Raw genomic sequence first — 144,179 nt, forward strand, 5'->3', positions numbered from 1 at the left:
ATAACCGTACAAAGTCTTTCGAAAAATTTTAGTCCTTATCTTTTGTGTGTCATTTATGACATAAGTAATATAGCATGTAACAAATGTAACTTGACAAGGCTTTACCCATTGTGTAAAGCGAATAGAGTAGACGTGTGCACAAAGTAATGTTTTAAAAGATATGTGGCTATAAAAATAGCCGTTTTTATTGAACAATGACAACGTTTAAGCTTCGAATCCGTAAAGAGTTCTTCCTCGACGCTTCAGGGCATAACCAACATCAATAGCGGTAACGGTCTTGCGTTTAACCTGCTCTGTGTATTTACATCAAATCTGGTTCATCCTTTAATTAAGAGTCATGAAAAACTTCACGTGGTTTTTACAACAATAATTGTAGCAATGCTGCAGCCTAAGTGGCAGCGAAAATGCGTTTTTGCGATGCTCCTGTTATGAATTCATAAGTGAAGCGTATGTTGAAATTTTCACTGCTCATGTTATGAAGTCATAAGTAAAGCAAGCGTTGAAGTTTTTTCTGCTCTTGTTAAGTGTTATTAAGTAGATACAGAAACATTTTTGTTTCATTGCCCGTGTTATGTTCTAGGTGAGGCATACAAAAAAATATTTCTCTGCTCCACTTAGAGGATGACATATGTGAAGCAAAATTAATGGCACTAATGGGCTTCCGTAGATATGTATTACAAAAACTGTCTTAAAACATAAGAAAAACGCACCGTTAATATTGTCAGACCATGTGATTAAACATCTTAAAGACAAACTTAATTTTTTTTATTTATGTAGCTAACCCTTTTATATAAGAATCAAGGTCGTAGTCTTTGTTAGCTACTGCACCTAAACTTTTCAGTCGTTTTCGCCATCTTTTTTTATCTTGAGTTTCTATAATAATAGCTATCGTCTGTCTGTCTCTGCGCGGACCGCTCAGTTAGAAAATGATGTTACGGAAACACGAATATGCGATATATTTTTATCTACTTTGCAGCGACGGGTAAATATAAAGGACGGGCGAACCCGCGGATTTTTCCACGGGCAACGACTAGTTATAAATATTGTTTTTAAATTTGCATGCATTAAATTGATTGACAGTTGGTTCGAATTGCCCAATCACAATTCACTTTTAAACAATAAAGTTAACTTCCCGTCTGGCAAATTCTAAGATGAGTTCGTTCTCTTTGAATGCGACACCTGTTTTTGCATCACGCATGATTAGCTTCAAAGAAGGTGTTTCTTCTTTTACACTCATGCCCATCCTACGCCCTGTTGTGACAAATTAAATGTAAGTTAAAGAAATCACAGGTTAATTCAAAGTGTAATCTCCATGAATTAACCATATTCGAACACTTTGTTGCGGGCAATTAGAATTCAGCTACTTTCACTTTTTGGCCAAAGATAGCTAACAGCAGCCGCCACAACCCCAAGTGTAGCTATAAGCTAGCTAGCTACTAGCTGGCTGAGTATAAATAAGATTGATGTGAAGATAACATAAAAATAAATAATGTTGGCTAGGATTTAAAGCTCTTATATAAAATGGAAGAAAAATCTCAAAAGAATAGGAATAAATAAAGGCTAGCTAGCCATCTGACTTAAATGGGCTACGAACCGGTTAAAATGCTCACATTCCGCATATCCCGCGCACATATTAAAAATCCGGCAAACGGGTTTTGCGCAATGAACAGACCAGCGCACTTTGCTCGCTGGTTCAATATTTTTTTTCAAAAAGTATATTACAAAGGAATATTTCAGCAAGACTCATTCTGGATGAAAACATGATCAAGACTGGAGAAGATAAAAAGTTCTAGATATATCTATATGTTTGAGTCTGTGAATTACATACATCCCGGAAAAATAGCCATTTTTGTTTTTCGCCGCCTCCAGTTCGACGTTCGTGTAAGTCATAAAGTCGAAAACCAACAGACGTTCCGTAGCCCCTTTAAGGATGATTCCTAAAGTTCCTCCCTGCTCCATCGTTCGTAGCTAAATCCTTAAAATTGATGTGTTTAAAAATTGTACATGACTAAAAACGGGACAATGTATTTATGTAAGACATTGAGACATATATAGGTACCAAGTATTTAGAAAAGAAAAAGGTCAAACCGAGAGAGACCTACTAAGCTAACATCTTTACACGACCACTGCGAAAATCAAAATGGCCTTCGTAAGCTTGGTCATATATGTTCTGCGATAAGAAAAATATAAGTATTGTAGAATTCCACGGGCTAACAACTACTCCGTTTATTACATTAGAAAGTTGAGTTAGGTAACACGAGTCGTCTTAAACACGTCTTTAAAATGTCTTTTGAAAACCAGATAAGACGTCCCTAAGATGTCTCTGAAAAGCGTAACGCCTAAAGACGTCTTTGACAAACGGAAAAAAGCCGTCTTTTTGCGACGTGTTAAAGACGTTTTAGAGACGTTCCCGTAGGTACCAAAACGTCTATATGACATCTTTATTTAGTCTCTTTCAAACATCATACTGCCAAGGCAGGCCTGCGTTAGCTAATTTTAGCCTACGCGTATTAGGGTTTTAGTAATTTTAATTCTGAGGGAGGTTGCTTGAAGATATGTCTGTCATATTGTGCACGTTGGATGGTATGCTTTCTTTAAAGTTATATCCAATTGGCCCTTTAATAAAATGCATTTCAGTCCTTACACTAATACAGTATTTTCTCAATTTAGCGCCGCGGCGCTAATTAAATTTTCATGATTTAAGATGCAGCGCCTATTTCAAAGTTTGAGATTTTTGGTTTTTGAAGGTATAGGGTGTAAGTATTCAGCCAATATATCCAAGCAGATCATTCTAATTCAAGAATAGCAAATGTAGAAGAGAGAGCTTGGACTTGTAGTTCTAGCTAAATTTAAATGTTTCGCGATGTATAAAAGACTTTCAAAAGTCCTTCATGAAGAACTGGAGAAATAGAAAAAGAAATGCTCTTATCTTGAACTAAATGTGAAAGATTTTGTTGATAAGAAGAGTGTAGAATTTAAATAGTCAAGTGGGGCGCTAATTAACGAACGGCGCTAATTAACGGCACCAAAAAAATGACGAGAAATAACGATCTCTGTCTAAAATTTCCAGCATTGAAGCTTGAATTCGCAAGATCTGGTTTTTATTATGGTGTTCTTAAGTTATTTAATAATTTATCTTTAACAGAACGAAAATCTCTTCTACAATAATTCTTCTGGTCTTATTTTAACACTATTCTATTTCGATTTCTATGTATGCTGAACAGTCTTTTATCTTTTATCTTATGTTTGTCATAACTTAATTTTTCCCGAGTTTATGTGGAGTTAATTTCCACAATTCACTGTCTTTTTCCAGATCTTATTCGTAATGTTTTTTTCAGTATTCTTACCTATTTTACCCTTTAATTTACCATTTTAATCTTTTCTACCTTTATGCTGTTTATGCTTTGTTTTTAAGCTGATAACAGTTTCTTTAAAAAATATTTTGTAAATATGTATTTAGAAACTGAAGTTTTTTATCCTGTATAAATATTTGCTAATAAATAAATAAATAAATTAGAGGGCGGCGCAAATTAAAGGAAATACGGTATATAAATTAGCTAGTGTTTTATTTCATAAAGGACAACCTTTACAGATCTAAAACTTAACATGTTTAACGTGGACTTGAAGGGGCTGGGATAGTGAAGCTAAAACTAAGCATTTGAAGTATTATTTTCCCAACTATCGATGAAAGGCTCCCTCGATTTAAAACTGGCTTAAAATAAGTCGTAAGCATAATCTTCGGCGTGAAAGACCAAAAATCGCAAATGCCCGAGAAAGTACAACAAAGATGTAAGATACTCACTTTTAATCAGCAAAATATTATTTTTATTGATTATTTATATCTCGGGTAAATACACCTTTTTGCTTTACTATTTACTTGTTTTATGGGGCACAGTGTTTTTTTAATTTTGCATATTCTATTCTGTTTAAAAGTAAACGACAAATGCAACATTTGTTGAAATGGAACGATGTTCTTTACAAGTTTATTCTATGCGTTGTTTCGAACGCTGTTTTCATTGTAAAATGTATCCTTTTTTAGACAAATTTAATTCGAATTCTGTATAAGAAGTTCTGAAATATCAAAAAACGCTTATTTGCACGCCAATTACTGCGAATGAGCAAACATTCGTGAAATTATCTTTAAAACGAAAATAAATGATAACAGTTAAGTGCAGTAATAACAAAACTTCGTCCCAAAAGGGCTTATTAGGTTTCTTTGTATTGGGAAGGTTGATTACCCTTTTTTCATAAGCGCCAGGAGAGACAAATCAATGTTCTTAATTATTTAAATTTTCAGCTGATTTTTCCTAATAATTGTTTCTTATAAAAACCAAGTGTATACCGATCATCCCGTGCGTAGAATATATCACACTCGGTAATTTTCACAAAACCTGAGGCTGGCCGTTTCACATTCCGAACTGTTATACTGTCAAATATGAGGCGTACGCATAAGACGTTTATTCGAAAGACTTCTAGCGGTTTTTTAAAAGACAAGAAAAAACGTCTTAAGAAAAAACATCTTATTGGTCGTATAGGGACCAAATAAAAACGTCTTTAAAACGTTTATTTCGAACGAGATTTTACTGGTCTTACAGAGACCAAATAACCGATCACAATGGTTTCGCAATCCTAAAGTGCTTTTTAAAATATCAGGAAAACTTGTTTTCCACAAGTAGAGATTTTCAAGAAAGAAAAGGGAAAAAGGATAAAGGAATTGAGAGAATAAAAGGATCAAAGAAGTTATTTTTAATAAATAATAAAATCTTTGTCACAGACTAAATATAGCACTTTTTAATTTGACATTAGGCTTAATTCCCTTAAAAGCAAAACAACGTTATTTCCTTAAGTAAATACAGAATAATATTTGATCATAAAATCGGTTTGTTTTAACACTCAAACAAAGGTTTTCTAAAATAGAACGGAATAACAAAATAATAAACGAAATTAAATAAAAACAAATGCTTAATTGTTATATTAAATTTATTTCCTATTCTTAATTTAGTTATAAATATAATTTTCTTTTCAACGACATCTTCAGTATAGGCTTCCTATTTTCCCTATTCACATTATTTTTATTGGTTATCTATTCTTGTTTTTCTTTACCTCTCTCGAAGGTCAAATTCCGTGACTTCGTCATCTTCGTGCCATCGCGCCAGTGGTTCGTCATTGGAACTTAATTTAGAATATTTTGATGATTTGACAAGGTTGCGATAACAAGATATTGTGCATCCTAGTATTACCACGAGAACAAAGATTCCACATACAGATAACAACGTAATAGCGAGAGCAGGTGACTTCATTAGCACTTTAAATATCGTTTTTTCTGCGACAATATCTTGAACGCGCTCAAATGTGCCATTGTTGGGATGTGGAGTTATATCCAGAATATGGCACATTAGACTATAAATATCTATATTATACACTATATCAATTTCATGTTTCTTTTTAAATGCAGGTCCATGTGCTATGAAGATACCGTGCATGGACATTAACATGTTATCATAGCCGTGATCCCCTCTCGGGTATGGGTAGTCATTGGCCTGTCCTGGAGTAACGTAGTATCCTTCATCAGCTATGGCAAATATTTTTGTTACCCTTCGATTGTTTTTATAATGCCATTGTTTTGGAATATCTTGGCGATAATATGTCTTAATATGTGTAATATTTTTAAGTTTTTTGTATATTTTTTTCGTCATTCCCTTTTTAGGTCGAATGAGTAGAAATGTACCATAGCTAACTAGGTCATATTCGTTGGGGTGAATGATGTTGGATAGTTTGATGATATTCTTTGATGGTACAGATGCCATGCCATGATCACTGACCAGCATAATGTTAATCTAAAAAAATATTAGTATATCTAAAACAAAAAGTTCATTTTATTGAGGTACAGTATGGTCTCGTAATTGCAGTGCTCTGTGAAGCGAAATTTTTTTAGGAGGGAGTAGACTTAAATTTAGTGTCTTCACTGGTGTAAGCCTTGATTTTGGCCGAGGGTGTGATTTCAAAAATTTGCGCTTCTAGATTGCTGAAACATTAAAATTTAATAAGATAGAGTCGAGGAAACAATATTGTTGGTTTCGTGTTCTTTGTTTAAATAGTTCGTTGCGAGTGGAATCTTTTCGATGGTATTTTATTGTAAGTGCTTTCACAAAAATGTCAGCTGTGTGACTGTATTTTCTTCTTGTAATGATTATTATAAATTTGCTTAACCTATGTACTGTACCAGAGTTTAATTTTAATAGTTACCAAATTCATGAATGTAACAACAGGAAAGAACCTAGAAAAGAATTCTTTTTTACCTTATCGTATAAGTCGATATTTTTTAACCTGTCGACAAAATGACCAATGGTATCATCTAACTCGTTTAGAACACGTGATGTATTCTTATGATCAGGACCATACAAATGAGAAGTCTTATCAGGCTCATCAAAGTAACACGCTATGAAATTCACTGGATTTGGTTCTGTTAATAAACTTAAAATCCTGTCAAATCTATTCTTTGCTGTCATATTTGACTCGTACTTTTTTCTTGTGTAGTAAGGCCAATGACCATCATAACTTGTTTCGGATCCAGGCCATAAAATAGTAGCACTTTTTCGAGTACGCTTTGAATCTTTTAAGAATTGTATTTCATTTGATATCCAGATCGGCGTGGTTGCATTCCACCATTTTGGATCGTCTGATGACTGAATTGGATCAAAATGTTCCTTATAAACAGGATCATACATGTAGTTACCCACAATGCCATGGGACTCTTCATACAGTCCAGTTACCATGGTAAAATGATTTGGAAATGTTTTTGTTACAAATGTAGTTTGTAAAGACTTTGCTCTTACGCCAGAGCGAGCTATCTCTTTAAAGTTTTTTAAATTTTCTCGTTCAATGAAATCATGCCGAAATCCATCGAATGATAACAACACTATAATTTGTTTTGTATCAATTCTTGTTTTCACACCACGGGTAATATAACTGAGAATTAAACATGTGATATATATGGCGAATTTCATTTCTCATTTGAAACCTAAAATGAAATATACACTATTAAAATAATCATTTCGGTGCAGCCCAGATATAGGGATACAATTTCAATAATTTTTCATGTGATCTTCTACGTCATTGAACTATCCCATCCTATCCGCTAGAAATCAAATTACATAATAACCCGCTGTTCTTTTAAGGATGCTGTGATGGTTTTAGACACATCTATTATATCTCAAAACTTTTGTTTTTTATAAAAATTATATATTGGATATCACAGCAAATTAAACTGTCTATAGATAATATAATATAAAAAAGATTTTTTTTCACATAGCAATAAATCTACATTTTTATTCACTAAAACGTTTAAAACTTTCCTTCTTTTTATTTTCTTTTTATTTGTAGTATTTCTCAATCAGTTCAGCATTGGCATAGCAACAATGCTTTGCCACTTTTTATGCAGATTTTGATTCTTTAATAAAAGAGACGGTTAACGCCTAAAAAATATTTATATTTATGAATTTTAAAATCAAAAAAGAACGACACACTTTTTTGAAAAAATGTTTTAAAAATTTAGTTTATGAGAATGTTCCTTTGGACACTTGCTTGAAAAACTGAACAAATGTGGCAAAAATTTTAAAATGTTTTTTAAACTGTTGTGCGATACATTTTTAGCAGTGATGTAACAAAGGTAAGCTACTTAGTAAACTTAGTAATATTTTGAACACTCGCGTTTTTTGAGTTTCACACCCCACAAAGTATGGACCATCAACATTCGTGATTAACAGCAATATTATGAGAAGGATAAAAAACATTTTATGCCGCATTACGGAAAAAAGTCTTTAATAACAACATTTGCAGATTGTTCTTTCACAAATAGTGATTTTAACTTTAGTGAAGTGTGGGACGTCCTGTAATAACGATCAATTAATTCGTGTAGACGTTACATGACATAAGTACTTACAGAAAAAATGGTGCGTTGCATCACACAAAGTCAAAAGAGCCAATGTTAACTTATACGTGTTTTCTAGAGAATGCAAAAGCGATATGACTGTATTTTTACATTATCTTCATTTAAAAACGAAGAACTTTGAATAAAGTAATGAAATATTAATGAGGGAAAAACACATGTTCTTTATAATTCATGTATTGAAGAAGGGGAAACAACGACAATAATAATAATGCAATTACAACCGTGCTTATTTTCTTGAGAATCAAGAAAGAAGCGTTTCACCCTCCCTCCATGTGCTTGGGCACTGTAAATACTTTATTCGGTGCCCCAGGATTGCATAAAAAATCCCTCTGAAATAGTTCCTTGAATGGGGTGAGAAGAGTATGATTTTACCACCGTTTTTATTCTTTCATCTTTTTCTACATGAAACAAACCGCCATCTTTTCGGGTTTTTTATCTATCTCTATCAAATGCCTTTAGAAATGGACCTCGTCCCCATACCTTTCGACCTAAGTATCGGTACATTTCATTCATAGAATATCTTGATGGGACCGACCTGGAAGTGTTAAATGCCCTGTCAATAAGTTAAATTAAAAGTTAACACATTTGACGATTCTACACATTCATTTTTTTTATGAAACATTTTTCTGCATAACTGCCAAAACAAAAAAAAAAAGAAAAAAAGAATACCAGGAACTCACACCAGCGTACAGAATGTTTAATCAAAACCACGGAATTTTGCTCGTCGTATCATTTGCACATGCATGCCGCATGTACATCTAATATACTAGTTAAAATTTCATGCAAAATTAATATCAGTTTTCTATTTTAAATTGTAATTATTATTTGCATATATTTTTCTGTAATCACCTTTTTTCTCTTTGCCACAACCCCTCTGATTGGACAGGAAAGAATATTGGAAACCAATTATATTTTTCAAACTCTTATAATATAGTAATCTGAAATAATGATTATATCATTAATACCCGTAGGTTTATTGTCAAACAGACTGAATTCGTGTTAAAAATTCACGAAATAATATTTATCGAAGTGGCAAATGCCACATATATTTTGAACGATTCCTGTGCTTTTTTCACGGGCTAACGAAAGAGTCTCTATATCAATAATAGCCCTATTCTGTCTGTTTGCTCCCTAGAAATAGTCGTGCTCGAAAACACGAAATCTGATATAATATAAAGGACAATAAAACCCGTGGACTGTGCTGCCGAGTAGTCTATAAAATAATTTCCGAAGCAAAAAAGGGTAGCAACGAATAGCCATGGGTGAATTTTTCCCTTGTTTTCAACTAGTGTTCATTAATTACACTAGATCAAATTAATAAAAAAATATACTTGCTAAATTTATGTAATTAGGTATTTTCTTTATACCTCTATATTTATACCGACAACAACAAAAAATAGATGGATTAGATGAAAGTTTTGAAATTTTTAGTTGAAAAGAGAAAGTTCTGTTTCTTATGTTTTCACCTTTCTTTGTTCTTGTTTCTTTTGAAAATTTCTTTGCCTATTTGATGACATAATTTCTCTTGAAATTAATTTTTCTTTGATATATATTTTTTTAATTCTAATATTTTCCTTTCGTGAATTATGCCATAATAAAATCAATTTTACACTTCACGATGTTTCTATGAAAGAATTACACAGCGGTTTACACCAAGTACAATTTCACGTGCAGAATAATATTGAGCATTTTGATTGGCTGGGAGGAGCTCAATAAGTATGTAACTTCTGTTACGTAAGTTCTGTCAGCCATTCAACTTCTTTGATTTATTCCACCCGCGCAACATATTTCGTTTGATACAGAACTATAATGTCGATTGTTCTGAGGAAACAAAAATTGTGTTTTCGTTAATCAATAAAGCAGAACAAATACACGTCTCTACTTTAAATTTCATGGTCTATTCATGCCACACAACATTTCCCCCCTTTTCTTCCTGTTCTTTAAAAATCTTTCATTGTTCTTTTTTTGTTCAACATATTCTGCATTTAATAATAAATTCTTCTTTTTATAAATCTTTTAGATTTTTTTAAATAAAAAAAATCTATAAGGACACAATAGAATCCATTTTTTTATTATATTGTTAGAACATCTTTTGAGAAATAATCAGAGCTTTGAATATAAAACATTCATATCCCAAGTTATTGCGTAATCAGTGGCCCTGAAGCAGCTTCAAAGAGATATGGCAGAAGATTAAAGAAATGATTTTTTTTTCGCAATTGCAAAAAGTACACGAACGGATGTGTGAACATGGAGAAATAAAATGCAAGGAAACTAAAAATTGATTAGGTTTTATAACAAACAGCTTATTGTCTGTTAATAATCGTTAGCAATGCAATGGTTTATTTTACAGATTTGATTATAAGTTACTAGCTTAGCTATGTTTCCTGCGGATTATCCGGCAGAATAAGGCATGTTGTGATAAATGAGGGTTTTTTTATCTATTTTTAACAGATTTTTTAGGTTGATAGAAAAACCATCAGGTCGTAGGCAATAGTAAATGATTTTTTGGCATTTTCACATGTCATTTTCACCTGTCATTCAGCAAAGAGTTAACTATTTCATTAGAATCATTACATTCTCACCACTTTCATGCAATTCAGTTTCACCACCAATTGAAAAAAACAACTAGCTATCCATAAAGGTATGGAGGAGAGTGTGCTGGCCTTTCAATTGATAGTCTCTCTACAATAAACCTAGCGACGGTAAATCTCTTGTGAAAAGTCGTGCTGCGGTCACATAAAAGTAGCAAGGCGACATATTTTATTTATTTTGTTTCGACGGGTGAATTGCCATAAGCTAAAGATGGTACCTGCAAATGTTAACAGCCAATTTCTCGTAAGTTTTTCAAAATGGATAAGAAATATTTTATGTCTGTGTGTTCGAAATGGTTACTAAGCCTAATTCTCAACCACCCCTTTAAATAAAAATTGAAGAATTAAAATCTTCCCGCACCTTACTGTTTCAACACGACGTGCCACAAAGAATTAATAAATTACCTTGACAAGATCTTTCATGTTGCGTACTCACATTTGTGTTTATATAATAGTTTTATTTTTTCTGTAACGACATATGATAACTTTTATAACAGACATATCCATGATGTTATTTTGATATGTTCTCCTCCTTAGGTCTTATTATGTTTCGCATTTTAACGCACTTTGTAAATAAAAGAAGTTCAGATGGAGGGCCTTAGAGTAGCTGAAAAATCGATTTGATTTTAACATGCTGTGTACGAGTTGGCAATGTTCGACTCACAGTAAAAAAATTCGTCTATATTTTAGCCAGCTTTTTCACAAAACAAAACTGTAGTTTTTTAATGTCGTTTTTAAAATTAAACTGTGAACAAAGTGCTTAATGTTTTTTTTATAAAATTATAAGTAAAAAAATATTGTTCTAAATATAACCGTGTGTCTATATCATCTATAATATAAACTTTCTTTACAAAAATTTTCTTACCTTTGCTTGATATATTAATCATTGGATAGCAATCTTGAAAATAAAACTAATCATACATTTTAAAATCTTGAGATCTAATTTCTTTTAATAATGCCAAAACTCACTTATTCGTTCATGTCAGTTTTCACTTAGAATCACTATTACACAATATTTAAAATCTTACTCACAAATCAGCGACGTGAACATGTTTTTCTCATCAACCATCACTCTACATAAACAAGTCTAAACGTTTCCTCTTCGTCCATTCAAAAACATTTTAATTGCGCGCGCGTTTGTAATTAGGAAGTGGAATTAGTCGCTAAGCAACCAAAACTTATTAATTAATTTAAACATGATTAAAAAATTCTCATACAAATAATGTTATTGCTCGGGTCAGGTGATGAGTAAAACGCCTGGTTAACATACCCTATAATACTTAACAGAAAGAAACGAGTTCCAAGATATTTTAAAATGTCTAAACATATTTGAAAGAGGGCTAGACGTCTTGTGTTCAGTGAAATCCAAAGTATGAGCTAAAAAGTGTGTCGAATGCGAGAAGGTGTTGGTAGGGTTGTGGGAATGAAAAGAATAATCAATGAAGAAAAACAGAAATATGTTAACAATTCCAAGCTAATAAGCCCCTAAGGTGACTACGTCAGTGAGAAATTAATAACTATCATTGTCGAAGCGAGACACTTAGACTCACAGAAATATCACTCAAGGCGTATTTCCAACCAAGTCTTTAGTAGTGTCTGCTGGCCATTCCCTTATCTGAGAGATAAGTTTTATGTTTTAACCCGAAAACATAACGTTTAAGATCGAAAAACCTACTTTGTCCAAGAGGAAAATTCCATCACACATACTTAAAAACACTTGCGGAAATTTCATTGTTTATCTTGTTACTCCATATAGCCATATTTTTGTTGGTATGTGCACAAAAAGATGTTCACAAACGTTTCACAACCGAGGCTAAATGAAATATGGATGAGTTATTTGTAAAATAATTTGTACTTTCTGCAGAGAAACTTTCAGCAGTCTAAAAAACTTTCTCAAGTCGAATTTTTGCAAGACATACTTTTGACTTTATCTTAATGTCATAAATAAGATATTCAACAGATTAATTTTTGTTCTTTTACAGATAAACCACCCTATTGTAATGCTAAAAACGAGAAAGTGTTATTTCCAGATAATGTTGTTAGAGATTAATTTTTCGCGTTTAAATTCGCGACGCTTGATTTGTTTTTAATGTAAACAAAACAGCTTTTACAACTTGACTTCAACTTTAAATAATAAACTAGTGATTTGGGAACTTTGTCCTTAATTTAACTATTGTGAATGAGTTCCTAGTATTAAACATTAAAAGCAATCATGATTAGTAAATGGCAAATAGATAAACTGTGTGCAAGGTTTGAGATCAAATGCTTTATCTTGTCTAGAGAGATTGGGAATACGCTTGAAAAACGTAGTGCCAAATATTCAGTCTAAAATTTATGCTGTATAATTATCACAATTAATTTTCGAACATCCACTGGAACATATTCTGTAAAATAAAAAATGCTGAACATTTAAAAAAAGTAAAAATAAGTTATAAAAATTGACTATCTGCTTTTATATGTTTCAAAGCTAACCAATACCACTACGAAAAAAATGTGATTTTGTGCCTTATGGTTTTAAGTTTTTTGCTGCGGATATCACCATATTTTAGCTTCCGAGTACGACTCTGCGAATATATAGGACACTTTAAATTCATAATTTAGCAAAAATACCTTTTTGATTATAATCTATCTGGTACAAATTCTAAATGTTTCAATGCCTCTCAAGGACGACTTATTTATTGTAAAACTAGGGGTTGCCCACAAATTGTTGTCTGCTTTTAACACCTTTGCACATATTTGCTCAAGACATGAATCTTTTTGACTGTCACTATTTCTGACTGTTATTGTGATTAAAATCTGAACATTGTAAACTTGAAAATGGTTGATGTTCTAGTGTTCGTGTCCTACATTTTGGATTCATCATGGGCGGATACAGAATGTTCTTCTCTATACTCAAGATATTTTGTAAGCAAAAGTGGTAGGAGTTTGGGCAGCAATAAAATCCGCACAATCAAATCTCGATCTTTAAAGCTCTGAAACAATGACCTCGTGATTAAGAAATCTTACAAACGAACGGGTATTCGCAAAGTAATTTCCGTCAACTTCTTCACTTTTCCTAGCCACAGACCCCACTAGAAGAGCTAACACCCCCTTAAACCCTTAGATGATTTACGCCTATGTTTCCCTTCGCTCAAAAATTCGCCCAAAGAGAAAAAATCCTGTGTATGCATCTGAAGTTAGATAAGAAGGCATTCGTTAAAAGTCAATGGTTAAAAATATTTTAGAAAGAGGGATAACAAACACTTTAAAAAGAATATAAGAATCGATTTTTAAACCACTTATCACATTAATTTCGGTGTCAGCCTAAGCACAGTCGGTTAAAAGAACATAATATTACCCAAGCAGTTGGCGTACCGCTGTAAGCGATCCACCTGGTGCGAAACTCTGTTTATTTGTACTCTAACGTTTACTTCATGTTAAAGATGCGCAAAATACCACTGCACGTAATATATTCAGTGGGCGAGAACCGGGCCTATTTCGTGAGTATCAAAAATGCAACAACTTGAGTACAGAGAGTGCGTTATATCAACTAAAAGTTGTTATACGGTACTGTTAGAACAATGAAAAGAAATAAGCTTGAAAAATAATTTTATATCAGCTATATTTCCTAAGTTTCATAATTTAGGCCATTTCATGGGAAGGCGATTAAATTTTACAAAAAAAGTAATGGACTTTGAAGGAATAACAAAGAAATAGGTACAATTTATTTAACAAAATGATTTGTTCAAAGTCAGTGCATAATGCTAAGAGATTTTAAACCAACTTTTCTTGTCAGCATCTTTTTAGGCCAGGTGTTAATTAAGCTCAACTAGGCGCATAGGTAAGGAAAAGCTCTATATATAATAAAAACAATTTATTTAGAAAGTCTTAACATGATATCATGAAAATGATATTAAAGCCTGCCTAAATGTGCCAAAAGTAATCTTAGAAAAATAATACTTCAGCTTTATTATAGCTAAAACATTGGTAACTAAGATAAGAACTCTCCACTGGAAGCTCACTATTTCTCTCCGCAAGGAGTGTATGATTGTTATAAAAATACAGACTGTCAAACTGACCATATTTGATACACCAAGGAGGTTTAAAAAAACTCCTTGGATACACGAACATCGATAAACCTGTTTACCCATTTTTGGTAAGTCATGATACTTAAAATAGCAAAATGCTTTGTGAATGTGAAAATGTTATTGACTACCAAGGACATACTTAGATGGTATATGTTTTTCCTGACCAATAGATGAGTTTTTGATCTAGATATATAATCTTAAGAGAATACAATCTAGCTAGCTATATAAATTACTTATCTGTAACTTACTGTAAATTATTCAAGAGGCTTTCAACTATTCTGCATAATTTTTAATATAATTTTTTTAGCTTTTTTTCCACGTGCATATTTTTAGCCTCAGATCGCTTGGAAATGAAACGGGTTTTTTTTGAGAAATACGACTAAAAACCCGTATTCTTCGTGCGCACAATATTTTTTTTAATTCCTGAATAAAGGAAGCCAAAATTCGGCTTTAATTGACATTTTACAAGCAAAAAGATGAGTTGGAAAGATTCCAGCAGCTAGTGTATAATATCAGTGCCATAGTAAAGGGAACAATATTGTGTATATTGTGAGTGTATTTATTTGTGTATTTTCACATTGCTATCCAATGTGGAGGAAAATAGTCGTCTTTATTTACAAATTTTTCAAAAGTGCTGCCTTTCCTAGGCCAGTCTTTATAATATATAACTTCACCACCAGATAGATAGCCAGCCCACCAGCCAAAAGTGCCAACTGTTATAATTGTGTCATTGCATAGGGATAGAATTGCTAGATCTAATGCAGCATCGTGACCCTCACTGAAGACAATCTGTGAGGAATATTCTTTCAGAGCTTCTTTTGACCAATTCATGTCTTGGCTTGCTACTACAAATATGCAATTGTATTTTTTGTTGAAGTAAGAAATCGCATTATCAAGGTAATTTTTATCAGCAACCGCATGACCATACACTTTATTACTCTCTTTCATCATATCCCCTCTTCTGATATGTATTCCAATCAATCTGACATTTTTATTTTGTGTGATTTCATCTAAGAATAACTTAGCCTTTAGGTTTATATCTTTGTTAAATTGAAATTGCTTAAGAACATCATTTCTGTAGTCGTTAAAATACTTCCAACTTTGATGATATCCTTTAACAATGATGTTCTCTTCCGGTAAGTCTAGTAAATCTTTAGAGAATGAACAGCAGCTAGTCATATCTAAGTTAAAATAGTTTTCAAACTTATGTGACGATGGAAGAAAGTCTTTTTGATACAAATTAAAGACACCAGCTAATAACTGATTCCCAAGAACATGATAAACGAAAGTCCTGTTAGTCTTCTTGGCAACACCGTATCCTGAGGCATAGACAAACATCCGGTTACCGAGCCCAGCACTATAAATTTGAAAAATTAAATTATATTTTCCTTCGTTGTTTTTCTTTGTGTTTGCTGGCAATGTATCTGTGTATTTATCATAATATTGTCCATTCCGTGATATTAAAATGTTGTGAGATATCCTAAGATGAGAAAACTGCTTCTGAAGCTTCACTCTCTCTGATGGTTTTTCTACTTTTTTATGAATGTTCAAAATACCTGCTGCAATGTTTTTACTTTCCCCAGCAGAACCATTTCTTATAACAGTTTTAGAGGAGCTAGAAAAAGGTACCGTTGGGGTTGGTATTGGTTTAAAATTTAAAATAACTTCTCCGTAATCCCCCAGCTCGTCAACTGCATGCAATCTTGCAAAGATAAGTAATAAAATTATAAATATTAACAAAGTCAAAACAATGTAACATTTTCTTTTATATCGCATCCTGTTAGTACCTCTGCCACCAAAGTTATTTAAAAGTCAATAAAAACCAAGTCAAGTTGAATATGATTACAACTATACTACTAAACTTCTTTTTAATTTTTACTATCACATACGATGCACATACGCACTGCATATATAATAAACTTGCAAAATCAATTTTTTTATGAATAACATTTTAAGACAGTAATTAAATCGTTTAGATTTTAAAATACTGCTAATTAAATCAAGTAATGTAAAATTAATTGCTTGTATAACTTAGTTGAAAACAATGAAAAAATAATGGAAGTATTATGGAAGATAAAGACTTTGTGTTATACTGCCTTATATATTCTAGTTTTCTCACATAAACATATTTAGATTTGAATTTAGCTGTACCAAACATTGCTGCACTTCATATGTACACAATTGGGAAGTTGATATCTCCAATTGTTTGATTTAGACGATAGTTTTACATACAAACTCTAGAGAAAGATCAATGAATTTTCTTTATGCCTGATTCAAAAGTCAAAAGTTGGGAGAAAAATGAGATTAGGCCATAATATATGTTTTGATTTAAAATTTTTGATTAGATTCCAACAAAACCAAAGAAACCGATACATTTAGTACTAGTCGGAGAGGTTTTTCACCATGCCATAAAACATGATAAGAAATATAATAGGCCTAAACGCTACAGTTAGCTAGCTACAAGTCATTCTACACACAATAAGTACGTGGATAAAAAAGATTTTCTTTGAGAGTGGAAAAGGATGACATTGCATAATACATGCTATCAACACGTTACGGACACGCTACCAACACGCTACAGACACGCTACTGACACGCTAATTGTAGTGGTATGTTATATTTCCTTACTTTTAGGTTTAATAAACAAGCTGCCACACATAGCGTGTTATATTGGTTAGTTAATGGTTATTGATTTTCTAAAAACAATTTTAACCTGGATTTATCCCAATGTATTACGCACAGAATGGTGGTAATGTGGTGCGCTTTGAACAAATCTGAATGTTCATAATAGAGCAGATTATGGATACTGTAAGGATATAGACACATATTCAGTATATTCATTATTTCTGTTTTATTTCTGTTTTTTTCTTCAAAAATCTTTATTGAATATAAAAGCAAATTAAATTGTCTGTAAGATAATATAAATATGTAATTTAAAATTTTTCCCAGGTAGCCATAAATCTTTGTTCTTCACTACTTTTTATTTCAACTTTTTATTTTTTTCTGCGTCATATTTATCAATCACTTTAGCATTGCCATAGAAACAATATTTTGTCACATTTTTGTCAAAAAAGCCCGTCGTTCATTTTTTATTTAAACACTTGCGAAAAAATGAATTTTTGCCTGCTATTTCGTGTTTTAACCTGTCTTTTTTTTTAAATAATAGAAATATACATAAGATGTGACAAAGTCATTTGCAGCAGGTATTGATGAGCTGTCGGTGCGATAGTGAGACGAGTTTGCAGTCGTCTTTTGTCTCGCAACTGGATCGAGCCCAGTTGGTGACTCAAGCCCACCAACACAAGCCCTCACTTCCGCCAATCACGGCCATCTAACAAGCCGCATGTTTTGGTAACATTACCTTCATCAGCCCATATATATTTATTTTTTTCTGGGTACAGTATTATACAATATACAATTTATAGAACAGTAGTAGAACTGTACTGTTCTACTACTGTTCTATAAATTGTTAATGTATAATACTGTACCCAGAAAATATATATATATACATAAATATATATATATATATAAAATATAAATATAAATACCGTTACAGTATCCTTAATTTTACTGATTTCATTATTATAGGTTTTTATTTACCAGTCAGAACGAAGAGAAACCATAGTTACAAATATTAGATGCCTATATAGTTACGTATCTGAAAACATTTTCTGCTTCGTGTAATACCAAATTTTATAAAGTTTCTTGATTTTCTTCATCTTCTTGCTTTAGAAATGTAAGCGTATTGGTCATGTTATGACGCTTGTATGATAATAGATGGAGAACATACTCTAAAAAAATACCCTACTATATAAACCTTTCACCACGTATGGTGAAAGTTGTACAGCTAAACAAATACAGTAAAGATATCAATTGAAAAGAAAAGTTGCATGTTATTGACAAGTTATACAATATTCCTTCAGACAATAACGCGAAAAAAAAAAGATAAAAGGTTCATTAAAGTAAAGATAAATCTAGTTCATTAATTCTTTCTTAATTCAGAGGTGTAATGAAACAGCAAGTAGGTTAAAAACAAATACAAGTTTTAATTTTTATTCCACAAAAAAACTTCTAAAAATAATTCTAAACGTCTAAAATGTAGTTTGATAATTTGTTCCGTTGCAAACTTCAAATGCTGATTTTAAAGAGTCCTTGCACATACAGGATTAGCTTTTTTCAACAAAAATAGTCCTTTATTAAAAGTAAATGATTTATTAATCTAAGCCCCGATAAAAGTTTGGATAATCTATGGCTATTTTACAATAAATACGGGAAATATCAATTGAAATGATAAAGAAGCCATTTTTGGAAAATTATGATGTCAGCAATGCTTCAATACGTAAAGCCACTAATTTTAATTTAGTTACCCTGTCACAGCACCTGTAAAGAAAGGTCCCCAAAATACCCTTTCCCCTTAGGGCATCGTTCGTTATAATCGTCGGATGAGATTTTGAACTCTAAGTTCTTTCCGTGCAACAGTTTCATTTATCAGTTTAATCTGTAACTACAGTCGACATTTGAGATCTAAAACTCTCAGGGGACCGACAAAAAAGTTTGTCGAAAGTTTTCGACAAAGGATAGTCGAGATATCGAGTGTTGAAGGCCTTTAAAGCTCAAAAAGAAAGTTTACGTTCTTTATCAGAGTGTTTAGCTAAAAACGAGGAACCGAAAAAAGACTGAATATAGCTAGTATGTATTTGTTACTAAAAGAAAAAGCAGTGTAGCATTTTAAATTTCTGTGATTTAATGCTTTTAGCGCGAGTTTCCGGTAGGTAGCCATTTTTGAAATAAGGAGGATTTTAAAAATCCCAATTTGTAAATACTTGAAAGCCTCTTTAATGCATCAATCGAACATTTTATAAAAAAATAAGGGAAAAGTTCGAGATAACGTGATAAAGTGATATAAAGGAACCAACAAAAAGTACGTGGCAGAGAAATTTCGAGATACCAGGTACTGTCTTCACGTTAATTATGGCATACGAAAAGCGTTATGAAAATATTTTAAAAGATTACGACATTTTGATGTAAAATATTTGTGTCCTAGCTACATCCAACGGAAATACGTTTGGATCTCATCTTCATCATCGATAAAACAGGAAGAATCATTTCCTCTGTACTATATACTTATCACTAAAATCACACACATTAAAATATTATCGCAGAATGAAGGATAAAAATATTCATAGGTGATTCTTTATCATGGCATATCCGTTCGTTCATTCTCAACAGATAGGGTTTCACCCCTGATCAGACCTCCGATCATGAAATGCGAAAAGAATCGGTTTAAATGCCAGCATTACTAACATATTGCTGCACGTAGTGTAGTGGGTTCGTCTATGGCTCCAAGTTCTGGGTATGGCGGATCGTATCCCGCTCACTGCCAGACAGTGTGTTAGTGATGTGCAAAGAAGTTCTTCTTCAAAATGATTGAAAAATTGTTGTATAAATTGATACAAGAACTTTATTGGTTTGATAAACAATGTGATTGTCGTCAATAATTAGATTTCCACTGTTGTTTCTGGTTTGTCTATGCTTCTATGTACTGACTATAGTTTTAATGACACTTTCGTGGCTATCTGATAACGCCATACTTATTATAAGTGTAAATGTTTTCAAAATACGTGCGCAACAAAGGTCATGTTAAACCGTTGTGCTAAGTTTCTACGTGCATTAAAAATTATAAAAGTTAGGCCCAATTTTCAATATAATCTATCCTCGATTTTTATTTAAATATCCAGAAATTCTTGTTGGACTTTCTACGTAAAGCTTAAATACTTATGTGTTCACGAGTTAACTTTTAAATAACGCAATGTTTTATCAATAAATGTATTTTTATGACTTTTTGTCCGTTGCCATAGTAACTGATCAGTGAACAAGGTAAAAATCAGACAAAGATATTTTATAATACAATATGGAAGTATCCTTATTAACATTGCAAAAATAATATTTTAGCTGATCAAGTGATTTTACACATCTCAATCACTTGCAAGAGTTTTTTGTATTCCAAAGTTTATGTCCCCCCGTTTTACCCGTTTTTTTCAGGTTTAGAAATATATGATGAAATCGCCTTAGATCGTTATCCAACAATGTGTGTACTATTTAATATTTAAAATTACCGATTAGATAAACGTATCTCTCGTAAATTCTTATTCTGCTAGATGAAATACTTTACAGAAGGCTTTTTGGGTAGATAAACTATTTCGAATTCTGTGTAGCGGGCTGTTGTACTTTGTTTTATTTTGACACGTGTTTAATGTATCCTGGTCACCATGTGGTTACCAAGGTGTTGCTATGGCGATATATGGGAATTAAATAAAGGGAATATCAATATGCTAGAATGACGTTATTTAAAATCCCGATGACGCCATTATACCATTTATTTACTTTGAAGTAACTCTATACCTCATATTGTATTTTTGTATCGAGTTAAATGACATGAGAATCGAAATTTCTGGAAAAAACAGTCTATGAATTTGTTAGGTAAAATATGAAAATTCCTCACATATGTTAACCGTAATTATTGCTTGTAATTCGTCAAATTGATACTTAAGACGAACAAATGCCATTCTCATTCATTAATCCTATCTTTCTGACGTAATTCTAAAAGCAATTCATTATCAAGTCACTATCCATGGAAACAATCACTAACACAAATTCTGAGACAGTCTTGCTTTTTCCATCAGGAGAAGGTACGGCATTTGATGCAAGAATTTAGCGTGTTGTGTAGTGAAAAAAAATTCTTTCATGGCTGTGGAAAATCTTTTGTAAGGGATTGCAGTTCATTTAAGTGAAGAGAGTCAAACTGAACTTTAGAAAGCAAACATTAAAAGTTCACACGCAGAACTATTATTTGTTTAAAAATCTAAAAAGTATCAGTCATCAGTTGGGCTAAGTCAAAGGGTTAAATATAGATGAGATAAGTTTAACAGAAGATATAAAGTCCCAACGTTTTATGCAGTTATAAAATTAGGAAAAAATGTTGTGAAAAATATTTTATTTTGCTGTTGCAAGATAATAGATAGATAAACATAGATGGATAAACACAGATCAGATAAGACATAACTTTTCTACAGCAAAAATAAAGCACTTCCTATTTCTGCCTCCCCACCCCCTTACCCCAACCTGCTTGCTCGGTACTGAGAAGGACCAATGATTGAATGCCAACGTGGTAAGGTGGTATAAAATTAGAATATTATTTAAGTTCTTAAGAACTATAAGCTTGGAATTTGAAAAGAAAAGTAATTAAAACCCAAAATTTATTCCTTGAAACGTTCTTACATTCAGTATTGCATATTTACATTCCAATCCATTCAGGTGGAAAGTAGTCGTCATGGTTTACGTACGAAGAAAGAGTACTATTTTTCCTCGGCCAGTCCTTGTAATACACAACCTCACCCCCAGTTAAATAAGCAGCCCACCAACTATATGTCCCAACACTGGTGATCATATGTTTGCACGATGAAAGAATGGCTAGGTCAACTTCCGCAGAATTGCCATCGCAAAAGACAGTCTGTGATTTATATTCTTTTAAATTTTCTTTAGTCCATGCCATATCTCGACTTGCAACAATAAATATGCAGTTAAATTTCTTCTTAAAATACGCAATAGCTCGATCAAGGTAGCTTTTATCAGCAACAGAATAACTAAATTTTGCATTACCCTTGGACATCATGTCATTTCTTCGGATATGTATTGCAATTGGTACTACATTTTCACTTCGGTTTTGCATAGTTGTTGTTAAAAAGGACTGTGCTTTTGTTGCAATTTCATCCTTAAATGTAAATTCTTTTAGAATGTCTTTTTTGTACTCGTGAAAATATTTCCAACTTTGTAAATATCCTTCGACAAATATATTCTCTTCAGGTAACTCTCTCGTCTGCGGATAATACTTGCAACATAATTTCGTTCCCAAATGTAAATAACTTTTCCATTTAAAAGAGCTGTTATATGATTCTCTTTGAAATATATTAAAAGTATTTACCAGTTGTTCTTTGGCTAGAATTTGGTATCTTAATGTCCTGTTTGATTTCTTAGCAATGCCATAACCAGCAGCGTATATAAACATACGATAGCCAATTCCAAGATTCGCACTTTGTACCACCAGATTGTAGTAACCATCTGTATTTTTCACTGAGTGAGCAGGAAGAGAATCTGAATACTCCTTAAATACAGATCCATGTCTCGAGATAAAAAAATCACTAAGTGTTTTCAAGTTGGGAAAACTGTCAGTTCCTACTGCAGGATGCGTAACAGCGTTGTTTTTAGGTTTTTCGCTTGGAAGCTTACTTGGTGCTGTTTCAGACATTTTTATTTCGTTTTGTTTTTGTGAAGACGTTCCCGTAACTGGCTTTTGTGTTACCAAAAGAACTTCACTATTTTTGTTGATTTTCGGCAACGTGAAAGGATTTATTACTTTAGGTTTTTCGTTCATGTTGTTATGAGACCTTCCTGCAAATGCCTTCCTTTTTAGTTCTCTTGATTCATGATCTTTATGTTTGTCATTCCGACTCGAAGGGTAAAGTAGTATTTCTTGCTTAGATTTGATGGCAATGTATTCTTGTGAATTGACGATTGATTCTACGACCTGCCGCGGCACATCTTTTCTGTTGTCCCCATGTGTTTTAAAGAATCTCTGATAAATTAAAAAACTTGTTATATATAATACATTGATGGCTAAAAAAGCTTGAAAGTACTTCTTCATTTTTTTATAAAAAAACTAATTTGCTCGTCTTTAACGGTACACGTCTTTATAAGCTGTAACGAGTTTTTATTTAATTATATTACTCCATTAAGACATTACACGAAGCAATAAAACTGTTTTGCATTTTATAACTTACTTGTCCCATTTGTAAACATTGCATTCATCAGCTAACACTATATTATGATTTACTCTTGTCATTCCCAGATTACAATATTCAATACCTCTAACCAACCTTTTTGTAAAAAGGTAATTATTTTCTTATTGAACATTTTCAATGGTAATTTATTGCTTTAAAAGAATAAAATAAACGTGTATGCTAAAATCGCATCAATTATGAGTTTAGCTCGATTACGTGCAGCAGAAAACAAACGCTTTTTCACAAGAAAGAAACATAGTTTATAAAAACATACAGGCTGCGATAATTAAAGAAGACCTGTTAAGAATTACTATTAGGCAGAGGGTTTGCCAAATGACTCTTTGGCAAATTCTCTGCCTAATAATTTTTAAGAAACATAGGGTTTCAACGAAATCTTGTGTTTTCTAATTTCTTGTGAACGTTTTATATCTCAAGCCTTATATCCAATAAATAATTTTGCAAAAAAAAAAAAAAAAATCAGAGCATTTGAGAAATAATGAATATACTGAATATGTGTCTAGCTCAACTGATGACTTACAAAAAAGCATTGTAACGAGCATCAACGAAGAAAATATGCTGCATCATTTTTCTTATGACGACAAAGTTGCGCTAGTTGTAAACGAAGTTCTTTCTTTTGTCAATATTTTGAAATTCCACGCAAGTTTATTAAAATCAGTATTTTTTTTTTACCGCAATAATAAGCCGACGTCATTATGACCATTTTTTACGAGTTTCGAGCATTTGTGGGCTCCGATGTGAATTATTTCGTTGTTCGAGGTGTTAGCGAAAGCGATTAATAACGCTGTCCGTCTGAGTTAAGCGTATGAAAAATTAGCGATTTTTGCAGCCTGCGGAGCTTTGGCTATTTGGCATTTGTGTTATTTGTGTTAAAAAATGAAAAAAATATTGCATTTATCTGCAATTTCTTTCAAGCTTGTAAAAACGTTTTCTTCTTCTTACAAACCGGTGTCACAGTTATTACTCCCTAAAAAAGATACTCCCCAGTATTATTTCCTGTGAAATCTATATTCCCCATCATTATTTCCCAGTTAAAAAATACTTAGGGAGAATATCTTTCATGGAAAATAAAAACTTTTCAGGAAAAAATTACTCCCCTGCACAGTTTCACATTAAGGAGTTTTCCAATTTAAATAAACATTGTCTAAGTCATTATCTAAGAAAAACAATTTTAAGTATTGTTGAGAAGATATGTTTATAAAAGGATAAAGATAGAAAAGTGAATACGACAAAACCTAAATATTAAAAATCTTGAACCTAACAAGTCATTTCTTTCGAAAATTTTTCCAAAAATATCACGGTTCAACATTTTTTATATCCTTAGAGTTCAATAACAGAGCAATGCAGCTTTTAAAATCAGTAAATTTTATTATAAAAGGGTGAGAAAGTGTACTAAAAGGTATCAAACTTTAAAAAAATATGGTCGCAAAATGTACCAAAATGTAAAAGCGTGTAACAAAAGCAACAAAAGGGTTTGCAGTATAAAAAGTATAAAAATTTATAGCGGTAACAAAAGGTAAAAACCTGTAAACAATTTGATTGTAAGATTGTAGCATTCTTAAAGCTTAAAGATTTATAGCTCATAGATGCAAAAGGTTAATTGTATAGTAAATGGAAATTTCCTCCTAAAATAAAACTCGCAACAGCAACAAAATATAAGTATACAAAATATACTAGTACCATTAAAAAATTATGAGGAAAATTTTGGAAAAGGTGTAAGTTTTTGCATTTCTAAACTATTTATTAAGTGTTGGTGCATCTTCCGTACGTCAAATACTGTTTGGTGATTTGCCATTTAAGATTTCAGCTGCAAAAGTTATTGCAAAAATACCACAATTGCAACTGTCTGTTTTTGCACAGGAAGAAAATTTATCAATTGTTTCCTTAAAAAATGCTTTTACAAAGAATTTACTGACTTCCTCGATGGCCGCATAAGACTTTTATGGAGACTATTATAAACTTGCACTTAAAGCTACTAATTTTACTTATTATTTATAAGCTATTACTCTTTTCAAGCAACAGCCATGCTGAAAAATATAAGGGATTATCTATAGCGTTACGAACCACTCGATTGCCCCACTAAAAAGCCAAAGCATTTGATGAGCTTTTCCGTGCTAATTTTATTACTGCCACCTCTCGTTTGAAGACTTTGAAGCACACATTGTGGAAAGTTTAGGTAAATTAATAGAAAAATATATGTTTCTTTTTTCCTCTAATTATAAATTTCAATCGCGTGAACGTATTACTTTTTCAATGGTATGCACTACTTCCTTGCGACATTGTTGCATTGATCAGAATCATCTCCACAATTTTTAAGATAGTCTTGATTAGGCTTTTGCTCCCTTTTTATTTTTCGGTCTTCTTCATTAATTTGACTTTTGTCTTCGGTACTGCATTGTTTTTGATCCAGATCTGAGGAATTTTTTTTATCATTGATATCATTTTTATCAAGAAGTCCATATTGAATGTCTATCGGTAAAACGGCATGACGATTGTAAAGCATGGAAAATAGTGAAAACTTGGTGGAATAATGTCTACTGACTCTATGTGCAAATAATACGACATCGATTGCATCTGGCCAATCATCTTGCTTTATCAGAAAGTCTTTAATTGTTTGGTTTTAGCGCTTACATGAGCCATTCGATTGAGGATAATAAGCAGAAGTTATTCTTTGATCGGCCCCTGTCACTTCAAGCAAACATTCTGAAATTTCACTTACTTTCACTTTCACGATTTGTATTTGGATACAACCGTGCCAACAAATCATTTCGTACGAAAACTTTGCAACTATTGATGCACTTCTATCTTTCACTGCTTATGCTTCTGACCACTTTGAAAATAGTCTATACAAACAATTTGAATCTTATCACTTCAGGAAGATTGCACAGATCTATGTTTTCTGGATAAATTTCGTTTCTTAAAAATCCTTCTGTTGCCTCATTTACGTGCTTAGCTCTCTTTTGTTGATCTGAATCTACGCTTTTCTGGTATTGTGTAGCTCTTTTCACGCTGAGTCTATGTAAAATTCTGTTTACAATAATAATAATAATAAAGTATGTAGTCTAGCATGAAATCTACGGAGTACGTAAATATAGAACACCTATTTATTTATATGAAAACAGATATTCTTTCTTGATATTCGAATCTTCTACATGCAATAGAATGACTTCCTTTTTCATGGAATAACTTGCTTCTTTTAGGGATTTTTTTTCCTACAGGAGTACTATTTTGCTAGGAGTAAAGACTTCCTATTAAAAAAGTACTGGGAAGTATTTCTTTCTGGGGAATATTTACTAACGGGTTACACGGCATAAAGTTGATAAAAATATTGGAAAAGAAAAGCCTAGGTCGTACGCAATCTACTTGTGGTTACGTACTGATCTCATTTGATTACATAATACATTTGTAGAACACGTGATCAATACCTAGGAAACATCATAAAAATATAATTGATACAGGGCACCATGATGAGGTTCTAGTAGAGGGCTGTCATCAGCAAGCAGTAAACAGCACTGCGTGATTCGAAGATCATTAGAGAGTTGTTTAATCAGCTTGTAGTCTGCGCCTACCAACTTAGTAAGAAACAAAATAAAAAATTGTTATCATTGATAAAGAAAAAGATTTGAGCTATAAAATGGATAAATCCCATGTACTCCAAGTCAAAGCAATGGTATCTCTTGAAGATGAGACGCCAAATGTTGTTGATAACGAAGATGATGCTTACTGTAAACGTCTAGCTTTCGTATTAAAATGTTTCCTACTTAAAGCGCGGCAGTTGTAAAACATAGGATTTAATATTTAGTTTTCAAAAGAGTTATGATACGCCAACAAGCAATGTGAACGAAGATTTGGTCCAGGCAGAGATTGCAGTATTTAAAACGAATTCACCCAAATGATAAGCGGTTCTAATTTCCATCTATCTTGGTCTTACAAACAAATATTTTTTTTTTCATTTTTTTCTAAACAAAGTATAAGAATAAAAATGAAGGAGTAGCACATAATGCATCACAAAGTCAGTTGTTCTTAATAATTGTTATAACTTCATGTAAGAGGTATAAGGTTGATATATAAACATTGACAAAAGCGAATCAACATTGCCACGTCTCACTTTTCAATAATGCGAGTAAGGTAACTTTTTCTCTAGACCGAATTCTGGTAATAAGGGATTATAAAAACTTATACATTGACACCAAGCTTTTTTGATTTCACGAAAAGTTGATCTCATATTACTTAGTCTCAAAAACGAAACGAGGCTGAAGAAGAGTCGAAACATTATTCAAGCTACATTTAAACATACATTTAACTAAAAAAAGACCAAGAACTTTCTGGCTCGATATCTTGATACTATCTACTACGCCACAACAATATGCATCCGATATATTTTGATTGAAGAGACGGAGCAATAGTGTTATTGTTTTTTGTGATTGTGTTTCTTATAAGAATATGTCAATTCCATTACTGTGAAAAGAAATTTGTTATGAATCCACAATAGTACAATGGTTAATCATCCGCGAAATTGACGTGTCATTCCTGTCATTCCATTGTTCTTCTCTCGAGTTTTCTAGTTTAAATTTTAAATGTTCTTAAGAAACCTTTACAGTGTTTTTTAAGAAATGAGTAAATTCTGAAAGAAAGCAGGTATCACTAAAATAAGAATATTTCTATTAAGAAAATTATAATTTCGTTCTATGGAATTATTGGTCATTTTGTAGTTATTTGACGGTGTTTTTTTTGTAAACTTTACGCGCCATTTTAATGTGCCAGACACGAGACGAAATTTATAAAGAACGAACGTGTTTTTATTATCCTTCTTATCGTTCTTTACACCTTTGCTATGAGAAATAATTATAACAATTAAATATTGCTTTCTTTTATGTTATTTTTTCCTGAGTTCATTAAATAATAACCGGTTCAAAAATCCTTATAAATGCTTCACAGTCCACTGATTAGTTCTAATTAAAAAACGTAAAAGTTTTATCTCTTAACCTTGTTCGGTCTGTGGGCGGAATCCGCCCCCTCCCCCCCTCTTTTGATTTTTCTTTAATAACCCTTGCATAAAATAACCATGAAAGGCTGCATGGTCTTGCTACTGTCTTAGTTTTAGTATTTGTATATAAGATATCACATACCAAATTTTTAGGTCCAATACCTGTTGGAGCCGTCGATATTGGCTATTACTTGAAGCTAACACAAAAATGAGGTCCTTATCATCGTGAAACTATAATAATTTTCGTTAGGATTATACTTAGAAGTTAAAACTTACAACACAACTTTATTCTATGAAGGGGAATCATTCTGTAAATCTTAATTTTGCGATCAATCCGTTTTTCTGATTTTTTTGGATTTTTGGCATTGTTTCATGCGAACCATGTAAAATCACGGAAAATATGTTAAATATCTTTTATTTAACTATAAGAAACTTTAAATAGTATGTGCATATATTCGCTTCTGAACTAAAGTAACTGAATCTTAAGCAAATAGTGGTATTTTAAAGAAATTTCAAACACCGATGACGTCACAGACATAGGCAATTTAGGCTATTAATGTTTTCGTTGACATGTTTACATAAAGGCGAGTGATGGCGCCTTGACCACAATATATGTTTTTTTAATTCTTACAAATTTAAAGTTTTGTTGACAAGATAAGCTATCAAATTACATTTTGAACATTATCGTAAGGTAGTGACGTCAATGAAGATTAAAAATTGAACGTCAGAATTCTGATATGATTCGTTTGTTGCAAAAGATAATTATCTGGCATTCTTTTGTTCCTTGTTTAAGTTTTAGATAAGTTATCGTACCAGCTTTTATTCAAATTTTAGCTTTGATTAATTAATATAAAATCTAGTTTAAAAGATTTGTTAATGCCAGTCACTAGACTGTCGCAAATCCACGGGAATTCGCCCGTCATAACGAAGTCGATAATAATATATCACATTCTTTAGCAGCTTAGCATAAACCGTTTTTGGCTGTCAAATTGACACACGGCAGCTATTATTAAAGTGACTAGTCGTCGACCAGTGGAAATAGCCACGGGTTTGAAGGTTTAATTTTAGCTTCGGAGCAACCATTTTAAACGAACAGACAGAGTATACGCGTATTATTGAATAGACTAACCGGGGCAATCAGCGTTCCGACACTGGGTCGAACCACAAGAAACTGTGTTACCGGTGCTTAACGGCAGATTGAGCTTGTTGCACAACCGGGTTGGCGACTTCTAGTCAGTGTGCCATCCAGTGAAGCCATCAAAGTAAAACAGTGTTCTTGACGTTGAACGCAAGATTAAGCGCTTAAGTGCTTGTAAAGCATCCCACACAATCAGTTGGAGCACGGTAGTACAGGTATACGCTATGCTGAAAACCCAGTTTATATTACAGTAAAAAGTAGCTGAATATAAGAATTATTAGTTGGGAATCTTGTTGCAGCCAAACTGCATTCCACTACTTTCACTTTTTAGCCAGAGGTAGCCAGCATAATAGAAAAACATTTTAACTACGATAAAAAAACTCTGATGCTGACTAAGACAACTTAGATACCCAGCTGTCTGGCTCTAGAATACTCCCTGAAAATAAACGTTTGTAGAAAAAGTCTTAAAATTGGTTTGTCTAAGATTTTTATATCGTTAAAAAAAGTGACAATATATTCATCTTAACATAGAAAACAAATGTTATAAAAATAAAAACCTTTTTAAAAAAAAGGTCAGAAAGTGACCTACAACCCTCAATTGAACATCACAGCACCACTCACATCAAAGCAAACCAAAATAACCTTTATCGGTGTAACGTAGCCCTAACCGTTGCATATTTTTTCGCAAAAAACTTTCATATGTTATTTACAATCATAGGCTTCATAATTAGTTATCTTACAACGAACAAGTGGCCAAAACAAATCAGCAAAAATTAGGATTCCAAAATAAGGATGCGGTACAACTCTTTTGAACAGACAAACAGAATACGTCTGTTATCAAAGAGATGGCATGTTAAGAAATTTTAAAATTTTCTTAAATTTGGTTTTGTCCTATTCACCAACGTACATACAGACTCACTATAGAATGCCATTAAGAAATATGCATTGTTAAAAGCGCCGAAGATTATTTCCAATTAAATCATTAGAGGCCTAGCCTGCAAGAAAATTTTTTAACACAATCGGAATGATAATAGATATTTAGTTGTTTTAGCTCTTTTTCTCTTCGGTTGCTACGGGCCTTTAACACAATATAGAAGCTGTAACAACCCTCAAAGTCAATGCGGATAATCATGTTTATAGTTAGAACATCGTTTCTTCTTTGTACATTTAAATAATAAAGAACCTACGAGCATTTTTTATATTTGACGAAATTTTGGACATTATAATTAGACACAAAAAAATTGCGCACAAAATTATCTTCGCACTTATTGTTTATAACTTTTTTAAGATTTTGCAGAATGATAACATCAGTTATCTACAACCCTCCACAATATATGTTGAGACAACTCCAAAAATAAGTCGAAATAGAAGTTCTCCATCCCCTCCCATCTCTATCGATGTTGCCTTACTTGAGACACGGTCGCCACAGGCAGCTACTACCCTCAACCCTGAATTAAGGAAAGGAGGGACAAAAATTTACAAAACAATCAGTTTGTCTCATAATTTTTGTGGGGGATTGTCTGACAATCTAAAAAAAAATTAAAAAGAGTTTCCCTAGTGTCATGAATACAATTCTTTGAAATAACGGCCAAAAACTCACGCCATGTTTTTATGCCAAAACAAGTATGTGACAATCACAGCTACATAACCATGTGCTCCTAGTCGGCGGCCATCTTAAATTTACATTTTTGAATTGGTGTAAATTTCACGACATCAAAACAAAGATTTGGTGGCAAATTTAAAAGCAAACATCTTGCTCAAAGTTTTGCAGCTATGTCAACAAAAAAAGTATTAAAGGCTTTATAATGACAAATTCAACAGAATTTAAGAGTTTTACGCCACATTAGCACATTTGGCTAAGTATAAAAGCTGAGTTACGTGCAAATATATCTCTCACTAGCTATAAAAACATAAAAAAACATAATAACGTTACGACGAGGCATTCTATATAAAGTCATTAAGGCCTGTTCTTAACGAACAAGTTGAATCTAAAAGATTATTACTTTTCCATAACGGCGTGACGTAAAAATATAATTTCTTATTACGACGTTAATGTATTTTATTTTCTATTCTACTCATCTCATTATTCACAGTCCTTTGAGAGTTTTAGCAAAAATTTTATTATATATATAGTGGCTTTATTGTATAGCAGTAATACTTACCTGACGATGTAAAGTTTTATTTACGAAAAGCTTCGTGTATTTTTATTGTAAATTTTATATGTTCTTTTATATATAATAATCCTACTATGGCGAAGAAAAAAATTTTAAAAACAGATCAGGAATCATAAAATAGCTTATTCGTCCTTTACTTGTTTCTGATATTTAGGCAGTGTCCAACAGCTCGTAACGAGACTTTTAAATGGCATGTTGAGCAAAAAAGGCCACTTTGACACAGCTGTGACTGCTATTATGGATTTTAAAAAGTTGACAATTCAGCATAAATCGCATTCATACTGTGTATAAAAATGACTAAATAACTTTTCACAGAACAAAACAGTTCTCCCGTAATTTCAGTTTCCGTTTCGGAAAATTCAGACAACCCTCCACAAAATATGTTAAGGCAACTCTAAAAATAAGTTAAATAAGGGTTTTTCCATTCCCTTCCACCTGTATTAATGTTGCAGCTACTATCTTGAATTGGGGGAAGGGGGGACAAAAATTTGCAAAAAAATCAGTTTGTCTCACAATTTTTTGTGGGGGTTGTAGGTTTATTATGCTCAATTGTAGTACACAAAAGATAAGCAATCAGATAGAGAGTTGAAAATAACTGAAGCGCGAATGTTTTAGAACAATAAGAAAAAAGATAATCGACTCTTGGCTATCGACTGCACGAATATCCTAAAATATTCCATCAGACACTCCCGCCTGAGGTGCATGATAATTACGGATATGCGATTTTACCTTGCTGAATATCCGGTTTATGTGTTGTAAAATGTATTATCAGGACCGTTGCTTATTTTAAACCTTTCCGTTATTACCCTTTTCATTTTATTTCTCAGTTTGAAAAATTTTCCTACTCACGATCTCCCTTTTCTAAACGATTATTCGATGATGCTACTGTCCATTTGAGTCAATAAAGAGAAATATATATTGTACTTTACACCAAACCCAGCCAGCGAGAAAAAACCTTTCAATAAACGCGAGATGCAAAATTCTGCTCATGATCGACATGGAAAGCGCATCATAAGTAGTGATCCGGTAGTGACGGCGTTACTAAAATCGCTTAAACTTTCCTATTAGAAGAATTTGCAGGATTCAATTTCAGTTGTATTTCTGTTGGATCGATTTACCGTGTCTCATATATACAGTTAGTAGATACACTGTATATTTGTTTTCTCTTTAAATCCTTAAACCCTGAATTACGCTAATTGGCGTCTCAGTTAAGACCGAAAGTCATGAAAGAATAGTTGGCAAGTGCTTGAATGAAGGACCTCTTGTTGCCACTAATTGGAGCAAGACGAAGTATATTTCAAATTTGAAACAAAATTGAATCATCTACTGGCAATATTAATGAAAATAATTACACTGGTAATAAAAAAATTAACTATAAATACAAACAAGCATTTTTACAGTATATAAAATTCTATATATATAAACAATCTATCTTGCCTGCTGTTAGAGAAATATGGTAAGAGACTGCGATAAATTTTTTCACATTGAATAGTGTTTCTCTTACTCGACCATGTAAAATCAATCTCCTATTATCTAAAAGACTTTTTTATAAGCAACTTAGAAATTTGGTGAGATCTTTTACAAAATTAGTAAAAAAACCCGCCTACCTCAAATATCAATATTCTCGCCCTGTTCTTGGAGAAAGGGAATCTGGAGCACTGTCTATTCAACTCCTCTTCTGTCTGCAAAATTGACAGAAGGGTTGTGGGAGGGATACTTATGCGTTGAAAATCTATTTGATCTAAAGTTGCTTAACGTTTGCTTAATTTTATGCAAGTAATTTTGTAATATGTGTCATATATTGGTAAAAAAAAGTTCTTGGAAATAAACTAATATGCTCAACAAGAAGTTATTGTAGCCTCCTTTTCTTAGAGTTTTATCTATTTTGTTTTGAAAGCGCGTCTCCTTCTATTTTCGCAACAAACACATTGCTTATAAAAAAAATCGTGCACGCAAGGAATCTAATTTTGAAGTCACTTTCATAAGTTTTAAATTAATCTTTCCCAGTTCTAGTCATTCATAATTCCCACCACTTTAATAAGATAATTTTAACATTTAAAGAAAATTAAACATTTTGGTACAATATTAAAAACCCGTGCGTTTGCAATTTTTGGTACAAAGTGATAAGAAATAGTTTTTGTTTTAACAAATATAAAAAAGACAACGAGAACAGAAAACAATTATAAAATAAATATTTTACGCTTAAGCAATTCACAAAGTAACTTTTAATGCACATGGATTGCTAAGTTCACCCATCCTTCCCTGGGCGCCAGTTGCAACAACTGCAAAGAAATAATTATGACCATCGAATGTTTGTGTTAGTGTACATGCAATTGGTAAAGGTAAAGACTTAATAGCGCCAATGCGTTTCCAAGCGTTAACATCTGTTGGTGGTGGTTTACTTAAATCTAACGTATGGAAGGCAAATAAATAATAGACATCAACATTTCTCTGGAATTGGCTTGTTGCATCAAAACAATCCCAAGTCAATATTATACTACTAGCGTCTGACGTAATACTTGCGGTTAACCGAGGTAATGGTATAAAGTTTGAAGGTTCCTTATACGGTGGGGGTGGGTTTGTTGACACTGTGGTATAATGAACAGTTTGTGGTTGTTGTTGCACTTGCATTTCATGTGACGGTATTGCTCTTATCTGGTATGTCGGTATTCTTTGGCGATGATTAAGTTTACTAAGAGGTCTATATTCAAACAAGTTATGATTGGGTGGAGGTCCACGTAAAGGAATTCTAGCTAACCGTGCTCCTTGGTTGGGATTAATAGCTCTTTGAGGTATGACTGGATATCTAATATATTGTCTCGTATTCATGACTGGGGCGGCTACCAGTTGAACTGGAACGTGTTGGAGCTGCATTGTCGATGCCTCAATCTGTCTATTTGGCTGGATCTGCATATCGACTCTTCTAAACGCTTCGTTTGTCCTGACTTGTTGCAGTTGAGATGTAACTGGTCTTGCTGTAGCTTGAGCCTCGCTGTGAGCCACACTCTGCGCAACAGCCTTTTGGACAGGAACTTGTGACTCTATTTTGGCTTCCTTTTGCATTGGTGTAACTAATTGTGTAGGAATTTTCTCCTTCTGGTAACTTATGGTATGAGACTTCTTTTGACCTGATCTGAAAAGTGGTGGACAAAAGTCCCCGTCAAGTAATTCATGGCTGGTTTCATTGCACACAGAATCATTTTCTGGATTACTACTTTCAATGTTTTCATCGGGTATTTTTATGGTTGCATGATCTTCGTACGGACGTTTCGCACCTGGTGAAGTGGATGGATTAACATTTCTCCTCTAAATGAATAACAAAAAGGCTTTATCTTTATAGCTGACACCACAAAGGTAGCTTAGCGTATGATCAAGACTAATAGTCACAGGGGTGAAAGATGTTTTTGTGTTCAAGTTTGTTGAAATGAGTTATACAAAGTGAAGTTTTATAAGTGAGTAAGTATAGGTTATTTTAAAAACTATACCGTCTTATTTTTATTTAGGGGAAAATCTAAAGTCTGGGACATTCACATTCAATTACTTTATTACCCGCACGTTAAGGAAACCAAAATCGATTTGCGATTAAAACACTTTCTTAACGTAAGTGAGTAACATGTGAATATGTGAAGAATTACTTGAAGACAACTTTTAATTTTTTTTTCTAAAATAACATAAGCAAATAAATCCACGCGCAACTTATCCTTGATTCATTGTGTGTATTATCATGTGGCAAAATCTATTATGGTTTCTTAATTAAACTTCTGTATATGTAGAATTTTAATAAGCAACTGCATATTTGAAATCAGCCTCCTCGCTTATTAAAAATATTTAGCCTTAAAATTACTATAAGATTTCTACGTGCAATGAATAGTAAAAAAAACTGTCGGTTGTTGCTTGTTAGATTATCCAAGTTAAAGCCTTGGTTGTTAACATTTTAAATATTCAGCCTTGTTAGTTGCTTAGGTATCAGCCTTAGCAGTTAGCAATTCAGTTGAAAAGCTCCCACCCAACAGCATAGTACAACAGCTAGTCCCATTTTTTGATTAATGACACACAATATTATATATGTTGTATTAGAACGCAGTGAATTAGAACGTAAGAAAAAAGTTTTTTCGTCAACACCAAAATTTATCTTTCGACTTCGTAATTACTGTTTTATGTTAAGACATAAAAAGAAACTAATTAAATCACCTACACTTCAATAATTTTGGTTAATGGTAAAAACAACCTCTAAGCAACAGGTAATTGAACTTAAAGACCCGACAGCAACAATTACCCATGTTGCTTATTCACTTTATTTGAAAAGCTATGGTAGCTTTTATTAGAAATTTTCCGCCAAAAAGGATGGGGTTACAACAGACTGTATCGTTGTAAGCGATCCACTGGGTTTGCAACAAACAATGTCTTTTTTTTTACAAATACTTAATGACACGTGACTGTTTTTTTCGTAAGTTTTATTCTGCGTTTTCATTACAGATATTGAGGGAAAGTTTTTTTTTCAATAATTTAACATATATGTGGCATAAAACATACCGCTTCACCTGGGTGTGTAGCACAGCTTACCTGTAATTAGGGGCTCAACCTAGCCTTCATTGCCGGGTCACCAGCTAATCTATATACTCAATGTTAACACGCGGAAAATTCACGAGAATTTGCCCGCCACAGCAAGTCGTTAAAAATTATATCGCATTTGCTATTTGTAGCTTTAAGATTTCGTGTGTGGTTGACACCTTTGCAAAGAGATAGACAGACAACGGCTATTAGTTGTTTCGCCCGTGAAAAGTTCGCCCGTTCTACATATTTTTTACATCGCCATTTCTTGCATTCTTGCAGACCATTTACATGAAGTATTACAATTTACTTGGAAGGGGATAACTACAATTGCAGTGACATTGTCATGGATTTTTCGACAGCGGGAATGTAAAAAAGCTCCAGGTCAAGCTACAAGTCAAAATGTGAATCAGACCTGAACACCAGGTTGAACGCTTAATAAAAGCTGTAAACTGTAGGTGGAGCCCTCTAGTGCAGGTATACACTATGTCGTATATCGAGGATTGCGCAAGCAACTTTAACGTGTTTCCGGTGTAATATATTTTTCAATAAATAACTTTCTCGCAACTTTAATTGAAATAATCACACAGTTTATAACCTTTGTTACCTCGTCATAGCAAAAAGGATTTGCCGGGGTTTTTTTTATCTTTAGCAGAATAAATTCCTGTGGAAGTTCGAAAATTAATTGCAAAGGACACTAGGATGAACGCTTAGTACAGTAAAAAAAACTGCACATCAATGCGCCTTATAGCCGTAATAACCTTTTCAAAGAAAACGTTTAACACAGCTCCTGTTTAAATATGAACACAGAAAACAACCCGTCATTGCCCTGCCCAGCTGAAACAATCACTTTTAGAGTGAAAGGTGTACCTAACTGCATTTGGCACAAAAAAGATTATTTAAAATCATGTGCAGCCGACTGTATTTGACTAATTTTGTAGCTTAACTAGATAGCGACAACCCGAGTTGCAGCTGAATAAACATCAGATGGATGAAGATAGCAAAAAAATGAATAATGTTGACTAGGGTAAAATTCTTTACTAACAATACAGCTATTTATCAAACTGAATAAAAACCTCAAAAGAATAACTATAGCCAGTCAGCTGGCTTTAGGATGCTTTCTCAAAATCTACGTTTGTAGCAAAAACTGTAAAATTGTTTTTGGTTTAAGATTTATTGCAGCCCCATAAGGGGCGGCTCTTAGTCCGCCAGGCGAGAATAAAAAGATTTTTTTGCTGAGCGAAATCTAGCGTTTCGTGCTGTGCTACTTGATTTCGTGTAAACAAACTACTTAAGTAAGACAGCTTTGAAGTAGCACAAACTTTGAAATAAACGAATAGAACCTAAGAAAAATTTAATTATGAAGCTGTGCTTAAAAGCCAGGTTTGGGCAATCAAACTCATGGCGGTGACCATAGAAAGGTTTGAGTGAGTATCACTGTGTAACTGACACTGATGCGATGATGACAGTGATTTGGAAGAATCTTTTAATGATGACAACATTATACATTCTTGCATTGCATAGCTGTGAAAAACACTTTGTTGATAATGTTGATAGCTAGCTAGATCAATTTCCATGCTGGACTCATCATTTGAACACTGCTTAAAAAGCCTACACCCTGGAGGTAGCTAGCTAATGTCTATATAATGTAAGTAGCTGCAGTATTTTAATTGTTTTTCTTTAATTAAGTTCTGTAAAGTCCTGCAAAGTAGTCACCCCTGAAATCCAGCTGTGCAAAAAGAATGTGTAAGTTTGGATTTGGGAAAGAGAGAGCACTCGCATTTTTCCAAACGTCCAATTGACGTTCGGCTAAACTTTAGAAAATGTACACAAAAAAATTTAATAAAATATAAACTGCAACACAATTACGCACTTACTCACTGAGTCCACTTGGAAATTCTCATTCTTTGTGTGTAAATAGAAGTGCGTATTTGCGTTTTTATATGATAAACAAGATTTTTCTGCACAAATTCTACAGTTGCTCCTGACGTTCTTCACGAAACCACCCACCCACCATGACAAACGTACATTTACCTTTGCAGCAACAAAGGTTTATGAGCTCGTTCACAGAAAGTAATGTAGCTAGCATGCTCAAAGAAAAAGGAGGCGGAGAGGTATTCTAAAAGCGTATCAAAGTGTACAAGGGGAAGGGGGTCTTCGAAGGGCTTACTTATCTATATACGCTTAAAAAAATTATTGCGTTTTTTTTAGGTATCTTTTCTGCAAAAGTGCATGGTTATTTCAACTTTAACACCTTACAACTGCCACAGTTACCAATTGTCCTTTTTTCAAGTAACGTGTTATAATTAATAGTCATTAAGTTGATTTTTGGGGAGGGGTGATCTCGGGAAAGGGGTAAGTCGAAAGCAAAGCATGCAATGGAGTACAAGATTGACGATTTATAGTATGTACGCATTTTTGAATAGACGCATTATATAGTTGTTGACAAATAATTTTTGTCTGTTTTACCTGCATGTGACTGGTTAATCCTTAAACTATAACTTCATTTTTGGTTTGCTTATTTGATCAATTATATATATTTTTAGAGTCAAAAAAAGGAGAAATTTAATAGAGATCCTAACTGGAAATATAAAGGACGTACTTGTAAATGATTAAAGTAAAAATTCTTCTGATACGTTACAACCAGTAAACCATAAGGTTTTTTGGCTTAAAGTTGCAGAAAAACTTGCCAGCATTAACTTGAACTGAGGCATATATCTATAGATTTTGTTTTTGCAGATTTTATAGATTACGCCTTTAAATTTTTCAAACTATAAATTTGATTTAAAAATATTATTATTCTAGATGCTTCGCATACTGCATTTTAAACATTTTGAAAGTATCAATTGTGCATGCAAAACAGTATAAATATAATCCAATTTATAGTGAGGTAGAATGTAGCAAGAAATTCAGCCGTATATCACTGTATAAAGTACTGTGCAAAATAAATCTTTAAAAAACTTGGAAATATTTTGTTATTCTTTCGGATCCTAATAGTTATAGACTGTTTGCTGCTATTGAAAAAATCCCCTAGAAACAAAATCGAATGTGCATGTAACTTCCAGATTTAAACCCAGCATAGAAGCTTGCGGAGGTAGAATGTGCATACGTGATCAGATAGAACGCACTGAGTATCCTTTCATTGTGCACTTCGCGTGTTGGTGCAACCTCGACCCCAGGGTTTATAAAAAGAGAACCAGCCCTGGGGTCAAGGTTGGTGTTGGGGCTAATCATCGCTTTGGAAAATAAGGGGTGCATATGTATCAGCTTTGAAAGAACAACTGTCGTATCACAGTAAGCAAGGGCGTCAAGTAGTTGCAACTATATACTAATATGTGGCTAGAAAACGTGATTATCTATATTACAATACCCGCATGCTTCTGTCTGTCACGCAAAATGATAACCGCAGTAACAAGACATAAGAATTGCGGTGAATAAAGGAAGGGTGGATCCGTGGAATTATCCACGGGCCACCGACTAGTTAAATATATTAATATTAACATGTAGAAACATATCAAAAATGGGATGTTTATGGGCCAGCAAAACAAATTCAATAAAGTTTTTGGTAGTTTTAAAAATCTGCATCTTCTCAGAATGCAAAAAATTAGCTACAAAATTTTTCTGTCAAAAGGATTGAGCTGCTTCTTACCAAGTTTCAAACTGTTAAAAATTTTCTTATAGGAGCGTTAAAAAACTTTACAATGGAATCCAACCTGATTAATTCTTAATTTTAAAAATTGCCTCAATTGATTCTGTTTTTTAAGTAGCAGGAAAAAAATTGAAAATTTACTCCATCTGGTTTGTCTTCCCTGTAGTAGTGGGTCCCTTTTTTGTGCGCGGTTAACACGACTTTGTGTTACAGACAGTCACACAGATAGACAGACAGGCAAAGAGTAATTTGAATATAGAGACGTATTGTTATGCTAGGTAAACAGGTCTTTTTTTATTAAACAATAACAAATAAATTCTGAACCTAAATGGAAAATATAATAATTGAATCAAAGAAAATCTCTATTGACATTCTTGCACTGCCTTTCTATTTGTGACATGCAAAAGGAAAATATATTTTCCACAATTTTCTACAACAGTGTCTATAAAACTCCCCCTAAACACTATATTATGTATCTTACAAAACATTTTGTTTAAATATTTAATGTGACCCGATATGAGGAAACTTGATTGTTTTTATGTTTCAAACAATTGAAGCGTTTCAAGCGGTTGAAACGTTTTAATTTTTTGTGCCTTCTTTTTTTTCTGCAGGAGGATTTTGTCACGGGGAATGCAATTGTATAGCCCGTTTATTATCTATTTTTCCCCAGCTTGTTTATCGAAACTAAGAAACTGATTTATGATGATAAGTTAATCTTTTTAGATTTCTATTTTTTATTTTTTTAAGTTTTAACATCTATATTATAATGCCCGTATACGTCTGTCCGTCCGTCCGTCTGTCTGTCACGCAAAATGGTAGCTTAGCTGCGATGGGCGAACCCGTGGATTTTTCCACGGGCTAACGACTAGTTTAGTTGTATTACACAGTGCCAGTGTGTGGGTATTAGAATACAAAATCATTATCCTGGGCAATAAGACTTACAAGTGAATATCTACATAAACTAAGCCTTCTTTGGAATGGAAAGCATTCTTTGTACAGGTGATGGGTTACACCACGCGGCTGTACAATTTAACTGGGAATAGATTATAACCGCATTATAGCAACTAATCTTAATAGCCCAACTATGAAATAAAATAATTTTTCTAACCTTTCTACTTTGTTCCTCCAGTTGAACCAAGCGTTTTTCATAAATTCGTTCTCTTCTCCTCAAATTTCTGTTTTCTTCTTCCACCTTTTCAAGTTTTCTCTGCAAATCTTCTGTAGTAAAGGATTGCACTTGATTAATTCTTTTATTTACGATGGTAGCTATAACCTGACAATGTAAATACAGATTTAGATGGATGTTGCCCTAACAATCACATTACACTGTGTATATCTGTACATATATTGAATCTTGACTAATTTTTACGAAAAAACGTACCAGAGAAATTGCTGACATTAAAAATATTTTTAATACTTATCACGGACTTATATTGCTTGGATAATCTGACGTTTCTATAAATTAATTAGACATTAATGTATGAAAACAATAAGGATGATTTCCAACCTCTTTAATGTTATAGTTATCTGTTTGAACAGCAAAGTCTCTTTTAGTAACATCTTTCAACATGCAACTGGATCTTTCATATAATTCAATATCTGTTTTTAAAGCCTTGTTTTCTCCATCCATGACCATTTTTCTCAATTCATTCAGATGTTGATTTACTTATATACTTGCGTTATATACTGCTGTTGGCGCATGTGTAATTACGTCTAAATACACCAAAAGAACATTTTGTAAATATAGGTACTCACAAGCGCATCTATTCAAGAAAGGTCATGTCTTTAATGATAGTCGCTGATAGTGGCAAAAGATTTAAATATGCTATTCATTGCAATGGCTAGGAAAATTATTCACAATAAAAGAGATTCACGCTAAGCTTTTTGAACATGAAGGCAAAGAACAGCGGAATGAAGTGCTATTTTTAACACTAAACTACTGAACAGTTTGCTAAAATTGTTAATTCTGCCACGATGGCATTTGAAAATTACTTCCTTAAAAGAACGTAACCAGAAACGAAATACTCAGTCTGAACACATAAAAGAATTATTAAAGATTGTCTGAAAATGCTGCACATTTTATATTTCTCATAAAATTAATAATCAAAACCATTTCACAAATGATTCACATTAACGAAATAGTCGATAACCATGTATTGAGGTAATTTCACGGTAAACTTAATTTTCCAAGTATTTGTAAAAACTTTATATATTTGTCTTTCGCTTTCAACATAAAAAAATCAACATAAAAAAACCAACACAGAAATAAGACGCGTTCTTTTTTATAAAACCCTTCGTAAGATGTATTTAGAAAGTAAACAAAACGCGCAATGTTGAAATAACACATCTGTCACGTGCTTCAATAAGTTATTTGTTTACATTTTGAATAAAAATAAAAAAATCTTTATGAACTAAGGAGAATACATTAAAATGTCTAAAAACAAAAAAGTATATCTATGCATATATTTAATATATCACCACAGCATTTACAAACATTCACAATAATTAAAAATATATTAAAAGTTCTCTTTCAATATTACAGGTTAAAATTATGATTCTGTCCAGGAGCTGAAACTTTGTCACTTTGCATAACCAGTTCTCTTTATTATCATGTCCAGAGGTTAAAGCATTGTTATAAAAGTCAAATTCCTTTACGCTTTATGATTTTGTCATTTATTCCAACAATTAAGTCATTAAGAAAATATAAAGATTATTTATCATCGTCATATAAGACACTTATTGTTATTTAATAATGATGGGCAGGAAATTCTATAAAGTAATTTGTCGCTTCACCAACAGAGCGTAACTTATTAGTCATGTGATCTTAAGAGTAGTGATTATTACACGTATGATAAACACAGAGAAATCACATGATCTGCTTCCGCGCCGAGGCTATATATTTCACCTAAAAGTAACTAAAATACGGTTTAAAGTTTGAAAACTTGGTAAATAATACAGTGGCCGGTTTCGATTTAAAGAAGCAAAAAATAGCCAAGAATAAATCCCAACGATAAGTCTGAGCTACAGAATGCATATCACTATGGAAACTTGATTCTAAAATCATACTTTTAATTTACTTATTTTTGCTTATGAACGTGTGCGTCGGTCCAAAAAATACATACTATGTGAATCACAGAAAAAAATTCTTAAAGGATTATTCATTCATTCATAAAAGAACTATGGCAACATCTTGTTTGCTTAAGATCAACAAATACATCAACAATAGAACATAATTACGTATTCAAATGACAAAATAACTACCAGTAGAAAAGGATTGGTTAAAAGAAAAAACATTTCAGTGTACGTCGAGTGAAACCTCTACCTGATCAATCTGGTATGGCAACGCCATTTTATGTTTGTAAATTAATTTTTCCATAAAGACATATAATGTAATTTAAATTAGCTGTTAATTTATTTAGTCAGTAATGAAATAATGCATATATACAAAAACTTATTTTAGGAATAAATCTTTTTACGTTTTTAAAATTCCCTAAGAATTTTTTTTGCTTTAATTTTTTTTTGAATCAAACAATGAGTATTTGTCGACATTTTGTGTTTGTGAAGGGCGAAAGTTTTATTTGATTTACTCAAAAATGTAAACAATTTCGACATCAAATTTCATTCGACGTTGTCTGAAATACAAAAAATATCTACAGAATGGCTAAACAGAGTAAAACTTTAATAAAATTAATTAGTGAATAATTTTGTGCAGATGTAATTGACTTTCTAAAAATATAGTCGAATGCAAAATAATAAATAAATAAATCAATTAATTAAAGCAAGAATATATCAATGCATGTAAATTCATGTGTTGTGGCCATTATAGCAACAGTCCCACACCCTCAAATTATTCAAACATCCACAATGTACGTGTTTTTAAGGAAAATATAAGAAAAGTGTATTTAAAAAAGTTGGAAAACACTAAAGTAGCCATTACACAGCCATAATTTGACCGACATTCAGTATAATTATCGCGCAAGGCGTTAGTATAACGTATCAAATAATAAATGTTATAATTAGTTAATAATTATGCAACATAATTCGTTTCGATTGCTATCACATAAATAAACTGTCATATCTTTCTCACTAATAACTCATAATTTATTATTTTTCTAACCAGTTTTTGGAAGTTATTTTCATTTAAACAAGGTTCGTTTTGTTCTAAGGAAATAATTTTCGCAGACACAAAAACGCTTAATTGAAACACGATTAAAGGTGGCCGCAGCCTCGCTCTTGTAAAAAAGAATAAAAAAAAATCTTAACTTCGATTAAACAGTATTCAAAATCGTTATCTTTTCCGTTCGAATTGGCATTTCAAAGTAGAGAACTTTTGCTGAAAGATACGCTTAGGTGGTTATTGCATTTGTTGATAATAGTTTAATGTAGTGACGAGTGACAAATCTGTTTGAAACAAAGATTAAATCTTAAGCTTTCTAATTTATTTTCATTAATGAAAAGGCATAATAATGAATTCAAATTGCAAGTTCGCCAGGTTTAGCTGAGAATAAAAAATGTTGTTCGTTACCAAAGAAGTACACTTTCTTTTTTCACTTTTCTACTTTAGATTATACCGCTTTTCAAAATAATTGTACCGCAAAATAATTTTTTCACTTCATGCTAACAAACAAACAAGGTTGCACGAAACCGCGTTGCTGTAGACCAGAATTCGTGCGACGGGTAAAGCAGTGATTTTTTCACGGCTCACGACTTGGTTATATCCTCGCCGTACGTCTGTCGGTCTTTGAGTCAAATACAGTAGCTGCGAGAAGGGACGGGCGGATTCCAGTTGATTTTTTTACGCTCAGGTAACTGAATTCCAAGTTCTCCCTTTCTTCATATTACATGCAATTTGGTACTAACTAATGACACTAATTGAAAGAAGAAATAAAAATTGACAACAAGTTATACTTGAATTATATATTATATTCAAAAGAATGTTATTATTAGGAAGGATATTATTTTAATGTCAACAACGGTCGCTGCCTTGGGGGTAATGAAACTGGCGATGATATAAACAAAATAGCGATAAAAATAAAGACGAAATTTATTGTTAGAAAAACGCTGTGAAAACAGGACAACAGGAAGGTTGTGATTTGTATTTTAGAAATAATATTCGTACTATAGATGGAAGACAACGATGTGAGAAAACGTTCAGCCATGACCTAAAAAAGTTTGTTGCATCACGAATCAGCAAAATATATACCAGGCCATCTATTTTCAGATAATAGTTACAGTTACACAAATTAACCCTTTGGGCATAACAAAATAGGCGAAAATGTAAAGTTAATCATTTTCGTGTCATAATTTTAGAAAGTGAAAGCGTACATTTTTTGCATAATGTTAGAAAAATATATAGATGTGAAGTAGACGTGTCTCGTGTACAGTCCAATCTGTTTAATTTCCTTAAGTTAAAATGTCGTATAAGTTAATAAAACGAGATTCAATAATGTTAGTGCTGATTACAATGGCATTGTTTGGTATAAGTCTCTATGAAACAAGCGTTCCACAAAAATTTTTAACAAAAGTGGATAAGAAAGTTCTTAAACGTAAACAAATCCACCTACGCCAGTTCATGGTCACCTACTTCAATTCTTGCCTGCATTTTTATAAAGGTATAAATTTATGAGAAAGGGTTGGGGGGATTACTTTGGTCAAACGTTTTTAAAACACTATTCTATGAAATTCACTTAATAAATTTAGGTCAGTGTGTTGTTTGCCCCCAGATGTGATCACACCATTGGCACAGGTATTGTTGCTTTTTGAGGCGCTTGATATTAGGAGCTTTTATCTCCTGTATCGTCCCTTTTTGCAAGATCGGCAAAATTCCCTTTACTGGAGGTACGCGAGAAACAACACTTCAGTAAGGTATTGTAGAAAAAATATTCTGGTTACACTGTCTAATAAAATACATTATAATACGGCACTGATGCGTTTCAAGGCCTAATTTCGTCAAATAAGATATAAGTCCGGCATTTTAAAAACTTTAGACGTAAATTAAATTTTTAACAAGTAAATCACAAACAAATAAATACGATATTACCAATTGATTTTTTGGTATCCAGTCATTACATTCTCTATTTTTTCTTTGAAATCTGCTTTCAAGCTTCTTGTCTTTTTTGTAAGCAACTTGTCGGTTGCATCGGAAAAAAGAGACAACAATCAATTAACAAAATTACTTTAAATTCCATCGCTAATTAAATAACTTCGATGTAATTACACGTTTTAATAATATTCCTGTATTATTTTAAGTACAACAAAATATAAGTAGTTAAACGTCAATTGCTAAGAAACACGGTCTGGCCTGAAAAAGAAGCGACAATAAGCTTAATGAGTTTCAGTAAAGAAATTAAAATAATATCTAAATTCTGTTTATACTTAAAAGAGCATTTCTTCTGAGGTTAACCAAATAATAATAGCCCATTCTTTAAGAGATTCTAGAAAACAATTTAGTGGCTTCTAAGAGATGTTGCATGCAGCGACAATCGATTCAATAGGCTTCTAGTCTGTTGTGTTAGTTCGTCATGTAACGTTACAGTCGCAGAATGTCTTTACGATGTGTGATAATTCTATCATGATCTCAACCTCATATACTTTTGATACAATCTATCTTAAATTGTTCTTATCAGAAAATATGTATTATACTAAAAACTGGCAAAAAAGTCTACAATACTCGTTTTACAAAAATCTGGATTGTGTCAAAATATAGTTGAAAGAAAAGGCTATATTATTCTGCAAATATTTTGAACAACCATACCATGGAATATTTCCGTCTCTTCAGTACAAATGCTTTTGGTGAAGAAAAAATATCATTTCATGAAATGAATCCTTTTATTATGAAATAAACCAGCCGTTCCAGCAGGATGTCCTCTGGCGGATTTGGAATGTCTTTAACAAAATTTTGAATTACACACTAAAAACTGCTACTGCAATTTCCCAGAACTTCTTTAAAATATAAAAATTATGTTATGTCTATCACAAGGTTAATGTGCGTCTATATCAAAAGTTCAAAATTTCTTTTGTTTATAAACTGCAAGGATCAGAATGTCATTTCTGTTTAATTGAATTTATAGGCAAATTTTCACATCTTATTAATTAATTATTTTAACAACGGTGCAGAAAAAAAAATGATGAAAGTAAAGTAAAAATGGGATCAAATTTGTAAACATTGCAGAAACACACAAAATCTACTAGAATGGATTAAAAAAATTATATTTATATTAAGACATATTTGTTTTGTCTTTTTTATAAATTATAACTTGTTGAAATTCCAAATTAACAAATAAAAATCTATCTTTATAAAACTGCAAGTACTTTTACACAACTGCAGGTCACTTCTCATATTAAATGTTAACACAAATTATTATCGACAACATGAGTTTGTTTTCAGTGAAACAAACTACAAAAAACGGCAAAAAAGAAAGGATTTATTTACACTAGACTGCGTTTGGTACACTCACTGGTCTCATAATAAACGGCGACAGGAGCCTTTTCTTCAGTTCTGCTGGGTAAAGTTCAGAGCAAAAAGATGAATGGACAAGTGCTGTAAATTTATTTATTTTGTGGTTGCTATGCTACAATTGTGCTAATTTTTTTATTTTACAACTCAGCGTTTATGGGCAACGGAGGAGGGGGAGGGGGTATTTAATGTGATGTAACTTTTTTGAATCTCTTTAATAATAGCCGTATTTTGTCTGTCCCTGCGCGGACCCCGAATATCAAATGAGATTTATTTTTAGGATGGGCGAACCCCGTGGATTTTCCCACGGGCTAACGACTAGTGATTTATATTTCTTGTCCTTCCGTAATTTCTTCTAACTTTTCTCTCGTATTACGAGGTTAAAAGTATTTTTGAAAAAAATCTGTCATGATTACGGGGATAGTATATACATGACGTTTTGTCCATCTTTTATATACAACTAAAAATATTTGGTGAAATGTATGAAGTGTGGTATTTATTAGATTATATGCTGCAAAAAACAGTTTTCTGACCGGAAGTTGAACGTAATGACGTCATAGGTAAAAATTTTGCGATATATTGGAATAAGATGGAACTAACCAATGGCAAAGTTTTACGTTCTATCTCTCAGCCGTTTAAAAAAAAAACAGGTGGTGCCCTAATTGCTTCCCCCGGCCTTTACAGAGCCACAAAACGCCCGAGTTTAGTAGGGGTTAAATCAAAAAGTTCGAGTATCCTTTTATGATTCGTAACGTTACAAAAATGAGTGCGTCATTACTGCCAGCCTAGATACAACCTGAATTTCGTATTCGGCGTAATCTTCTTTTGATAACATTTACAAAAAGAATAAATTTAAAAATGCCACTTTTGGCTCGTATAATTGGTATGTAATAGGAAGGACAGATACTTAATTGTGAATTTTGCTATGTCTTGTAGCAAACGCTATGATTTCAATGTAGATATCTGCGGAAGCAGGACTTTTTGCTCATTGTATCATTTTTTTTTTTAATAGCTACATGCACAAAGAAAAAACAAAATGTACTAATATCTACAGATATAAATTTTTGAACGTTTTTTTAACCAAAGTTTATTCTTTTCTCTCACAAACATTTCGCACTGATTTGCTTGTTACTCATTGTGCTGATGAATTATGTGTGCACCATTGAACATGGATTTAGAATTATCAACATTTTTTGATAATGAAATGAATGTAGTGTTTTTAATATTTCTACCGCGGTTGTTTAAGCTGATTAGGTCTGACATATAAGGTGTACATATGCTATTACTGTTTACTTGAAGTCCTGTGATATGATTTAAAACTTTTGGTGTCTGTGTGACCTCTCAATTAAGAAAGGTGAATTGGATGGACGTCGTTGTTAAGAAGAGTTAAAATGGCTGTTTTCTGTCGGAGTGATTTAAAATGTCCGATTTACTGCAGCTTAATATTTGAGTCTTGAATGTTTTAACGATTCTCCGGCAATTTCTTGGTTTACATTTATAGCTACCATTATGGTTACTATGAGGTTAAAAGTTATACCGTGTTGTATTTTTTCGGCTTTATAGCTTTTTTTAAAGTTCGACATGTTTAACTTTTGCTAAGTTTTTTCTGTTGAAATTAACAGAATGATTAATGGGCTATTGTTTAAAGTAAAGATTTGAGCACATTTTTTTCGGTTTCCAATCTGTTATAGCAATAACCGCAACGGAAGATTTACGTGTTTTTTCTCTGGTATTCAATGTGAAAAGAGAGTTTTTAAAAAAACTTATACATTTTATCTTAACGTGTATACATGTGTATTACCTGCAGCTAAACTTAGTAATTTTTTCTTACAACAAACGGTCCGTTTAAACTTGTATTTAGCCTTAATAAAGATATACAGACTTTCAAACAAAGCATAATAATCTTTTATCTGTCGTCTGTTCTCCTTTACAAAAGCACGGTATTATATACGTTCTAATAAGCAGGAACTCCTATCATGAATGGCAATGATATACATCTGTACTTAGTGGCTGATAGATTAAAAACAAATGAAAATTGCTCAGGCTGCGTAAAAGTTGTAAAAACACAGAAATATTATCAAACGAATTTTTTTTAAGACTACAGACTTTGTTATTTGTGTTATTTTAAAACGGTTTTCATCGCCAAATATTGAGAAATAACAGACAGATTGCAAACATCTTTCTCAACACTTAAATTTCGTATGCAGACTTTCATCAAGCATTTACAAAAATCATTTTTATACTATTAAAAAAATCTTCTATTAAAAACCTCTTCACATGTCAAACTGTTTTAATTTTTTTGCGCTTAAACGTGCGTCTTTGAATTGTTTGTTATGGTGCTGTTAAAAAAAGGGAAATTTCTATCCTTCGCAGAATAGGGGAAAAGCGCCTGGTTTCTACATGTTTATTTTTAATATTATGAGGTTGCTCTATTCATGAATCGTTGTATTATTTAAAAAAAAAGGGAAAAGAAAAAAGAAAATCATTCATAAAAACAAGTTGCTTGAAAAGTTATAAGGACATGAGGAAAATATGCATTCTTATCTAAAAAGCCGTCTCGTTTTTAGGCAGAAACCAGATTAAAATTCTAAATTTCCAGATAACATCTTGTCTAGACAACTAGAAATAACTTTAATCATTGAAAAATCTAAAGGGTTGTCCATAGGGGTTGTTCATATGGGAAATATTTCCTCGGTTAGCGGAGAAATATTTCACCATGATATAATTTTTACGTTCTGTTCATATGGCATGGTCGAGAAAACTTTTCCCGGGGTAAAAAAATACCATGTGATAAGTTTCTATTGTTTATTGTCATAAGAATCTTAAAAATTATGCCGAATCGACATAAATTTATCTCGCCTACCGAGGAAACTTCTGTTCATATAAGAAAATGCATTACCTGCGCACCAAGGTTTCGATCATGCGCACCCGAGATCTCGATAGGCGGGGAAATGGTTTTACTTATATAAACGCGACTAAATTTTGTAAAAGTTTGTTAACAGCCCGAGATTTCGACCTGATATCAAGCTGAAACATTTACCTGGTTCCCGAGAAAATATTTCCCATAGGAACAGCCCCTAAGGGTGAACTTACGACTTAATTTTTAACTCCAACGGACTCTTTACAAGGGCTGAAAAAACAATGCGGTCTGAATTTTTTTTTTGAATTTCATTTTTAGCCCGCGCTGAGTTGTATATATTTTTAAATTTTGAAGACAAAATAAGTATAAGTACTTTTTATTAGAAGATTAAAATAAACGACTTTTAAAATATATCTTGGTGTAGCTTCTCTTGCAGTTGTTTCAGTTGGATATAATATAAATCCAACACAAGGCCGAAGAACAAGTAAGAGAGTGTACTTAAAGTTGTAGTTTTATCAGTGTCATTTTTTTTTCAATTACTGAGGTAATCTGCTTTGTTAAAAGTTAATTTGTCCTCGAAATAAGAAAAAAAGTTTAGGATGTTGCGATGGTCCAATCCGAGTCAGAAGAAAAAACTTTAACCCGCCTAAAATATCGGCCCTGTTTTTAACTGAGGCTTCATCCCGCCTAAGAACTACAAACACGAGCGGAAAAAAACCACAGACAGGGCGGGATTCACCCTGATTAGAAATTTAGCCAGGCCTGATATTTGAGCTGTAATGACAATGAAACATCTACGAGAATCATTAAAAATATGTTACATTTGCTATTTCAGGAAAAAATATTTCGTGCATTCTTAACACGAAATAGGTCCGTGTGACAGACAGCGATTATTAATATGGAGATACATGACTCTCTACCAACACTTATAAAACCTTGCTGGTTCATTTTACTTATTTACTTATCTTTAATATTATTATCAAAAGCCCTTCTACCTATTACACAAAATCAAATAAATTTGCAGTATAAACAACAAGAAAACAACAAAACCGAAACGTAGTGACATGATAGAATGCTACACTGAAACTTAGGGAGATGAAAAAAAGTGCTACACTGAGGCGTAGGGACATGATAAAGTGCTACACTGAGACGTACGGGCATGATAAAGTGCTACACTGAGGCGTAGGGACATGATAAAGTGGTACACCGAGACGTAGTGACACGGTGAAGCGCTAAAGCGGTGCAATTCCTAGTAACTACGCTTTGTAGTTAAAAAAGGCGGGAGAAGGTGTGTATTGTTTTCTCTTGTTTTTCGTATGTCTGTTCTCAAGCTTTGGTTGTTTATGACTATTAGCATAGTCTTATTACATACAGATAAGTCTTTACCGAAAACCATAACGGATAAAAATTAATACAACTTTTGAGGATTTAAAATCCTCGCTTTTCTCGATTTTGCTGGGTTTTTTCCCATTTTGCTGAGTCTTCTAACCATTAAAAATTTCAAATTACATCATTTCTAGTCATAATATTGGGCAAAAGTGGTATTCTCAGCATTTTGGTGGTTTTAATGATAAATGATTGTTGATATTCGCAATAAAACATCGAAATTATTTTTATTTTGAAAAGCAAATTAAGCAAACTAATCTGTTTGCTTAGTAATTTCCTGTCTTTAACAGAAATAAAAAACCCAAGTGCACAGAAACATTAAATAAAAAAAGGTTACAGAGAGTATTAAAAAAATTGTTCTTGACGCTTAATAACCTAAGAAAGTTTAGATGAACTGCTTCTTTATAAAAGTTATATTGCTCAAACTAAAGTGTGTTTAAAATTTTTGCACTCACGTCGCATTATGTATTGTTGTTATTTTATCATTATTACCTGACTGATGCAAAAAACCGGTTAGTATGAAAAAATCCAATGATATTTTAACAGTTCTTTGCATGAAGCCATACTAACCGGTTTTGGAAGCCATTATTAAAATGGTAACATAAAAACCTAAACAAATAAAAAACATTTTCATAGCACACAAAAAATATAAAAGTGGCTTACTTAAAACCATCTTTTCGTTTCAATTCACACAAACAATAATTCGAATTTGTTTTGTGTACTACAAAATTTTTAAATCAAGCGATCTTGAATTCGAAAAGTATCGAAATCGAACATGCGTGTTTTCTTCATTGGTGTCTTGGGAACTTGAAAAAACCGCTTTGTATGTTTTGTTTTTACAAAGGAATATTTACTTGAAGATCGGATACGGTCAGGTAATAAATTCAGTCAAGGGTACTTTTGGCATCAGGCTTTGTATTTTACAGTACAACATCAAAATCAGTCAGTATCCGTTACATATAACCCTAAAATTCCTTCATTTTATCTGTGAAAAAAAAAATAACCGATTTGGTGTACACTATGGGAAGCTACGTATAGCATATAGCCATTAGCCATTATCTCACAAACTTGTTATAAAATGCCGGTGAATAATTACGGTGTTGTAAAATATATTCTTGGGTTATTTTCAAAGAAGAAAAAGAACAATCTAAAGTAAAACCTCTCCATAGCTGAAAATATTACGACCTAAAAAGTATTCTGCTATATAGAGATTTTGTCAAATTAGCGTGCTCTAAAAGTCGGTTACGGGGTGAAATTTGAGCTTTTGGTTTGTTATAGCAAAGCAAAATGGATGTCAAACATTGTCTTAAGTGAAATATAAAGAACTAAAAAAGAATTTTTTGTATCACTCGTTGCTACGCGTGTTGTTACAAAAAGGTCTCTTCTAGGGAGTAATGTAAATTGGAATATTTTAAAGGGATTTGCTTTAAAGTGTTCTGAGATGAGAAATTTGTTTACAGAATTAAGGCGTGTTTTATTTGTTTTGAAGAGAAGCGTTGTAGAGAGGTGTCCGTGACAAAGGGTAACCACTATCAGATAATTTCTTTGTATTATATGCACGCACTTCTTAAAGCCCACGTGTGAGTATTCCCAAACCGACTTAAAATCTGCAGTCTCTAAGTTATTTAGTTAGCGCAAAAAATGCAAACGTTATTAATATATGACAAAATTTTCCGAATCACATGTCTAAGCATGCTTCGATGTGGAAAGTGCTGTGAAAAAGGCTTTTTAATAACTAAAGTAAGCAAATTGCACGAGCTATTTACTTACTGCAAACGTAGAAATTCTGAAATGTACCGGCTAAGGAGTATTGAGCACTTAAAACACACAAAAATTAGGCACGAAATTGCAGTGTAAATATTTACATTTCAGCACACATATTTATATAGCTGCAAGTACTGGAGTGGGTAAATGTTTCAATTACCAGGAGGAAGCAGGAAGATTAGTACCGTCATGATCTTCTGGGCAGGCTTTGGCGGCGAAGGAAAATGAGTAAACCTGCGCCTTAAACTGGAAGTGAACGCTATATCTAAAAGGTACCGTCCATAGAACTTTTTTCAGCAGTTTTTAAAGACACACACAATATTTTGCTGGGTTTGTCTAATTTTTTTATTCCTTATGTTTGAGAAAATAACAGATAATAAATAATAATAAGAAAATTAACTTCTTTCGTTATCTTCCATCTTTTTAAAACGTCAACTATGAGTGGGATGCCACCGCAGGTTAAGCAATCTTTTTGTTAACATTTTTTGAATTGTTGCGGTTGATTTTGAGGTTTCTATGTTCTTATCATTGTGTTATGTTTTGATTACTACACGAAAAGATTAAAATTGTAATTTCATTAAATGCAAAAATATTTGTTCCCGTCAAAATGAAAAGAACTTTTAAATAACTAATTTTTTATTTCTCCTAACAAAAAAGAACAAGAAGCCCTGGGGGCTCTAAGAATTTCCGCTCGCTACCAAAATATTTGATGACAACCTGCTAATTCGTTGTTATCGTGCCAAACATTCGAAGAGGTTTGGTGCTTGAAGCTCTGAAGATAAAACAATAAAACAATAAAGTCTTCCGATTGAAACGTTTATGGTCTTAAACGGCATTCAGTTGACAAAAAAACAAAATTTTGATGCCACCATCATGTTCAGCATACTTTTTTTATTAACTGTGCCAAATTTTGTCGAAAATAAAGTAGTTTAAATTTTTGGACCAATTTTGGCCTAAAATGACATTTCAGGTGGCAAAAAATCAAAATTTTGATGCCACCATCATGTTCAGCATACTTTTTTTATTAACAGTGCCAAATTTTGTCGAAAATAAAGTAGTTTAAGTTTTTGGACCAATTTTGGCGTAAAATGACATTTCAGGTGGCAAAAAATCAAAATTTTGATGTCACCATCATGTTCAGCATATTTTTTTTGTGATCTGTGCAAAATTTTGTCGAAAATAAAGTAGTTTTAATTTTTGGACCAATTTTGGCCTAAAATGACATTTAAGGTGGCCAAAAATATAAATTTTGATGTCACCATCATGTTCAGTATACCTTTTTTGTTAACTGTGCCAAATATTGTGGAAAATAAAGTAGTTTTAATTTTTGAACCAATTTTGGCGTAAAATGACATTTAGGTAACAAAAAATCAGAGGAACGTGAAATCCCAGGATCGATTTTTTCTCAAAAAATGCTCCAAAAGAAAAAACGACGGTTTTAAAGAATTTCCTACGCCTTCGGGCGCGGAAATTCAAATATTGTCAAGAAGCTCCTACGAAAGAAACTTTTACGGCAATATCTAGCAGTTTTTTGCCCGTTCGTAATATGAGAGCAAGTTTTTACAAATTTTAATTGACTTAGCGGGCTTGACAACAGACACCACATAGTAAATATGAAAAGCAAGTTTCTAAGGAGTACTGAAGGTAAGTGCAGCATTTTTTTTCACGGCGCAATTATTTCCTTTAAATTTAAACTTTCGTAAAAAAAAACAAAAAAAAAAACTCGAATCGCCGTTTATGTAAGTAAAAACGGTTTAATAGTAGGCGAGCTACTTTTATATTTTTGTGTGCAAGATAATGTGATTATTTTTTTTCTATGTTACCATTTTGCAAATAGCTTCCCAAACCGGTTAGTATGGCTCTATTCAAGTACCTGCTAAAATAGACCGTAAGCTAATAGAAGCATCAAATTTTGTCATTGCTACCAGTCAGGTAATAAAAATAGTGACAATATTTAGAATAGTTCCACATGTTGAACCCGTTCAGTACGAAAAATTGCATTTTCGACAAACAGTAATTTGCAAATTCCGTGAGGCATCATTTTGAAGTATGGTCTTTTCCTAGTGTATGGGTTAAGTTTGCATAAGAAATAAAACAAACCCAAACCAAATCGTGCCTTGTGTATGCACCTTAACGAAGTGTACAAAATGGCAAATGAAGAATGAGGCAGCTCAGCGATTTTAGATGAAAGAAAGATAGACAACCACAGAATTCAACAAGACAAAATTATAATGATTCAAATGAGCAGTGTACTGTAATAATTATATAAAGGAATCATTTAAAAGTATACCTTAAAATTGAACAACAAAAAATAACTGTCACAACGAAAATTTTCTATGTCAATAGAATCAGATCTTCAGAATCCGACGAGAAAATGGTGCTGATATTTTCCCTTGCAATGTTGTGGCTACCAACATTTACAAACCAAAATTTTTACAATTATCAAGAGAGTAACAAATCAACCGTTTAAAGAGTTTAACCGGTCTGATGATGGCCTGCATTGAAGCAGATCAAAAGCTAGCTCGAACAGATACCATGAAAAAAAGTAAATGAACAAATTTCAGTCCAATTACGACTGAAAAAGACTTAAATAGTAACTTCCTATGTTCGCGATTTTCATCATTGCTACAGAAAATGCAAAATTCGTGAAAAAATCTTACCGAATCAGAAGAAACATATTCATTGTACTTTGAAGTCTTGCATCTCTTTACCTCCCCTTTATAAGCTTGATATTTTTATGTGCAACAAATGCTAAAAACCATATACTTTTATCAAACGGGAATCTGCCATGCCGTTATTCAATATTGTATGAATAAGCATACTTTATATTTAACTGTTAAATAGTAATTCAACATGCGTAGTTGCTTGAAATGCATAATGAATGATTCGCTAGAGAAAGTATTTGATAGTTATTTATTAATACTAATAAGTTCTATTTATGTATTTGTACATTTTTAACTGTTTTTTTTTAATTCATATTATGTATTTCATAATTTATATTATATATTCTTACAAACTCTTTTTCTTTTTGCTTTTGACGTACACAGCAACACGAAGGTTTTCAACTTGAGATAATCGAGAAATATGAAAAAGTGAAATGTTTTATTTAATTTTTTGCTTTATTTTTTAAACAACTCACTTTTATATTTGCATATCGGTGAAATCCGTTTTTTAAATCGTCATTTTACTAATTGTAATTGTGATTGTAAAATTAGCCCGTACGAATGGCCTGCAATTTTTTTACAAACAAAGTTTTTTACAGATTGATTGTAAGCACTGAAATTTCGTAATTACATTCTCCTTTTAAAAAGGTTTCACCAATTGTAAGCAGATAATTCATTATGATTTTATTCCTACTTCTTTAGTCTCTTGATAATTTTTTTTTACCTACAGGGATGAGTGCGCTTGTCCATTTTCTCAACGCAAAATCAATACATTACGTAAACTGGTATTTATACGCTACCGCATATCAATCTATCTTTGCATATTTAGATAAGCGAAATAAAAGATCTTAATAGATTTCATCTGATAGCATTTTAATAACACGTCAATTCCAATTGAAACTGGAATGTTCTTTTCCGACACTGCTTACTCAAAATCATTTAAAAATGATTTCGGACAAATAATACATAGCTAACAATGTCTAGCAGTGATTGACACGTGACAAGTTATGTAGGTTATACCTATCTTAAATGACTCCTAGAATATGAAAATTGACTATTTTCGAAATGTATAATTATATAAACAATTAATGTATATAAAGATTTGTTAATATCCGATTAAAAATTTGTTGTTTTCCACATGAAAACCTAGCAATGACAATGCTGAAACAGCGTCATTATAAAATCCACTTTATAGAATAAGATTAATCACATCAATAAAGGACGATATTCCACTAAGCATTTGATGCAAACGAAGCGAAATTTCAGTTTGGTACCATTCTGTTCTCGCTCACGAACATAACGTCATGAGGGTGCCGTTGTTATAAATAGACATTGATGTGGTTGCGTGAAGAAATTCGTGATCAATGTTATCCATGCTTAATGTCTCCAATTCTATATTGGTATTCATGTTGTAATAAGTGTTGTCTTTGAAATATGTAAATATTAATACCTTTTAATCAGAAGAAGAATAAAAAAAAAGATTACGCTTTGGTCATCCGTTTTGAAACGTATTGACGTATTGACACATTACTGTCAAAAAATAATCGGACACGCGTGGAGAAAATTTGAGGATTTGAAACTGAGAATAGCTAGTTTCATGCACTCACAATGAGCCTTGTTCTTTTTTTTTTGAATTCTTGGGTTTAAGAAATATTTCACGCTACAATCAGTCTTCTTAATGACAATACATTTTTCCGATCAAAGTATTAAAGTTAAAACAAGAATTTCAACTTTGTCTCTTTTAATATTGTACCTTTAATGTGTCCAATAGTGTTTAACCCCGCAGTAATAATAATTTATTAATTTTCTTCAACACCTTATTGAAAACCTGAGAATAACTACAAATCTATAACATTCTACACATGTGCGTTGCTTTTGCAAAGACCATTCGAGAAAGGTAACAATATAAAGGCAAAGCAGGAAGGTGATGTGATCAATGAAGGACAAAGAAAATAATTGGAATAAGAATTTGCATAATTGTCAGCAGTAACACAGCTATAACAACCAATAGTAAGAAAGAAAGAGGTGTCATTAGAAAACACAGAAACTAAACGAATAATGCGCGGCGTTGTCGTTATGGAGTTCGCTTTGTAATCACCACCTCCCTGGTTCAGACCACCGCGGGCATGTTTAGCAAGTGCCTGCACCACAGCTACGGTTCCAGCCATGTCATGTGATGGTAGGTATTGCCGGTGTATTCCTAATGTATACATTAGGTATACACACAGCAAAGGATCCACATGAAAACAATGTTTCAATATTAAAAGAGATAGCAGACAATAAACATGAGAGCTCTTGTGGGCGCAAGCATGTAACCATTGCATGTTTACGAATTGAGCATCACTACTGCGTACGATTTTATAGATTTGCAGAATCACTCATTTTTACGCCTCTACTGTAGTTATTTTAGTGTAATACCTCTCTTCAACGACATTTCGCTGAAGAGAGTTCATACAAATCCACAAGATAGCTTTTATAAAAATTAATTCTCAACAAAAGAAGAATTTACTCACCAATCTTCTGCGTCATCTCTCTTTGTTAGTAATTAGCATCGATAATTAAAACTTCGCAAAACAGCGCTTAGGTTGCATTATACAAGGCGCCATATAATAATTAAAATAAGATTTTCTTGTGTTTTATGTCTTTCTAATAATTACCCGGCTTTGTTATTGCAATAAATGGGATTAATAGTTTATTAAATAAAGGTATTTTAATTTTAAAATAAAAAAATTCCGGGAGTCAATGACCCATTAAGGCGATTAAAAAATTTAAAGAAGTAAAAAACAAAGTTGATAGCCGATAAGACTAGTTAGCAATGACCTTTTATCTGCACCTTTCTTTTTTCTGCTTTTTTAAACATCAATGCAGTATCTGCACGTGAAAAGCATAAAAAGGATGGTCTATTACAAGAACTTCAACAGGTTGATGTAGGCTCCTATTTTAACTGGTGCTGTGTAAATCAGATGTTCTTTTTTCACTTTTATCACTATATAGGTATTTGTTTTCATTTATGAATGCCACCCCGTAGCCACTGGGGAATAAGTAAACATCTTAACCAAATAATAAATAAAACAAAAAATCAGAAGAAGAATGACAAACCTGGCAACCTCGTTCCCAGTGCCCGTCATCTCTTTCTTTATTGGGACAGCGAGACAAACATAGCACTAGAGGATGCATCTACCATATGAAACCTTATTGGTTAGAATATCTCGCATAATTATTGTGCCACAAGCAGACTTTTTTGCTAGGAAATGAATCCGTGATGACAAAGGTGAATGTTGTGTGAAATAAGATGACGGAGAGTTAATGAAATGTTTTTGCTACCTTATGTTTTGTCTTGTTAATAAAAATATGCAATATATTTGAGATGACAGGGTTTATGTTGAAATAAGTAAATACCGGGGAAAGTGAACAACATCTAGCTAGCTATACTAAACATATGTCAAGATAAAACCAACCAAAAATATATATATATATATATATATATATATTGAAATATAATCTTCTTAATGTGTTATCTCTTCTTCAAAGAAAAGCGCTCAATGCGTTCACAGAGCAAAATATATTAAAATATATTGAAACCATATAAAACCATATAAAATATACATAAATATAGTTGAAATATATATGTGGATGTATATATGTAATATAAATACTGAACAATATATAAATATAAATATATATTAAATAGAAATTTAACTATAGAGCTACTACAAACTATAAACTGCGTATGCTTATTGAGTATAATCATCTATATTATAATACCCGTATACGTCTGTCTGTCTGTCACGCAAAATGGTAGCTTAGCTGTGCAGGTAGCGAGACGCACGTGATGCGATAAAAAATGGACGGACAAACCCGTGGATTTTACCACAGGCTAATGACTAGTGTATATAATTCAAACAGGGAACAGCAATGGCCGTAAAGCTCATCAGTGTCGTCTACCGGTTATACCACTTATTGTTGTGCTACGACTTTTCGCAAGTTCATTTCATCGATTTAACATACGCTTTTACCCTACTAGTATCAGTTTGTGGTTAGTCTGTATGTTGCATAACTTTTAATATTCCTATTGCAGTTGATAAAAGTCTGAAAAATTGAAATTGGTAAATGTAGCATGTATAAGTTATTGAATCTCTCTGGTTGCATTACAATTCTTCTCCTAACTGTCACTGGATATGCATACAGTAATTATGCAGGAATTATGTGCTTTCTTTGACTGTATTGTTATGAAGGGGAGGGGTCTCGAGCATGATGCTTTTCACCTGTAGGTTTATTATACATTTATGATAATTATTTAGCTCGACCCAACTAGCTACTTGAAGGGGTTTTCACGAAGCGAATTGTGAATGGCGAATTTAGCGGCGAAATAGCTACGATTTCCACGGGAAACAAAAAAAACATCTAGCGCATTTAAAGTGCTAAATCTAAACACTTTTTTGGGTATTAAAAAAAGACAATCATTTTGAATTTTTTTTAGTATACTGAATTTTTCTAAGAATAAACACTAAAGATTAACGTTTTGAGTCGGTAAAAGTTTACAGCGAAATATTTCGCTGAAAATAGCAACTTCTTTTTAGCAGCAAATAGAAGTAGAAATGTGTGCAAAGTGCGTAAAATTTCGCTGTAAAGTAAATTAGAAATTACTGCGTCTGCTCAGATACATTAAGCCGGTGAATTTACCGACCAATTTGCTTCGTGAATCCTCCCTCCCCCTTTAGTTTAATACTTTTAAAATCGTCCAGGGAAAATAGAGTGGAGATAGAGATAGAGTGTCAGTGTAGGGCCTAGATGCCACAAGATCAATGGTATTTAGACTAAAACAATTAACCTCAGGAAATTTCTCAGAAGCTATTAATGCGATTTGATCCAATTATTTGACCAATCTGAACACACACTGTAAATAATCTAATTCTCTTGAAATACTCACGAATAGATTGTATTCTCCGCTTGACCGGAACGTTCCGTCGCCATATTTTTGCCATTAATCTTGCTGGTTGGCAAGCTAGACACTGTAAAACAACCTGTAACTATACTTTTTGTATAAGTCATGTATTTGATTGGGTAAGAATTATTTTATTTTTATTAGCCAGCTAGCTTTAGCTTAATAAAAGTGTGAAAAGTATTTCTGGCTAGCTACTAATAGAAAGAGATAACACATCTTTTTGGTGTTGGTTTCTGGAATTTGCTCTTTAGAAGCCCCTTCTATCTATGTTAAGTTTCCTGAAAAGTTCCTAAAGTTGCTCAAAGCATTTTGTCCAACACGAAGAAAGTGCGGCAAAAATTCTTCTTGTTGTAACGTGATAATCTTCTGTGATCAAATTCGAATGGATTTTTCACAGTCAAATCTTGACTGTGAAAAATCTTAAAAGTTACAGACAAATGCACTTTAAAATGCAGCCAATGGGCGAAGATCAACCAGTGTTTAAAATATACTTATTCGAGACCAGATAAGACAGAAAATTGTAAATAGACGAGTTGTAAATAGACGAGTTCCAATGTTTACATTTTAATAGATTTGTGCTAAGAACATTTAATTATGGTAAAAAACTTAGAAACTGTGGCTAGTAGCATGTTTTCACTTATACATCGAATTCGGCGGGGAAGAAACACCTTGTACAGACTGATTAGTTCTGTAATGCGATGGGTTTACGTCGATGTAGATATTCTATTCTAGCGTCATAATATAGCGTCAAAATTTTGTATAAGAAAGCAAACAAAAACATTGAAACATGAGATGGTAGTCAGCTATAACAACTGTTCACTCGCACCCGTGGTTGAGAGTGTTTTAAAATGCAACGAAGTTCCGCGGAGGTAACAACAAATTTAATTAGGGCGCCGTATCGAGTAATATTCGCGTATCCCTCTATACGGATTTTTTTATGGTTATTTATTTTTATTTTCGAGAATTTTATTTATCTGTTGCCTTAATGTGAGTGTTAAAACCGCTTCGGTTTTTTCGTTTATCAAATTAAATTGGGTGAAAATTTTTTTCACAAAATTGACCAATGAATAAATATTTTTATGAGAAGTGTTATTTGGTAGATGTTTTTATTGTTGACATTTTAAATGAAAATAAAGGGTTTTTTTTACAGCTGTGCGTCTTTTGAAAATTTGATGAGAAAAGACACGTATCCTCCTAACATTACATATTCTACTAACTAAAAATAATTCTCGTTTTTTATTCAAGTTGTCGTGAACTATATCACGAACTTATAACATGACGTAATGATAGAAAATTCAATAACATTTATATGAACAGTTTTTTATACGTATTCGGCACAATGAACTCACACTCAGTATGTGACGTCATAATATAGATAATAGGTTATTTGTTTATATTGTAAAATAGGAAACTTCTCGAATAGAACATTCGAGAACATTATGCTAGGCATATATATGAGCGTTCGAGTTCGAGCAAGAGTTAAGTTAACGAGGGAAGAGTTATATGAAGATACGAATGTAATACGAGACGATTTATAAAAAGATATACGAGAAAACAAAACTATCGAACTTTATTGAGTCCATCGCAACATTTGGTAGCAGAGGGTGGTTGAAGTTCGGATTTTGTTTATATCTACATTTAAATCAAGAAGAAATGTGATTTTGTTCACGTTACACAAGTGAAGAAGAGATTTGGTTTGTCTACACTTGAGTAAAAGAGAGATTTGTTTACATATTTCAAAAGCCCTTTACAAGAAGAAACACAGAGAGAAATATTTGAGTTGAACTAATTAATTATTTATTTGGTCGATCAAACAAGTCAAGAAGAAAAAAGGAAAACTCTAGAAAGATCATCTGTTAAAATAAACATTCTAGGAGAAAGAAAAATTTCTTTCTTGAGACGGATTAAAGAATAGAAGAAAATTCTTCTATAGAAGCGTAACCATGACGATAAGGCAAAAGCTTGGGATCGCAAAAAAGAAACTTGAGACGAAAATTCTGGAAGTCAACACCTACATTAAAGATGCAAGTAATCAAAACGAAATAGACTTAGTTGCACATATAGATGAAACGACAGTAAAAATTGAGAATTTCAAGAAACATTTGAATAATTTGGAGAGCTCGATAACAGATAACTCAGAAGAAAACGAGAAATTCTGGAGTGATTATGAGACATTTGACGATTTGTTGTCGATGGGAGAAGGGCTCCTTATCAAACTGAATTGTATCAAGCGGCTTTCAGATGAAAAACGAGAAGCTGAAGAACGAGAAAAACAACGCAAAGCCGACGAGCGAGAAAAAGAAAAGCAACGCGAAGCCGATGAACGAGAAAAAGAAAAGCAACGCGAAGCCGACGAACGAGAAAGAGAGAAACAAAGAATACATGAGCTGGAGAAATTGAAACTAGGAATGAGCGAAAAGGAGAAAGAGAGACAAGATCAATTGCAACTGGAAAAAATGAAGATCGATGCGGATGAAAGAAGATTAAAAATTCAAGCAGATGAATCTGTTGAGAGGGAAAGAATGAACGTTGAGAAAATGAAAGTCGAAACTGAGGAGAAACTTCGTGTCATCGAGACAGAAAAAATATCTAAAACAAAAGTTGGTGTTCGTTTGCCAAAATTAGAACTAAGAAAATTTGATGGCGATGTCCTTAAATGGAGAGAATTTTGGGACACATATGAATCTACGATACACAATAACCCAGGGTTACAAGATGTTGACAAATTCAAGTATCTGAAATGCCATCTTTCCGGACCAGCGAGTGATCTGATTGCTGGAATTGATATTACAAATACAAACTACGATATTGCAATCAAACTATTGGAGAAACGTTACAGCAGAAATCACGTGATGCGCGAAGCCCACTATTCAAAACTTATCACACTTCAATCACCAACCTACAAAACAACGTCACTTAGGGCATTTCATGACGAAGCCGAAAAACACGTACGAGCGTTGGAATCCCTTGGGACTAACGTCAATACTCCTGAATTATTATATATTTTGAAATCAAAACTTCCACGATCCATTCTGGAAAGACTTCAACAACAAAAAGACAACAATAAGGAATGGACAATGGAGCTATTTAGAAAAGAGCTTCAAAACTACGTGGCGATGAAAGAAGACACAGAGTACCAATTGCAATTGAGCAAACCACCTTCAGAAGAAGAACCTCATCGCAAGCACAATAACAATTTCTACAGAGGTGATCTATCAATCTCAACTGGCCATTCACTCCTATCAAATGGGAGACGAAACAATAGACGAAAGAATACCTGCATTTTCTGCGAAGAAACCCACTGGAGCGACGAATGTCCGAAGTACACCACTATATCAGCCAGAAAAGAAATAATCAAAGGGCGCTGTTTTTCTTGCTTTAGCCCGAATCACCAATCAAAGGAATGCAAAAAGATGAAATCATGTTATCATTGTGGAGAATCAAGGCGACATCATCGAAGTTTGTGTCCTCAGAAGTTTCCGTCGAAAGTCGAGTTAAGTAATGAAGGAACGTTGCAACAAAGAGAAAGTGGTTTGATATCCGTTGGAGAGAAGACAGTCATGCAAACGGCATTAGTCCAAGCGTCTAATCCTACAAACGCAACATTCATGGAAACAAGAATTTTACTTGACTGTGGTAGCAATCGTACATACATAACAAAGGAACTTTCAGAGAAATTACAGCTGAAAGAGATTGACAAAGAAACTGTAACTACGTACACTTTTGGCTGCAAGAAACCGAAAAGCTTCTTGTCAACCTTAGTAGAATTAAATCTTCAGAAGAATGATGGAAAGCCGTTACTAATCAAAGCACGAGTTGTTCCACATATAACTGGGACGGTTGAAAGAACCCCCATCGACATAACTCGAAGAAGAAAATTGGAAAGTAATTTTGAGCTATCTGACACCCTACCTACGACCCTACAGACGTCAACCCTTGGCTTACTCATTGGAAATGACCACTATCATGACATTGTACTACCAGAAAGGAAGAAAGTCGATAATGGTTTGTGTCTTATCAACTCTTTGTTTGGTTGGATCCTTAGTGGCAGAATTTCAGAGAATGAGAAGCACACCAGTGATGTGTCTATGTTTGTGATGACAAATACTACAGCTGATCAACCATTTGCAGAGATACAAAAGATGAAACCTCTAGATGAATGCGAAAACCTTGAACCTGATATTGAAGCATTATGGAGCTTAGAAACTATTGGTATAGACACCAAGGACAAATCAGAGAGCAACGTATTACAAGCGTTCAAAGAAACAGTCAAAATGGAAAACGGAAGATATCAAGTTTCATGGCCTTGGAAGGAAGATGAACCTAATTTACCAGATAATTATGAACTATGTAATGGAAGATTAAAGTCTTTGTATAAGCGTTTGTGTGAGAAACCCCGACTACTTAAAAAGTATGATAAAACTATCAAAGAACAATTAGAAAGGAGCGTCATTGAAAGGGCCCCAAAAGAATATCAAGGAAGAGTCCACTACATCCCTCACCATGTCGTCGAAAATCCTGAGAAAGATAAGATTCGGATAGTTTATGACGCATCAGCCAAGACGAAAAAGAGCAACCAGTCCTTAAACGAATGTCTTCATCGAGGACCAGTGATATTAGAAGATCTTGCAGGGCTACTAATGAGGTTCAGAACCAAGAAGATTGGATTGATTGCCGACATTGAAAAAGCATTTCTGCAAATTAGTATACAGCCTCAAGATCGCGATGTTACAAGATTCCTATGGCTAAAAGACATCAACCGTCCACCAACTAAGGCAAATCTTGAAGAATACCGCTTTACCCGAGTACCATTTGGCATCATCTCAAGTCCATTCTTACTCGCAGGAACCGTGCAAAATCATTTGGAACAGAATGGCACACCAGAAGCACTTCAGATAAAGGATGATATCTATGTCGATAACCTTATCACTGGAAAAGACGATCAAGAAGAAGCAAAGTTATTCTATCACAAAGCAAAAGAAATCTTTAACGATGCCAACATGAATTTACGAGATTGGAAGTCAAATAGTGAAGAGTTTAATGAAAGTCTACCATTAGAAGATAAAATACTGGAAAAAATACGAAGGTGCTTGGCATGACTTGGAAATCGAGAAGAGACACCCTGCACATAGCAACACAGCGATTCAACGCTCTAGAGGCAGCTTCATCTAAACGACAAGTATTGACTACAATTGCATCTATATTTGACCCACTTGGGTATTTGTCACCAGCAACGATTGAAATGAAATTATTTTTGCAAAGACTTTGGATACATGGACACAAGTGGGATGACGAGTTAGATAACTCTCTAAAAGACGAATGGAAGGCAATTATTACTAAAACCAAAAACCTTGCAGATATTGCTATACCAAGATACGTTGGAAGTGAACATTTAGAGCTAATTTGCTTCTGTGATGCATCCGGAAAAGCTTACGCTACAACAATCTACCTTCGATCAATCAAAGACGAAAAGACAGTGGTCAACCTAGTATTTGCAAAGTCAAGAGTTGCTCCAAAGAAAGAATTGACTATACCACGTCTTGAACTACTTTCAGTTTTAATTGGATGTCGAAGCCTTGCGTTTGCTAAACGGCAGTTGAAGATCCAAACAATTAAATGCATCTTGTGGACTGATTCGATGTGTGTACTTTCATGGATCAAGGGCACAAAAACAAGTTCAGTCTTTGTCAATAACAGAATATCAGAGATCAAACAATTGCCGAACACCACAATCAAATACATCAACACAAAAGAAAACCCAGCAGACCTACCAACTAGGGGTCTATCGAGTGAAGCCTTATCAAGTTGCAACCTGTGGTGGCATGGTCCAAAATGGCTAACGAAGGATCAAACATTTTGGCCTGACTGGAATATACCTGAAGTGAATCTTGACGAAGCACCCAAGAAAGACGCATCAAAAACCAATGTTTTGCATGAGTTTGCTGGCGCTGTTCAACAAACAATGAAACTACAACTTCAATCACCGTTCATGATTGAAGAAACGAGATACTCATCACTGAAGAAACTGTTACGAGCGACCGCATATGCGAGCAGATTCATTCAGAGCACAAAAGGAATCCGACCAGCTAGCAATACCTTAATTGCAAAAGAGATAGAAGAATCCGAAAAGAAATGGATCAAGTACGTACAGAGTAAACATTATGTGACAAAGAACAAGAACCTTGTAGAAGAACAAAGAAAATCTCAGCTCAATCCAGCATTAGATGATGAAGATATAGTAAGAGTTCATGGACGATTTGCAAATGCGGACCTAGAAAAGGACACTTTGACACCCATTTTATTACCAAGAGGAGAACATTTTACCAAGTTAGTGATTGAAGATCAACACAATCAGATCCATCACAGTGGAACTCCACACACACTTGCTGCAATCCGACAACGTTTTTGGATTCCACAAGGACGAGCTGAAGTCAAATCAATCTTAAGAAAGTGTCTAGTCTGTATCAAACATCAAGGTGGACCCTACAGAGTTAAACCAATGGCACCCTGGCCTAAAAGCAAAGTCAACAAATCCAAAGCCTTTATCAACACAGGCCTGGATTACTTTGGACCACTTTACATAAAACAAGGAAAAGATCAACAGAAGTCCTGGGTATGTTTGTTCACATGCATCACTACTAGAGCACTACATCTAGAGTTAGTAGATGGAATGTCAGCAGAACATTTTCTACTTGCACTAAGGAGATTTATCGCGAGAAGAGGAAAACCGAACCAGATTGTTTTGGACAATGCATCTCAGTTCAAAGCTGCAAAAGAAACCATTGATTTGGCCTGGAAGAGCACAATCAATGACCCAACCGTTCACAGTTATCTTGCTAATGAAAGAATCGAATGGTCATTTATCATAGAACTTTCGCCTTGGATGGGAGGATTTTATGAGCGCCTTGTAGGAACAACGAAAATGGCACTGAAGAAAAGCATCGGTAACCTACGACTAACGAGTACACAACTTCAGACAATATTGACCGAGATTGAAGCTACACTAAATTCAAGACCTTTAACCTACCTTGGCGACGATTTAAACGATCAAACTTTCATCACACCAGCACATTTTCTGTCTGTAAATTCCAAAACGGGATGCCCTCAATTCGAAAGACAAGAAGATGACGACCCAGACTACAACAATCAACCACTGACTGAAGGCAAAAAACTGTTAGAGATATGGAAGAAAGGTAACAGACATCTCGATCAATTTTGGAACATATGGAAAAATCACTATTTACTCAGCTTACGAGAAAGAAGCCAAACATTCATGAAGCACTCGAAGAAACAGTCATCAAGAGAACCAAAAGTTGGAGACATCGTACTTATCAAAGATTCAACACCACGAGGAACCTGGAGAATCGGAAGAATTGTGGAGCTTTTGAAAAGCAGAGACAATCAAGAACGAGCAGCAAAAGTCATCCTTCCAAACCAAAACGTCCTACAAAGATCACTCGTTCATCTATACCCGCTTGAAACAAACGACGAAGAGACCAGCAACGTTGCAGAACACTCAAAAGAAAATTCCGGCGCTACACCGCTGAACGAACAGGAAAATAATCGCAGAAGAAATTCGAATTCTCGACCAAAACGAAAAGCAGCAAACGAAGCGAGAGATAGAATCTTAGGACACTCTATACAAGAATGAAACCTTTGGTGTTGGGAGTGTCGTGAACTATATCACGAACTTATAACATGACGTAATGATAGAAAATTCAATAACATTTATATGAACAGTTTTTTATACGTATTCGGCACAATGAACTCACACTCAGTATGTGACGTCATAATATAGATAATAGGTTATTTGTTTATATTGTAAAATAGGAAACTTCTCGAATAGAACATTCGAGAACATTATGCTAGGCATATATATGAGCGTTCGAGTTCGAGCAAGAGTTAAGTTAACGAGGGAAGAGTTATATGAAGATACGAATGTAATACGAGACGATTTATAAAAAGATATACGAGAAAACAAAACTATCGAACTTTATTGAGTCCATCGCAACACAAGTTTTTTACTTTTGAAAACAGTATACTAAAATTGGAATTTTAGTTCTAGCCAAACTTAATGCGTTTTCTAATGACTACTTCAATCTTAAATTTAATTGCTCTGTTATGTAGCTCCCATATATCAAACAAATTTATTTTTGTTTATTCTGTACTATCAAACACAGAAATCAAGTTGGTTATAAAAAAACAAGGACAACCTACCACATAAGTCATACGTAGCTAGCCATAACATCACATGTTTTGAAACAAAAATTGAGAATTCTGAAATGATTTTCAACTTGCATGTCACAAAACGGATTAACAACAGAAATTAACCCTATTCGGTCCGGGGGGGCGGATTCCGCCCCCCCTGACGGTTTTTTTGAAATAACTCCTGTATGCTTTGTTATATGGCTATGATACTTACTGAGTTTCAACATTTATCTATTAGACACCTGCATGCTAAATGTTTAGGTCCCATACCTTTCAGAGGCTTTGATATTGGCCATTACTCGAAACTACCCCTAAAATCTCTATGAAATCATTATAATGTGGAAAATATAATAACTCCTGTTAGGATTATCCTTAGAATTTGAAACTTGCAACACAACTTTGTTTCATCAAGAAGAATCATTTTGAATAATTTTGACACGTGACTAATCCGATTTCCCGGTTTTGTCGGATTTTACCCGAAAATCGAAAAAAAACCGGATTTTTGGGCAATTTTTGGCAATTTTTTATCCGATCCATGTAAAAACCGGAAGATATGTTAAAAAAGTTTTATTTAGCTTTAAGAAACTTCAAACAGAATGTAAAAATTCGCTCTAGAACAAAAGTAATTATTTTTTAAGCAGATAGTGGCATTTTTAACAATTTTCAAGCTTCTGATGACGTCACAGAAAATGTGCTGACGCAAACAAAAATTTAGTGCCGCTATTTTGTTCCTTTTATGACGTACTATAAGTGTGCCAAGTTTGATTCAATTTGAACAATCCTATGAAAAGTTATTGAGGGGGGGCGGAATCCCCCCCCCCCGGTCATAGTATGTTCGAAAAACCCCGGACCGAATAGGGTTAAGTTATGAAAAAGATATTTTGTTGAAAAATTTTTAAAAAGTGCAAACAAAAGAAAAAATGTATATATGTATGCAATATATGACACTCAGAAACACATTGAAGTGATAAACAAGCAGATTAACCTTATTAAGCTAGCTGTTACCTAACAACAGAACGTGTAACATGCACAAGCAACAAAGATTGTTAGATGCTTCATAGAAAATTTTTAAACAAATAAAGTGCGTCTTGAACCAGTAATGGTGAGAGGTACACGTTTGTGTTTTACAAGCATATCCATTTATGGGGTCAGCCATTTAGAATAGCAAACCATTAGGGCAGCCACAGGGACATTTTGCTTTCAGAAGTTCCTTGATTGTTAGTTTTTAGCAAATAATTATTTTACCAACACTCTTCTGGAAATGTTAACCACATCTTGGATGATAAAGTACAATATATGTAGATTTGCGGAAGACTTTGGACCATAGTTTAACTGGGAAAGTTGGTAAGTGAAGTATAAGTGGTTTTATGCCATGATCATTTGTTGCGTAAACAAACTTTATTAAAAGTAAAAAAGCAGAGGTAAACAAAAAATTATTTCGTGGCAGCCAGAAAATAAATTTTAAGCTAGAGAAAAAAATTTATAGATTTCTAAATCCTAAAACCTACTAAGTTAACTACTTGGATAACAAATAAATAACTATACTTCACAACTAAGTATCTATATATCTTTAGAATTTTCATAGCTGTATGGGGTGAAACTAAGTGGACTTTAGATGTACTCACCAGTATACTTTAAGAATAAGGTCTTTGACTTAAGAAAACTTAGAATATTTTACGTACTATAGAATTACAACATTTTAGACACTTTGTTTAAACTTCTTTTATCTTAAGAAATATCTGTAATGACCAACAACAATATTTTTTTCATGTTTCAAGTCTCTTTTCCAAAACAAACTACGAGTTTCGAACGATAAAGTTTGTTATGATGAGATGGCGCTAAATTTGAATTAATATACAGACGAGAAACATATAACAACAAATCGAGCGCGCAATATTGTGGCTTCATTTTTATTCACATATCTCTCTTTACTTTCTTTATCTTTACTCACAAAGTAAATATCAATTTGTTAAGTACGTTCGGTAGCTAGTATAAAGTAATAAAATTATGTTCGTCACATGTTGTTCAACATTTTTTGCTATTTTAATCTTTAACTATTTCCTGATTCCTTATTTTGACCATATTGACCTGTGACCATCACAATAAGAAGAAATATATTCCATTGTTTTTAAAACTTAGCACTCAAGAAGATGTAAACAAAACTAACATCAAATTCTTACAACTCTACGAGTATTTTTCATCATAAACTTTTTTTCAGCAGTTCGCCTCTCCTTTAAATAGTTTAGATGCAACAAAATTGAGTTTAATAAAGTTGATCGGGTATTGTCAGCAATACAAAAGTTTCAGTTTCAGCTAATCATTGTTATCTCGTAGACACCAGATATTGATAAATAGCTAAAGTGCCTGTCCCACAATGGGATTTTTCACTGATCTTGAGGGCCTTACATCTCTGACATAGGTTGGAACCCCAACTAAGCTAAATTGTTTTGTTGCGAATATTATTTCATTTCGAGATTTAACAATGTCTTTCCTGAAACACAAAGCAAAAAAAAAGTGAAAGAGAAGAAATTTTAATTGTCACTTCCAACTATTCAGCCACTGCGGCAGTAATTAAAGGTGTTTATTTTGAAATCAGACACTAAAAGATTAGTTGGTTGTTGCTTTTTTTATAGCTTGGGCTGTAAGAGGGCAGAAAGGCGGGTTTACGAGTAGCACAAGCAAGTCAAAGGAATGTCGAAGCCCAACCCTGTGATCAAATTCAACTGAACAGCACTTAACATTTTTCGATACGCATTGGATGTATTAAATTGTATTCTAGTTAAAAAGTCTTTTTTTTTTCAGATCAAAACCACCTATATAAAAAACTTGATGGACAGATTTTAAGCATCAAACACCAAGCATCAATACAGAAACATTCAAACGATAATAAATCAATTGGTGAACTGATGAAATTTTAAACTATTGATCTATTGAAGTCATTATATTTGAATCTTAAATTTTACATAACACAATTTGCATAATGAAATATGCAGAAATTTTGAGGTCAATTTCACAATACCCAGAAAAATTTTGTTTCTTTTTAATAAACCAGCCGTTTCGGCAGGAAGTTCTACGGCGAATGTTCCATTCTTCAACTAAGGAGTATTTGCGTTAGTTCTCCAATTGTGCTGAAAAAGTCACATTACTAATAATTTTTAAAAATAAGATAGTCTTGCGCCGTGGGCCGTTTCCTTCGTTACAAATTCCGTATTTGAAAGAATTGCGACGGACCGCTCACCCTGCAAGGCTTTTGGCGCGTAAGGAGCATTTTTTCAGTTGAAAAAGCCTTGATGGTTTGTTCTATTTAATTGAGGGTGGACAGTTATATCTGAGGAATCATCTACCATGGAAAACAGTGATCAATTTGTGTGTAGTGAATATGGTATAGAGGTTTGACAAAACATAAAAATGCCAAAAGCCAAGAGAAAAATAGTGAATCAGCTACTGGAAAGGCGTCTAGCTCTCTTTCTAAAGAAAAAGAAGTTTCACCTTTTGAAATTACGTGTTATTCTGGTTGAATGTGTCACCTTAGTCATAGAGATAAAATTAATTAATCTCTATGCCATAGTGAAAGAAGATATGTGTTTACCTGAGCAGACAAGGCATGCATTCGCAAACATCAACTTTTCTGATAATGCATTAATTCCGCAAAGTCTTTGTAGTTGTGAAGTTTCAATTGCAGTATAAAACGGTATCGAACTGCTCAAAAGGTGTGGTGCACTGAAACTTTTAAAAAATTCTTTCTGGTTCACCAACGAATCTTAACAATTGAAAAAATCAGAGAAATAAAATATTTTTGCGGCACTTTATTTTTGCGGTTGAGCTAAAAAAAATGTTTAAAATTTCTCCATTAAAGTACGTTCATAGATTCGATAGATTTTTATATAGGAGCCTAATTTCACAAAATTAAAAACAATAAAAGTAAATATCGCCTAATACATACCCATATATCTAGGCGATTGGACATTAGAAATTCTCCTAGTTCCACAGTATAAAGGGAACTGGGTCGAATAATTTCCAACAAGGTGTGCAATTGTTCTCTAATCCTGTAACAATGACAGCACCATTATCATTGTAATGTTTTCAAAACATTTGTGGCTATAAAAATGGCTGGTTTGACAGTTTTAGTCCATGCCCGCGACAGAGTGTCGAGATGGTTCATTGTGTCTTTATTCTTTTCTGCAATGGTGTATGATCAATTAAGTAGAATCTTTCTTGTCTACGTACATTTCCAGCAATCGATCTCACGGAATACTGTGTTTTGATGGTGCTGTCATTGTAACCTGACTGTTGGATTATCACGACCAATGACGACGACGACGACGATGACGGTGATGATAACAATCCCGATGAAGATGACGAAAATGTTGACAATTACGATGACTGGTACATTTAATCTACTTTTTATTTACCATATGTGTTTTCATAGAACAATTTCTTACCAACTTTTAAGACATGCAACGAAACAAATCAAGTTTAGAAAGTATACAGAAGCACTCATTAGCAGGTGATGCTCGAAAATTATTAAAAGCTTTCCAATCGTCCCTTTTCAATCTGTTTGGTTTGCATATTTCCAACAGACTTGTTGTTTGTTTGTCTTTCCCTATATTTTGATTACCTCACATACTTCTTTTACAAAAATTTTATCATATGGTATAGCCCATTCCATCAAATACCTGTATTACATATACATAAATTTTATAGAAATATTAAAAATTAAACTTAAAATTAGGCATTAGGTCGTTGAAAAACCAACATAAATTCCCTTCTTGTACAAATTTCCCGCATCGATATTTCATGCATACTTGTATGCCAGTAAGTATGAGTAACAAAATTACCCTACGGGGGTTCATAGGAAAGCTGTAGTGTAACCATTTTGGCTCTCAGACAGACGTATGGCGCGTGTTGTGATATACCCTAGTTGTTAACCCGTGGAGAAATCTACGTGCACTATATATCGCTTTTTGTGTTTCATAAAACGATGTTTTTCTTGCGAACTATACTATTCGGTAAGCCGTGGTCCTTTATATACAGTATTTCGTGCGTCTCGCTGCTGTTGCATCATTTTGCGCAAAGACAAATAATCATATAATTATGGATACTATTACATTATTCTAGAGTGACATGCCTGCCCAACTTTGATTGTCAAGTTACAACCTGGAATTACCCCGTTATAGCAAAAACCAGTTAGCTAGTTTTTTTATTTTGCGGAATAAGTTCTCGTTAAAATTCAGAAATAAATCGTGAGTGACACCAAGATGAGCGCTTAGTACAGGTAAACCTTGTTGCACATCCGTGTAGAGAGCTTACATCAGTGCGCTATTTCAAAAACACGTTCAAAACATTCAAGAAAGATCCCGTTATCACTCCAGCCAGCTAAAACAACCACTCAGCAGTTTTATTTTGTGGATTAAATTTTTGTGAACTTAGGCTGTTGTTTGGGTAAAAAGTAAACCCCAAATATCAAAGGTTAATCGAGACTGTTTTACCATTAATGAATTTTAGACTTTTAATAAAGTTTATGTTACAGTAAAAGTTGCATTTAGCAGAAGAAAGATTATTGGAAAGTTTTGTTGCATTTGGCTACTTTCACTTACGCTGAGGTAGGTAAAAAAAGCCAAAACCTCAAAGATAAATAATCTTGGCAAGGATAAAAAGCCATTGTATCGAACTGAATTGAAGGAATAGTAATAAATAAGGCTAGCTAGCTAACACGGTGCCTTTAGGACGTACCTTTTAAAATCTACGTTCTTAACCCAATCCTAAAATTGGTATTTTTAAGATTTGTATATACTTGGCTAACGTAACAATATACTTATCTTAATATGTGAAAACATGCAGAAATCAAATATTATAAAAATAAAAAAGACCGCTTTAAACCTTTACACTAAACACGACCGCTTCCCGACATGATTTTGTTTTTAAAAAAAGTCTGGCGTCGTGATTGGTTTGCTACACGCACGCAGTAAAAACGCGACGGTCTATTGGCTGACTGACCAAATACTGGTATTATCAATATAGACACATATCAATATGGACATTTGCGTTTTGGTGTATAAATATTTATTGTGTCTGTAGAACAATTTTTGTTCTCGCGCACAGATTGATAGAATTAGAGTATTTTTTATATAGACATTAATAGATAAATTTATCTTGTGTCACTGAATCGAACTTCAGAAATTTCCACTTTGTCTCGCAATATTTTGCAACTTTACGGTGGAGGTAGATACAAGCAAAGCCAATCAAAAGAAAACACGCATATTTTTGACTACTTATAGAACTTGGAACAGGTTCTGTTGTTTTTTAAATTAAAAAGGTTTAACTAGACATGCAGCTGATTTATTTCATAAAAATGTTCGTACTTTTGTTGAATAAGTTCCTAGTTACAAGCTCGTGAGCTTGTATTAAAACGCAAATGTGTCCTACAAGAATGGAAATTTTAGCCTCTCTGAGCACCGATACAAGAGCAGTCGCATGTTCGAATCTCATCTTGGTAACTATTTTTACTTTTTTTTTCTTTTTTCTTTTTTAAAAAGATAAGTGTTCCAAAGCTTTATTCAGCTAACTGGTAAAGTAAAGGTGTTTCCATGAAAGTTTTTAAAAGTGAATGTAGGCAGAAATAAGGTCTTCCCAAATGCCTGAAAAGTAGTCTGCAAAAAATAAAATTTCCACAACAATACGTAAGAGAAAAACGAAGACGCTCCACTATATATAAATAATGACGAGAACGAAATTCTTTTCGCTACGCTAATGACACGCCAACATAGAGAAATATGATTTCTACTGAATTTCGCAGATTTTAGGTGGGGCTTGTGGTCTTTCTTCTTCCTGTCAGTCAGTTTACCCCAGACTGACCCATCGAAAATTGACTTTTTGAGGAATTTTCCGTTCAAAAAGATCTCACGAATCAATTTTGAAAAATAATTGCGTAGTGCGTAACAAATATTATTGCCTATTTGAATAGCAAAATATGTCGTGCCTAACTTCGTAAAAAAAACACAATTTGATAGACAGTTTTTTGTAAACTTTATTCGCGAGGTTGTTTGCGTATATCATACGTCTTGTTTTGTCTAAAATGCTCGTAGTTTTCTTTGGAATGTTCGTAGTTGTCTAATGTGTTCGTATTTTTGTTTTTTTGTTTGCAGTGTTGTGTCACCTTAGTTTTGTAGCTTTTTCTTGAAACAGATAATGCTTTTTCCAGTTGATTATAATCCCCCACCGGCTTGGCAGCACCAGAATTATCACCAAAAACATATTTGACTGTGCAAAAAGTGAAGCCTTTGATCTACTATTTAATACAAGTTGTACCTTAGGTGCTGATGTAACTACTTGTAAAATATAAAGACCAGCGCAGTCGAGCAATAAACCGAGAGTTTCACAAAACGTAGGAGGCGCTGAAGCGACCTGCGGAGTGCCATTTGACACGGGAGCCAATGATCCACGAGAAATGGCAAGAATATGATGCACTTTATTTCAGTTAGGGTTTTCCCAAAAAACACGAGATTTAAAAAATAAATTGCAATAAAAACCAATACAAGATCTTGTTACGCGCTTACATGAATGTACTCAGGTTTTATATTTCAAAACAACTGATTCACCCATAAAACTCTAATCTAATAATAAAAATTGGTGGACGCCTATCGTAGTTACGAAGATAAAGATAACGAAGAGACATTTCATCATCCCGTTTCCATGTACTCGCGGTTGACAAGTCTTTGTAAGAAGATACTTGAGTTTTTATATAGAATTTTGTTATACTTTCAGATCTATTGCTAAACAAAATAAACACATAAGTTGACAGGTTTCACTTTATATTTTCACACACGCATTGAGTTCGGTGGCTACTAAGAGCAAACACGCTGGGAGAAGTGATTGGAGTGGACAGGTATGATACTTTCTTATAAACTCTAAATAATTAACTCTATTAAGTTTTTAAATTTTGCTAAACCTAATTTCTTTTTCTTTAATAGTTGTCGTTCCTTGTAACAGCAGCTTTCATTATCACATCAGCTTTCTTAAAGAAGAGCTTAAACCTATCAGTTATTTATAACGCTGTAGAGGAAACACACAGAGATACTCTGTTACACGTACAAGGTAGACTTTTTTATTTATTTTATAAGTCTCAGTGATTCTTAAACTTAACGGGCTAGGAATGTTTTTTTTATGAAATGATACTAATCTAAAACACCTGTTCTTATCTACGGGTACGTCACAATCCTGCATGCAAATCGAGAGAAGTGGTGCAAATGGAACACATGATTAGAAGTGTACATAAAAATTAGGAGACATAGTGACGCTAATAAAAATTTCATAGATAAGAATGATAAGACTTGCTTGATTAACAATCAACTCTGATAACTTGCGAGATTTGAGCTTTGCAGTTCTTGTAATTCTTATTAGAAAGAAACTTTAAATCCTATAATTAAGCTAATTTACCCTATATGCGCGAGGGTTCAGAGAGTGAATAGATTGTTTGAGTGGAGGAGACGAGACACAAAAAAAACTCTAACTTTTCTAAATATATGCTATGAAGCATGAAACATATGATGTTGGAGTCCAGGCTATTAAAAATCGTCACGTGAATGATGACTGTCAGTAACGATAAATAGTCTAACAATGTAACTTTAATATGCCTTTCACGCAATGGTGCCAAACTCCTATGACCGGTTGATATGGTAACAAGGAGAAGTGGACCGCGTGGTGCTAATACCAAGGAACTAATATGCCTTAATTGGTGTGAACTTAAAAGTAAAAAAAATTGTTCTTTTAATACATTCAAATATAAACAGATTCGTCAAGAGAAAAGGTTGCAACTTTGAATTTTAGCTGCCAAGTTTGTGAAATCAATTAAAAAAAAATATGTCTTTGTTTTTGTTTTTAATTTTACTATTTTTTTGATGATGTTTTCATAAAAACATTTTGATTTCATCTTTTAGATGCGATGTTTATCAAAGGATGTTAGTCCAAATTTGTTCCAAAAAAGGAGAACTTGTCAACGAAGCTTTGAGAAAAATAAATATTTATTTATTTAGATGAGTGTCTTGAAAATTATCGCATTGCTTTGCGTGGTTACTACGACAACAATAAACTGTAAGTGGTTTGTTTACTTTTTTGACTGTCAATTATTTCTAACCCACCAAAAGCTTTAAGAGCTTGTTGCAGCATTTTAAAGCTCTTGAAAGCTGTTAGGCATCTTATGCCCAACACAATCTTACAACAGCATTTTTAACTCTTTACAAGGTTACAGCAGAGAATTCAATCTACCAAAAGGTTGCAGCAGCAGTCAATGATTGTAAGAGGTTTTTGGAAAATGCGAAATCTGCAAAAAATCGAAATGGCTATTAAAATTTTCACCCTTTTTCATATTTTTGCCATTGTTTCAGCTTTCCCTTGTTTTTGCTTTACTTTTTGATAGTTGTCCTTTGTTTAAACAGTACGTCGCTTTCTTATGGAGAAAGTATTTATTCTCTGCACATTTTGTTTTTGGAATTTCCCGTTTTACGCTTTAAAATTATTTATCTATGTTACGTCTGTCACGCAAAATAGTAACCGCAGTAGCGAGACATACGAATTGTGGTGAATACAGGACGGGTGAACACGTGGATTTTTCCACGGGTCGCCGACTATGAATGATTAAGGAAGTTGTTAAATATGGCGACTAATAAAAAGCTACAAAGAACTTAAGAAATGAGAGTACTATTTGTGTGGTGATGCCGGATTTAGTTCAGCAACTTCTTAGTGCATATTAAACAAATATTAGTATAAGTTTTACAAGTATACATTGTGTAATAGAAGTCTTCTTAGAATGAAATACAAGTAACAAATGTAAACATCCGTCATCTTGAATGTGGAAAATTGTCTGGAAAATAATTTAATTGTGGTGTGTTTGTCCACTGTACTTTATTCGGTCCGGGGGAAGGAGAATCCGCCCCCTGTTTCTCTTTTTGCGAAGCAATTGAGCTTCGCGAGCGAAGCGAAATTGTGGATATTTCTGACGTAGTCAACCTGTAAAATTATAATTGTTAATAATGATCACGTTTGCTATACGCGAGGTATACCAAGAGAATTATTGAGATTCTCAAAATTTCGATAGCAAAAAAATCATATAAAATCAGCGTAAAGAAATAGGACTGATATATTTGCACATAAAGCTAGGGTATTTTTTTGCTAATAAAACAAATAAGTTTGGACCGAGGGGTTAAAGTATAAGTCTAGTAAAAAATGCAATAAGTACGGTTCGTACCCCCACCCCGGATTTTGCCCTCCCCCGTCTTTTGGTCCAGATTATACGTCCGCCAAACTTAAACACACAGAGAGGAATATGCTGTGAACAAGGAACGGTAGTCGGCATATTAGACACGTATATTTTGCAGACCCAAAATATGCTTTATTTCTTTGTATTATAGCTAATTATTGTATAAAAAATTAATTAATTATTTTGCAATTTTGCTCCTAATACTATTATAGTTGTATTTTAATGAAGCATAATAGTATTAAAACGCTTTTCTTCTTTTGAAAAAATTTAATGCCAGTCCTGTTTCTAATCGACTTTACTTGTGTATTTTAAGCTTTTTCGTTGCTCTGCTTTTTCTGCAGATTTGAGTTGGATTGGAAAGCTCCTGTGTAAGCTACCCTTTTCTAAAGAAATATTGAAGTGATTTGTACAATTATAACGCGCCGAGCTGTGTTTTATTTTATTGTTTCTAAGAAGGTGTAAGAATACAATATTATCAATTTTAATGGTTTTATCCAAATCAAGGTAAGGCTTAATCACACAAAAGGTAGCTAGCTAGCTAGCTAGCTAGAGCTCTGTTTTGTATAAAAGAATTGAAAGTAATTTGTAGAATACATATTGAGAAGCTGTATTACTACCTGACTGATAGCCAGATATAGGAAAACCTGTAGCTAGGGCGCAGACAAAACAAATAGATCTGGGTGTGAGAGTGAGCCGACCAACCGTTTTATATCACATTTTTTTATTTATTATATAAGTAACCTGCTACAGTAATTAAAAAAAATTATCCACTTTTGCTATCAAACCAACAGCAATGTAATTGTTAATAGGAATTAGTTGTCCGTACACCCTCCCTGAGAACAAGGTTTAAAACGACATTAAAACTGTCATTTAAACAGAACTCCAAGGATGCCCAAGCCGCTCACGTCATCTAAAAGGCGTGGGCATCTTTGAAACTGCTTGTAATATTAGAACGAGGGTGTTGATAAGCTGCATACGGCGTAAAAAGTGCAGGCGTTTTTGGGCAAGTTTGGCGTTTTGAAAAAAATTCAAGTATTCGCCCGAAAAAAAAACGCCTAGACCATAAAAGAAACATACTATGTGGTAGCAAAGTCCTTAAAAGAACTGTTTTTGATAAATAAACTTGATAAATAACTTATATATAAACTTTATTAACTCCTTTCTCTTAAAGCACCTTTTTCCAACTATCTTCCACAAGGTGTGTTACAAGGAATTGAATTTTGGGAATGCTCCAGGCAAGTTTGGGAAAGTGCGGGCGGTTTCAAAGACAACCGATAATTTAATTCGAAAAGTTGCCCGAACTCGCCGTTATATATGTGGGCGTTTGCGGCTTATTGACACCCTTTTATTTTAGAATATTCTCAGGAATAATAGACGAGGAGAAATTACATCACAGTTTCTTTTCCACCTCGCACGTGTGTTATTTTTGGAAAAATTACCATTTTATTTACCATAAACCATTTGTCAGTCATTTTATTCATCCAACAAATAATCCTATCCAAAGTGCTATTCTATAGTGATAAATTTAATAATTGACATGATTCAGCATAGTTTTTAAAAGGGTCTGATTTCAAAACATGATTGCCAAAGTTCAGCACTTGTAATATTTTTGTATTTGTGTACTCAGCTTCTAAAACACAGTCAAGAGACATTATAATTCCTTCTGGGTGATTACATTAATGTTGGTTGAAAAAAACCCTGAATGATGAGAAACGTGTGTTTTTGAATGGGTGTAGGACAATAAACTTATTTAATTTCCCTTGGCCTTGCATAAATCAAATCCTGAGAAAATAAACACTTTTAAAATGACTTTGTCAGATTTGGAAACTGTTGGTATGGTTGGAACTTTGCATATAAAATTAGTAAAGTTGCCAAATTGTTTAATTTTTTCTATTACACTTTCCAAATTAGCCTTAATTATTAATGAGATGAAGAACAGCGCTTTCAATTCAATTGACTTGGCCATCCTATAAAGGCACTGGAAACTTCACTATATGAAAATGTTTTCGTTTTCTTTTAGATTGTGTACAATGGGAGTGAATGGTGTAATCTTCCAATGTGTGTGGTGAAAAGAAGGCGAAACCGTTATTGTTTTCTTCTGTCCAAAATTGAAGCTATTTAATAAATCTTGATAAAGTTAAAAAAACTGTTTTGATTTGTTTGTTTTTGTTTTAATTTTTTCCTGCGAGTTTTCGAAATTCGTTCCAGCAGATACTGTGGCTTCTAGTGCCGGTATTTTTATGTGAAAAAAATACTGTTTTGTTGTAAGGTCATCTACGAAACCGTTAACATTAGGACTAACTTCTGCTGGTTGTACAGCTCAATGTATTACATATCTTTCGGAATACTGCTAAAAGTGTAATTTTGTATTGCGCTCTTTACTTTTATCATTCTGTGGGAAAAGGCGGTACAAAGTTTTACACACGTTATTCGTTTTTGTTAGTTTCGTGTAATCTAATTTTCTCGCATATTTTGAAAAGAATATCCCACGCACATCAAATACCCGCGCAGTCTATTCGCAAAAAAAAAACAGCGCCAAAGAAACAAGAATTGCCAGGGACAAAGTATTGGATAGTTTAATGTTGCTTGCAACTTGCGAAATACTTCCCAACCTTTTTTTTTAATTTGTAGTTTACTACGCTGCATGGTTTTGACACTTACTCAGTTTTTATAATTACCTGTTAAGGCACTTGTATGCAAGTATATGCCTTTCAGAGGATGAGATATATTGGCTATTACTCATAACTACCTCAAAAATCTCTATGAAATCCTTGCAATTGGGAAATTATAATGACTTACCAGACTACTTAATTTCGTCAAAGGGAATCTTTCTGAGAAATTTCGGTCACGTGATTAATCTCCTTCTTCGATTTTTTCAGATTTTACCCTAAAAATTGGGTAGAATCCAAATCATGCGAACTATGTAAAAACCAAAGCATATGGTAAATAACTTTTATTTTGCTGTCAGAAACAAACAGACTGTCAAAATCCGCTACTTAAAAGAAATTATTGCGGATAGATTTTTGGCAGAATTTTTTAATGCGAATTTGGGTCACATTGGTCAAAATAAGTTCCGCAAATGTTTCGCTGTTGATAGTAAAAACAGTTTAAATTAACTTTAATGATGCTATAACTACCGAATTGTTGCAAAGCGTTTCAATGTTTGTATTAAATTATATAAAAAAGTGACACTAATAATGTCCGTTTTTCTTTAACCACAAGATATTATTTTCGAATTAATAAATTGCCTTTCTACTATGTCTTTTCTGTATAGCTGTAAATGGCACGAAGAAACAAGAAAGTCAGCATATACTTCGCTCTGAAGATAACATGAACACAAACAATTATCTTCGTATATGGAATAAAGAAAAAAAAAATCTTGAAAAGATTTACGACGGAGGTAATCTTTTGCGTTTTCATCTTTTTTATCTTATTTTATCTCACTTTATTTAGTGAAATTTATACCTATTCCGTTATTTTGGTAGAATTAATTTGATGTTGGATATTTATATCGCACTGAATTATCCTATAAAGAGAAGGATGGTAGAAACTTTATTTGACAAAAATGACTCTACTGCTATACGAAGGATAATAAGGAAATTATCCCAGAGCATATAGTGCTATTATTAAAACATGCACTTTAATATACCAATATTATAACACGACTCTGTTGACTTTATTTATATTGACGGAAAGGTTTAAAAAAGCGACTAACAACAAAATCAATACGCGTTCAATGGGTATAAAGTACATTGCCGGAAACAACGGGAAATGCTGGCGACATTGCACACAGCCTGATGAGAACGATTTCGAATAGTTTCGTTTTGAAAATATATTTCACCATCTTGTATTCAAATGACCGATAATTGAAATTACAAGCTCTTTTAGTTAAAAGTCAAAAGCGTAATCTAGAAAGTCAATGAACTTGGTAAAATGACAAGGCGCTCCTAGGTACTTTTTGGTCCTGTTAACATCAAAAGTTAACAGAACTTAGAAATAAATTAGGGCAAGAACTGTTTGTAAGATAAATAACACAGTGAAAAAAAGATAATCTTGCGGCATAATATTCTATTTTATTTTTGCAGGTGACGAACACGAATTAGACGAAATAGCTTCAGTAAGTCAGCAAGGTAGGTATGCCATGTTTACAAGAAACGAAAAGTTGTAGTTGATGAAACTTTGCGGAAGGAGGTTTGCTTCAAGCTACTCATTTGCGACAATAATAACATTAATCCATCGGATCTTAAGTGATTTTTGACTTCAATTTCATGTTTTGCAGAAGTAAGACTGCGAGTTACCCTTTTTTTTGCAAGTTACGTTTTCCTCGTGAAAAGGTTGCTTAACAGCAAGTATAGAAAATGAAAAAATATCTGAATTTGGACACAAAAGAATTATTATTATTATTAAAACTTTATCCTCATTATAATCTCGAGGAGAAACCCACTTGAAAATGAAACAAAACTGACCAAATAAACCTTAAAATCAATCGGAAAGTACTAACTTTAAATTTTTAATGTCATTCAGAGGGCGGATGATTTATAAGGTTTTTGCTAAAGCGTACTACAGAGCAAAATAAATAGGTTAGCAGATATGATTAATTACTAAGGAACACACGGCTTGATAAATTAGAAAAAACTAAATTGCAATGTCAGTAACGGTGCTTTCAAAGGTCCACAAGTGCCTTATCAATTGTGAAGGTTATATTACAAAATAATTTAAACATATTTTCCTTTAGATCCCAAGCCCATAGTTGGAGCACTAGTGGCGGTTGCTGGACGTTATTTGCTTAAACGTGTTATCAAATATGCTGTGCGTCGATTACGCAGAAGAAGATATTACTCCAGACGCAGGCGTGTAACACGTACTTATCCATATTACTACCGCCGAAGAAGTATTTATTACCGACGACGAGGTAGCTACAACCGGCGACGAACCAGCTTTCAACGAAGAAGAAGAAGCTATTACAGAAGACGAATCAGCAATTACCGACGTCGAAGTACTCGAAGACGAAGTATCTCCTATCGGCGACGAAGTCTCTATTACCGACGAAGAAGTAGCTCTTATCGACGACGAAGGAGCTCTTATCGGCGACGAAGAAGCTCTTATCGGCGACGAAGAAGCTCCTATCGGCGACGAAGCAGATCCTATCGGCGACGTAGTAGCTCCTATCGGCGACGTAGTAACTCCTATCGGCGACGAAGTAGCTCCTATCGGCGACGAAGTAGCTTCTATCGGCGAAGAAGTATCTCCTATAGGCGATAAAGCGGCTATTATTGGCGACAAAGCATTTACAGTAGACGATGAAATGAGATCCAGCCGACGATACACTTTTTCATTTATGATTAAACACCTGATTACACTGTTACATTTCTAGCTTAGATTTTCTAATTTTTTTAATTTCCTAAGACGTTTTTATGCCTTTCATTCTTCTCGAGTTAATTTTGCCTGTCATGCGTATAAATAAATTTTGTTCAAAGTTGATTAAAGTTTGATACACAGAAGCAATAACGTAACTAGTTTTTTTAAAACAATGATTTTTCTCGTTCTATTTCCAACTTTATTGTTGTTTTAATTATGTAAAAATATAGGTTCATGGGAATGTTTTTTAAATTAAAATTTTTAAAATCGACAAAAAATTCATTAAGAACTAGTGAGTGACCCGTAGATTAACCCGTAATTTAAATATCAAATTTCGTGTGTTGTGTGAAGAGACAGAGAGACGATTTGTATCGAGATGGATCTGAAAGACGATTATCATGAGGATGGATGTGAAAATTAAAGTGTTGAAAGACTGTTTTAGTTGTCACAGATTACTTGAGTGGCGGTCTGTTTGTTCATTACCGCTTAATTAGAGATGGCATAGTTAAAGCGTGAGAAGTTATGTCTTGGAGTGTAAGAACAGTAGTTTGAGCTTATTACCACGTTATTTAAAACATAAAACTAGCGAAACATTACAGCATTAATGATAGAAAGAATTTTCGCATTGATGTATCCCGAACTAACAGTGTATAAGATAGCTGTTTGCTAGGAAAGTTTTTTCTTTGTGATACGCCTTGCAGAAATATTTTTTTTCTATCTTTAAAATTACGGTTTTCCTGCATCATTAGGGTCGGCAATATAATGTAATAACACGAAGTTGGAATAACCATATCTTATTCTGATATAGTGTTTTCATTCTGCTAGCCAGGGTTGGTAGCAAGACGAAATGTTCTGTTGATGGCACTAGGCATGGTTTAAGCAAGTCAAAGAGAATAGAAAGTTGTCAAAGGTTCTCACACGTCCCCACAGTACAAACTTTCTATTGCGGTTAGGAACGCTTTTCTTTAAGCATGTCTGTATTTTTTTACGTAAGCATATGTAAAGTAAAATGTGCATTCACAAAATAGCGATTAAGGACTAGGGCTTGTCTATCTCAGTACAAAATCACACTACTTTTTTAATGAAGAGCATAAAAAAATAAATGCACTAGAGATCTGGTTTTTCAAGTTCGCAATTTTGATCCAAGCTTTTTTGTTCTTACTCAACAATCTCGCTGTTGGGTTTTACGACGACGAAGGGAGGGGAGAGAGAGGGGGAGAGGGGAGAGGTAACCTTGCTATCCTGCATGGTTATGATACTTACTGAGTTTTTATATTTACCTATTAGGCACTTGTATGCCAAATAATCAGGTCTCATACTTCTCCGAACTTTAGATATCGACTTGTTTCCGTAGTGTTATTATTGCTTACAGTGCTCCTTTGATATGGGATATTATACAGCTCGCTCATATATGGACCAAACCTCTAAAAATCTCTATGAAATTCTGTTAATCGAAAAAATATAAAACTTTCGTTAGGATTATCCTTGGTAATTAAAACTTACAAAACAACTTTATTACGTCGAGGGAAATCTTTTTTAGAATTTTATTTATGATCAATCCGATTATCTGATATTTCGGATTTTACAACGGAAAACGGATTTTTAGAGAATTTTTGGCCTTTATTTATGCGAAGTATGTAACAAGCCAAAATTATGTTGAATAGTTTTTATTCGGCTGTCAGAAACTTTAAGTAGAATGTAAAAATTCGCTCTTGGACGTAATGAATTGAATTTTAAATAGAAAGTGCTATATCAGACAACTTTCAAGCTTCCGATGACGTAACAGAAAAAGTGTTAACATAAGCAAATATGTATTACTGCCATTTTGTTTCTTTCATGACATAATATAGAATTAAATTTGAATCAATTTGAACAATTCTGTCAAGAGTTACAGAGGGGCGGTGGATTCCCCAGTCATGGTATAATCGAAATACCCCCGACTGAATATGGAGGGGCGGTGGATTTCCCAGTCATGGTATAATCGAAATACCCCCGACTGAATAAGGTTAAGTTAATTAGTGTAGCAGCCAAAAGATGACGCTTATTAAACGCCGCCGCCATATTGAAAAAAGATTTCACCCAGTTGACATACGTTCTCTACGTAACATATGAAAACAAAGCTCTACCTTCATGTCAACAACGTACGTTTCTTCCAATTTGCTTAATAACTCACAAGATATTTAGGGGATAGAGCGGGTTAAATAAACGGAAAGTAAAGTAAAATGAAAGTTTTATTTTTTAAATCAATCAGTAATTTATGGAGCAAGTAAATACGGTTAATTTTCTTTTTGGTTATGACGCGGTGACATATCTTATTTAAAGCATGAACCCCTTAAAATTCTTTAAGCAACATATAAATTTAGGAGAGATATATTAAGGTTATGCAATCATACCAAGCTTGTTCAAGCATTGTCCAAGGTTCCTTTTGTTTTGCCAATATATTTTGATGTAGCAAACAGGACAATTAGACACTCGTAAGCAACAGAAGATTTTTACAAATAGAGCAATGTGTTCGTAATTAGCTCACATCACATGTGGGAGAAATGATTTGATACGTCATGCTTTCGTTCTCAAGTTACAAAAGACTTTGTTTGTTTGTGGTGTTTGTTTAGTTTTTTTACGTTCAGTGAATATTTAAAGTTTTGTTTTCAAGACAACTATTTGATAATATTTAGGAAGTCATTTAGTACGTGATCAAAATGACGGTAAAACATTGATATAATTTTAGAAAGATCCTATTTAATCTGTATGCAATAAATATAGGGGTGGCAAGTAGAGTTCCCGCAGTCAGCATATGTCCGCCACATAAATTCCTCTGTATTGGGTTGTGATTCAAAAAACTTGACTTTATTTCATTTTTAGAATAACACAGTTGCAATTCCAAAGAAGCAGCTATTTGAGAAGGTAAGGATTATTTTTAAAATTTTGAAATTCTCATTCGTCACTTGCAATGTCAACGGTGTTGCTAAATGCAAAAAATAAAAAAACTTTATTCTAGTAAAGGGTACGACGGTATTGTAATTCTAACTACTTGCAAGATTTTAGACATATATTTGGTGCCTTTTACAACTTCCTTTTTGGTTGTTTGACCAGGATTTGAGTTGAAAGGTTTAGTTTTTAAAATATGGTTCTATTTAGGCTGTCGTGGTCCAACCTGGCGGAGTCTATGTAAACGTCAAAGGAGATACTTGTTTGGCATTCTCAGTTGCGTTACTGATGGCTGTTGTGGCAATGTGGGCAATTTGGGTAGCTAATAGAAAATGTTATTTTTGATCGACAACGTAGTAACATTAAAATAAAAGACTAAATTACCACACGTTTTAAATACTTGGTGATGATTGGTTTAGGTATACACGTTACCCACGAAATAAGACAAAGTGTTAATCTTTTGTATAGTTTTGACAGATAAAGCCCTTGATACTGTCGTGTTTTAAAATGGTACTTAAACAATACTTAAAGTCGATTTAGTTTTTGAAGGTTAGAATTTGCATTTAAATTTATTTAAAAATTGCACTTTCCGAAGGAGAGAATTTAAACAACTGTTATGATTCATATTTTACAGTTAAAATATTCACATTGAAAAATATAAATGGGTTTTAGTATACGCGTTGAGTTATGTAGTTTAATTTATGTATCCAAATTTTATGATAAACTTTCAGCTGCCGTTGCAATAAAACGACTTCTTTTTCTGGTGTTCTTATTTCAAAGAAAATGACAGTTATCAGTGCTGTAGAAAGCACCTTCTGTTTTGAGAAGGTCTAAATATAGCGTCTCTGTAAAAGCATAATATGATTTTATCCTTTAGCAGCACCGCTAATTGCCGAAAAACAAATTAAAGTCCCATTGAAATATAAAATCGGTGAAACAGATTGGTTTAAATGAGCGAGTAAACGATTTTGTAAAGTCATTTTGTTTGGGGGAAGAGGTTGAATTCATTCTACTCTTAGCAACATTGTTTTTGTCCTTCACTAGATCATAAATATGTTAGCATTATAAAAAAATAGTTATTAAACCCCGTAGAAGAATCCACTGACAGGTTTGTTGATAATTTCTTTAAGAACGCTAAAAAAACGTTTTAAACGAAATCCCGTTATTTTATTTTATATTGGATGTATTATGGACGCTTTTAAAGAAAGCTTCTGAAAATATAATCTACTTTGCCTGTTACAAACAGACAGACAGACAGACAGACAGACAGACAGACAGACAGACAGACAGACAGACAGACAGACAGACAGACAGACAGACAGACAGACAGTCTCTGTATTATTATAGAGACTAGTTATTTAAACCCGTGGAAAAATCCACCTAAATCTAATGTGCTTCTTATTACAAAAAGGTTTGTTGACAATTTAGTTAAGAAAGCTAAAAAAAACATTTTAGCTAAACAAAGTCCGGTGAAGATGTCTACTCATGTATGCTTTTTATCGTGAAAGCATTTTCATTAAAAAGTCATAAACAGTTAATTAAAACTGTTGAACGAAATGAACCACAACAATAACAACGTTGATGCCCGTGACTTTGCTCGTACAATAATTGATAACAAAGCACTCGTCACATGACATGTGCAATAAAATTCCCAACTAATGAAATCACTTTATTTTATCACATGATTTGTTCTAGCCAATTAACATATTTTCCGGTGCATACATAATTGCAAAACATTGCGTGGAAATCCGGATTTTCAGGTAAAATCTGAAAAATCGGAAATTCGAAAACATACAAAAAAATTCTACTTGATAAAACAAAGTTGTGTTATAAGTTTCAAGTTCAGAGGATAGTCTTCGGGTTAAGCCCTCCGATCTAGCAGTACTTTTTCCTGAGTCTAGCCAAGAATGCGCCAAACTGCAAACAAACATCACAGAAATGTTGATTATTTGACTGGATATATTTAATACTTCCTGGAACTGTTTATTCCAGTCAGTAAATGAATAAGTCTAAATAATTTTAAAAAGATTAACCGCCAGGGGTCGAAGCTCAAGGACTGCCTTCCGGTGAACCGGCTTTGCTTTAACACACCACTATTAACGATATTCCTAGGGTTGTACGTTGGGTAGCGGTCTGATTGAATAGGTTAAAAGCCACTAGAATTCCAATTTTTACTTCTCCAGTGCAACCGACTTGGCCCGCTAGCTGATAATTGCGAGAAGAAAAATAGCTAGCTAAAAAGACATATATGTAGTTCAGTTTGATCTACATTTTTTCAGTATATATTATATAACGTTGAATGTGGAATGGATATTTGGACATTTAGCTAAACCAAACCACAGTGAATTAAGCGCCCGCATCCGGGATAAATCCAAATTAGGCATCGCTCTTGTTAAAATAGCTGAAAAAATACTTGGGTAGTACGGTCTAGAGAAGAGCTCTGTTGCCATGCCAGCGGCAAAGCTCTGTTACTTATTGTTACTTATTCGTGTGTGTTCGTACGTACTACTGGAGATACAAGTGAGCAGCAAAACTTAAAATTCAAGAAAAGTTAATCTGCTGTGCTAGTGTCCTTTTTATTTTTTTCACTGTGGTAATAATCCAAGCCGTTAACGCGCTGAAGAAGTGAAAACAGATCCAAAAAAGCCTTTATCGCGCGTTGAGGAAGTGAAAACAGTTTCAAAAGTAAATTTCATTGACTTCCAACGGTGTTAGTGCGTTTGTGTTTTAACAGTTGCGTCCCAAAGATTCCTACTAACAGGAATTTAGCAATAATCTTCCGATATTACTGGGTTACATCGGTTTTACCATTAAAACAATTGGCCTTTGGACGCGAGTTAGATGCGTTTGATTTTTTGGTTAAATAATGTGATAAATGAGGTATTTTAGCTGCGAGAAATGAAGTTACATCTCTTTTTTTTGAACTTTGGGGCAATAAATATAACTGACTTGGCTCTGAAAGCAGCCTGCCCGCTATGCTAGCGCTTTATTCAAAAATTGAGACGGAATAACCATTTTTTACTCTAATAGCAATGGAAACGGGGTGGGAACGAGTGAAAGCAGTTTCAAAACTAAATTTTATTAATATTTTCACTAAGTTTACTCTACAGGTACTTTTTGTGTATACATTCAAATACACCTGCCGCGTCTAAAACTTACGGAAATCCGAGTATTTGGCATTTCCGACGATTAGGTTGCTTTCATTTCGTGTCTGATCAAGATAGATATTGTTTTTGGAATCTCATGCTTTGTACTAGTAAAACGCAAGTCAAAAATCGATCTAGAGGTGAGTTTTCTACGCGGGTATTCTCTTTGTATACATTCAAATAAACTGCCGGGTCCGGGATTTACACGAATCCGCGTATTTCTTGTTTCCGTCGGTTAAACTGCTTTCATTCGGCGTCTGATCAAAACTGATATCATTTGTAAAAAATGTAAGTCTCATGCTTGCAGTGAAAACTGAATTTCAAAACCCGATCGGGAAGTGAGTTTACTCCGCGGCTACATTCAAATATACCGCTGTTTCGGGACGGGAATCCGACAATTTTCTATTTCCAGCGATTAATTGCTTCACTTGGTGACTGATCAATAATGATCGCCAGTGATTTAACACTTGCGTATTGGTTGAAATTTTTTTTCTCATTAAAATATCTTTATTGTATTGTTGTATATTCCTGAAAACAAACGAGGTTTTGTTGGTTATAAGTGTCATATTGCCAACCTGGTGCATACCAAGTGGCCAACTTGGCATGCACACTATGAACAATAAGAGCAAACTTTTGTAAATATTGAGTTAGAGAAGATTACGCTCTGAATACAAAACTGGCGACGAGTATTCAAGAAGTAATAATTTACATTATGGCAGTTGCTAATCTAACTATTCCTAATTTTCCACAATTCGATACCAACGACGTTACCACAATCGCAACAAGATGGCAAAAATATAAAAAAGATTCAAGAATTTATGTGTGGCGCTCAATGTTGACAATGATAAGCAAAAACTGGCTATGTTATTGAATTATGTTGAGGAAGAATTATACGATATTTACGACAGTTTATTAGTTCCTGGCACCGATGAAACACTAGATACTCGGGCAACTTACGGAACGTCTGGGATTTGTTAAATTCATCGGCGCACTTTAAGGGTACTAGTCACAATAACAGATGAATGTCCAATAGTTAACATGACTTTAGGGCTTCCTGAAAAAAGGTGTTTTAAATGTAAATTAAATATTATGACGTCACAGCCTCGATTTGAAGGTTTTTGAACAATTCTCTTTTCGCGAATATCTCGAAAAATATAAATACGACAATCTTTGAACGGCTTTTTTACCGTTCGTAATCATTTTGTGGATGAATTACGTCAACAAAATATGTCGTAAGTCCTACGCGCATAGTGCGATCATGCTTTTCCGTCACTTTCACAAAAATATTTGTCAGAAATAGAATGTGTCGGCAAAAATTCACGGTTTTGACATTATTGCCGTGCCTGCGTCGGAACTTTTCCGTGATGCCAGCAGATGTAAAACGCGCGGGAGAATTTCTAATAGAAATGGCGGATATTTTTAATGCGCCTTTATGCGAGGAGAGGTTTTACGTGAGATCCAGAGTGTAAGTTACCACCATGAAGGTGTCAGATACAATGCCTTCATTTCTATGTTCCCTTCTTGTGTAAACTTGAAGAAATCTCACTTTAACAGGAAGGCTAAAGAGCTTGTTTCCTTTGTTAGAAAAAGAAAATGCATGGCAATATCAGGGTGAAGTACTTAAAGGACTATTCCAGAGATGTTTGGAACAAATTCAGCAATGTAGAAAAAAATACACACACAATCATAATTGTGAAGAATGGTTCTTTTTTACTACTAGAGGAAAAAATACGTTTCCCTACTGCAACTGGACGCCGAAATAAAAAATATAAAACATCAAAAAAAGTTTTCTTGGACATAACAAACACATTAGACAGTATTACAAATACAGCTATCAATACAAACACATCGTTAAATAAAAATATGTCTATAAACACACCAATTGTGTGCAAGCAAAATACACCAGAAGCAGTGAACATAAATACACCTTTAAATACAAACAAGTCAATAGATATAAAGACACCCATCAGGACAGAATTGGTGAGTGCTAACACCTAATAAAATGAACACACCTAAGAATAATGAAAAAACAGGAGACAGCTCTTTCACCATCTCATTTGAAATACAGTCAACAAAAAATGACATGAAATATATGAAAATTAATGCAGAAGGAGCACTTAAATCAATAAATTCGAAGTGGGATAGCATATATGACACACTAAAGTCCTCACATTTAATTAGATCTGTAAATTTAGTTGAGGCCAAGTCTGATTTGCAGAAAAAAAAGGAATTAGACAGCGGAACAGCAGAATAAAAAAGTCCTTGGAAAGCAAATGTTACGGAAGTGGCAAGGCAATGGAAACTGTTTTCAGGATCAGACAGTCTGCATCTTCATACAGAAAATCACGATCAATCCAGTATTTTGAGATAAAGGATGAAGCTCTCCAGAGAATCATAGGTAATCATTACTCATTCCTTTTCTTTCTCTTTCATATCAAATTTTCTTTGTAAAAACTAATTATTTATATTCACATTTTTAGGAAAAAAACATCAATGTGGAGAAGTAGATGCAGCACTAGGTAAAAAGAAGCGGCATAGCCCAGACCCTAATAAAATAAATTTTGATAAAGCTGCGTTATTGGAAGAAGTAAATAACATGGAAAAAGGATCCAAGGTATATATGTGCATGCAATTGTGTACTTTTCCAGGAAGAAATTTTTTAATTTGATTAATAAAATTTATTTATATACAATAATTATAAAAGAAGATTTGCACTGGAAATGTTTTTTTACGTTTTTGCAGTTTTAATCATTCAGTACAGCAAAGATAAGCTCATGTAAATGGTCCTTGTGCCGTCAATTATGCAGCCATTATGAATTTCAAAGTTCGAGAAGAATTAGAGCATGATAAAGCCGCATGAAGTGAGGTAGCTCAAAATTTGAAAGTTTATTTACAATTTTTTGCTGTACTAAACTTTTCTGTAAAAAACGAATGTTATTTTCTTAAATACTTATATGAATAGAACTTAATTAGGTAGCATCATTAAAACGTCGGAGGGAACCTTTAATGTATTTACTTACTGGCTATACTTAATCTAAGAGAATACTAGCTAAATTGCTTTTCTAATTAAGCTACTCTTTTTGTACAGAGGTGGGACTTGCACCCACAACTATTTTAGCTAGCTAATCCGCTGTGATCTATGACATTTCCAGGTATTCTTATTTAAATATATATATAATTTTAATTATGCTTTTACTAGTAGTTTAAATATATATCAGTAATAATTTAACAAACCTTGATTTTCTGTGTAATCACTACGGGTACCTTGGTCAACATCACTTTCCTGAAGATGGCGGCGCCTTCCTTCACAAACTTAAAAAATTGGCTCATCATCGATGTAGTCATACACAAAAACACCACGTCAAAACAAACACGTCAGATAGCAAAACGCGGTATAAAATTGTGAAAAACGCGTTATATACGTGCTTTACCCGAAATAATTCCAGACGTTCCGTAAGTTGCCCGAGTAACGCATTTGAACTATTTGACACACATTTCAACCCGAAAACAAACGTAAACTATGAAATTTATATATATAGGTCAATGACACAGCGTGAAGAAGAAACCATCCAACAATATTTTATCAGACTGAAGCAACAAGCCCAAAAATGTGAAGTTGGAGCAGCACTCGATGCCGAGCTAAAACGTCGACTCGAACTCTTAACGACAAGTAACAAACTGAGAAGATACTCATTCAGAAATCCTACATTAACTCTAGCGCAGTTCCTAGTTTACGCAAAAACATTGGAAGGCACAAACACCCAAGCTATTTTAGTGGAAAAAAGCGACCAAAGGGATATTACACAAATCAAACAAGAAGAACTCAACCGCATCGACCAATCAAAGGAAACCACACCGGGTAAAAAAAACTTTAATCTGCATAGACAATCTTCAAAAGTATGCTTTTACTGCGGTGGCGAATATCCACACCAAATTAAATGCCTAGCAACTAGTAAAACCTGTAATAATTGCCACAAAATTGGACATTTTGCGAGAGTGTGTCGTTCCACAAGCGCAAGCTCGTGCCGCAGCTATTCTAGACGCAACCCCAGGCCACTAAACAACGTCGATGTCGATACGTCCGACGAAGAGCAAGTCGCGCGGTTGTTTTCAATCCACTATCCTGTTTTCAGCATTGCCAAGTTTCATCGCCGTGTAAAAATCGAAAAAATTCCTGTCAGTTTAACGCTATCAATAGACAGTTCAACGGAAAGTTGAGACTGAGAAAAACAGATACGAGAATTATCACATGGAAGAACCATTAATATCGCTAAAAGGGGTTGTCACGATGTTAGTGGAATCAGGTCGAAAATTTCTAACAAGAGATTTTTATGTTGTTGACACTCATCACAGAAATTTATTATCAGGCGAAAGTGCGCTCAGTTTGCATTTAATCCAGTTGCCACCCGTTGCAAACATCAAAGAAATTCAGCACATTTCAAAAGATCAAAAGCCACCTGAGAATGTACCGAAGCGTCTGCAATCTCCAGTACAGCAGTATCAGGACACCCTATTTAGCGGCAAAATAGGCCAACTCAAAGATCAAAAAGTGAAATTTCACATTAACAAAAACGTATTCCCAGTCGATCAGAGAGAAAGAAGAATTTCATTCGCCCTACGTAAGAAAGTTCAACAAGAAATTGAACGAATCGAAGAGTTAGACATCATAGAAAACGTAACTGGCAAACCCACCCCATGGTTGAGCCAGTTAGTAGTAGTACCGAAAGCCAATACCAGCGAGGTTAGGCTATGACTAGATATGCGAAATGCTGATACCGCGATAACCCGCACAAGATACCCTACACCGACGGTCGATAATTTGCTCGTACAGCTTGAAAGAGCCACATGTTTTACCAAGCTAGACATGAATGCAGCGTTTCATCAGCTGACCATAAATGAAGACTCGAGATACATCACCTTATTTTAAACAGAAGACAAAAACAAAAGATACAAACGACTCATGTTCGGCGCCAATTCAGCATCAGAAGAGCTTCAACATGCCCTGCGTATAATTCTATCTGACTTAAAAGGAGTCGCCAACATTGCTGATGAAATGATCGTTTTCGGAACAAACATTTAAGAACACTACAGCAATTTAAAAGCCGTTCTAGATAGATTAACAGCTAAGGGTTTAACTTTAAACTTACAAAAATGTATTTTTTCGAAAGAAAATATTGAATTATACGGCTTTATTTTAATGCGAATGGCATGAAGCCCAGTTCCTAAGGTAGATTCCCTTCAAAACTTCAAAAGACCCAAGAATCAAAGATCCGTACGCAGCTTTCTTGGATTATGCAATTACCTGAAACGTTTTATTCCACACTTTAGCACAAAAACTCACCCGTTAAGAAAATTGCTCAAACAAAACGCCGAATTTATTTGGACTGAAGACTACGAAAGCTCATTCCAGGCTCTCAAAAGCGCCATCACAACCGACTCGTGTGTAACTTATTTCGATAATGAAAAAGAAACTATTATTTATTGCGATGCAACCAAAGTGGGAGTTTCAGCAATTTTATTACAAAAAACGCCTGGGCACAAAGATGCTAAAGTTATCAGCTATTCATTAAGATCACTCACGGAAACAAAACAAAAATATTCGCAAATGGAGCGCGAATGTCTCAGTATCAAATATGCATGTGAACGCAATCGCCTTTACCTGCTGGGGAGAAAATTCGTTATCTACAACGATCCTAAACCGATTGTAACCTTACTACAAAACCGCTGTCCACTCTACCACTACGCATCGAAAGCATGTTTCTGAGTATCCAAGGTTACCATTTCAATTTAAAATACGTCAAGAGCGAAGACAACATCTCTGATTATTGTAGCCGTCACCCTGTCTCAAAAAGTCTTCCGTCCGAAAAGAATGAGAGATACGTAAACTTTATCTCCGATATATCCACACCCAACGCGATCACTCTGGATCTAATAAAAACCGAAACCGAGAAAGACAAATTCTTGCAATGCCTGATGACCTTAGTTTTAAAAGGTAACTGGCATATTTTAAACGAAATTGATAAACATCCGCATCTTAAAAACGTCAACTCCACCCACCTGAAGTTGTTTAGCAAATTCAAACAAGAACTGACAGTCACCGCTGACTGAAAGGTTATACTAAAGGGCTCCCGTGTTGTACTGCCTGCTTCTTCACACAAAATCTCAGTTATGCTCGCTCACTCCGGGCACCAGGGTCTAACCAAAACTAAAGCCCTAATGCGATCGAAAGTATACTTTATAGGTATGGACGAACTTATCGAAACGAGAATAACAAACTGCATCGCATACCAAGCCACAACATCAGCAGGAAATAAGAGCCCGTAAAACCAACACCCATACATCCCACCCTTGGCATACCGTACACGTGGACTTTCTAGGCCCACCTCCCAACGGATACTATATTTTAGTCTTTATGGATTGGAAATCGAAATTCCCAGAAATCGGGTTTCTAAAAAGCACCAATTCTGCAGCCGTCATTAAACTTTTCGAAAGAATAGTTAGCCTATTTGGCTATCCGAACAAACTAGTTAGTGACAACGGACCACCATTCAAATCTTTTGAAATCTGTAAATACATGAAAAAAAAGGAATTATGCATCGCAGGATCATACTGGCCTCAAGCCAACGGTCAGATCGAACGCTTTATGGGAGCACTGGCAAACAGTCTCAGAAAAGCCTCCATTGAAAACCGAGACTGGCAAATTGCATGCTACAACTTCCTGCTATCTTATCGTACTACACCTCACAGTACAACCAATGCCGCTCCGGCGGACCTGATTTTCAATCGTAAAATCAAAACGACTTTACCTGACTGGACAAATCACGTTGACGTAAACACTGATGATTTATCTACTGACCACATCCACAAATCGCAACGCATGTTTAACGAAGGTACACAAACGAGGCGGGAAAATACCTTCAAAATCGGCGACCAGGTACTAGTACGACTGCCCTACCGAGATAAATTTAGAACAAAATTCGATCCGCATCCATACATCATCATACAAAAAAACCACTCCATGATCACCGCAACCGCTGCCGACAACTCTCATACTATCACACGAAATAGCACACACTTTAAACCATTGCCCAAAACGGCACCACTACCACATTTCCAACAAAGAGGAGCAGATATCGAGGAAAAAGACGAAAACAATGAAGAAGAACAACCAAGCGGAAGCAGCCACACAAACGAACCCACCGTCATCTCACGCCCTCGAAAACAATACCCTAAGAGACGCATGAGACCAATAGAACAATGGAGAAAATACTAGCAGTAGATTTAGTTAACAGAACTGCACATGACATATAAATGAAGAAAGGGGGAGATGTCATATTGCCAACCTGGTGCATACCAAGTGGCCAACTTGGTATGCACACTATGAACAACAAGAGCACATTTTTGTAAATATTGAGTTAGAGAAGATTACGCTCTGAATACAAAAATAAGAGTCATTTGGATCAATAGAGTCTAAGAAAAAAGTTAAAATGCGTTATATAGTAATAAGTATAACTAGTTATTGAAGAATCAACACCATTTTTTGGTTTATTTACCTTTGCAAATTGTCATAATTTTTACATTACTATTGTTTCTTTTTATGTATCTTAATAAACATAAATAACTACCTAGCTATACCCAATTTAACTATATTTAACTGGGTGTCCTAGCTACTGTAGCTAATGCTAGCTTCAAACTCCATTAGCTAGTTAACCTATGAGTTATGCTATTCCCCCTTTTTAGCTATTTATAGCTACCTTAGTCACGCTTAGGGATGGTTTTTGAGCACAATGATAAACCAGTTACGTCGTAAAATTTAAATTCTAGAGGTTTTGAACCTCTAAAGAATATGCTCACATAAAAGAACACAATTTTTCCTTTTTCCAAGGAGATAATTGGCACAAAAATTGAACAAACAAACAGAGATAGCAGGAGAGGACTTCTGTAAAGGGTACAAGGGTTTCGAATCAGAATCCTGAACCAAGGTACCCAAAATGTCTACTGAGTCACCTCAAAAGAGTTCTGCAAACAGTCTTCAGGAGGAACTAGACATTTCCTTCATTCATAACTTTTCATCTGTCCTACTCTGTACAATCTTGTGTAACTGGGGTAAGAAGTAGAGTCCTCACTCTCCAAGATAAGACCAGTGCATAAGACCAATATTTTGTGTTTTTTGAGTGAGGTAATAAGTGGAGTCGTCACTCTCCAAAGATAGGACCTGGTACAGTCAAACCCCTTGCTGGCGTAATTTTTTTTGGTTTTCGCTTTTATTTTGACCGGGGTAATAAGTGGAGTTGTCACTCTCCAAAGACAAGACTACAAAAAAAAATAATAATGATAATAAAAAATTAAGAATAATCAAACCCCCTTGCTGACATAAGCCGGAAGTTGTGGTGCCGACTGCAATTTACCTAACTTCTTCAGGGAAAAGGATGTAAGGTTGTACACCATTAAGCAAGCTTTGTTTGCAAGGGACCACTGGGCTGTCGTTGCAATGAAACCACCTACCATGCACTTGGTTATAAGCAACAGTAGTGTAATGGCCATTGTTCTAATTTTCAGAGTGGTTAATTACAGCCCTTAAGTTGTAGTGCTTGCGACAAGAGACTTCACTGTCTACAGTGATAGGTATAGCAGCGGTGCCCGGGTAAGATGTGACAGGAGAGCAAACCTTAGACACAAGACCTTTGTTATAGGCAAAGCGCTTTAATTGCAGAACCAAAATTGAACTGCACTCTGCGACCTGTTTTTCAACTGTTGCATTTTGATAACTATTGCAGTAGTGACAGAAGTACGAGTTAACACCCGACAATTCTTCGCTCTCCAAAAAGTTATCTATTGAAGATTGTACAGTCGATGTCAAGGGCAGTTGAAAAAATGGACTTACTTGCTCAGAGGTGCTAATATCATTAAACCAGAAAAAAAAAATTTCAGAAATTTGTATACCTGCTGTTACTTTTATCTTATAGATCTTGAAGTGCTGATCAAGAAAATATATAGGATCATGTATCTTAGACAAACGGTTGCAGAGATATTAGGGTTTAAAGGTTTTTTGATGACGTTATAATGTTATTTGGCTTCAAAGTTTTAAGTGCGCTGTAATTGCTTTACTAATTTAATATAGGACACTAGTCGATAAAGCCCGTGGAACATCCACTGAGGCAGGATAAAAATGAAAAAGAAGCGTCATTTGATGCTGATCAAGAAAATGTATATGATCATGTGCTTTTCATGAGCGGTTAATGAGATATTAGAGTACCAACCCGTCCAGTCCGAAACAGATTTGGGGACCTAGGTTTAGGAAACTTACCCAAATTGGTCCCAAGTGGTCCCTAGTTACGCACGCGGTGAAAAATCATTGACGTCACCAACTCGTTTCCAAGTTATTTAGCCTCAAAGTTTTAGGTGCACTGTAATGGCTTCATTAATTTAATATAGGATATTGACGTTAAAGTTGTGTTATTTTCGTCGCGCCGTAACGTCTGAATATTTACCATATTAGACATGCATTTTTCGGCAACATCAAAGGAAAATGAAGACATCCACTTTGCCTGTCACAGAGACACGGTACTGGCGTATTAATATATAGATAGTCGATAAGGCCCGTGGAAAAATCCACTTAGGCAAAAGCCCAATGAATAAATAGATTGCTTTAGATGCTTTGCTGACCTCAGCAGTGCATATACAAAAAAATCTTACACCAAATATCAGATATCAAATAGCATTAAATCCTCCACACAAATCTTACACAAAATAAAAAAAAGAACAGCATGCAAGGTGCAAAATCTAGTTGATAAAAAGTTACAACATACCTTATCGGTAAAAAAAGTCGGCAAAAAGTGACCAAATTTTGGCTAGGTGACTAAATTTTTTAGCGACCAATTTTTTTACCGACATTTTTTTTTGCCGACCGAAAATTTTTACCGACTTTTTTTTTACCGACTAGTAATATTTGCCGATTTTTTGAATTACTTTTTAACCTCCAATTTTTTAGTTTTTTGACTTTCCAAAGTGATTCCAGGGATTCTAATCAAATTTAGACTTTGTCGTTTTATGAAGCCTCATCCGTAATATTATACGGAGTATACACCAAATAGCGGAGCTCCGCTATATTATGTCTTTGTATACACTAAGTTTGAACCAATTGAACCAATAGCTTTCTCTTAAACCCACGTGAGATGATAAAAGCAAATAATTTCTCGGTTAATGATTGGTTCAATTATTTATGACCATAATTGGTGGAGAGCTTTTTCACAGAGTTAGTGTATAATGATCCTGTAAAACCAAACCTGGTAAAGGAGAAAGAAAATTAAAGAAGTTCTTTTGAATTCCTACTGTTTAATTTAATGCTAACAATGGTATCTTTGTAATATAAACATCAAAAACAACATAATCAACAACAACAAACTGTTCATACAAATAGCAGAGAAAAATAAGTAAATATTTTAACAACGAAAAGGGTTTTCAATTCTTTCCAAGACAGCATTAGCAGATTCCACTGCTTCTGTTATACCAGCAGCTTTGAAGCCATTTAATATCATTTTATCTTGAGCACATAAGAATTCATAAAGTTTTGAAATCCATTTAGCATGCATCACCTTTAATTCGGTTAGATTAAGCGACACTTTAATATCTGCAGGTCTTATGCCTTTCTCTAACTGCTGGGAAACTTGATGAAAAAACCATTCATTGTAACAATTGGAAATGAACGATTTTGCTGGCTTGTTCAAGGTTATATCCAGTGGTTGAAACTTATTTGTTAGGTTGTGGGGCACTATTATAACTCTGCAAGAATTCTTTCGCCACAGTTGAAGAACAGTTTCGTTATCCTGCCCCTTGAATGTATCCATGATTATTAACGATAGTTGCTCCTTTGGATAATTCAGATTTACTTTGACTTTATCCAGGTACGGAAAAATAATATCTTCAAATAGCTCCATTGATTTTTCAGTATTTGACCAATGATTGCTGGAAAATGTAACATTAAAGCCAGTTGGAAAATCAAACTTTGGGAGGCATCTTTTTGTTTTGCCTTCATAGATAAGTTAAATCGGGAGAAACTTACCAGTCATGCTGATAACAAAAGTAGCTGTTATTTGCCTCTTATCATCGATGCCTTTAATTGGAACAGTTTTTGCTCCTTTTGGATTGAAAGTGTATTTTCCAGGAGACACATAAGATAAAGGAGTTTGGTCCAAATTTAATATAAGATCCTTAGGAATATCATCGTCGCTGACAACAGCGGAAATTTGTCGTTGAAATGTGAGCTTTTCTTCAAGTAAAAATTGTTCACTTGGCTCGATTTTGCCGGTCGTTCCTTTTCGTTTAGACCATGCCATTGATTTCAATACATTTCTAGCCCAGCCTCCTGTAAGTACAATATGACCACCGAATTCTTTAAGTTTTGATGGACAGTTTGCCTTGACGACTCCATTACCAATTGCTATAACCATTTTTCTTGAAATAGCACCTCCAGCCAGACGTACTCCAGTTATCACATCTCTCACTTTAAGCATAAGTTCGTCTGGTAAGAGGTTTGGCCTACCTTTCTTCTCGTGTACAGTAGATGAAACAGAGTGATTTTTGTTCTTCTGAATCTTTTTTTTCCAATTATTCACTGACGTTCGGAAGAAAGTATATTTTGGATACTTTTTCTTGAATTTCTCCAGTGCCGATTTGGTGCCATTCAAAAGAGCGTATTCTCCAACTTCATTCTTTATGTTGCTTGGAACTGATGAGTATTTCTTTTTGTTTTTTGGTTGAACAAACGCTTTCATCTCTTATAATAATACGCTAAGTGTGTCTGTCTGTCACTTTTGCAAACACGATATTTTTTACCACCCGAATGCGCGAGTTTTTCGAGTTTTTTTGTTTTGTTTACATTTGTCTCGCAGCCGTTAGAAACCACGTGATAGAAAATAAGCAGTATGATTCGTTCAAATACGTACTTTCGAACGGGACGGCATTCGAATAGAAAGTTTCCTTGGCGTAAAAACAAACAAACAAAAAAATTGTTTTTAAAGTTCTCGCGACAAAAGACGAACTTAAAAAACTTAAAAAATTTAGAAGAGAAAGAAAAAGGCGAATTAACAAAAAAAAACCGTGAGCAAATAAAAAGAACAACAAATAATACAGTTAATGAGAAGTGTAAAGGGGATTTACAGGTAAAGTTTTAAATACTCTCTCCTCTTTCACTGTTGTGTTAATAGATAGGGTAGCTAATACATCTTTGTTTTCAAATATAAAAATATAAAAATGTTGATGGTATTTTTTAAAATACAGAGAACAAATCACATTTTAATAAATATAGCTACAGCACATCAGCTAGCTTTCAAGTTAACTATGAGTTTTACTTTTACTACGTTAAGAAATATCCTATTCAGGCGGAAATGTAGGTGCGCATAAATAAAAGTGAAATAAAAAGAGAAGGGAAATGTTTCTTATACTTTCGTTTTCTGATTTGTTTATAACAACAAAGCTAGCATAATTGTATCCCCAGGTGCGTAACTAATCTGCGTGTTTAATTATTTAAAATGCTACACAAATGTGTTGAGCACATGGATCGTTGTTTACAGTGTTGTATAAAAAGTTTAGTTAAAAGCTAAAGATTTCAGTCATAGTTAGTTAGTTAAGAAAAAGAAAGGAAAGAAGTAGCCATAGTTGTAGCCATAGTTGTAGATAAAGACAGCAAAATATCAGTTTATCTACATTTTTTAGCAGTCTAACTAGCTTCTTTACATCACTACTCACGTCATCCTTATCTGTTTGCCTGCCACAAGACTGTTACAAATGTGTGAAAAGAAGCCTGTCTAGCTAAAGTATCCTATATATATACCTAAGTTAAAAGAGTTTCTCTTTCTATTATGGTTTTTAGTATAGATACAAGACCAAAACAAAGGTTATCAGAATCTATATAACTTGGAACATAGAAACTGCGAGTAAGAAATTCTATAGTTCTTAAATTTGAACAAGTTAGCTTCATTAATAATTATACATATATATAGATCATTTTCTGAATCCTAATTCCAGATGTATGGAAGATGGTGTTTGCACAAAAAGTTTTCCAAAGAACTTTTTAGCATCTACGGTAGCTGAAGTCAACGGATATCCATTATATAGACGTCGTGATAATGGTATACATATCAATGTCAATAATGTTGACGTAGATAATCGCTGGATTGTTCCATATAATCCATGGCTTTCCAAGAAATACAATGCACATATAAACTTGGAGGCGTGCATGTCTGTTAAATCTGTTAAATACCTCTATAAATATATTTATAAAGGTCATGATTGTGCCAACATTGAGATCAATGAACGTATTGATCATGATGAGGTGCAGACATTTTTAGATGCACGGTATGTCAGTGCACCGGAAGCCATATGGCGTCTTTTTGAATTTACCATGCACCAACAATCTCATGTTGTCCATAGATTGCCAGTGCACTTGCCAAAAAACCATATTGTTTATTTTCAGCAAGGACAGGCTGAAGAGGCTCTGGACAGAGCTGCAGATCAGGCTACAAAATTAACAGCTTGGTTTGTGTTAAATGCAGAGAATCATGATGCTCGCCAATATATGTATCCAGACATTCCTCTTCATTTTGTTTTTAATAAGAACAAAGTTTGGAAACCAAGACAACGCGGTCATGGTAAAATTGTGTCCAGAATGTATAGTGTGAGTCCTCGCACAGGTGAGCTTTTTTATTTACGTATGTTGCTATTGCATACACCTGGTGCAACTTCTTTTGAAGATTTACGAACTGTCAATGGCAATGTTGCTGAAACATTTCGTGACGCCTGTTTATTGCGTGGTCTCCTGCAAGATGATACTGAATGGAACAATACTTTGCAGGAAGCTGTTAACTTTCAGATGCCTCGACAATTAAGGCAACTGTTTGCTGTGATACTTACTCACTGCGAACCTTCTGATCCTTTTACTTTGTGGACAAGGTACAAGGATGCAATGTATGAAGATTATATTCGCCAAATGAATGAGGAACATGCTGAGTACAGGCTGCTTCAAGATATTAATTCTGTACTTAGGCAATTTGGTAAATCTCTTACTGATTATAATCTTCCTCATTTAGATGAATTACCCCCAGCTGAAAACATTGATGTAGCTATGGAGGCTGAAAGAGCTTCTCAACTAAGGGCTCAACTTACTGACGAACAGACTGCACTGGCTAATGCAGTCATAGAAGCTGTTGTAAATGTTGCTAACAATGCAGCCCAAAACAACCGTCTGTTTTATTTAGAAGGTGCTGGTGGTAGTGGTAAAACCTTTACTTATAATTACCGTATTTCTGAACTTACAGGTAGGGGTTTTCAAGTTGGAACTGCTGCATTTACTGGCATAGCAGCAACACTTTTGAAAAAGGGTACCACCATTCATAGACTATTCCGGTTACCTGTTCCTATTGTAGAGAACAGTACATGCAAGATAACCCCGGTTTCTGCTTATGCTGCAGAATTGCGACAAAAGAGTCTATTTTTACTTGATGAAGCTTCCATGATTCCTAAGCATGCTTTTCATGCAATAGATCGTCTTCTACAAGATATTTGTAATAATGAGCTTCCATTTGGAGGTAAAGTTGTTCTTTTAGGTGGTAATTTTTCACAGTTACTGCCTGTTGTCAGAAAAGGAAAACCAACTGAAATTGTGGACATGTGTTTAAAAAGTTCTCCATTATGGCACTTGGTTAAAGAATTTCGATTACATCGAAACATGAGAACAAGGCCAGGAGAACAACAATTTGCTGCATGGCTTCTGCAACTTGGGAAAGGTGTTTTACCTGTTCGGGAGCAAGAACCTTTCCAAGGCGCAATTGAAGTGCCATCCCAATGTGTGATACAAAATGAATGTATTGTTGATACTTTGTTTAGGAATCTTTCACCGGAAATTATGGCATCATCTGTGGTACTAACACCCACAAATGATGACTCACTAACCATTAATGATCAGGTGTTGGCGCTGTTGCCTGGTGAAGAAAAAGTTTATTTTAGCGCAGATGATGTTGTGTGTGATGAGGAGGAGGAACGGAATCAATATCCGGTAGAATTTTTAAATAGTATCACACCTTCAGGTATGCCTCCTCATTGCCTTAAATTAAAAACTGGTGCCATTGTTATGTTATTAAGAAACATAAACATGAATAATGGTTTATGTAATGGCACTCGACTAATTATAAGACGTCTTCATGACAACTGTGTCGATGCTGAAGTACTCACTGGCAATGCCATTGGAGATAGGGTACTTATTCCAAGGGTGCAACTTGCACCTTCGGATGCAGGTATGCCTTTTGTTTTACGTCGCAGACAGCTTCCACTAAGGCTGTCTGTCTTATGCTATGACAATAAACAAGGCACAAGGTCAAACCTTTGAAAAGGTTGGAATATTGTTGCGCAGGCCATGTTTTTCTCATGGTCAGCTGTATGTTGCTTTTTCTAGAGCAAGAGCATTTGGTGATGTTCGAGTAAGTGTTGTTCCCTCATCCAGGCAAGGGCTTTTTAATAGGGAATGTTATACTCAAAATGTGGTTTACCGTCAGGTTCTTACATAATTTATTGAACAATTGTGTTGTAGTATATGTAATGCAAATATAAAGTAAACAAAATAGATAATTTGCTCTTTATATCTATTCGCCGTGTTGTGCGAAATGTACTGCCAACATGAGAGTAGCGTGCACTGTTGATGGGGGTAAATGTTCCTATTCGGTGCACCCATGTCTTATACATTTATAAGGCTCATCAGAATAATTAGGGTTCAGCAGTATCCTAAAGTCAGGGGGGGAGGTTTTTATCTGATAAGAAAAGTCTTGGAAAACAAAATAATATCTTTTGACTGTACTGAACAGGATGGTAATTTCGTATTCACATTTAAAAACAGTGAATTTGGGAAGAGTGCTACAACCCTTACAAAAAGCTGATGATACTACTTTTTTGCGGATATTTATTTTGGCTTTTTCAAATTTATTGTATGCAAAAAATATGTTGTGAATCCTAAAAGTACAGTATTGATACATTTTATTTAAATGTTGTGTTGCACATGCATCTCTTTTTCTTTAGGTGAAGTGCAAAGTCCTATGGCTTACCTTCGCGTGGTGCACTTTGTTAAGTGATTAGCATATGAACGTATAAATTTAAAAATGATTTATTGTAAACTAAGGACTAAGAAAAGAAATTTGCAACATAAATTATTTCTAAGTCCGCTTTCTCATATATTCTGCAACATCAATTATTGCGGTTTAAGGCTGTGCAAAATTTTGTGCAGTATTTTTAATTAAACTAGCTGTAAATCTTTATATATCAGAACAAACAAAAAACACTTAGAAACACTTAGAAAATTTGAAATGATTGAAATGATTGTGGCTTTACTGATTTTTTGCACCTTTTGAACGTGAGGAAACATTAAAATCAGGTGTTCTAACAACTTTAAAAATAATATCAGCGTTTATTTCAGGGTGTTAAACGGGAGTAAAAACTCGATCTTTAAATTGAATTTTAAACTCAATCTTATAAAATAAAAAATATGAGGTAAAAAAATCCTTATTTGATTAAATTTTTAAAGTAAGAAGTCTGTAAAAATAGATAAAAAAAAAACATACAGATACGAAAAAGGTTGAAGATGGATAAACAGAATAGGGTTAAGTCAAACTTTAACTATACGTCTGGGTTTAATTCAACTGAAATTCATTAACAAAAAAACCGATTGAAGTTTTTAGGATGGAATTTTTTAATATATTTTTTCCTTCCAGATTATTATAACAGAAATATTTTAGATGACACAGAAAAACAAGTAGAAAAAAAGAAAGAAGGTACGGATATGTTCATAATAAATAGTGTCTATTTTTATTATTTTTATAACATATTCCATTTTGTTTTATCTTTTTTTAGTTTTGACGTATACAGCTTACGTGGCTTATAGAAAGCAAAATCCTGGCCCCCTGTCCAATAAATCATTTAAGTGGTGGAGAGCACATGGGGGTCAGGATTTACCCAATTTTTCGTGGAAAAAAAACACCTAAGACAAAAGCACAAACATCAACACACATACGCTGTTCAAAATCAGTACAACAACTGCACCATTACAAACAACAATTATTATTATTAAGTTTTTAAATTATTATTATTTTAAATTATTAGATTTTATGTTCGTGTATGTGTTTAGTTTTTTTACTCTGAGGTATCTGATAATACCACAACGGCAATTAGTTATTCTATTTGGCATTATTATTTATATCTAAGCAATGTTTACAAACACTGACTTTGTAAAAAATGTTTATTCAATTATTCCATTATTTCACCCTGTACGATAATTATTGATCATTGTATACTCTACTTTTATCAATTTCATGCATGTGCTATTATTCAGTTTTTTTGTAATCGATACCTCAGAGGTTCGTTTTTTTGTTTGTCTGTTGAGTGGTTTATTTTAATGATAATTTATTTTTAATATAGTAATTATAATAGTTATTTATAATAGTTATTTTGATAACAAAAAAAAGATTAATCCAACCAATGTTTTATGGTACATCTTTTTTTATAAGAACACTTAAAGAAGGCCTTTCAACTTTTCAAATTGTTCTTAAATTGGTCGTAATTTTCCTCTGATTTTGTCATTTTTTGTGTAAGTGTAAAGGAGCATTTCCGTACTTCGTGATATTGTCAAAGACTTAAATGTTCTTAACATGTTCTAAACTTTTGGGCCTCTGAAGCCATATGTTCAAACATTTTGTTCTTATAAAAACTGTTAATGTTATCTATATTATGTAGTCAAACATTAAAATACATTTAGTTCACTTCAACATTCACTGGTATTGGGGGCTCACAAGCTACTGGAATTGGTCATATTGCCCAAAACTTACCTTATTAACTCTCTCTAGTACAAAAGCACACTACGTACTTTTCTTTTTCTTTTTTAGGTTGAAGCGCAAAGCCCCATGACTTGCCTTCCCGTGGCGCGCTTCGTTAGGTGGATTATTTTCTTTTTAAGGAGATAATTCATGAACTAAAAGTCAGGGCATGCCATGTTAAAATTGCATCACATATTTTTGGTATTGAAAAGACTCAAGAAGCATCAACTGCAGGTAACTTACTTATCAATATATTAATATTATACGGTCTGTATGTAACCATTGAATTATCTTTTTACAGGAAACAAAAATATTAAAATATTATCATCATAATTTATTATTTTTTAGGTTTATGGAGGTTTATGGAAAACAAAATCCCAAGTTTTCTTTTTTGTAACATTATCGTTTTCGTAAGTTATCCTTATTTTTACTGCTTTTTTGTCATTTTTCCACAGGCCTTTACAACTATCAAAAACGCATTCAATTTTTACGTAGATAAACAGGACACTGCTGACGTCATCAAAATTCCTAAAATCTTCTAATTTTTTATTGTTCTTCTGCCTGAGTGGATTTTTCCACGGGCCTAATCGACTAGTCTCTTTATTAATCGCGTTGATTTCTGCTCCATTAACAGTGCCAGATGCAGAAGTTAAAAACGTTGGTACTTTCTCAGGAGATTTCCCATTACAGCTTCTCGATGAAGATTTATAAAAATCTCTCAAATCTCGTACTTTAGCCATTGTTGCTATTCTTTTTTATCAATGTTTTGATTGATAAAGTGATGAAACAGAAAAGTTACATAATTTGATTTAAGTCCCTCCTTCGCTCCTTGATCGTCTTTTATTTTTTTAACGTAACAACAAAGGTGGAGAGCAACTTATTATGTCACGATATATTTCGAAAGCATTCGAATGTTCGAACGTGTTTTTTTTTCACTCATTTTTTTCACAAGGCAAGTTCGTTGATTCATGTTCGTAGAAATATGCCTTCATTCGACAGAAAGATTGCAGCCAGAGGTTATCATGCTTACAAGAACACAACGTGGAAAAATGCTGAAGCAGGTCAAAAAGTCCAAGTACAAATTGAGACTAACAAATCGTCCAAAGAATGTGATCCTTATGCATGTGCCATTAAAATAAAGAATAATTTCTTTGACAACTGGATGACTGTTGGGCACATTCCAAGGGAAATTTCACGCCACTGTTTTTATTTCATCAAAGAAGGTGGAAGTATTTCTGGTCAATTGCTCTCCACCAACTACAAAGTGTCCCCGATCCCTGCAGGAGGACTTGAAGTACCGCTTCTACTTACTTTTACAGTGAAAGAAGACAGAATTTTTTTTCTAATGAAAGACTTTATCAACAACCTATACGACTATGATTACACTGGAGAGAAGGAAGACAAAAAAAACGACGGAAGTGATGACGACGGCGAGAGTGACGACGACGAAATTGATATTGTTATTAACAATGATAAGGCAGAAGGGAGTGTTGAAAAAGAGAAAAATGATGAAAATGAAGAAGATAATGCGAAGGAGCCGGGAGATGTCCAAAATATTATTGATAAAATCATTAATAAAGATGTTATTGAAATAGATTAGATTGTTGTAAAATCTTTGTTCTCTTTTAATTCAGTCGGCAATAAGTGACCAATATTAAAAAAATTAACCGGTAAAAAGTGACTAATTTTTGCTAAGTGACTAACTTTTTTGCCGACTTTTTTTTACACCGACTTTTTTTTACCGATAAGGTAGACACTCACAACATCAACACTCACAACACCATCTAAGCCGACACAAAGAATACCGACAGTTACAACACCCACAGTCACAACACGGATAATAACAATGTTAGAAATAACGCATCTCAAATATGTACATCTTATAAGTGATTATGTTGAAAACCCTCAGTATTTTATTCTGAAATGTCAAAAAGCAGGCCTGCAAAGAGTTAGCACAAATCAACAAAAATAAGTTCTTTACACATTTTAAATATTTTCTTTCCCTTAAAAGCTTAAAATAATTTACAAAGAGGTGGCAAGCCACCGCAATGATAAACTCAACCTGTTAGGTCTTTGGAAACAAGCTAGAGGTTGTACTCCTCTAGAGAATATGCCTCTAAAAGCACAAATCTCCCTTTTTACAAGGAATTAAAAAAAATATAAAAAAATAAAATAAAAAGGACGCAACACATTTGAAAAGATGAACAGAACTTTAACCAAGGGCAGGTAGGTTTCGACCCATATTTCTGAACCTAAGTACCCTGGATGTCTAGCTGGGTCACCTCGAAGAGGTCCGCGGACGGTCATCAGCAGAAACTAGACATCCCTATCTTCCTAAAATTAACTTTGACCACTTTCTGTTCAACTGTGCTATTCTTTGTTTTTAACTCAGGTAATACGTGGAGTGGTTACTCTCCAAAGACAAGATCATGTGTGATCAAACCCACCTGCTAATATTTTTTTATTTTATTAATTTATTTTTTGTTTAACTGGGGTAATAAGTGGAGTCGTCACTCTCCAAAGACAAGACCTAGTATGATCAAACCCACTTGCTAACTTAATTTTTATTTGATTTTGTTTTATTTTTGACTGGGGTAATAAGTGGAGTCGTCACTCTCCAAAGACAAGACTGATTGTAGTCAAGCCCCCTTGCTGACTCATTCCGGTTAAAATATTTTTATCTCGGCTCTTCTAAAAAGAAAACATATGACTCGTGACTGTTAATAAGGCGGTCATCACAGAAAATTACTGCTTCATCGTTGCAATGTATCCACCTGTGGGCTATTATCAACCGCAATGGTTGATAATAACCCTTAATTGAAAATTTTTACGAAATTTCACTTCTCCATCTACGGTGAAAGGTATGGAAAGGGTACCAGGGTAAGCAGTAATACGAGAGGCAATTTTTGACACAAGGCCGTTGGCACTGGCAAAACGTTTTAGCTGTAAAATGAGATGGGAACCGCACGACACTACCTCTTTTTCAACTAGAGCAGTTTGATGAGCGTTGCAAATATGACAGAAGTAGGCGTTGGTGTCTGACAACTCCTCGCTTTCGAAGAAATTATCTAAGGAAGATTGTAACGTAGGGTGCAGAGAAAGTTGGATGCATGGTGCTATAACTTCTGAGGAGCTGGTAATATGAAATGAATTGCAAGTGGTTGATGTCTTGTTGTCAATACTAAAAAGACTTCCAAGAAATGGAAAGTCTAATGACAGACCAGGTAGGAGATATTCAAGTACCTCGGGGACGTCGTGCTGAGCAAAGATATTAAATGCACTTCCCTTCGCAGCTGAGATATGATGTTTCATAGCACGCAAAAAATGGGAGGGATCAACTGGACTTCTAGAAACAGCCAAACTTTGAAGAACACCTACAAATGCTTCGCCAAACTTTGAGGTTGTTTTGCTGACAGAAATGGCTTCTTTAACTTTTGGAAAGTTATAAAAACATTGTAAGATGGAGTTTGCATAACATGTGTTTCCCAAGTCTTTTAGACCGCTATTCCTAAAATCAGGGCTAGATGGCAATGCGACTGTTGTTTTGGACGACCTTGTAGCAAGTTTTTCGGGTTTTTTGATTTTACAAGGTTTTGTGTGATTTGCGGAAGATTTCTCAGGGGTTTTTGATTTTTTACATTCCATATTTGTAACAGAAGAAACTTCAGGAATGATTGGGGCCTTTTCAGGCTCAAACCAAGTGGTAGAATTTCGAGACATCCAGATGTAAAAAGAAGCACTCATGGAGGTAAAAGTTAGGGATTTTAATAGGGAACGTAAAGGCTTGTTAGGGAAACCAACGCGACGAAAACAGGTCCTTACTGATACTGAACAGAAACCCCTTGCACCCACCTCAATGGCAGAGAAATGCACGATCCATCCATTGTTTTTCATAGCATAACAAAGTGAAGAATATTTGCTAAGCTTTCGTTTGTGCCAATATTCCGTGTTCTCTTCACATGGACAAGTCAGTTCTAACATAATTACAGTTTTGGAAGAACTACATATTAATAACACGTCTGGGCGTAGTTGTGTTATTGCAATGTATGGTGGAACAACTAAAACGGAATCTAAATCTTACAGTATTTTCCAATCGGAAGCAAGGTGAAGAAGGCCTGGACACTTTGTATGCCTCTTCCTAGATGGTGATTGACCGGCCGGAATGAAATTAATTTTGTTGCACTTGGAAACCTTAAGAGGTTCATATGATACCAAAAACTCTTTTAATGCCTTAACCAAAACTATTAAAACCGAGTCATGACGGTATGTGTATCTACCCTGCGTAAGGGAGGGCCTACAGGCACCCAATATGTGAGAGACATTTGAGGATGGTTTCTTGCACAGAATGCAACTTTTGTCTTTCTCAATTCTCCATCTCACAAGATTGGTTGGAGAGGGAAGGGTGTCGTAGGTTGCCCCTATACAAAAGGAAGTTAGAAATTGTGGCAGTGAAAGAATTGTTCTCCAAGATAAATCATTTTTCACATAAGAGCACCATTTCGTCCAATTGCCTTGCAAATGCAACTGTACAGCTCTGGCATGGTAATATCTTCTTCATTTTCTTCAATGATTTGGAAACAAGCTTTCGGTAAGCATAAGTGCCTTTTGGTGGTATATTCTTGTGGTCTAAGAGCCCTAAGCCAGCTCGCCCAGTCTGATGCAAACGTAAAATCCTTTTGAAATTTAGCTGACTATCCGCCGAAAGTACTACCTCACTAACTTTCCAATTTCCAGCTTTCAAATCTGGTACGCACTTAGACACACAAGGGTCGACAGAATCTCTTAGTAACAGATGTCCACTGATTTTGGCAGATTTGAGAACAGATGCAAGACCTTTCAGGGGAAGAGGACAAGGCGATGTCGAGGAATATAAGGAAATGTTGGAAATTGAATGATGTAGTTTTAACCATTTTCTAATGAAAACAGAAAATCTTTGCTCTAGTTTTGTGATAGTAGATAGAGAAACTTCATAAATTAATAATGGCCAGCGGATTCTGGGAATTAACAGATGGTGTAAGAACCAAACCTTATGGACCCCTTTATGAAAGGACCTGTCTATAGCCATAAGTTTGTCTTCGGCATCATTTAGAAATTTTTGTATTGCAGCAGAATCAGACAAGGATGAGTTTATTGTTCTGCCTAAAAACGTAATTGGATTAGAATGAATGGATGGAATTTTCTCGCTGCCAACTGTAAACGGTGAACTTTGGACGACTTTTCCCTTATCAATAACAATGCTGCGTGATTTAGAAGGCCTAAACGACATGCCTAAACGACATGCCTACCCAATCAAGAGCTATTGTACACCTGTTTAATAAATTTCGAGTACTTGGAATTGACGTGGACATTAAGAACATATCATCCATAAAAGCTTTTATTGGGGGTTGGTCTGGGATTTTGTTTTTATTACCTTCAGCATCAATAAGGCCGGGGGTAACACACACATACTCAAAAATAACGTTTATAGCTGCAAGAAATAGTATAATGGGAAGTGTCAGCCGATAAAGATTCTCCTACAGTGTTGATGCCAACTGGAAGGAGCAGAAGCCGAAAAAGACTTACTCCACAGGCTGTCGTAGTATAGCTGTATGAGCCTTATCTATGATTCTGGTACGCCATAGCGTCTGAGAGCCATAAAAATCAGCTTGTGCGGAACTGAAGGGTACGCATTAGCAATATCAAGCCAAATGGCTGAAAGTGAAGAATGTTGTGCCTTCGCCTTCTTAAGTGTGGACCAAACAATAGACATGTGTTCCCAGCAACCCGGAACTTTTTCCATACAACCTTTTTGAATGGAAGTATTAATGAAGTTGTTTTTCTTTATAATATGCGATTCTAACCGCTTGGAAATCAAACTAAAAAAGAGCTTTCCTTCAACATTCAGAAGAGCTATGGGGCGAAAATCCTTTATGTTGGAAGGACAAGGTGTGTTGTTTTTAGGTATATAAACTTCTGATGCACTTCTCCATTGCACAGGAATAAAAGACTTCTTTAGACAAGCTTGAAAAATGTTACACAGAAACGATGCAATATGAGGACAATTCTTATATACTGTGTAAGGAATTTGGTTCAGCCTAGGAGAAGAAGTATTTCTACGAGAAAGTAGGACAGCTTGGAAATCCTTGAACTTTAGCTTGGAAGATTCGAAAGGTGAGACTAGATTTTGTGGTGAAGGCAATCCAGGGAGATCTGAAAGAGGTATATGGCGTGAGGGATCGTTCAAGGTTGAATGTTTGTGTGAATCCATTTCGTCCTGGGCAACTGCAAGTTTTATTGAACATTTGGGATCTAAAATATTTTTTCTAGCCTGATAAGGATTCTTAGAAAAAGCCCCGCGTGCATTCGAGATTTTTCAACGTCTTTTCCTATTCCGTTCACCTCTTCGAAGTAACCTTAACTTGGCCATTATATCCTCTCCCGCAAAGTTACACAAAATGTAAAAATCAACCAGTTAAAAACACAAAATTTCTTTTTTAGTATGATGATCCATAATGCAAATTACCAACAATTTTAAACCTAAATGTCAAAAAATCAATAAGCAAAGAATAAACTTGAATCAACAAACATTGTATATATACGGTTCATAAACAAACGTTTACACAAAATGTAAAACAGATCGATTGTTGAGAAACACATCTAAATCAACAAAATAAGTTCATTCAGCATGTCGTATATTGACATTACCCATTAATCTTCCACAAAAAGGTTATGAACCACATTAAAATTTAAAAAAATCAGTGATTTCAGTGCATGCAGTCCACCCGTTTAGATTACAAAATATAAAAAACAAAAACACTTTCAGTCAGAACATTAAGTAATTTTCTTATCATCAGCAAACATTTATCCCTACAAAATTTTGTAAAATTTCAAGAAAAACAAAAACGTGAAAGCATGGAATTTTCTTCCACCAAAAATGAAATCACATACAGTTAGTTCTCCCCAACAATAGTTTATATTACGAAATATAAGACATCAGCTTATACAACAGCTTACAGTGAAGTCTGATTCTACCAAAAACTTCCACAAAATTTTAAAAAAACAGCATTTTGCAACACCACGGCTAGTTTTCCACTAATAAACAAAATCGTGTAGCAAAACAAAACAGAGGGTGTGATATGATTCCAAATTCTTTCTTGAAGTATCTTTCCTCATGACACATTTACATTATGTTTAGATAAGTATAACATAGTAAATAAAGTAGGTTATATATTTTGTAAACTGAGTTGAATTTTAAACCAAGTTGACCAAAAGTCAAGTTGTTTCAAAGCAAGTATTCATGCGCGTATTATAGTAAACCAAGTTAACTATTTCGAGTTATTATTTATTTTATAAAACTAAGTTGACCGCATGCATCAATTTAACTCGCTCCATTGTTCTTAGCAAAGTTCCCGATCTATTAAAGTCTGGATAATGAGGTAACAGACTAAATTGTGTTCATAATAGGGTTAGGTGTTTGATGAGACATTTCGCATCAAGCTAGAATATATGTACAAGGATTTTACATTTCAAGTACAAAATGAGTGTGTTGTGGCTGAAATTCTTTCAACAAACTCACCGTCCCTGTAGACAAGATACTTCAGTGCAGCTTGCTGTATTGTAAACCTTTTTCATTAAGTAATAGACCTATTTCTGTGTGACGTCACATTGTTGTCATTACCAGGCCTCAACGCGGACTGGAGTCAAAACAAACCGCGATTTGCTGTGAAATGCATAAATAATTGCTTCTTCCTTGTTCTCAGATATACTGAAATAAATAACAAGCTTGTTTTCCCTCTGACTTGTATCTTCTATAATAAATCTAATGTTTTGATTCTGTTTTTTTTCAACTGGATTGTAAAGACGAAGGTTTCAGAAAAATATAAAAACAATCATTATGGCTACGTATAACAATATCATTTTCTCTTTATAGGATCTTTTGATTGGTTGCAACGAAAAGGTGTGGGGTATCGAGTCAAACATGATTGCGATTTTTTTTTTCTAGGAACCAATCATTTTCCACTTCAAAGTTGAATGTGCACGTGAGTCTAAAAAATGCTCACGTTTTTCAAAAAAACAACAACTATGTTTCTAGAAGCAAAAAAAAGAAGAAAATTCCCGCCTTTTGGATTAGAGTGTGATTGAAGATGGTTGAAATATGGAAAGAAGAATCCCCGTATTTTAAAACACTAATCTTAGAAGAAGATCGTTTGCATTTTAAAAAAAAATTGACACTCGAAAATGAGGTTCTTTTAGAAGACCCTTTCAACATAGAGGAGGGTAACTGGACCACTGATGTTAAACAGCTGCCTGATGTTTGTTACCCTGATATTTGGAACTATCTCATTGAAACGTCAAGTGAATTCACAAAAGACAAAATGAAAGCTTACAAATCCCTTGAATCGTACAACTTTTTTGTTTCGGGACACGTACATCAAGTTTATATTCACAAGATTGAACACCAAAATTTTTCTTTTGTCAAAACTAAAGTTTTACCCAGTCAACGACAAGGCCAGAAAGAAGTTCTCTATGAAGTTTGGGTTTGCATACACAAAAGTGGATGGATATTAAGTGCCAATTGTACTTGTATGTCGGGGTAAGAAACATAAGATAAAAAATGATTTGTATTGCTCATATTGCTCATTTCTTTCACTATTAAATAGAATGTTTAAAAACATAAAAATTAAAACTAATTAATCAGAGTAAGGTATTATATCATACATATATATCCTAACAAATAAGAAGTAAAAATTTTTATACTTTCAGGCTCGGTTCAGCTTGCAGTCACACTGGGGCATTACTATTCAAATTGCAAGCATGCACTCAGTTTGAGCTCAACAAAGAGGATGCTTGTACTAGTAAGCTGTGTGAATGGAACAAGGCAAGAAAGCGTGCCCATCCTGCACCCTTACATAAAATCAATTTTAAACGTCCCAAGAAGAACGAGATATTACCTAAAATTGCCAGCCCATTCAAAGGAACTCTTGAAGGATTTAGTCGTGCAGATCCTGTTAAATTTTGTCATGACTCCCAAATTACAATATTAAAAGAACTAAAGCAAATAACTCCTAATGCAGCAGTTCTAACATGTATCAGTCTCAAACTTCGTGATGACCCTAGTTCAGGTGAAGATACAGATACTGCATATGAAACTGAAGAAAATACTGTGCCTAAACTGTTAACCAGCTTTTTTGACCCATGTAGTGTGAACTACAGTGAACAAAAGATTTCACAAGTTTGTGATAAACTTTACAAAAATTACAAAGGACAAACAGATCAAAAACAATATGATAATTTAACTAAAATAACTAAAGACCAAAGCCAATCAAATAAATGGATGCTTTATCGTGCTGGAAGAATCACTTCATCCAACTGCAAGAAAGCATATACATGTAATATTCAAAAACCAGCAATTTCAACAATAAAATCTATCATGCAATACAATGAAAATATTTCAACTCCATGAATGAAATATGGTAAAGAATCAGAGCCAAAAGCCTTCAAAAGTTTTAATGAAATGATGAAAACTAAGCATGAAAATTTTACAGTGGATATTACTGGTCTTCATATCAATGAAAAATATCACCATATTGAAGCAAGTCCTGATGGCCTCACGTTTTGTAAATGCCATGGAAAAGGACTACTAGAAATCAAATGTCCCTTCAATTTTCAGCATGGCTAAGAAAACTATAAGACCCATAAAAACTGTCCAATAACAAATTATGACAAAATGAAGGAAACCCATGAATATTACTTTCAAATGCAACTCCAAATGTTGGTGACAGAAAGGAATTATTGCTACTTTTTTGTTTGGTCCAAAAAAAATTTTATATCAATATGTGTTGATAAAAATGAATTATTTTGTGAATCACTAAGAGCAAAAATTGACAGCGTGTTTTTCAAAATTATACTTCCAGAGCTAGTATCACGTAAAAATGACCAAGCAAACGATGAGTCTCAAAAGCTGTATTGTTATTGCAAACGTCCCTGTTTTAAGCCAATGATCGCTTGTGATAATGCTGAATGTAAAATTACATGGTTTCACTATGCATGTGTCAACGTACTCAGGACACCTCAAGTAAATAAACAATGGTTTTGTCCTGATTGTGTAGGACCAAAAGGCAAAAAGATTACCAAAAATAAACAAAGTAAATGAAGGAGAGTAGATTTTGGTGATATTCTTAGGAAAAGCTCTGACCATGTTTACATATTTAAATTACTGTATATACGTTTTATTAAATATAAAAGTAGACTTTTGTGATTATCCATGCCGTATTATCAATATGTAATATTCTTTAATATTGAAACTTAAAAAAAAAAAACTATCAAATAAACAAATACCAATGAAATGCTTATGGAAAATCTTGATTACTTTCACAAAAGAAGATACTAAAATTATTATGCCACTATTTTTGGACTCACATTAACCAATCCAGCTACACAAACCATAATATCATCCAGTAGATCAACTTGAGTTAGCGGTATCAGCGTATTCAAGATATTAAATTTTCTCATTCTCCCTATAACTCTTTCAATGTGAATACGCACATTGGCGATTTGACGACTGTGGTCAACCTCTCCACCTGACAACTGTGATTTCCCCTTGGTAAATGAAGGAATCTCTAATATACCACCCATTGTAGCTACTTCCTCCATAACAGTAAAACCTCCATCAGCCAAAACCTGGTCCCCATGTTCAATCAAATCAAGAAACCCACATTTTACGGTTATCTCCTTGTCTGAAACTCGACCACCCCATCCTCCAGACATAAAAGTGACAGCTCCAGTTGGTGAGCAAGCAACAAGATATTTTATGGTGTTGTGATTTTTATAGTTAGACCATGTTTGTGCTCTTGCATTTAATCCCAAAGGACGTTCTGTAAAAATCTCAGTGCAGTCGATAATACACACACATCTGGTATACTTTTTGCGAAAGCATTCAGGTAAATTCTTCCGAAGAGCTTCTTTTTCAGGCCATGAAAAAAAATTGTTCAACATAAACTTTGAAAAAACAGGCAACAATGTGCGAAGGATTTTAGATACCACAGATTCAGCAACTTTGAACCTGTATGCCAAATCTTTATTTTTGATACCAAGTCTCAACTTCATCAAAACCAGTAGGAGGTGATCTTCAGATTGCAACTTTTTTGAAATTATAGGTAACTTCGAATGCTTGAAAAGCAATTGAAATATGTCTCTTATAATGCCAGTATAAAAGAGGTGTTTTTTGGGATTGGACTTTATACTTTCATAACCAAACGATTCAGATTTTAATTTCTTGAGTTTCTTTTTCAAATTTCGATTATTTTGGGTCAATCTAATTGAGTCATTGTGGCATTGAATGATGAGTTTCTTCTTTGAATCCACGTCTGCTTGAACTGTTTTCATTTCTTTGCGTACCTTTTCCAGTTGAGCAGCTAAGTCATTGGTCTTGCTTTTTTCTAGTTCAAATAAATTTTTAAAATCAACAAAATCAGGTTCAACAGCATCAATAAATTCATTCTCATTCTGGAGTGTGCTGCTAGTAGAAGAAGTGGATTCTTTAACTTCGCGACGTTTAGAGATACGTTCAAATCTTTTTTTTTTTCTGATGGAATGTTCTTTCATTGGATTCCAAATGAAAGAATCGTGTTGGAATATAATCTGGATCAAGTTTATTTTCAGATTTTTTGCCAGAAATAAAGTGTTCACTACACAACCTAGCATTGTTGATTTGAAGTTCGTGCCAATCTTTTCTTCCAACTGCTGCTATCCATTTCTGCCTTCTTTCAGGATTTGAAGGTGGAGGAATTCGATAAAAATGTAAGCTACTTTCCTCAGTTTTTCTATTCGTACATCCTACAGCACAACAGGTACTAGGCATCTTCGATATAATCTCCAAAAATATAAATATTTTCTTTCTCTCTTGCCCAGTCAGCACAGTTTTCAAGCCAAAACAGCAACCAAAATGGCCGCGATCCACTTTGTTTTGACTCCAGTGATTTACGCATGCGCATTGCGTAGCCAAAAAACATAAACAAATGACGTCACGCGAATCCGTCTAATCGAATAATTTACCAATATACATTTGTTTAAAGTAAAACTATAGAATTGCAAATATATATAGATCTGAGATTTGGGTAAAAAGTCCTTATATTCTCTGGTTAATGTCACTAAAGACAACCGCACAAACAAAAGGAGAATTTGGAGGGAAATGGAGTTATCCTTTTTTCAACATAATAAGTTTACCTTACGTCTGACAGTCTTTTCAGCCATCTCTTTAATTTTATTTTCTGCGTTAAGGTCAGAATAAGTTCTACTAGCCTCCTGCTTAGCTCCCTTTTTCTTTTGACTACGTTTTTTGTTGACACCAAGCTCTTCATCCTGCGTCATAATACATGATAATATAAAGTGTAACCGCAGAATATGAAAAATTTCAATTTCAGCTGAAATTTACAGATACAACAGGTCATGTGACATTCATCAGAAAAATAAATTATGAGGTATAACTATTAACAGCGCTTTCTGAAAAAAACTCTTCAATAAAAGGAACACACAGGGAATTGAATAATTTACCATTAAACATATCTATTAAAATTGAAACAGAGAATTGCAGACTACATATATATATTATCAATTGGTTTCTAGAGTGCCCAATGTAAAGAAACAGAGCCTTATAATATTTGTTGGACAAGTAAAAATACTACAACTTTTTAACAACTTTAAGTTTCATGTATATTCTACAATCATCAGGTTACAATTAAAACATACTTTAGAAAGTTGTTTGAAAAATTATGATCGATATTTCCCCGTCCGCAATAACTTGCTTTGTAAACGATGCATGATTTCAAACAATCACCATTTAGTGGGCAGTTTGGTTTTGATCGGCAGTTGCAGGATCGATTTTGTTGTTCATCCGTGTTATTGAGCAGGCTGGAATTGTGTTGACTTCTGATGTTATGCATACTAGGTGTGTAGGAGTAGCTGACTTTTAATGTATTGATATTGAAAATTATTCAGCTGGTGGTCTTTTGTACAAGCTGCAAAAACCTCTTGCCGACATTTGTAACAACGTTCATATTATATGGGGGATTGTACCATAAAAATTTTCAATATTTTTTTAGCCACTTACGATAGTTGGATTAATTGTTGGTTGATCATAACAGGGAGTTGCTTGAGGATGGTCGGTGGGTGATTGGACTGCGCGTTAACATACAACGGCTTGCTGTTTGGTTTATGGTATGGAAAGTATTTTCCGGAATGGAAATCGAGTGAAACATCAAGGAAGTCAGTTGCAGATAGGTTAGTATCGATTGTTATTATTTCCAAGGCAATTGGACAAAATGGTGCTCTTATGTGAAAAATGATTTGTCTTGGAGAACCATTCTTTCATTGCCACAATGTCTAACTTCCTTTTGTATAGGGGCAACCTACGACACCCTTCCCTCTCCAACCAATCTTGTGAGATGGGGAATTGAGAGAGACAACCCCACTTTTTACCCCAGTTCAGTAAGGTGCCCAAGTTTACTAACTTGGTCTTCAGGCTTGACAACCCTGCTGTCCTTAGTCAAAATATGTACAGGCTGGTCCTGTCATGACAACCTCCTGTGTAAGGCTGAGTGTTGGGGCCCTGTAACACATGTGGAAAGCTACAGCCAGAGTCACAAGTTCTGGCGCACAGGAGGGTTTTATATAATTCTTTTTTATATTATATATTTTTGACATATACATTTTTTCCATTTGTGTTTTTTCTGTAACCAGTCCGTTTATGTTGTTAGCTCTGTCTTGTGTCATATTGTTTGTGATTGAAGGATTGTTTTTTCTCTTTATGTAATAAGCAAGAAAGTGTATTCAGCACCTTCTTCTGGGAGCCTAATCCCAATTTTATTTACATCCACCGTCCCTGTAGACAAGATACTTCAGTGCAGCTTGCTGTATTGTAAACCTTTTTCATGCATTCTGTGCAAGAAACCATCCTCAAATGTCTCTCACATATTGGGTGCCTGTAGGACCTCCCTTACACAGGCACCATTATGGCCAATTAAATATCAGCTTCTCGTACTCTTGGATCGACTTTTCAGCTTCTCAAATTTCTGTCAGCCTTTCAGATTTGTTTTCAGCTTCTCAGATCTGCATCTCAGTTTCTTAGATCTAGTTTATCAGATCATAGATCGACTTCTCGATTTCTTTTTATTGTCTTACTCACAGCTAGGATTTGTCTTTCGCTCAATTTTATTCGGATATTAGCTAATCAAATTTTTGTTTTTTTATTTACGCAGTTTTTAAATTCTTATTAAAAATGGCGGCTATGGAAGGTCTAGTTGACCGAGAAGAGGTACAAAACATGGTCAGGAGGGGAATGAGTCACAAAAGTATTTCAGCATATTATTATAGTCGTTTTCCTGAGCAGAGAGATATCAGTGAACGTAGTGTTCGTCGCTTTTGCAAAAAGAACAACCTTACAAGATTAACTTCTAATGAGTTGGACAATGAAGTCACTAGAATGATTGACCTTTATGGACACTGCTATGGAAGATCTATGATGCAGGGAGGCATTTGCGCTATGTTAGGGGTAACATATGGTGCTGTATCTCAACGGCGGATATCTGATTCGTTACGAAGGACTGCTCCAGATGCATTCGAAATCAGAAGACGTGACATTTTGGAAAGAACTAATCAGATCCCTTATTAAGCTCCTTACTTCGGTTATAAAGTCCACATGGACCAAAACGAGAAGATTGCCCAGAATTTTGGTTGCACACATGTTTTGATAGACGGGTGCTCAAGAATGCTTGTTGTTTTTTCATCAATGCCAGTGAAAAATCCCATTCTCATATATAAACAAGTTTACAGACCCACTTTAATAAAGTATGGATTATGGGATCGGTTACGTATAGACCATGGTCAGGAATTTTTATTGTGTATATTTGTTCAAGATCTACTGAAAAAACATCGTAAAAGTCAAGCGCGAATCTCGTGGAAACAAACGGCATCTACCGACAACTACATTATAGAACGATTTTGGCCTGAATTGAATTCAAGAGTCAATTATCCTATTAAACGTGCATTTGCAAAAATAATAGAGGAAAATGATTACGACATGAGCGATCCAGTACTAAAATTTTTCGTTTCCTGGATCTGTAATATGGTAGTATCTGATGCAGCTAATCATTTGTCTCATACTTGGAACTTTCATAGAGTTCCTGGTTCCAATGGGTGCGTACCTATTGAAAATATGCGTGTAACAAAACGTTCTATGGAATTTTGAAACAAAATCGTACTGTACATCATATGAAAAAATATTTTGACAAGCTACCATCCTTTTAAGTGAAAAACAAATTACATATAAGGCAATTTATTTGGTCCATATCTCTTAAGAACAAAATATTTCATATATGTACATCAATGTAATGTCAATGCTATTTCATTGTCCTTGTTTTAATAATGCGTCTAGTCCAGGAATTTTAAAAGCTACTTTTCTAGTACAAGTTTCACAATTTACAAACTCTTCTCGACAAGTTGGACACTTGTCCAGTCCAACACAACAAGTAAAACACCCAACCATCCTTCCACAATGAATACAAAAAAGCAGATTATCATAATTACAGATTTCCATGCAAATTATGCATCGTAAGCTGTCCCCAATTTTTTTCAAAACTTCTTGTGTACGTAGTGGCACATTTTCCTTACCAGCAGCTACTTTTTCTTGCAAATCAACAATCAAACTCTTTAATTCCGTGTTTGAGACATATGTTAATGAGCAGGTAGAAGGTTCAGTTTATATTAAAGATTCAGTCGATGGTGACGGTTGACTCGTATCTTCATTAACATGTTTCACTTCGGAAATTAAAGGGAATGCACTGATAAGAAAATCGTCGTCGTCATTATCATCAATGTTGGTGATGCTGTCCACATGGTCATAGTCTTTTTTCATTAAATTCCACATGGATGGTCTCCATGTAGCATATATAGATGTTGCAATAGCTCTAACAGTAGCCTTATTGTTCCAGTTATCTTTGCCTAGTAACAAATATAATTATAGTGTTTATTGCTTGCTTAATTTTATGAAAGAAAGGATATATATAAATGTTTGTCACAAGAATTTTTGTATATTTATAATTTTTTATAATATACAAAAACAAATAACCTGAATTAAAACAACTTTCAACTTTTCGTTTCTTGAGTGGTAAGGGTACACACGATTCTTTTCTTTTACTACGGCTTGGGATTGCTCGAGAGCCAACTGCATTATTTCCTCTACAGAACAAAGGATAGTACGTTGGAGTTACATGTGCCTGTGAGGAAGAGGGACCAGGCAATTCATCTTGAAGATGATCCAAGGCAATCAATAAAGCAAAATCCACTGATCCTGGCACATCAAAAGAGCCATTAATCGGCCATACATTCTCCCAACTACCAAGTATTTTATACTTGATGTGCATTTTGTCTATTTTTGTATTAAAACAATCTTGCAAGCTCTTAAACATCCAAACTTTCATTAGGAAGTTTCACTTCTCTGTTGTTGTGTTGCACTGTTATGAAATTTTCGTAAAAATTACGACACGTTTTATTTTTAACATGTTTCGACTTTACCAAAGTCATCTTCAGAATATTATACAAAAGTTGATACATACACTCTTTATACAAAAATTTTTTCGAAAGTTATTTAAATATTTCCCAAAAGTACAATTTTATATGAATTATACACAAGCTAATCCATGTTGACAAAATAATATTAGATAATTTTTTCGTAATTTTTATGAAAATACTTTGCAATCTTGTGTTGCTACGAAGTTTTGGAAATGTTATGAAATTCATATTCATTAAGAAATAAAAATAAAATATATAACAATATAGCATATCATATAAATAAAAAAGCAAAGTAGCTAAGCATACTTAAGATTAATCCCTTATCTATCAAGAAAAAAGCTGAACTAAATAAAAAGCATGTTTATGTATGCCAAATCAGTCAGAAGGGGGGGGGGACTTCACCACTGAACCCAGCCTGAGAAAAAATACTTCGTTTTTTGTAATAAAAGCTCTAGAGATGTTACTGGAACCACTACAACAAGGTATAAGGTACAACAACAAGGTACAAACATTATTGGAAGAAAGCAACCAATACCTAATAAATACAGTAAATACATGTCAGAACAAAACCACAGCATCATTGCTACCATGCTGATAAAGCATGGTAGCAATGATTTTTAGCAATCTCTCCACACATAACTATATTGCCATGATCATCTTTTCTTCCTCGATTTTTTTTAAAAAACAAGTCGTCCCTACGAGAAAAGCTATATACATTTTTTGTTTCCTGTTTTTAGCAATCTCTCCACACATAACTATATTGCCATGATCATCTTTTCTTCCTCGATTTTTTTTAAAAAACAAGTCGTCCCTGCTAGTGTTCTTTTCCGTTTTTTTCTTTGGTGGTTTGTCCAAGGTAAATTAACTTTGTAGGCGCACGAGTTAAGATCACACCCATAATTACTTTGTTTTCAAATTAATACACAGTTAACTCCTGTTTACTCGAACCTCCAAAAGGACTGACGAAAATAGTTCGACTTAAAAAATGTTCAAGGTAAACAAAGCTCTCGTTCAGTCTAAAATGAAATTATATTTTTTCAAGAGATGGTGCAGCAGTTGCCGGAAAAAGATGTAATCTTGGCGATAAAAAAGGAATGCAATTCCTTTTTTATCGGATTTTCCTTCACAGACAACATTATTTATCTATATTACATCAGGAGTTAATTAAAAACTAACAAATTTTTTACCTGACATTTTTCTAGTACTTGATTCAATTTTATCGATTGAAAAATTCGAGTTATTTGAAAAAATTAGACTCGTGGCGGACAAAAAAGTCGAGTTAACGAATGTTCGAATTAACCGGAGTTTTTATAAGAAAGTATTAACGAAAGGGACCAAGAAACTGTACTTATCCATAATTATGACGTCTTATAACGTTTTGTTTCTATATAAAACGTCGCAAAGTGCGAGAGTTTATTTCCGTGAAAGGTGTAGCTCTTTGAATCCACGAACTCCAAAATTTATTCAAACTATCGCGAAATATAATTCTCAAAATTGGTACTGTGCAAGTTTTTTCCCATAATGTAGGTCTTTTGCGACGTTGAGTAGATATCATAAAATACACATTTCTATAGGCAAATCAATTGTTGATCTCGTGATCCAATGTTTAAGAAGTTGCCATTCCAAGTTTGCGCAACCAAACTTGTAATTTGCACACTTTAAAAACGCTAAGTTAGGTTATTAGCCCTTGAAAATCTTAAATTATTTCCATGTGGTTTTGTATTTCTTGTGAAATATTTTACCAAAATACAGTAAGAAGGTTAACAGTCCACCTCATATTTTCCCCAATGCGAATAACAGTTTCTTATTCTTTAGAATCGTAAAAGTAGTTTGCATCTGCTCTACATTTCACTTCTGACCTAAAACTTATTTCACTTACTTTTTCGTATCCTTCATATATTTGAACCGCGCCTTAGTTCACAGGAATAAAGGCGAAGAAAATTTAAAATTTAGGGAGAGGTATAGGAAAACGCTTTTTTTTCTGTTAATAAACAACACAAAGTTGATAGCTAAAAACTGTCTACGCAAATTTACAATAAAACAGTTTCAAAAACTAAAGTTTACACCTTCAAAACATGAACGACACCTTTTTTATAAACATAATCATCTTTAGTCTTAATTACGTGTATCTGGTTTCCTTACCTTTACCCATTCTAGAAATTTCAGATTGATTCATGGCTTTCAAGAAACAGTGAATTACCATGTTCGAAAGGGTTACAATTACATTCATTGCTTTTTCGAAGTAAGATATTAAACTGCATTTGAAAATACAATTATGCGAACTTGTCAAAACGGTGTTATGGGCACCAATTAGACTGCATTGTCTTTAGTAAGGACTTAAATTAGATATTTCCCCATAGCCTTCGCATATTTTCTTTAACTAACACCACTATCTTATTTGATCTCTCTTTAACATATAACCTGAGTAATTTTTAAAAAACTCAATAAACATTGACTACCACCGTCTTAAATATCACCCCTCATCATCATCTACCCAATGGCGTTCATAATCACTTTTTTAATAGAAATTTTTTACGCTCAGTCCGAACTTTAGACAAGAGTGTCTGTTCTCCATGTCGTTTTAACAGGAGCTTCAGAACTTCCTGTTTTAATATTCTTTTAAAGCGACTGACTTTTACCCTTTATGCTTTAATTAAAACACTAAAATACACGTAGATGTCTTTACGTTTGCCAGGGTAACCATCTTTCGCAATTTTCGTCATCAGACTCCATGTCAGTGTTATCTAAATATATAGTACGTGTTCTATAAAGAAAATAAAAAAAAAACATGTGGTCACTACCGAGACTGGATAAAAAGTCCATTTATAAACTTGAAATAAACATTTAGAATCATATCTTTATGATCATATTAAAACAATAAACAGGTTTTCAGAACATCAGGGAGAACTAACGTGAAGTAAGTACCTTGATCACATTGTGATTTCTGTGTAATCATGTATCGAATTTTTTCTCTCAGCGTCAGATCTAATAAATCTTTTAACGCCGAACAGGCGTTTTTCTTCTCTTTGACAATTGCGAGGGTTATCTTTGTCTTTTCAATCTTCACCGAAGTGTTTTAGTTTCGCTTGAGTCAAGTCCTCGCAACACACTTCTCAGAGTAGAACTTGTTTCAACGGCTCTTTTGCTTTTTTCTTGCAAGTAATATACTTTCTTAGCTGTCTCTTCAGAGTGGCACATCAAATTTGCTAGGTCCTTACACTTATCCTTATGATTTTTATGCACTTTTGAGACCGTCAACTTTCTCACAAAAGCGGCACTAACACGGGGCCTCTCCTGAGTGTGACCAACAGCTTTATCCAGAAAACATTTTGTTGAGCAGTGACCATTGAAGAACTCATCCTACTTCCGCTCCAGCTGATAAAAACATAATTGTCACCAGTTTCATATATAAAGAGTTTGCTACCGGTACTGGAGCAAACCAGACATTTAGTGACCTGTTTTTTTTCAAAACTAACTTCAAGACTTATATTTTAATAGATTGAAATGGCAACATACAATGTTCCAAATTCCAACTTATTTAAGATTGGTAGTCAAATGAAGAAGTTATCTATATAGAAAGTGTTGCGGAGAGGTTGCCAAGGCAAAGGCATTAAGCACGGCAAAGGCAGCCAAGGAAAGAGGAAGAGGAATCAGCAAGGCAGTGGTAGGCAAGGCATGGGAGGCTCTTACTCTCTTACTCTCCCACTTCCTCTTCCACTGCCCCTCTTTAGCTTCATCCGCTCACGCACATCGTCCTCCTCCGTGAAGGTGCGGGAGCCATCAGACGCCTTCCACGACTTGTAATTTTGGGAGCTTATATAAGCGTCGATCCTTCTTTTTCCAACGTTTAACAAAAGTTATTGGTTTTGGCGAATGGTGTCAATTAATGTGGCTGGTGTCTTGCAGGAGGCAGGGGATGCTTACTCAACGGCCCGCACCAGATCCCAAGCGTGAGTGAATTTCACCAATCCTCATGTTTCCACATTCATAAGTGTTTGTCTCAGTACAGCCGAAATCCATTAGCTTTTCGATCATCCCTGTAAAGGGGAGAATACAAAAGTTTTCCAGTGGCTTCTTATTCTTTGGAGAGAAACCTTTTTTTCATTAACATCTCTGTCTTAAAAGGCTAGTTATATCTGCATTGCGATGTAGTTACTCCTATTCTCCCAACGATTCATTTTGGGAACAAAAGTCCCGGAAGGCGTCCCAAGATAAATCAGTCTTCTCAGCTGATAATTCTAAAAACATCAGACATTTGTGGAAATGCTACATTCTAAACTTTTTAAATCTGTTTTATTGCCCTGGCTGCTGGTTGAAGAGCGTGTAGACACATTTCTACTCTACTCCAAAACAACATGTATTTATTAAACTTTAATATCCCAAGTAAAAATTTCATATGTCTACAAGCTCTTCTTGACAACCTGCACCACGAGAATGTAGCCAATAGGACTAAGCAGGTCACACCTAAAATAAAGGCCAGATTTATGTTGCAATTAACATATTAAGTAAAAAAGAGTTACCTTATTTGGGTGATGTAATCGTTTACTTGATGTTGAATAACTTACAGTAACTGAGGTGTGGATGGCTGGTATAGGTTGATTGTTGTAAGTTGTAATGGTAGGGTGATTGGGCTGTGATGATCGGTAGGGTACGGATGAGACTGAATGTCGAATTTCTTTGAAATCGTAACAAACATAATGCTGTAATGTTAAAGCACCTTGTTTAGGTTGCATTTGGTCCGAAAAATTTAATAAGCAGCATAATGTTTTAATGGTAATGTACCTTGTTCAGGTTTAGATTTTGGATCTGTATGTTAATACACAATTTTTTTCTATAAGCAACTCATTTTTTAAGCAACTGAACTGGATTTGCAATTTTTTAAGCAATTTAAGCTGTAATGTTAAATGCACCTCGTTTAGGTTGCAATTGGCCTTCAACGCCATGAATAATCAGCATAAAGCTGTAATAATAATATACCTTGTTTAAGTAATTGTGATATAATGGGTACAGACAATATGTTGAATCTGGTAAGTAAAAAGGGTATGGTAATTGTGGTTCAATGATCGGCATGGTAAAACGATATGTTGATTGGCATAAGTCGAAACGGTTTGGTGATTGTGGTATATTGGGTACAGGCGATATGTTAAATCTCGTCAATCGAAAGGGTATGGTAATTGTGTTATGGTGATCGGTAAGGTACAGACGATACGTTCATTGCAATAAGTGAAAACGGTATGGTAATTGTGGTATGATGGGTACTGACGATTTATGTTGAATCCTTTAGGTCGATATGGTAATTGTGGTATGATGATCGGTAGGGTAAGGCAATATGTTGAATGCAAAAAGTCGAAATAGTATGGTAATTGTGTTATGATGACCGGCAAGGTAAAGACGAGATGTTGATTGCGATAAGTAAAAACGGCATGGTAATCGTGGTATGACGGTGACGGTACAGACAATATGTTGATTGCGATAAGGCCGTACAGTATGGTGAGGTTTTGAATTTAAACCTTTATGTTAATACACATTCTTTTTATAAGCAACTGAACTGAATTAAAAAAAATTAAGCACTTTTAGTTTTGTACAAATAAAAGCATAGATAAGCAAAAAGTTTTTTTTTTTTTGAGAAAATAGAAAAAAGACACTTTTTAAACAAAAGAAGAAAAAAAAACTAAAAAACTTCTCATTTTTCTTTCCTTAATTTTTTTTTAACAACAATATGACTTCTTTTCGTTTCCCCCGTTTAGATATATATTACAAAAATTAGTTAAATAAAATTAAACAACCATTAAGATCCTTCAGACCTGGGTATTGGTAACTTACGATCTGACTACAATCTTAAGTTGATTATAAAAAAATTGTGCAATCAGCTCAATGCTGTAATGCACACCTTGTTTAGGTTGCATGTGCACCTTGTTCAGGTTGCAATTGGCTTACAACGCCATTAATAATTAGCACAGAGCTGTAATGTTAATGAACCTCGTTTAGGTTACAATTGGCTTACAACGCCATTAATAATCAGCACAGAGCTGCAATGTTAACGTACTTTGTTCAGGTTGCAATTGGCTTACAACGCCATTATAATCAGCACAAAGCTTTAATATAAATGCACCTTGTTTAGGTTGCGTTTGGTCATGCGGCATGGTAATTGTGGTATGATAATCGGTAGGGTACAGACAATATGTTGATTGCGATAAGTGAAAATGGTACGGTAATTGTGGCATGACGATCGATGTGATACGGATAAAATAGATATGCAACTGGATATCAAATGTATCCTTGGTTAATGTAACAATCACAGACCTTTGTTAGGCTGTGTTATGACCCTCCACCTCCACCTCCAGCAACGCCATTAATAACCAGCATGAAGTTGTAATGTTCACCTTGTTAAGGTTGCAATTGGCCTAAAGGCCATTAATAATCAGCACACTGCTGTAATGTTAATGCACCTTGTTCAGGCTTCATTCTGTCATGTGCTTTTTCCTTCGCAACTCCTTGTTGGTTGTGATAAGTCGAAATGGTATGGTAATTGTGGTAAGATGATCGGTGAGGTACAGATGATATATGTTGATTGCGATAAGTCGAAACGGTATGATAATTGGGGAATGATTATCGATGGGGTAAGGATAAAATCGATATGTGACTGGATATTAAGTGTAGATATGGTAATTGTAACAGGTCAAGATTGTGATTGTCTGCAAAATAGATGAATTTAGGTATTAATTAAAATTAGGAGTGAGATATGCATATTATACATGTGCAATTTAGAGATGGTGAAGGACAAACTGCATCTTCAATACCATCATTACAAAACTCCTCAAGTTCTTTCAACAGGTTAATATTTTTTCAATAGTGATATTGAAGTTTTTGACGGTTTCATTCGATAATGCCTTCAGGCGTTTCTCTTCCTCTTGTCTGGCTTTCATAAGGGGATGTGTATTAATGTACAAGAGTCGTTCGTGAGTAATTGTTCGACAAGTGCCCAATTTCTTTCTTTTTCGCATTTGGAGAATGCAGTGTAAGCTGTACCAAGGTTATTTTTTCTATCTGAATTGATTGTTGTAACTTGATACGCATGTGGGTTTTAGTTTTACCATCTCCAATCGACATACCCTGACTTTTGGGAATTGTTATCGCATATCCTGGCATCAACGGCAAGCCATTTCTGTTACAACAATTAGACTCACATCGACCTTAAACAGCAGTAATTGGTATCCATGTTGGATGTTCTGGAATCCATAGTGGGCCTTTATAATTTAGGAAATTGACAACAACATCTATTGGAAATTCAGGTGGTGACGTATTTGGTGAATAAAGGGTTGCAATTACTTTTCCCATGGCACCATTATTAATTATTAATAATGGTGCCATGGTGCCATTATTACATTTTTGGTTTTTGGTGAGTATTACTGTTGCACCAACTGCCATTAAAGATCTCAGAGGTATTTGACCCATTTGCTTATCTGTGAAAAAGTGATGTTTACCACGGCCTCTCGATGGAATAACAGCAACTGGTCCCTAAAGAAATTGACAGTTGGTACACCTCCATAATAATTGTCAAAGTCTCCTGTTGTCTCACATAATCTTCGCTGCACCAGTCCACAAGAAGCTTTGATTCCATGCTACGTTCATCAATATTAAGTTAAAATAATTTCAGTTCATTGTTTTCATGCATGCTTGTATACTTTCTGAGCATTCTTAGAGATACATCACCCAACGGATAGTCAGAAAGCTAGACAGAATTTAAACTCTTATCTTTTTTCAGTTTGTGTGGTGGTGGAGTCATTGAATGTATTGTCCGACCATTAGGTCTGAGGACTTATGCTGCACCAGTTGGGGCCAAGTTCATAACAGGACAATTTCGCTTAAAAATATGGCAAACAATTCTAGTGAGTGCGGTAATGATGAATGTTTTCCCAATACCAGCTGTTCCTTGTAGTAATAAATGTAATGGCTGGTTACCTGTTGGCAAGGTTCCTTTATCTACTTGTAAAAATGCTGAAGATTTATACCAATGACTGTTCTTTGTAGTTCATTAGCATTTAAGATGTTTATTTGGGGTAAGGTACAATCTTCAGCATGCTGCAAGTCATTTCTTTCCGCTTCTTCAGATATAGATTGTAACCATGTGTCAGCATTATTGGGCCTTTGACTACCAAAACTTTGAATTGCATAATTATTCCAATCAAAATAGGCCCTCCATTGGGAAGAACCTGTTGTGCATTCGGCTCACTGATATCAGCAACGTGGTGCTTAGCAATATCTCTCATTATTGATCTGCCTATGTTTATTTCTGCAATGGCGGAATTTTGGAAACATTGAGAACTTGCATCTGTGTATTGTGATAATTGATCTGAAGACTGAGTATCGGTTTGAATATTGATTACATTAGTGTGACTTCGTGTTCTCTTGGTCTTTTTATCGAAAGATTGTGTAGCCTCTTTCAATGAATCAATTAATATTGATGGACATTCTTCAGTTTGAACAAGGGAAGCAAAAGCAGCAGAAAATGACTCATGTTGTCCATTCAATTCTTCGGTATTATGCCACCTTCCAACAGAAAATATAATGAGCATAGCTTTTGCATAGTCCTCAGTAACAGGCCAAACAGGTTTTGTAGATATTCCTGTAAAAACTGGCACGTGATCTACTTTGCTGGTACAATTACATTTCTTGCTCCAGGTCCACAATAATATTTCTGGCTCAATTTCTCTACGCTTGTCGCTCAAGTATTTATTCAATGTGCTACTCTTTGTACCGGTTCCATCTTCACCAGACGTATCCAAGGCTCGGAAACTTTATTTATTTTTTTATTTTTTATTTATCAAAGTATTTATACAGGATATGTACATTTCAGTTTTAAAAAACTGCTATAAATATGTGTCCTGTTTAAAATATAAAAGTAATGATTAAAAAAAAAAATTATATATAAAATATGCTCTAAAATTAATATAGATATTATTAAAAAGTAGAAAACTATTCAAAAGAAAAATATTTATGCGCACATGTTATATAACATAATATGTTCTTCAAAATAAATAGTTTGATAGTTAGAGACGAATGTGAGAAAAAATAAAATGTTGAAAACTAATACGAGACCAAAAATAGAGAGCTGTTGATAAAAAGAAGTTAAGAACCACCGTAAAAATATTAGGTAAATAATAATCTAAAATACGAAATCTTTGATCTTTTGATTAAAATCATTCACAGTTGTCGCTTTTCGTATATCTAGTGGCAAACTGTTATATATTTTCGCTCCTATATAACGAAAACTGCCTCGTGTTACTTCCAATTTGGAATCTTTTTTGGAATCTTCAGCAAACAGTTTCGGTTTCTCGTGCATTTGGAGTTAGAATTTACTTCAAAGTATTCTTTCATGTTACTACATGTTTCACCAGCAATGCATTTCTTAATCGTTTTACAAGCATGTTGCAAAATAACAGTGTAAGTTGATTTGATGTTTGCGTTTTTGGTTATCTGTTTTGCACGGCTGTCCAGAGAATTTAATTTATTTATTTCGGTTCTTGAGAAGTTCAAATTTATGATACTGTTGAAAACTACCAGTGGTATAATCATAGTGTTGTAAATTGATGTGGCAGTATTATTGTCCATGTTCTTTCTCAGATTTTGTAACAGACGTAAACGAGAAGAAGCTTTTTTATATGCTTTGTTGAAGTTATCTGATAGAGTTAGTGGATCAATTGTGGAACCAAGACTACAAGTAGCGCTTCGTTACGTTAATATCAACTGTAGCAAATTTAATACTCGGTTTGTGTGGTATAGATGACAATTTTTTTACACTACCGAATAGCATCACCTCTGTTTTACCCTTTCTCAAATTTATAACTAGATCGTTATTTGCGAGATATGTCGATATATTTTTAAGTTCATCATTTAAAGCATTTTCAATATCCTGTACGGACTTGTGTGCAACATACAACACGGTGTCATCAGAAAATTTCACTGTTTTACTCTTACGTAGGGCTGATTTAAAATCGTTGAAGTAAATCAAAAACAACAAGGGTCCTAAAATGGAGCCTTGTGGAACACCGCATGTTATATTTGAAACGTTGGATTTCGAATTTTCATAAACGACTTGTTGTTTCCGATTGAAAAGGTAGTCGGTGAACCATTTTAACTCATTGTCGTGAATGCCAAAAGATGGTAGCTTTGATAGCAGAATACTGTGGCCCACTGTGTCGAAGGCTTTAGACAAATCTATAAAGGTTGCTCCAACTAAATTTACACGATCAATTTCAGTACGAATGCTGTCGAGGAATACTGTAGCTGCAATATCAGTTGATCTCTTACGTCGATATCCGAACTGTTGCTCAGAAAGCAAGTTATTTTTCTCCAGGTATTCCATCAATTGTGTATGTACAGCTCGTTCAAGGATTTTTGAGGCAATTGGTAGAATCGAAATTGGACGATAATTGTCAACTTTGGTATATGGTCCCGACTTGTGTATTGGTGTAACAGTAGCGTGTTTCCATTATGTAGGTACGTCTGCTGTACTCAGTGACAAGTTTATTATGAAACATAGCGGTTGTGATATTTCATTAGCACTATCTTTCATCAAAGCTGGTGGAAGGTTATCAATACCAGTTGCCTTGTGGCGTTTTAAGTTCTTCAATTCCTTTTCTACGAAAGACTTGGAAACATATATAAAATCAAACCTTTGTGTCGTTATTGGTTCGACTTTGTTTGGTTGGCGCCAAATATGAAAATGGATTTCTTTTTTAAAGTCATTGCAACATTTGAAAAGAAATTGCTTAGTAAGTTAGATTTTTGAACAGGAGTGTCAGCTTTAACACAACCGTCTTCAAGAAAATGTGATCTACAGGACGTTCCTTTGGATTTGCAAGGCATGATATTTTTTATTGTCTGCCAAAACTTCCTTGGTTTATCTGAATTTTCTTCTAAAAGCTTTTTGTTGGAATTAAACTTAGCCATGTTCACAGCATTTGTGCACTTGTTTCGCAGTTTTTTATACGCGGTCCAGTCACAGGCTTTATTGGTTTTCCGAGCGTAACGTAGTGCTTTGTCCCTGTCAGTCATTAATACACGGAAATCAGTTGTCATCCAAGGGCATAAACGACCCTTTACACGTTTATCAATTACTGGTGCATGTTTGTTGAAAATGTTTGTAACCTTGTCTTTAAAAAACGACCATGCAGTGTTTACATTTGTACATAAATATAAAGGCTCCCAGTTTATATTACGCATATCTTCGCACATTTTAACGTGGTCATAATTTAAATAGTTTCTGCATTTTATATTCTTAGGTTTGAATTTCTCAGACTTTATTTTTCGTACGTAGCCAACCATATCATGATCTCCTATGCTAGTTGGTATGACGTCATAAGATGGAATGTTTGTTCGATGCGTTGTAAAAATGGTGTCAATTAACGTTCTAGAGTCGTTGGTAATTCTTGTTGCTTTTTTAACAATTTGTTCAAAACCAAAATGAACAAAAACGTATTATCATCTTTCTTAAGATAATTAACATTTACGCCTCCAAGGATTGTAACTTTTAATTCACTAATTACTATATCAAGCATATCGTTTAATAGCGAGCTAAAGTTTGATGGTAGATATTTGGATCCAACCGGGGGTCTGTATAACGATCTTACAAGAAAACTCTTTCCAATTTTCAAAAAAATTTCAATCTAAATACATTCAACTTTCTCGTTTTCTAGGTCTTCTCTACGTACCCACTTTACTCTTTCAGAAATATACATTCCGACGCCACCACAAGTACCCTTCTTTCTGTTGCGATTTATAAATGTGTACCCCGGCAGACGGTAAAGTTCACAATTTTCGTTGAATGTATCAGTGTTTATGTGTGTTTCTGATAATGTAAGAATATCACTCCCTTTAAAATCGCATAACAAAGTTTTTACTCCATCTATATTTACAAGTAATCCTCTTACATTTTGGTAGAAAACTTTTAGACCTCTCTGACCAAGTAATTTCGATAGGTCCGGCAATCTTCCTTCGGGTCCAGGTTGAGTTTCGATATCACCAAAAAGTAAAAGAATGATCACCAAAAAGCGATCGTTTGTTCGTAACTTTTTATGTTTACTTGTGTACTGTAAATTCCACATCGTTTTAACATAATCTTGTGTTAGTGATATTCCTACATTATTATAAACATCTGTGCTACAATGACTCCTTTTCCAAACAATGCAACAAAATATAATCGTCAAAAGCAAACGAACAGACCAAGATACGTCCAATCGGTACGCCATCTTGAATTGAATTAACCCTAACCACTAATACCAATGTATCGAAAATTCATGGTACATCTGGTCAGACGACCACCACTATTAATGAAATCCGCTGCAGCACCTGGAACATCTACTAAACCCGCAATTTTTTGAAGTAGTCGTTGAGCCAAATTTTTAACAGTGCTTCCATCATCTCACATCAGTGTTTTCAATGAGATGGCGATAAACATGTACTAAATCTTCCGTTGAAGAAGCATCTTTGCAAGCATAACTAGCAATGTATTTTTGTAGAGCGAGAAGGTTCTGATCGATAATGGTTTGACTATCACAATTTGCTAGCCAACTAAGTAGGCGTGTTTTTACATGCATCATCAAGCGAGGATGATCCCGTGGTCCCTCATATCTAGGATGTTTCCCTTCTGTTATGACAGCATTGAAAGGATGAATCTCTTTACCACTTGTTTTTTTGGTTTGTGGATCAAGATCGCTAAAATGAAAGCAACAGTACTTCTGTGGAGCAGTTTCTTTTTTATTCTTGCGGCGATAACGCAAACAATTAGAATTAGATGGGTATGTTGCTCCTTTATACCACCCTCATGACTAGCAACATTTGGAAGTTCTTGTGCCAATGGGTTATAATCTGGAGGAGCTTGAGTCCCTTCCGGTATTGCCCATTGATCTTTCTTAGGAACCCAATCTCTAATTCCAGAAGTATTTATAATTTCATTTCCACCAGCAGGATGCAGTGAAGTGAACATCGGTGAAAAAGTGTCATCACTGTCTTCGTTTGTTGTTTGCAACCAACTTTGAAGTTCCTGCGCTGCAGTTTTGCATGCTTGTGAGTCTGCAACGTTATCAGAGAACCCATGATAGTTTTTACTTTTTGGGCATGTTTAGATGACGATATTATCGCATGTTCATGTATCTCACCTAGACTTTTAGCAAATTCATATCGCAACCAATAGTCATCATATTGAAATACTTCCTTGCTGACTGTGGCAATGTAATTTATAGTCCTTGCATCAAAGTACTGCGTGACGAAATGACGATTTTGTAAAATTATTTCCCGATTGAATTTATTGTCGCTCTCCATTCGCTGCCGTACATCATCTTCGTTTAAATTGTTTATTAGCGCATGATACTTAGTAGGTAGTTCATACAATGGTTTCCAATGAAATTCTGCACAACTGTTGGTATCAAAATATGCTGGTAAATTGCCAAATTCATTTCGTCCTAAAAACAACATGGCATCCAATTTATTTATTTTTTGGTCTCTCCAGTATGGATAGGTATTCAATAGGTTTTTTCCAATACTAATGATTTTACGTGGAACTGAGTCATCATCACTTTGTAAATTATCTCTCAGTTCAGCGATTGTGAGATGAGCATCGTTTAGTTGTTGGGAAACAAGAAAGCTACCCTGCTGCAATGCTTGCATTTGCAAATGCATATTCAATAAGAAAAATTTTAAGTACGGATGACGTGCTACACGATTATTGGAAAAATAATATATATGTTCGATGTATTCTTCAAAGTTAATTTTATTCAACCTTGGAACAGTTAAGTCACTATTTCCATTAATAAAAACAATTGGGTATGCCATAGTAAAAAAACCAGGAGTTTTTAATTCCCGAATAGGCCGTTCTCGTCTATATTCTAAATTTGCATTTGCAACAGTGCCATGTTGAAGAGCTTGATTAACTGCATCTTTAGAACCCAAAAGCTTTTCCAGTAGTATTCGTAACTCTTTGTCGGCATCTTTAGTTTGAACTGGGCAAACTAAACCAGAACGGGTTATACTCTCGTCATCGTCAGGTAAGTTTTGTTAAAATTGATTTTCAGCAGGACCCTTATCTCCTTCTGGTATGATATTTGGCAATTCCACAACTGCCAAATCAGGTAATTCAAACGCATCTCTAATAAATTTTGAATGTGGTCATATGTTATTGCGACATCATTATAGTATTCGGCAGGAACTGGAAGTAGCGTCTTTTTAGAGGTTTGTCAATGTGATTAGAGCCATTGCATTGAAGTTTATTTTTAGTATCTGGACCTTCAACACCCCCTTCTGGGTATCCAAAACACAGTCCCCGTGATGCGTTTTCAACTTTACCCCTTTGCACCGTATACTGTTGAACTGAATTTTGACTTTACTCTGACGGTAATGATGGCAGTTCGGTAGCAATTTGCATTCTTTGAGGAAAACTAATGCAATGAACTTTTGATATATCAAGCTACAATTCTTAAAAAAGAAAATAAATAATAAACAAGACGTATGATATACGCAAACAACCTCGCAAATAAAGTTTACGAAAAGTTGTCTACCAAATTGTGATTTTTGTTACGAAGTTAGACACAACATATTTTGCTATTCAGATAGGTAATAATATTTGTTACGCACTACGCTGTTGTTTTTCGAAATTGATTTGTGAGATCTTTTTGAACGGAAAATTCCTCGAAAAGTCATTTTTCGATGGGTCAGTCCGGGGTAAACTGACCCACAGGAAGAACAAAGACCAAAGCCCCACCTAAATTTTGTGAAATTCAGTAATTCCCCCCCCCCCAAAAAAAAAAAAATAAAATAAATAAATAAATAAATAAAAAATAAAAAAGGGTATAAGAATGTCACTCAGTGAAAAACAGCAAAACAAAAAAAATTCTACGAGTAAATGAAATAGCTATAGTAAAAAAATATATTATCAGAATTGTCACAAACAGCAAACTTTGATGAATAGAATCCTGTGCACTTATGGCGCAGAGACAAATAACAAGAACGGAATCAGAAAATTTACGTTCTTTCGGAGTGTTTCCGAAATCATATTTCTCTATGTTGGCGTGTCATTAACGTAGTGAAAGGAATTTTGTTCTCGTCATTATTTATAAGTTTATAACGTGGATGGAATTACTATTTGATAAACTAAAAAGACCCTCAAAACTAGATATTTTATCATTAAACTGGTCAAGTTTAGCTTTGTGCGAGCACTTTGTAACTTTTTTTTTTCTTATTATGCGTACACAACGTGCATATATACGATTGATACGGTTATTGAGAAAGAATAAAGGTAATAAAAAGAAGCTTCCTCTTTCTTGGAGAAATATACGAGGAAAATCTCTGAAGAACATTAAGCTTCCTACCGGCTTTAGAACAAATGTTTCTAATACGTGTGGCGAATTTTAGTTTTGTATCAATCGTCATACTGAGCAATTCAACTGTCGAACTCCACTTAATAGTCTGTCCCTCAAAGGAAATAAAATTGTCAATACTCCCCATCGTAATATATTGATATTTATTTAAATTTACGACAAGAAAGTTCTCATTAAACAATTATGTAATATAGATAAATCTGTGAGTAAAATTGTTTTAACTTTATCTAAAGTTTTGCCGCAAAGATATAAAGTATTATCGTCAGCAAAATTTGTGAAAGTGAGACGAACCAAAATAAATATTGATATAGATCTTTAAAAATGGAGGGCCTAGAATAGAAAAAAGAAGAGGACGCCAACTACTAACAACAGAGTTTATTTTGGTTCGTTGAAAACGGTTGCTAATATAAGAATAAATGAAATGCGAAGCACTTTTAGCAAAACCATAGGCACGAAGCTTCGCAATAAGTAAACTATGATTAATGGTGTCAAAGGCCTTTGAAAGGTCCATTAGAACTTCCTCAACAACACCCTTATTGTCTAGTATACACTTCCGGTTCTCAATCATTCTTACAAGTGCATACTGGATGTTGCAACCTTTTATGAATCCTGATAGACATGGACTCAGTTTATTAGATTACGCTCAGGTGATTTTTTATTGCATCTTCTACAGAGTTCTACAGATATTTCCTTCGTTTGCATTTGCTTTGTGGATAGTGAGGATTTAATATCTGCAAAATAGTGATCTTTATTCTTTTGACAATTTCTTCATTTTCAATGAGAGTTATCTTATTTGAGTGATAGGACACATTTGAATTCCAGAATTTTTTGCTATCAGCTATGTTAGACGTATCTAAATTTTTATAATATTTGCGTTTTATATAACGTAGTAGTTTTAACGAGTAGTTCCTTTGTCTTGTGAATTTTAGCTAACTGTCAGTAGATGGGTTTTTATTGTATTTGTGACGTAATTTTCATCTTTGCATGATCGCATTTATCACAGTACACACACATGCATGTCAGTCAGATATCCCTGTCTCGAAGGTCGAGCTATTTTTAAAACACATTTGTTGATTTGTTAGAATTAAGTCAATACAGGTGGGTAAAGTCGTAGATTTGAAACAAGTTAGCGATTTTATTAAACTTTTCAAGACGTATAAAGTCATAAATTCATCAAGCGTCGTATTAGTAACTTCCATGTTAAAATCACACATAACAATAAAATGATCGTAACGTCTTTGCTAGCAGCAGCCATGTCTGCGCGTCCCCTTTTTCGGTGGCAATCCTGTAAAAACGATATGAATTGAATAAAAATGTATAGTATATTCATTTTCAAATCCTGCTTTTTTCTGTTCAAAATTTTTGATGCTGAAACAAAAAAACTCAAACTGGTTGTAGTTTTCTTTCGTTTTAGCAACAAATGCTATGTTGCAAGTGAAAAACATTTCCATGTTTTTGCAAACTGAGTATAATTTTAAAGCTGCTTTCCATCCAGCGCTCACGGCTGTTTCAGCTAGGAAACTTAGGCTTGTCCGAGCGCGGAAATCTAACGGCCTTTTAAGTCATAATAAAACAAATAAATAGGTCTAATTTATTTACTATAATCTCAGGAAATCTATTCACTAGATTGAAAATAAAGCGCTCAAAGGAAAATATACCAACAAAAGAACAAATTACAGCAGTTAGTTCCGCTCAAAGGCGTAGTATGTGAACGCTCTGATTACTGATAGATTTTTTTTGAAGCTGTCACCATGCTCTCTTTAATTTGTTATTTTAAGAGACCTGGAGTTTATAAGGATATAACGAAGGGCTAAATTGAAAGAAAATGGAATGTTTTATCAAACAAAACACTAGCTATATGCCTGGTATTTTTTATGGTGCATACGAGTGGCTTATCTGTGACACAATTTTCGATGTTCAGATTTGCTAAAATTAAAGACAAAAAAAACCCAGTGGTACATTGGGAACGAAAATTTTTTGGACGGAAAAACTTTTTATCCGAAAATCTTTCCATCCGAAATTTGTGTTTGCCGAAATCTTCTTTATCCAAAAATTTTGGTTTTTAAATTTTTTGTTAAAAAGGTTAAAAATGCATAGAAATTATATATAGGGTAAGTAATATTATCTTGAAACTGGCTCTAAAGGTAATGATTTTCTTTACGGCTAGGCAATGAGCGTCTTTGTCATTAGGTTTCAAAGGTTCTATAAAGAACTAATTAATTCGTCACAGTCTCTTTCTGTGTTACACAACAGCGACGACACATCATCGTTAAACTTCAGCATGGCTTCATCTGACGATCAACTTACGCAGAAGATTGTGGAGACAATCCAATAGTGTTTAAATCGTGAAGCACTAGTGAAGGAGACAGCGATCCAGGTCAAAAATATGTTGGACAAGGATCTAAAACAACAAATGGAAACAGTTACATCTAAAGCAGTTGAAGAATTGGTTTCCGGAGCGAAGGCAATAAAGCGCAATACGAAAGGAATATCGCGTTAGAAGAATGCATTAATAAAGCAGATAAGCAGCTTGAAAACCAACAGCTCAATGAAGCTAAAGAATCTGTTAAAGAAGGTAAGGAACTTCTTAAAAAGTATCAGAAACTTCTTAAAAAGTATCAGAAACTTATTTGTTTGGCTGATAGAGAGGAAACTGGTTGGCATTTTGTTAGGGAGTATTTGTCTGATGACTTTACATCTGATTCAGCCGATGAAAAACAAATTAAGATGGCAAGGTCGAAAGCATCAGCAAAGCGACAAACATTCGAACAATCTAAAAAAATTAATTACGCTAATAAGAAATATTTCAATCAGTACGAGTCCAAGAACTTTTGCTCTAAAAACTTTGCTCCAAGATCTTATCGTGATGAACCTACTGATTTAATGAAAAAAGGTTTCGATTTTAAAAAGAACAAGTTCAATAGAAACTGTTATGTCTGCTGGACACTTACTCTACAACTGCCCCGACAAAAACAAATTCGGTTAAAGGTCGTTTAAGAAAACATATACAGTTTTGGGAAAAGGAACTTAAATGCTCTACCTTTGTATTGAACATTATAGCACATGGATATATCTTGCCTTTTCCTGCACATCCACCATCTTTTTTTGCAAAAAACAATTTGTCGAGCCTAAAACACAGTGAATTTGTTGAAACAGCTATTATAGAACTTTTAGATAAGGGTTTAATACAAGAACTTACAGAACAACCTTACTGTTCCAATCCTTTTACAGTTTATTAATATTTACAATATTTCTCAATATTTACAACAAATTAAATTTAAATCTGAAAACGTTGGCCGATGTAATTAGAGAAAAAGACTTTTTTGCCACTTTTGACTTAGTATCTGGCTACTATCACGTAAAAATAAACCCAGCCATAAAAAATTCCTTGGTTTTAGGTGGGTATATAAATATCTTGATGACGGAATAAATGCTTCATCTTCTTTTCTTGCATGTAAGGAAGCAACCAAATTAGT

At 34.1% G+C, this 144,179-nt stretch overlaps 10 protein-coding genes and 1 long non-coding RNA gene across 15 annotated transcripts; 6 read left to right on the forward strand and 5 right to left on the reverse strand.

The window, feature by feature from the left end:
* Nucleotides 1-4,962: 4,962 nt before the first annotated feature.
* Nucleotides 4,963-11,592, reverse strand: LOC130642077 (bis(5'-adenosyl)-triphosphatase ENPP4-like). 4 transcript variants are annotated; one of them, XM_057449152.1, is made up of 3 exons: nucleotides 11,571-11,592; nucleotides 6,300-7,021; nucleotides 4,963-5,837 (listed from the first exon to the last, which is right to left on the reverse strand). In XM_057449152.1, exons 2-3 carry the CDS (start codon nucleotides 7,005-7,007, stop codon nucleotides 5,100-5,102), a joined length of 1,446 nt encoding a protein of 481 aa, XP_057305135.1. In that variant the 5' UTR covers nucleotides 7,008-7,021; nucleotides 11,571-11,592; the 3' UTR covers nucleotides 4,963-5,099. The 4 variants fall into 4 exon arrangements, with proteins under 4 accessions (XP_057305135.1, XP_057305133.1, XP_057305134.1 ...); XM_057449150.1 differs by lacking the exon at nucleotides 11,571-11,592 and adding an exon at nucleotides 11,408-11,562; XM_057449151.1 differs by lacking the exon at nucleotides 11,571-11,592 and adding an exon at nucleotides 10,948-11,045.
* A 3,555-nt stretch (nucleotides 11,593-15,147) lies between these two features.
* Nucleotides 15,148-18,042, reverse strand: LOC130642079 (galactoside alpha-(1,2)-fucosyltransferase 2-like). The gene has a single exon (XM_057449153.1). The coding sequence runs from the start codon at nucleotides 16,383-16,385 to the stop codon at nucleotides 15,183-15,185; it is 1,203 nt and encodes a 400-aa protein (XP_057305136.1). The 5' UTR covers nucleotides 16,386-18,042; the 3' UTR covers nucleotides 15,148-15,182.
* A 3,809-nt stretch (nucleotides 18,043-21,851) lies between these two features.
* Nucleotides 21,852-23,680, reverse strand: LOC130642080 (galactoside alpha-(1,2)-fucosyltransferase 2-like). Its single transcript, XM_057449154.1, has one exon. It carries the CDS (start codon nucleotides 23,308-23,310, stop codon nucleotides 21,904-21,906), a length of 1,407 nt encoding a protein of 468 aa, XP_057305137.1. The 5' UTR covers nucleotides 23,311-23,680; the 3' UTR covers nucleotides 21,852-21,903.
* Nucleotides 23,681-33,038: 9,358 nt separating this feature from the next.
* On the reverse strand, nucleotides 33,039-56,207 carry LOC130642081 (activating transcription factor 7-interacting protein 1-like). The gene is made up of 4 exons (XM_057449156.1): nucleotides 56,090-56,207; nucleotides 41,471-41,676; nucleotides 41,072-41,236; nucleotides 33,039-35,069 (listed from the first exon to the last, which is right to left on the reverse strand). Exons 2-4 carry the CDS (start codon nucleotides 41,597-41,599, stop codon nucleotides 33,975-33,977), a joined length of 1,389 nt encoding a protein of 462 aa, XP_057305139.1. The 5' UTR covers nucleotides 41,600-41,676; nucleotides 56,090-56,207; the 3' UTR covers nucleotides 33,039-33,974.
* Nucleotides 56,208-62,298: 6,091 nt separating this feature from the next.
* Nucleotides 62,299-66,577, forward strand: LOC130642082 (uncharacterized). Its single transcript, XM_057449157.1, has 2 exons — nucleotides 62,299-66,254; nucleotides 66,436-66,577. The coding sequence occupies exon 1, from the start codon at nucleotides 62,981-62,983 to the stop codon at nucleotides 66,134-66,136; it is 3,156 nt and encodes a 1,051-aa protein (XP_057305140.1). The 5' UTR covers nucleotides 62,299-62,980; the 3' UTR covers nucleotides 66,137-66,254; nucleotides 66,436-66,577.
* LOC130642387 (uncharacterized) lies at nucleotides 66,280-68,688 on the forward strand. The gene has a single exon (XM_057449473.1). It carries the CDS (start codon nucleotides 66,280-66,282, stop codon nucleotides 68,686-68,688), a length of 2,409 nt encoding a protein of 802 aa, XP_057305456.1.
* Nucleotides 68,689-76,984: 8,296 nt separating this feature from the next.
* Nucleotides 76,985-86,292, forward strand: LOC130642083 (serine/arginine-rich splicing factor 2-like). 2 transcript variants are annotated; one of them, XM_057449158.1, is made up of 6 exons: nucleotides 76,985-77,130; nucleotides 77,216-77,339; nucleotides 78,278-78,335; nucleotides 82,775-82,900; nucleotides 83,586-83,630; nucleotides 84,236-86,292. In XM_057449158.1, exons 3-6 carry the CDS (start codon nucleotides 78,278-78,280, stop codon nucleotides 84,760-84,762), a joined length of 756 nt encoding a protein of 251 aa, XP_057305141.1. In that variant the 5' UTR covers nucleotides 76,985-77,130; nucleotides 77,216-77,339; the 3' UTR covers nucleotides 84,763-86,292. The 2 variants fall into 2 exon arrangements, with proteins under 2 accessions (XP_057305141.1, XP_057305142.1); XM_057449159.1 differs by lacking the exon at nucleotides 76,985-77,130 and having other exon boundaries at nucleotides 77,142-77,339.
* Nucleotides 86,293-86,757: 465 nt separating this feature from the next.
* Nucleotides 86,758-88,460, forward strand: LOC130642084 (uncharacterized). Its single transcript, XR_008982538.1, has 3 exons — nucleotides 86,758-87,563; nucleotides 87,721-87,762; nucleotides 87,997-88,460. It is a non-coding gene; the product is annotated as an uncharacterized LOC130642084 (long non-coding RNA).
* A 15,502-nt stretch (nucleotides 88,461-103,962) lies between these two features.
* On the forward strand, nucleotides 103,963-107,001 carry LOC130642388 (uncharacterized). Its single transcript, XM_057449474.1, has 4 exons — nucleotides 103,963-106,222; nucleotides 106,381-106,405; nucleotides 106,787-106,906; nucleotides 106,998-107,001. Exons 1-4 carry the CDS (start codon nucleotides 103,963-103,965, stop codon nucleotides 106,999-107,001), a joined length of 2,409 nt encoding a protein of 802 aa, XP_057305457.1.
* An 8,891-nt stretch (nucleotides 107,002-115,892) lies between these two features.
* On the forward strand, nucleotides 115,893-118,352 carry LOC130642085 (uncharacterized). Its single transcript, XM_057449160.1, has 2 exons — nucleotides 115,893-117,356; nucleotides 117,527-118,352. The coding sequence occupies exons 1-2, from the start codon at nucleotides 116,908-116,910 to the stop codon at nucleotides 118,224-118,226; spliced, it is 1,149 nt and encodes a 382-aa protein (XP_057305143.1). The 5' UTR covers nucleotides 115,893-116,907; the 3' UTR covers nucleotides 118,227-118,352.
* A 703-nt stretch (nucleotides 118,353-119,055) lies between these two features.
* On the reverse strand, nucleotides 119,056-121,132 carry LOC130642389 (uncharacterized). Its single transcript, XM_057449475.1, has 4 exons — nucleotides 120,989-121,132; nucleotides 120,465-120,800; nucleotides 119,183-120,403; nucleotides 119,056-119,067 (listed from the first exon to the last, which is right to left on the reverse strand). The coding sequence occupies exons 1-4, from the start codon at nucleotides 121,130-121,132 to the stop codon at nucleotides 119,056-119,058; spliced, it is 1,713 nt and encodes a 570-aa protein (XP_057305458.1).
* Between the last annotated feature and the right edge of the window lie 23,047 nt (nucleotides 121,133-144,179).

The sequence above is a fragment of the Hydractinia symbiolongicarpus genome, chromosome 4 (genome assembly GCF_029227915.1).
Source record: "Hydractinia symbiolongicarpus strain clone_291-10 chromosome 4, HSymV2.1, whole genome shotgun sequence".
NCBI classification, from domain to species: Eukaryota; Metazoa; Cnidaria; class Hydrozoa; order Anthoathecata; family Hydractiniidae; genus Hydractinia; species Hydractinia symbiolongicarpus.

Coding starts and splice junctions, on each gene's coding strand:
- LOC130642388 (XM_057449474.1), top strand. CDS start 103,963: ATGGAAGATGGTGTTTGCACAAAAAGTTTTCCAAAGAACTTTTTAGCA. Junction 106,223..106,380: donor ACTTGCACCTTCGGATGCAG/GTATGCCTTTTG, acceptor TGCTTTTTCTAG/AGCAAGAGCATTTGGTGATG. Junction 106,406..106,786: donor GAGCATTTGGTGATGTTCGA/GTAAGTGTTGTT, acceptor TGTACTGAACAG/GATGGTAATTTCGTATTCAC.
- LOC130642077 (XM_057449152.1), bottom strand. CDS start 7,007: ATGAAATTCGCCATATATATCACATGTTTAATTCTCAGTTATATTACC. Junction 5,838..6,299: donor ATATCGACTTATACGATAAG/GTAAAAAAGAAT, acceptor ATATTTTTTTAG/ATTAACATTATGCTGGTCAG.
- LOC130642082 (XM_057449157.1), top strand. CDS start 62,981: ATGACGATAAGGCAAAAGCTTGGGATCGCAAAAAAGAAACTTGAGACG.
- LOC130642083 (XM_057449158.1), top strand. CDS start 78,278: ATGAGTGTCTTGAAAATTATCGCATTGCTTTGCGTGGTTACTACGACA. Junction 82,901..83,585: donor TGAAAAGATTTACGACGGAG/GTAATCTTTTGC, acceptor TTATTTTTGCAG/GTGACGAACACGAATTAGAC. Junction 83,631..84,235: donor AGCTTCAGTAAGTCAGCAAG/GTAGGTATGCCA, acceptor ATTTTCCTTTAG/ATCCCAAGCCCATAGTTGGA.
- LOC130642080 (XM_057449154.1), bottom strand. CDS start 23,310: ATGAAGAAGTACTTTCAAGCTTTTTTAGCCATCAATGTATTATATATA.
- LOC130642081 (XM_057449156.1), bottom strand. CDS start 41,599: ATGGTCATGGATGGAGAAAACAAGGCTTTAAAAACAGATATTGAATTA. Junction 41,237..41,470: donor ATAACTATAACATTAAAGAG/GTTGGAAATCAT, acceptor TTACATTGTCAG/GTTATAGCTACCATCGTAAA. Junction 35,070..41,071: donor TGGAGGAACAAAGTAGAAAG/GTTAGAAAAATT, acceptor TTATTCATTTAG/AGGAGAAATGTTAATCCATC.
- LOC130642389 (XM_057449475.1), bottom strand. CDS start 121,132: ATGACGCAGGATGAAGAGCTTGGTGTCAACAAAAAACGTAGTCAAAAG. Junction 120,801..120,988: donor AAAAGACTGTCAGACGTAAG/GTAAACTTATTA, acceptor TTATTCGATTAG/ACGGATTCGCGTGACGTCAT. Junction 120,404..120,464: donor ACGAACTTCAAATCAACAAT/GCTAGGTTGTGT, acceptor AACTTGATCCAG/ATTATATTCCAACACGATTC.
- LOC130642085 (XM_057449160.1), top strand. CDS start 116,908: ATGGTTGAAATATGGAAAGAAGAATCCCCGTATTTTAAAACACTAATC. Junction 117,357..117,526: donor AATTGTACTTGTATGTCGGG/GTAAGAAACATA, acceptor TTATACTTTCAG/GCTCGGTTCAGCTTGCAGTC.
- LOC130642387 (XM_057449473.1), top strand. CDS start 66,280: ATGAAATTATTTTTGCAAAGACTTTGGATACATGGACACAAGTGGGAT.
- LOC130642079 (XM_057449153.1), bottom strand. CDS start 16,385: ATGCGATATAAAAGAAAATGTTACATTGTTTTGACTTTGTTAATATTT.